We start from the raw sequence: 113,680 nt of genomic DNA, 5'->3' as shown, positions 1-113,680 counted from the left end.
CGTATTTTTCTCCATCCTGCTTGTTGTGCCATGTTCATTCTGACTGCACAGTGTCTCATAGACGGTCTAATAGCCACATACAGTGTATTCTTTCAAGCCTTATACTTGATGTCTATGATGATATTTACTGTACAGTGAGTGCTACAGCAGACAACATAAGCAAAGGTCTTTTTTAAAAATCCACTAGTCTCAGTTTGTATCTAGTTTTAGACACTTTTGTTTGTGCTGGTTTGGTAGATTCATGTACTGTGCTGGGCTGGACCTGAAGCATGCACACTCCTCCAGGAATAGGACCCATTTGAAGGAAAAATCCACCCTAAAATGCTTTTCTGACACTGCATCAGTCATCACACAGTATAGTTAGGAGCCCATTCTCTGCTATAGCTTTATTTTTGAACTTTATTTTACACTCTGAGAACCCAATATGCCTGCTTTTTATTTATCCACTATTTCCACCTGCTTTCACAAACCTCTATTTAATACTTTATAATTTTAGCATGTTCGCACTGAAGAACCATGGTTTGTATATTTGGAAAAATAGGAAGTTCAGATGATTTTCTCGACATATACAGAGACTGAAAACACTTATGCTTTGTTGCTGTGAGAATAAAAGAGCTTGTGATGATGAAGGGAGTTTTTAAATGTCTTAAAATAATATTTCATTTTTACACAGTAGTAAACAAAATAGGGTATTTTAATGATACTTTTATCAATTACAGAACAAAGTAGCTACCAGAAACTTCTAATATTGTGGAAACATTTTGAAAGCTGCCTTTTTATGATCAGTGATATTTTTACTTGTCAGCAAACAGTAGGTGCTGTCTGCATTTGGTCTAAATATAGATGGAGTTTCCAAAATCTGAGAAAACTACTCACTGATGAGTATTTTTTTTAGCTTTCGCAGATATGGATGTTGACTAGATGAGGGGAGTATAATAGTTCCACCAGTGTGCATTTGCTAGCTCCCAAATCTAGAACTGGTGCCGTAGCCAGAAATATGGCACTAGTCACCGCAAAATTACTTGTCCCAAAGTTGGAACCAGTGACATCAGTGACTATCAGCGATTGGAAAACTCAGCCCACAGATTAGCCGTAATTTTCTTTCCACATAATAAGCTCAACTTTTTATTTCTTCCAAAATTTGGGCTGGAAAAAATCCCCTCAAAACTTTTAAGTGATTCACAATTTCAACAATGCGATGAACTGGTGGATGAAAGCTATAGAATTATGCTGCTTCTAGCACTTGAGTTTGTTTTTCAGTGACTTATGCAGTGTATTGCTACATTAAGCCAAATTGTGTTTCAGATAATAGCTTTTATTTCAAATGTATGTTTTTTGTTTTTTTTTTTATATTTATTAACTTTCATCACCAATGGGGGGTATTTTTCAATTGGGTATGTGAAAATATTTGATATTTCCTGAGAAGGCTTTGCTTTTTGCAGGCTACTTATATAATGGCTCAGTCACACAAGAGACAGCAACCTCCCCGTGACTACAAAAAATCAGTAGTTGCCTGGTAATTGCTTCGAAGTTTTTTTGATTGCAGTAGTGGGGACCACCTTTGGTCGCAAGATGATGGCACAGATTGCCAAACAATCATGGTCACCTGTCGTGAGACAATTGCAGTGTGAACCGGACTGACTTTAATCACTCTCAGACAGACTGGCAAAGGTTTGCACATAATTGCCACCTAATTCAGAAACGCAGACAGATTGCCAGCATGTTCCAATCAATCTGAGTCAGTCTGCGCTGATGAGAGCGACTTGTCTGTGACACGTCTCTTTGAAATAGGGGACACAACTCAACTGGTTGCCAGCTAGCTGCTTTCTGGTTATATTCCCATGTAAAGCAAGGTTGCTGAGCACCTACAGTATGTCATTTTGCAGTTAAATCATTGTCCTGCAGCAACTATGTCACTAATTGTGGAGCACTTTGTGAATTTCTGTTCTAAATCTATGAAGTCTGGCTGGACTCTGAATGTAAGGAGTTAATGTGAATTTCTATAGAGGGTAGATGGCAATAGATTTGCAACAGACAGCAACAGATTTGCAGTTTTCACAGATTTATCAGTTAATCACCGTTTGCTTTATCTCCATCCTGATGCACCAAAGTCGCTTTGAAGACATCAACTGACTGCAAGTGGTTCCAGACCTGGTCCCCGTCTTCAAAGCAACCGTTTCAAAGGCAACAAGTTCGCAAGTTCTTTGCACACAGTTGCAATAATTTTGGTCACGCTGCTGTCTCCAACCACTGTTTTCCCTAGTGTGACTGTAGCATAAATAAGAGATTTGATGGCTTGTCTTGTTAAATAAAGGTCACATTGACTCACTGCTCCATCTTGTGGTACAAAGTGGTATTGCTAAAAAGTATGGCACAGCCTTCTTTCAAATTTAGTTTATATTGTTTTAACACAAGACAGATTTTTTTTTTGTACATGAAGTATTAGCAGTTGTTTCTTCACATTCTCTCAAAAGCTTTATTAATTTCAGAAGATTTTAAACTATTTTTAAAATGTGGGAATCTACAAAAAGTACCTTTAACTACATGATCAGCAATGTCTACAGCAATGTCCTTCATTGCAATTCTCTAAGCCATAATATAATTAAGAGAAGACATGTTTAATAGATATAACCCAAATCTTATGATAGATTTGGATTTGCACAAACGTGGGTTTAAATAAAAGCACATTTCAATTCAGCTTTTAGGTCATTGCTACTTCTGGACCTGTTGTTTTCCTTTGGTTTTCAGTGCCTTATATGGCCACTATCATCTACACTACCAGAGATACAGTGAATGAAAACTGGAAAAATGCTTTTCTTCACCCTGAAAGATCCTGAAAAAACAAAACAACAAAACAAATAGATCTTTTTAGCACAGATTAACTGTCTGAACATCACAGATTTATGGGACTTTACAGAATGTACGTTTCTAAGGGTGGATTTTTCCTCAGAGACCATTTGGCTCTCTGTATCCTGCATGTCGCATAGAGAATATGAGGCGATATTTGCATAGGAACTGAAATATGACTACTAAAAATATATTAGTTTGTTATTTGTAGGCTATGCTGTTGCCAAAAGACTTAATACTCAGAGTCAATACACAAAACTATGAAAGCAATCGTAAATACATATAAACACACACACACGCACACACACTACTAAGCACATACAGTCTGAATGCTCTTTCTCTGCTGCTGCCCGTGGTTGGTTGTAGTAGCATGTCTTTGTTATAGATGAAAACAGTATTCTTTTCCTGTTTTTTGTGTTTGAAATCTTTACATACAGTAGATCTCGATTTATAGAGTGCAAACTAAGTGTCTTGGAAGATAGTCTCTAATTCTAATTCAGTTTTATTTTATTTATTTTTTCTTTTTGGACAGACTGTCGTTGAGTAAAGATTGTTTAATGTTTGATCTATAAATTATGGTTAATTAAAAAAAAATTAACAGTATTTATTTATGTAATCATTCTATATGCGCTCTTGGAAGATGAGGATGGATCAATAAAATGTTGGTCATTTCGATGAAGGTGTTTTTTTTTTTCTTCTTCTTGTGGTCTGTTCTATGAAAGTGAGTCCGTATTGACATCATGTTTTCAAAATACTGCTTTACAAGTAAACGTTTTGCTTTTATAATCCAATTTAAGTAAAAGTATAGAAGTATTATCAACAAAAGTACTTTCTGCAATAAATGTCCCCTGTGACAAATATCATTTAATATACATATTACACTGTGCAAAAATTAATTAATTAATTCAGTTATTAAATAAGGGAACAACTGATCATCAGATTAGCACAGAGTCAGTTAAACTTCAGGGATATCAGTCGGTCTGGGAAATATAAACCATTGTGAATCCATTTCACCTGTTTTGGTGTCAAGTCAAAGTGACAAAAGAGAGGCAGCAACAAGACATCCCCCAAAATGGGGATGGTTTTTTCCTACCCATAAGTATCCTGAAATCCTCAGACCCATTATCTGGCAGTCTGGTCAGAAACATGCACACGAATAGCCTGCTGGAGATCACTTTGTGGGGCTTTTGCAGTGGTCCTCCTGTTCCTCCTCACACAAAGGAGCCGATATCAGTCCTGCTGCTGAGCTGATGCCCTTCTACAGCCCCGTCTAGCTGTCTTCCTACCACTGTCCATCTCCTAGTATCTACTCTGCACTTTTGAGACTGTTGATGGAGACAAAGTAAACCTTTTTATTATGGCAAGTATGGATGTGCCATCCTGGCCAAGCTGGACTACCTGTGCAAGCTGAATGGGCTGCAGGTAAAAAGCAAAACTAGAGGAAAATCAGTGAGGAGGACTTAAGGAGAGAGCAGTGTTCTGTGGTCACCACCTGAATAACCATTCCCTTTTTGGGATTGCTTTGTTGTTGCCTTTCTGTTACTTTCATTTGCACCAAAATTTTGACCCTGAAGATTAACTGATTTTGTGGTATCCTGTGATAACTGAGTGTTCCCTTGATTTCTTCGAGCGGCGTATTTGATCAGGATGAGTCGGAGTTTGTTTTATTTCAATGTAAATCACTGGTCCTCATCCAAATAAATGTGAACTTATTTGTTCTTTAGAACTGTTTTATATTATGATTGTCTATTTTATATTTTAGGAAAAATCATAAAAAATTCATCCATCCATTTTATTAGTTGCTCATCTGAACCAAGTTTCCAGATACAAAAAATCTTTCTATAAAGTAACTGGCAGCTACTGCGTTCAAATAAATGCAACAAACCCAGTGTAAAAAAAAAAAAAAAAAAAAAAACCATTTCCTTCTGGCATTATGTGAAAATAGAAATACTTCAGTAAAGTACTTGAGTAAATCAACTGTTTCTTTCCATCACTTAGAAATTTAAATCTGTCTCCTCCCAGGTGGCCTATCTTCAGACCCATCTCTGCTTCATCTTGGACCAAGAACTGTCGTGAAACCAGATTTATGTTTCACTTGAACACTTTACACGAGCTTGAGGCAGATTATCTTTAGCTCAGTGTTACCTGCAGTGGAAATGAGGCTGAAACTGCTTACACAGCCCAGCTATGTAGATGTAATGCACCATAGGCAGCATTACCTTGATTCTTCTATGCAGCAAACTGCAAAGCCTGTGATGCTAGACCTGTGAAAACTTTATTCTTTTAGATAAGTTCATGTATTATTCATAATAAAAATTTAAATAATTATCTAGCTAATTATCTAAACCAAACAGTTGAAAAAAGTGGACAATGACTAATAATTTAATTAGACAAATGAGTCCCCGCTGTCACCCGAGCCACTGTGAAAACTTCTTTTCTGATGTAATATTGTCATAATCATAAATTTGAGTATGGCAGCTTGAAATTAACATTTGTTGCAAAGATAATTAATCAAATGGGGTTAAAGTAAACACAACAAATCTAATCATATATAAAATATCTTCTCAAACTGCATTATCATTACATCATGATTAATGATTATAAATTGGAATGCTGATTTTTTTTTTCATATCTGCATTAAAATGACATTAAATTTGAATAATGTTTTGACAGAAATATGTAGTTTTTGAATTCATTTTTTGATGCACTACACTGGGTGGAGAATGAATTGAGTGAATGTTTCAGACAGTCATTTCACTGAGATGATTTTCTAAATAAGTAATATTTATGCAGACAGCACAGTATGCATTCAGACTTAAATGGAAGCAGATACAAGCATAAAAGTTCCAGCAGGTCACCAAGCTATTATCCACAAATGCATATGATTTCTCTCTAATGCTTTTCTACTCTGCAGCTTCATCCTTCTTTGCCCATTTGGCTGTCAGTGCAGATGAAGTGGAACAAGAAAACAAAAAAGAAACACACACACAGTGTCCTTGTTTTGCTCCTTTCTATATCTATCAAATAGAAAACTTCAATTATTCATAAGTAAGCAGCAATGTTGCACACTTTACAACTTCTATCTGCAAATTTTGTAAGATATTCGCCTCAGTTTTGTTGTTGTTGTTGTTGTTGTTGTTTCAGCGATGATGCCCTCACCTTCATCACCTTATCGTCTGTTTGTTCAATAATATTCCATCCTGCAGCTTGGCTCAGCCCCATCCTGAAAACTCAGCTGTATAGTATTAGTATTACCTTCTTCCCACTAAATTTGTTTACCTCCTCTGCTTGTTCTCAAAAATCCCCTTTATCACACACCTTAGCTCTTGTTTTTCTTAGCACATGGTTACATTAGTGCGGCAGCTTTTGAAACAGTTGGCGATCCTTGCACTTTTACACGCGACAGCTTTCACTGAACTAAAATGAATCTGAATTAATCTGGTGTCGACTCAAAAGAGCTGCAGCAAAAATGCTACAGTGATCAGCCTGTAAAGTTTGTTCTTGAGGTGTTTAGTTAAGCGTGCTGGTCTACACTTCATACTGAGTTACAATATTTCTATAAGTCTATAGAGCCAGAAGATGGTTAGCTTAGCAGATGACCATAGACAGCATAAAACATGTAGCCTTGAGCCATATTGGCTCATTGGTTAACACCTACTCAATCACAAGCTGTCAGCCAATGGACATACCCTGGATAATCTTCTGACTCTTAGACTCTTAGACTCTTAGAAGGACCAAAATTTACAAAATGGACCCAGTGATTTATTCAATAAGTGACTGAGGTCATAAAGTCATCAGGGAAATGTTTACAGAGATCAGGGTCAAAGCCTGGCTTCCCATAGACCACAGGAGCTGCCACCTAGTGGCCATCCAAAACAATGCGTGTCTAAGGCATTTTGTTGGCTTCACTTTTCAGACCATGAAACTATGTGTTTTATAAAGTCTGTAAAATGAGTTGATAACTTTTATTATCAAAAGATCCGTTTTTGAGCAATTTTTCACCAAAAACTCTGGAGCTACAAAACACACAGTACCAGTCAAAAGTTTGGACACACTCACCCAGGGCAAGTTCAACATAGCCAGGCTTTCTTAGCTGGCTATGTTTAATCTTTCCCCTAAAATCCCAAAAATGAGATATTGGGTATCACAATACTGATTATGAACTTTCTTTGTTAACTCTGGCGTTATGCTTCAGGCTTTGTGGACACTTGCGTCATTTGACTCTTCTTCTTTTGCACAAATTGGAGCAGCTACTCCAATATACTAAATAAATAAAAATATAACAGTAAAATGTAACGAGAAAGAGAGTAGGCCTAATGCTGCAGAAAATGTTAATTATGTTGATCTGATCACCACAAGCGCACTGAGCACTAATGTATTTATATCACTGCTCAGTGCGCTCTCGGTACTGCTGTTTGTTTCTAAGTTGACAGCCACACATTAGAGCTCTGAAACTTTAAACTGCACACACTTAAACATTAGAGGCTACTCAGTGTGTTCAGCTCTGACCGTGTCCCTTGGGGTCCTTGGTCATAAATAGCTTACACATGTAACTGATCAGTTTTACATAAAACAAACAGACTGCATAAAGCTATTACTAATAGACACACTTTGGTTAATCTGAATAAAAGTCTAAATATCTGAATAACACATTTTTATTGTAGGGTTATGTTAAAGTTTCTGTTAAACTAGTGCAAGCTGAGTTTCACTGGTGCTAGCTTCATATTTAATACACACACACAATGTTATTGGTCTTCTCCGATATATTTCTGCAAAATCTACAAGTGTTGAACTAAATAGTAATAAACAATAATTTAGCATAAAGGCTGGAACAGGGAAAGCATCTAGCATTGTTATGAGCCAGAAAAAAAAATCTGCATTAGCTTCCTATTTGATCATTTCTTTGTTAATCCATACAAACATGAAATGCAGAAACAACAAAGTGGGGATTTATGAGAGGTTTTACACTTACTGGCCACCTATCCAACTGCTTGTTGATGCAAATATCTATTTAGCCAATCATAGCATCAGCAATCAGCAATCAATGCATTTAGGCATGTTGGCCTAATCAAGGCAGCCTGCTGAGGTTGAAACCAAGAATCAGAATGGGAAAGAAAGGTGATTTCAGACACTTTCAATTTTGCATGGTTGCTGGTTCCAGGTGTGCTTTTCTGAGAATTTCCAAAATTGCTGATCCTCTGGGATTTTCACACACAGCCATCTTTCGGGTTTATAGAGAATAGACCAAAAAAAGAAAAGAAAATATCCAGTGAGCAGCAGTTTGTTTGTTGATGGCAGAGATCAGAAGAGAATATCCAGACTGCTTTGAGCTGATAGGAAAGCAACAGTAACTCAAATAACAGGTCGTTACAACCAAGGTATGCAGAAGAGCATACTTTGGCAGAAGAGCATACCTCTGGCACATTGAACCTTGAAGTAGATGGGTTACAGCAGCAGAAGACCACACTGGGTGCCTCTCTTGTCAGCTAAGAACAGGAAACTGAGGCTACAGTTCACATAGGCTCGTCAAAATTGGACAACAGAAGACAGGAAAAATTGCCTCCACAGTCAACAGATCTCAGTTCAGCAGAGCGCTTTTGGATGTGGTAGAATGGGAGATCACATCATGGATGTGCAGCTGACAAATCTCCAGCAACTGTCTGATGCTGTCATATCAATATGGACCAAAATCTCTGAGGAATGCTTCCAGCACCTTGTTGAATCTAAGCCAGGAAGAATTAAGGCAACTCTGAAGGTAAAAAGGTGTCCAACCCAGTACTAGCAAGGGGTGTCTAATGAAGTGTCCGGTGAGTGTATACCTGCCTGTCTATATTCAGAAATATTGAATAATTCTTACAAAAAAGTAGTTTTAAAAGTAGTCTTAAAGACTGAAATCAGAACAAAGTCTTTGTCCACCTGTAACACATTTAGGGTTTCTGTTTTAGATATGAGCATGTGGTTGGGATTTCCATTTGACTCTAGACAACCCAAATGTTTATCTAGAGGCAGAAGAAAGTTAACTTAGCCTAACATAAAGATTGGAAACAGGAAAACACTGCTAACTGAAAATGAAATACATAAAACCTTAGGCTATATCCCATTTTATTAATCTAAGAAAATGTGTAACAGACAAATATGAGAGCGGTATGAGTGGTATCTTTTAATTTACCATAATATGTGTAGACAACACGCCAAAAGCTGCCTCTTAGCAGCAGAAAACTAATTGTTTGACATATTTCCCAAGATGTACAGCACATCTGTTTTGCTCCAGTGAGACAGGACTGGAAACAGCTTGAAATACTCTAAAAAAATAATAATAAATACTGAGGAAACTGTTGAGGCCTGTGTGGTAGTAAACGCTTCATCTCTGACAACCTACTTTCCAGCACAGGCCCCAAAGCCCTCAACTATGAGCAATAGTCTTGTTTCTGTGTTTTATTACCTGAAACTTAGATGCTGAGCAGTCTTTAAAGAGATGGGGATCAAATGTACTACATTATGGTTGATTTTAAAGTTTCTGCTCAGCATTTTGAGACCATGTTACACCTACTCAAAGTGAAATTCTCACTTAAGGAACCAGCTCTCAGCAGTTGTAAAATATTTTTCTCACATTCTGTGCTCTTTAGTCTGGCAGAGGGAGCAGCGTACACTCAATCCCAGTGAGAGGTCTGGGAAGCTGGCAGATCTCTCTCCAGCGATCTTTCTTTGTATCGTACTCCAGCACACTCTTCACAACCACCTCCTGTCCATCACTCCACCTTCTCCCTCCGAATACCAGCAGATTCCCCGATGATGTAGATACTGTCCCGTAGTTGAAGGAGCCAGTGAGAAGTGGCTTGAGTCGCATCCAGTGGTCCGACTGCGGATCGTACCGTTCGATATCACAGAACGGTTCATACATCCCCAGCAGGGCGTAGATGTAACCGTGGGCAGTTGCCAAGCGGTGACTGAATCTGGCGATGGACATGGGTGCCCTCTTTTCCCAGACTCTGCCTTTGAGATCCCAGAAGAAGACCTCTCTGCTGCTCTCCCTGCCTTCATCTAGAGTGTAACTATAGTTACCTGGAACGCCACCTGACACATAGATTCCATTGTCAAGCACGGCAGAGGCATGGCCATAAAGTGTTCGAGGCATTGGTGCCCCTTTCCTCCATGCTCCTGTGACCATGTCGTAAAACTCCACAGAAGCTACAGAGGTGTGTGTGTTGGTGTCTGGTCGTGTGTGTCGTCCACCCACAGCATAAATAACATCCTCCACCACGCAGCAGGTGAACTGCGCCCGCTTCTCCAGCATGGACTCCACCTGCTCCCAGCAGCTAAAGCGAGGATCGTACCGCCACACCTGATTGGATGTTGCCACAGTAACAGACTTCTTCCCATCCTCATCTCCCTCTTTCACTTCATCTCCTCCGATCACAAAGAGGAAACCTCCAACTGAGCAAACACAGGGCTTTCTCAGTCGGAGCGTGAGACCACAACTCAAAGATGAAAACCGTCTGCTTCTAGGATCAAACGCCAGCACCTGCTGTTCTGGCCAATCAGCGCTGGACCCGCCACCCACGAGGAGCACGCGATTGGGCGACGCTCTAAGCGTCGTCTGCCGGCTCTGTCTGATGGGCTGAGCTGAACCGAGCCTGTGGTACTCCAGTGCTCGTGTCAGCTGACTCCTGATTAAAGGTGTGGCCATGGCTATGTGGGTGTGGCTGATATTTGTGAGGTCAGATGGTGCTACCAATCCAAAGCGCAGATGACTCAGCAGAAGATTTGATTTCAGGAGGGGGAGTGGCCCGTTCTCATCAAGCCAATCCAGGGCCAGCTTTATGAGCTCCTCCTCCTTGATGCCAGGCATCTCATCAGCATCTAGAACCGCCATCAGTGATTCGATGTTCAACCCCAGAAGATCGTCCCTGCTTTCTTTTATCAAGCTCCCCATCTCCATGGCAATGGTTTGATTGGCAGCCTCAAGTGCATTTGAGAGGGCGTGGCGCTCAGCCAGGTTAGCATAGTCACAGCAGTTCTCTGCAGTTAAACCATCAGTCATGTAACGCTCGCATATCGCCACAGCCGTCTGCACCTGCAGATACCTGGCCGTTTCCAGGACAACAGGAAGGGTGGAGGGTGAGATGCTGAGCCAACCTGAATACAGGAAGTCCAGAAGGGCATCCAAGCCTTCAGGTGTTAATGCTGGGAGGCTAATGGTGCCTGCTAATCTCTCTGCAGTAGTCTCTCCAAAAAGAGCCCAAAAATAGTCACTGGAGCTGGCTAGAAGGGCGCGATGACAGGGAAAAGATATGCTGCCGGCCTCTAAGACAACATCGCACATCTTCCTCTGAGAGCGCAGGCGCTGGAAGCCAGAGAGAAGTCCAGTTCTGTGGGAGGAACTGTAGAGGACAGAGTAACTATCCATCCAAAAGACAGCAGACAATAGAGAGGGAATGAAGGAAGGAAGGTGAGGAAACTTTTGGAAAGAAGGCAAAGAAAGTTAAAGTAAAAGATTTGTCAGGAAGGAGCAAGGAAGCAGCGGTGAAGAAACTTCAAAAGCAGAAAGCACAGGAAAAGCTGACGAGTGAAGTCAAAAAAGATGTTGCTGACAAGCTGCACAAAATATGTAAAAAGAATCAGATATTAGTGGGAGCGCAAGAAGCAGCAAGTGAGAGGCACAGGAAAGAGTGTGTCTCCTTAGCCGAGCACTCTCCATCTGTGGTTTTGCCCTTCTCTGCCTGCAGCAGAGAGCATGTGACACCATGATACGGAGGTTAATAACTGCCCCCTGCAAACACAGACAATGCTGCAACCCGCCCCCTTTCAGTCACTTAAACATGAACCGTCCCAAAGCCCTCCTGTCTCTTGCCCTGATACCCCGGCTCTGTTGGTTTTGTGTTTGTCTGCTGCCCTTTCTGCCGTTTCCAAGAGGGAGTATCACCCAAGTACACACATCCATCACACACACCAACCAACCAACAAGAAGGAGATGCATGGATAACCATCCTAAGCACACACACAGAGAGACCAAGAGGGAGCCTGGCAGGGTTTTAGTGTCTATCCCGGCAGATGAACTCATTGGTAAATACAGCTGCTGCAGTCTGCGACCAAGATTCCAGGGCACGGCACCAATCTGCACCCTCATGGCGACAGGAATAGAAACACAGACACAACTCGGCGGATGCGGCGCGAGGTAGATGTCAAACCCGAGGAAGTTTTGCCAGGCTGTCAAATATTTGACAAGTGTCAAAAGTACTTCATGGCTTTTGGTATTAGAGTTATCCGTGCCCTTTTGGGAGGCATTTAACCTTATTATGACCTACAGCCTGTCAATATCACACAGACGGATGTCATGCTATTATTTTTATGCAGGGATAGGAGGGGATTGTGGGCGTAAAGGAGGGAGAGATAATGAAGTATCAGGCTTCAAGTTATCCAACGTGTTTACTGTCATTTGATTAATGCTGAGCTACTGTGTGGTGCTGCTGTCTGCCTGATACACAAACAAGCGCGCATCAGTATGCAAACACCACGTTATTGCACACTTTACAAGCTCTTGCAGGGTACAATTTGCTCTGAGTTATGATCGCCATCTCTGAATAGATGCTGGCTCACGCTCAGAGACGAGTGTGTATTTGTGCGCGTGGGTGTGTTTGTTTTATGGAAGGGTTACACCAGTTCAAAATTCAGCACACGGGCTACTCACAAAGAGAAAAAAAACAAGAGTCATGCTTGTTTTGTTTTGGATTTTTTTTTTTTTTTTGAAGCTGCAAAGTGTTTTTAATCTTTCCCACACAATGTCAGATCCTCCCGTATGGTGGTTAAAACTACACCACTGTTTCTCTCTAAGCTGAATATTCCACTGTGACCTGATGGAGGCTAAACTTAGTTACAGCTGCTGTGTGTGTGCATGTGTGTGTATTTATCGGTGTGCAAGAGGGCATGGATATGTGCTGTAATGCAACGGTATGTGTCTCACTCAAACAATAGGATTTGAAGGTTTAGGTCATGATTAAAGTGAGTCTGTGCATTGTGATGCTGTTGACTTCTACCTAAAAAAACCCCAAAATTCCCATTATATATGCACATAATTCAAGAATAATTGCAGCTGGAGATGCCAGGGCTCTTTTTTTTTTTTTTCTCTTCAGGCGCTGCAAGTAATGTGAAAACGACTCTACAGGCTACATTTTCCATCATAGTAAACAGGAAGTTTTAAATTGGTTTCGTCAGAGTTTCAGGTTGAGCGGACTATTTCTTTTTAAAATCAGTGTCACACTCTGTTTACTGCCAATCTCCTGACACCCACATGAAAAGACCAGAAGTCTCAGGCAGGAAATAATCCATTTTTAATATGGCACCCTGAAAACTACTGTCATGTCCTGTCGCCTTAGTTAGGCGGTCTTTGTTAGCGGATATACACAATCTGTCAACTCCACCAGGAAGATGATAGTTTCTTTTGAAGGACAAGGACACAAGAATAATGTCATGTGCTAAGCTGACACACTCACAGAGACGAGGCCAACAAGCTGTTTCTAAGCCACAAGATTCCAGTTAGGATAACAAAGGTCGTCAGGATCACCAGGTCATTAGGGTTCAGCCAGGAAAGTCTATAAAAAATTTTATTTTTACAGTACTCTTCAAAAGTCTTGAAAAACAGAGTTCTGATGAGCTTGTTTGGTACGACCACCTTTATTCTTCAACACAGCCTGAAATCTCTCAGGCAGCTTTCTTTCAGTAGTCTTCAGGAATAGTTCTCCATGTACAGGTTTCTTCTGAAGGACATTCAAAGCTCTTCTTTGGATATTGGCTGCTTTTTCTTCTGTTCTCTGTCAGGATGATCCCCCTCTGCTTCAGTAATGTTGACGTCCGGGCTCAGGGAAGGCCAATCCATGACTGAGAGTGTTCCATTGTGTGTTTTTTTTTCTATCCAGGTATGCTTTTACTGCTTTGGCAGTGTGTTAGGATCGTTGTCATGATGAAAAATGAAGCTGTTGCCAATCAAAAGCTTTCAAGATTGAACTGCATAGTGCATCAAAATCTGACTCTACTTTCCTGCATTCATAATGCCGCTAATTTTGAGAAGCTTTCCAACACCACTGGCTGAAAAACACAAATATCAGCCTCAAGCTGGCACTAGGAGAAACGTTAGGTCTCCAAAGTCAGGATTCATCCTCTGAGAGTAAGGCCATGAATGTCTAAATATATCCTGCTTCTCCATTCAGTAGTTATGTGTCAGTCAGAATGTTGGCCCAACAGAGAAACTGATATTGCATTACCTAATGCCACCCCACTAGTGTGGCTAATTTCAAAATGATTAAGTAAATATAGAAAAGCATATGATAACCTTACTACAGGAATCTGTGTGTTTGTTTGTTTCTTTGTCCACAAACCTCGACAATCATGAGTTGAGCAAACCAAACTTTTCACGGCAGTAACATTTCATTTATAAAAAAGATGAATTATGCATGATTTATTGACTGGACTGGATTTTTTAGAACCGTTTTGATTTATTGCAGTTTTTTTTTTTTCCAAGACATTTTAGGAAACCTCACAATAAACAACAAACACATTATAATTCCAATCGCCCCCAAAAAGCAGTACAGCTGATATATCAAATATTTATTAGAAAGTATCAATATACAGTACTGAACAGCTGAAATGTCTCTGAATTGGTCACCACAGAGTTTAATTGGATTCCTTGAATTTACATTGTCAACAAAGTATCCTTTTCAAACATCTACTTAAACACAAACCAAGAAAAAAGCAGACTATACTAAACAGTATATCATTGTTGTAACACAAATCCCTCCCTTCTAAGTGTCCAGGTAAATGCATTTTATCAGCAGAAGTAAGTCTATCCAGAATATCTGAAATTTTTGTATAAATCATCATTCAAGTGGGAAGATAAATAAATATTTGCGTTAAACTACTGACTGTAGGAGCGTTTATAAAAACCGAGGCATTAGTGTCTCCAAACATGTTAGGATTGGGAGTTGTATTTTGCCAGTCTTCAGCAGCAGTGGGCAAGTCTGTGTCTATGAAGATTATCTGCTTTCCTCTCCGCCTGGCTGGAGAATCCTGGGGAAAAAAAACAAAAAAAAAAACAGGCAGATAAAGGGATGGTGAGGGATTTTTTATTTTTAATTTTTTGGCTGCTATCAGCCGTCTCAGAGCTGCAGACCCCCTGACAGACCGTCTGTGACGTTCTAGACGACGAGGAGAAGGCCAGGTCGGTGCACTCACACCGGGAAGAAATGTAACATCTGTCACCTGCTTTCCCTCTGTACTTATCTCTCTCTTGACCTTTATGCTTTCTGCTTCTCTCTGTGGCTCGATCTCTTTCGCTGTTTGCCACATTCCCTGGTTATTTCCAACTCATGCAGTCGAGTTTGAGTCAGGCTTCGAGTAAAAACAACAGTGGATTAGTGGTTAAAAAGAGGCTCATAATTTAAGGCAAAAGTCTAGTATTGGTAGCTGGAATATAGAAACAATCTCATGCTCAATTAACTGCACTGACCCTTTAAAAAGCCTGCAGCTGACTTTTAAAACTAAAAAAAAATCATATTCTTGAATTAATAAACAAGAAATCGATTGATGTTTTACTTTTATTTCTTGTCTTACAGCTAATGTTTGTTTCTCAGCTCAGACCCTAGATTTGGCCAAAAGTATGTGGACAGACATACTTTTTTGTGCTTCTTGTCTGGGGTTCATTTTCATCACTTGAGGCCCATTCGCTCCTGTAAAGGAAAATCATAATGCTGCTCTATGCAATGAGCATTTCGATCATGTGTTTTGGGAACTTTCTGACCTGTTTCAGCATGGCAGTTCCCACCATGCATAAAGCCAGATCCATAGATAAATGTGTTTGCCAGTTTTGTGTGGAACTTCATGTCCACAGCCCCATCCAAAGCTTTTTGCACAGAGCAAATCCCTGCAGGCAGCTTCCAAAATCTGGTGGAAAACCTTTCGCCAAAGAACGGAGGCAGTTTTAGCGGCAGATTAATATTCACAGCGATGGGATAAAATGGTAAACAAACACAGATGGGTGTGATTTTCAGGTGAGCACTGGGAGAGGAAAGTGCTGTAGGTGCTGGATCAAAAGAGTCTGCATAGTGGGATTTTTATAATTTCAGTCAGTGCAATCGACATCTGGCAATTTTTCTCATACAAGATACAATTCTAAATTAGAGTCAACACAGTGGTAATCTGATACAGGTGATCACATCAGAAAACAGATAAATATGTGTAGGAAAATGATATATTAAACATAAAAGTTTGTAAAAATAAATGAATCACTAAATAAATGGAAAACTGTTTACTACTACACTGCTGTTGCTGTTGTTTGGAGTAATTCTCCATGTTAAAACTTCACCCAGCTTTTGCATTTTTGTCTTTCCATCTCTTTTCTCCCTCATTTAGAACTCCTACACAGCACACCCACGTGGCTCGGGCAGAGCAGGGCAGCCGCAGTGCTTGGATATTGTGGTTTCTGCGTCCCGCTGAGAAAGTTGCAGCACAGACTGCCACTCAGCGCTCACACTCATTTTCCAAAACACACACACACACTCATAAAGTATAAATATAGCATCTGACTCAACCCGCCCAGCCCACACGCAGAGGTATCAACACACACGCCGCTTGACCCAAACAAATGCTGAGCGGCCCACACTGCCTCCATGTGGCGAGCTGCGACTACTGCAAGTAAATATTGTGGATTCTCACCAGCACCATCCAGGATCCATGCCTCACACATTTACAGAGATATAATGAGATTGCAAAAATGTTCATTTCCTCTCTTTCCAGGTCTTGCATAGAGACATTTTTCAATTAATATCAATAGTGTGGGCATATTGTGGTAAGAGAACAACAAAGCAGCACTAAATATTTAATAAAAGCCAATATATCACACACTGTAATTTAGTTGCAAGCACACAGTGTGACAGTTTAACTGTGCATACTGTATTGTTGCAGTTGTCTTTCACAGTTATTCATTTTTATACTCTTCAGCAGTTTGGACGTGTCACCAACTCGGTAAATAACCCTTCTAACATAGTGGCTCTTAACATTTTTTAAACTTCCTAAGAATATTAAACATATGTTAAATCATTGAAACGCACCTAACATAGACCTGTTGTGCTTTATCTCAAGGTGCTCAAGGTGTAATTATGTTACTGGAATACTTGTTTTTGTTAATAATCAGACTGGATGGCTTGTAAACTGCTGTTTCATAGAAGACAGTGCATTTACAGTTTAGCTAAGCTACTCTTCTAAGCAGTTTTTATGTGTGTGAAAGTGATCGTGAGCACTTGGCAACAGCAAAATAACATTATACTTTCAACTGTGTGGTCAGTGTTTCCTGACCGCAGACGTTTTCCACTCCAGTCAGCATTTCAGAAAATTCCTCTCACCTTTTAAAAGGGACATATGTAGACACGGTTTTATCAAGCTCGTGATTAAAAGAATAAATACACTATTATGTCCCACAATTAGCAGGTAATGAGCATAATATTTAGCAAATGGAAACGTTTCACTGTCGCCTTTATTTCTGTGGATGTTTGCGTTATTCACTCTCATCTTCTCGTCAGTTTCTCAGAAGCCGCCGTTTCAAGAATACTTAATTATGTTTTCTAGGAGGTTTACAGTTTGTTTTATGACTCTGAAAGCACCAACTTCTGTTTGCAGAAGCAAGGCTGAAGGGCAGCCAAGTGCTGACTTCAAAGAAGGGTGGCCTTAAAGGAAGAGTAGCTTGATTCAGACAGTGGACGAACCAAGGGGCTGTACCAAGCCCCTGATAATTTTGATCTCTGGATCGTGCAAAGCTAATCTGGTAGATAGAGTCCAAGACCATTTCCAATGAATAGTCTATTTGAGGAGTTTCAGTCATGATTTAGAGTTCATCATAGCACCGAAAAACCACTCTTGAAGTTTACGGATTCTCGTCTTATGGCCTTAGACAGTGGACTCATCTCTGTGCTTGTCTTTTTAGACCTCAGTGCAGCATTCTATATCACTGACCACAATATTTTACTGCAGAGATTAGAACACACTGTGGATACCAATGTGTTCATGTAAATGGCGAGACTTCTTCACATTAGAATTAGTCATGGAATTTCACAGGGTTTTGAGCTGGGACCAATGCTTTTTACATGCGTGCTTCCCTTAATATTAGTAGTATTATTAGAAAATACTGCATGGCAATAAAAATGTATGCAGTGTTTTCTAATAATATCTATGAATCGAGACGATACAAATCAACTAATAAAACTGCAGGCATATCTTAAAGACATAAAGGTTTGGATGTCCTGCAATTTTATTTTCCTCCTTTATTCTCCTAAATTCAGACAGAGGTTATTGTACTTGGCCCCTCTTAGAAACATGGTGTCTAACCAGATACTTATTCTTGATGGCATTACGTTGGCCTCCAGTAACACTGTGAGGAATCTTGGAGTCATTTTCGGCCAGAATATGTCCTTCAATGTGTATATTAAAGGAATTGGACTGCTTTCTTTCATCTGTGAAATATCACTAAAACATCCTGTCTCAGAGTGATGCTGAAAAAGTAGTTCATGGCTGGACTATTGTAATTCTTTATTATCAGTTTGTTCTAAAAGTTTCCTGAAAAATCCTCCAGCTGATCCAAAATGCTGCAGCTAGAGTACTGACAGGGACTACAAAGAGAGAGCATATTTCTCCCATATTGGCTTCTCTTCATTGGCTCCCTTTTAAATCTAAAATTGAATTTCAAATCCTCCTCCTCACATACAAGGTCTTGAATAATCAGGCCCCATCTTATCTTAAAGACCTCATAGTCCTGTATCACCCCAATAGAGCACTTCGCTCTCAGACTGCTGGCTTACTTGTGGTTCTAAAAGTAGAATGGGAGGCAGAGCCTTCACCTATCAGGCCTGTTTCCTGAGGAACCAGCTCCCAGTTTTGGGAGACAGACACCCTCTCTACTTCTAAGATTAGACTCAAAACCTTCCCTTTGATAAAGCTGATAGTTAGGGCTGGATCAGGTGACCCTGAATCATCGCTTAGTTATGCTGCTGTAGGCTCAGGCTGCTGTGTGACACACTAAACACTTCTTCTCTCACCACTTTTCACTCCCCACATCTTTAAATACCACTGCAGCACGTCATTACATTTTTGTCTTCTCTCTCCCTCAGTCTGTGTTTCGTCCTGTCTCCCCGTGCTCTCTTCTTCTTGTTTCTTTCCCCTCACCCACAACCGGTAGCGCAGCTGACTGCCCCTCACTGAGCCTGGTTCTGTTAGTTTCTTTCTGTTAAAATGGCGTTTTCCCTTCCCACCATCACAAAGCGCTTGCTCATAGGGAGTCATTTGATTATTGGGGTTCTCTCCAGAATACTGCATGTGTACAGTGCATTGAGCCAACTGTTGTTGTGATTTGGACAGAAATTGTAGACGTGTCAATTGGTAACACTGGAGGACTTTAACCGTACTATTCTTCAGTAATGTCAAACACAGCCCAACTTTACACGTATGCTTGTGTTTGTAGAGTTAGAAAATTATTTACTTTTTGCTTGCAGTCGAGGTAGATTTGCATCCTTCACAAAGTACTCGCAGTAAAGTCATCTTTGTCCTTCCTTTCTTTAATTTGGTTGCAATTTGCATCTTTTTTTTTTGTAATCTTTAGACCCAACCTATCTAAGCTGTGGAACACACAAAAGAGCTACATTTAATATTAAATATTAAAATAAGTCCTTGTTACAGGGTACTGATGGAAACTTTAGTGCTGCCAGTAAAGGGTTCTGATAAGTATGGATATTACCAGCTAGAATAGAAATTATACAAATAGGTTTTCTTTTGGATTTAAGCTCCTTATCACTCACTTCACAATGACACTTCAGTGCATCTTTTAAAAAAATGATTTTTCTGTCAAACTTGACTGAACACAATAGATTTTCACCTGAATCATTTCTGATAGGACTTGTAACAGCAGTGTAATACTCACCTACTCAGTAACTAGAGCTACACTAGTATACTGTCATGGTTTTTCAATATAGTTTTATGTTTTTTCTTCCTGGTTTTGGTATTTGTCCTTTTGATGATGGCATTAGTATTAAAAACTAGACTTAAGATGACTTTAGAGTCTGATTTGCATATCCTATATAACATTAAAAAAAAAAAAGATTTCCTTATCTTGGTGTATGAACAATGCTTTATTTCACTTGCTCTTGTTTCTTGCAAAAAAGATGGGGACTACAATCAAACCTACATGTTACTCCTTGGTGACCCATCGTAATTCACTCTTGACGTTTTGCAGCTCTGACAGGTTAACGGCAGGCCCGGGTAGCTTCACTGCACCTGGCATTTTCTTCTCCTCTGGTGACTGGGCTGCAGTGCTTTCTGGTGAATGAGCCTGAGCAAAAAAAAAAAGAAAGATCAGGAGTAGTTAAAATTGTGAATGAGGTAATGGCAGTATAACTTTCATTTATACTGGGGGCATTTTTGCCATATATGTCAAAAGATTTGTATATTGATCTATTGAGGTAAAGAGATAAAGTAAGAAGCTCAGGCTTCAGACTCTAAATACTCAGTTTCCAGCCTTTTTTTTTTACTATTATGGTGAGCTGACATCATCATGTCTCTTTATACATCTCTCTGATACAGACACAGAATATACAGGCAGTGCAGCTCACAAGCACTGGATGCTACCCCTTGGCAAGCTTCCACAAATTGTCCAATCAGAAGAAAGTGGGCTTTTAGCTGGGCGGAGCTTAAAGGGACAGCAGTCAAACCCCAGTCAGAAAGAGGGTGAAGGAGCCGCATAGAGGGCCGGTATAAGATAGATAAGGTTTTTTTTGTTTTTTTTTAACTCCGAATCATGCAAATCATGTACAGTGGACTCTGAGAATAAAAATATGAAACCATAAACTAACTTGCTAAGTCTTTTTTAATTTCAATTAAAAGTATTTCTCAGGAAACTGCTTCTTTAAACAGTGAATCTCAAATCATTTTGTAGTTTTTTCTTTCAAATTTCTAGCTTTAATCTTGGAAATCTTAGAAAAGGACCACCATGCCCTGCACTGTATTATACTGTGTTGTGATATAAAGTGAACACAAAACAGAATCTGCTCAAAATATCTAAACAAAGCTGAAAATGTCCCTAAATGTTTCTTTTATTGTTGATTAAACACAGGAATAAATAGGTAGCATGAATCAAAACCTAATTATACATAAAAACTTACATTAGAAGCACAAAACCTGAATAAAGCCAAACTAGTAAATGTTTTCTTTTACTTTATACTTTGCATGTCTATGTTAACATAAATTTGCAAGTTGTAAATGCATGCAGATCCTGGAGGTGGTCATGTGTATATTGATTTTTTACAAGTTAAATGTGACCACAGCATGAAGAAGAAAAGATAAAGACATCAGCCCCACAAGCTGACAAGTCATCCAGCTCTTATCTGTGTCTGTCTCTGTTTGCCTGTTGAGCTTAAGCTGTGGGCAGAGTGGTGATGAGGAAAATGCAGACTTGTGGACTGTCTCACCTCTTCTGCTTCTACTGTCTCCTCTCTCCTCTTGACAGGATGTCCCGCCCCTGGACGCAGAGCTCCCATCGGGATGTTCAGATTAGCCTGAAGGACAGTGAGAACAGCCAATGAGACTTTTCATGTGTATGTGTGTGTGTGTGTGTGTGCGTGCTCCTGCTGTTTTGATTACGGCCACTGCCTCCTGATTATTAGTCCCTAAAAGAGACTTGTGTTTTTATGAAAATTAGGAGGCACATGCTTACACACACACACACACACACACACACACACACACACACGCGCGCGTGCGCGATCCTCCTGCTAACTCGATGTTCTACTGCTGCCTGCCCCTACGTTGCGCACTTGGATTTGACCTGTTTTGTACTGTACTGTAATGTATTGTATATAAGCTCATATTGTACAGGTGTACAGAGTGTGGTGTGGGAATGTGGTGTGTGTCACCGATGTCAGTAGATATTGTTCTATGAAAGAGTTATATTTCACAGACGTTAAGGTTTTGAGATTGGTGAGGAAAGTTCTGGAAGGTAACCGCCTCACATGCAGCATGTTTGCTGAGGTTTGTCTCTCTGTAATGTTGCTTTGGCTGGAATTGTTTGCTGTCTTTATGCTTAGTGTGCCATCAGCAATCATGTCCTTACACTCCTCTGGCCCAACCAAAGATTAAAGGAATATTTCACCCCAGAAGCCATTGCACTTCAAAATCCAAGAAAACAAAAGCCGACGTGCTGTAATTCCATCTCAGCCTCCCCTGTGCAGGGAAAAAAATGGTTGTTGCAGCTCAGGCTTTTTCTCAGCAGCTGTTAGAAGATCATAAAGTTTGAGAGCAAACCTGAAGCTTTGTCTGATTTATTTAGAGAAGAAAATGCCCAGTTGATCCTAATTAAACATCTCAGTTTCAGTTTTATCCATGTTTGCATAAACCTATCACTACCCTAAAAAATGTAATAATTAGTTTATTCATCAGTTAATTGATTGAAAGAAGAGTAATTGGTAATAATAATGCTAAATGTCCACTAGTATCAGCTTTTCCCCCTGACTTTCTCTGATAGCAAACTTAGCAGCGTTGGCCAAAGCAGAACCAAACATGCACATCTGAATAACCTGATTTTCCCTCTGATTTTTAAAGAAAACAAAATTATTAATAAAGTAATTTTTCATAATACTCCTAGTAATTTGATAAAAGAAGGTACTCTGAGGGTACCCACAGAATATGGGGACTATATTTTTCAGGTATTTAGCGCCTTTGGTCAGCTGGAAATTCACCATTGAGCTTTTCCAACTAATGGATTGTGGGTTTAGATAATCATATATTAAATATTTATCTGATTGCAATGTTATGTATCCAAAGAACAGCTTTAAAAACCTGATTCAGGCTGTGACCAACCACAGGTTACTTAAATCTTATTGGTGTTCTCATGTCTGCAGTAGAAAACATTTCTTCAGTACAGCATAGAAACAAATAAAAGACATAAAATAACATTTTTGGATGGCTGATTAAGATGTTTATGTTTTAATGGCATATAATATTTATAAAATATTACATGCCTGCACCATTTACAAGTACAATCCCACTGGCAGGCTAAAGGTAAACAGGCTTCTTATTGTAATTGCTTGGATTACAGGATGTGCTTAACATTAGTTTCAAACTACACCAAATGATGCAAACCAAACAGTTCAACTATGCATATGGACATAATCCACTAAACTTTACAAAATATTTTGAGCACATGCTACAGTACACTGTACACTTATTCAAAGCATCCACTAGTTTACTAAAGTTCCCTATAAAAATCTATTCAGCGCTACCTGGACATGTGTGATCCATAAAGTCATTGCTACGTGTTAATGAAGTTTAGATGCGAGACATATTGTACTCCTCATTCAAGTCATTCTAAAAGTCTTAGCAATAAAAACAGAAGAAAACTTGATGCTCACTCTGGTGAACTCCACATTTCCACTCCACAACTGTTACATAAAGAACAGCATATATGATTTGTAGTCGCCTAAACCTTCTCCAAACAGCTTATGTAACACACTTCAAGACTTTTTAAAATCTAAACAACTGCACTAAAGCTCCAAATATCTACTTATCTGTCATATTTCACCTTCTTTCTGTACATATATACAGTATGTGAAGAATAAATGTGAGAAAAGTAAATATTGGTCCGATACTCTGCCACACAAGCTGTTTAAACCTGTCTGTCTGGTGGTGCTACCCTATAAAGGCACCACTAGCTGTGAATCTGGGAAGAAGCTGAGATTGAACTACAGCATACCTCTGCATTTTGATTGATTCTGTTAATGTTTTTTGAAGGTGAACTAATCCTTTAAGCTCGCCTGCTGACTAGCCTTGCTTAAACTTTATGTGAACATGAAGGGAAAGTCTAGATAAGAAGAGAGTACCTCAGTATCCGAGGGGTAAATGGAAGAAAGAGAAAGGCTCAAAGACTAATCCTGTTGAGCAAAGAACATATATATATAAAAAAAGCTCAAATAACCAGATTTGTTTTCATTCTTGTTACTACCACATTCTAGTAGCCATTATGTCTGCATTACCCGGGGATATATTAATTCTCCAACATTAAATTAAATCACCATGCTGATGTTTATGAAGGTTTAACACTTTACCTACAGGTCCGACTTAATTTACTTGATTCTCAACTGTTTTCAAAAGCATAACAGCTGAATTGCTTCAGACAGTCTCTGGTTTCCATTTATTGCAGACGTGTTTCTTTTTTGTTCTTGCATTCTTGGCCATACTGTCGCTGCTGTTTGAAGCAGCTGTAAACACAGTTTGTTAGGAGAACCTGCTTTTGCTGGTGTTCAGCTGAGTCATTACTTTATTCCCATAATATTTTCACTCTTGCAGTGTACAGGAGATTATTCTTTTTCAAACAAATGCAGTATCACAGGTATAGGTAGCATGCCATAGATATCATAGATAGGCAGCCAAATCTATGATTGATCTTTGCTAAATTAAGTCAATCAAATGGACCTATCCACCTGTGTGTGTGCTGTTGGTACCTTTACAGCATTTTTAGTGGCATTTTCTAGCAGATAATCTGCTCCACCCCGTGTGGTACAGCAAATCTGTTTGGCGAGTTAAATTTTTGTATTTGTAGTATCTGTTAGCCTGTTACTTAAAAGTAATTAGCAGATAAGTGTGTTTGTGTGTTGCACCCGCACAGCTAATGAGTGAAGCTTGCTAACAGTCTGCTTGCCTTTTGAGGTGTTTTTTAATACAGATATCTGACTAATATTAAGGTTTTCTGTGTGGTTAATTGTACTGATGGTCCATCCAAGGAGTCCATGTTTCAGTTTTTGTTGTTTTTGTATGTTACTTATACGCACCCATACAGTTTCTAGCTTGAGGCTAGCTAATGACTCTATATTCAGTGTGGTCACTAAAAGAACCGAGCCAAAACCAGCCAATTTTAGCTGTCTTTATTCACCAAAACCCAGATTACCTTTCATTTTCAGCCTTGTAATCTTATATGCAAACTGATTGTCACTCTATTGATTTTACACAACCATCAGTGTCTTTGCACAACTATCCATGCCTTGGTTATCCCCAGAACCTTTGCTAGGTCAGTTTGTAAATGAGACCTGGCTCTCAAACATTTTACCAGGTAACATAAAGGTTAAAAAAAACAAAAAAAAACTTGACATGGTGTTTCCAATAGGCTCCAAACTTGAAAATTTTAAACTTGTCTTGGACATAAAGAGTTTTTTTTAGTTTTTTTTAAACTAAAAAATACAGCAAAACGTCACCTCAACTTGGGGCAGCAACTCATTTTCAGACTATAATCAATAAATGGAAAGCAACAACTGTCTGGAAAATATCTAATAATGTCAGCCAGAGTATGCTTTCGAAAATGTTTGAAGCTAAAACAAGTAGTCCAGTTGTTATTGATGAGCAAAAATGTGCAAAGCTACTGACATTGAAGTTAAAAGAAGGTTTTTATGATCTGAATATTTATAATGTGAAGTTGCTCTGTTTGTTTGTGATAAACCAATGACGGACTCTTTGTTGGAGACAGAACTGTGAACCTCACGTTTGTACCACTAATTACAAAACTCTGTCCTGATGCCTATCCCATGGTTAGACATGAAAATGAGCACAACGAGAAGTGAGACGATGGAGGAAACACAGAAAGCCATCAACACAAACAGACAGCTCTGCATTTGTTCGCCTCGCTAAAACTCTGCACTAATAAAGCCTTGATACTGTATATGCACAGTCTGAACTCTGCATTTGCCTTCATGAATAAATACTTTAATGTGGACACTTGAATTTGTCTTTTTTTATCAGAAGCAGGAAGAGTTACCGTGAGTTTCAGTCTTCCTGCATTCTGTCTGCACTTCACTAAAGTTAATTTCCTGCAGCAGGTAACATACAACCTTCTGTAGCCACATCCACCTTACTATCCGCGCACACACACACACACACACACACACACAAAATAAACTTTTACCTGAAGGGCCTTAACGTTCGTCGAAGGTTTGGACATAATCCCCCGGTGAGTCCGCTGACCTGCAGGAAGCATAGATCACAGACATTCAGGTGTGTGAGATCTTTATTCTGTGTATTTGTGAGCGGTGTGTGCATGTTGGGGGCACTGGGACTCAGTTCTTGTGGTTTTCAAGGCCCGGGATATCATTTCAGTTGCTTAGCGACTCACACAGGGTCAAGCAGGTAGAGGAACTGCTCTCTGAATCATTCATGAGAGGGAGACAGAGAGACTGCCAACATAAAAGTACCTCAATTTCACCTTTGTGAGGACCTTTGGATTGATGCACAGGTATATGGTAATGCAGGATAAGCAGAAAAATGACTTCTAATTTTTGACGTTGTGTGTATCATTTGAAAATGGGCAACAAATACACTGGACTAAAGAGACTGTCTTTGTCCAGGAAACAACTCCATCACTAGATGATGACAGGGACCCATAAACGAAGTGTAACTAGTTTTGGGAGGATTTTAGGTTTAGACCCACTGATAAAAGTTGTGCCTGGTTCAGTTCCAGCCAGAGACATAAATGCCTTTTGGGGTTACATCAGGAAGGGCATCCGGCATAAAGCTCTGCCAAATCAAAACATCTCTTGAGACAAGGGAGCAGCCAAAAGTAGCGAGCTAGTCCCATTGATAAAAGTTTGCCATCCAACAGCTTGTGCACTTCTTATCTCTAGAAACTTGTGGCTAAAAGAGGACAAGTCCTCAAACTGCCAGTCTGTTATGATCGTGATTCAGCCTACTGTGTCGATATCTACCACAACAGCAGCAAGAATCTGTGAAAGAAGGAGTGGCATGCCATCACGGCCAGCAAGGCAGGCACTGCTTGTCCAGTGAAATCTAAATAGACATCAATTAAAATGTAGCAAAGTAACAGTGCTACAAAGTTAACTCTTGTGTGTAATATTCTGCACCATAAGCTTCTCTCATTGCCTGTTTGCATCATCCTTTAAATTACTATCATCTTGTGGTTGAGTAGCTACTTCTAGGCTGGACTATTGTAATTCATTATCGGGTTGACCTAGAAACTCTGTGAAAAGCTTTCAGTTGATTCAAATACTGCAGAGAGTACTGACAGGGACGAAAAAGAGAGAGCAGATTTCTTCCATATTGGCTTCTCTTCATTGGGTCCCTGTTAAATCCAGAATCTAATTTAAAATTCTTCTCCTCACGTCTTGAATAATCAGGCCCCATCTTATCTTAAAGACCTCATAGTACCACATCAACCAATAGAGCACTTTACCCTCAGACTGCAGGCTTACTAGTTCTAAAAGTAGAATAGAAGGCAGAGCCTTCAGCTTACAGGCCCCTCTTTTTTGGAGCCAGTTTGGATTCGGGTCTTTACCTTACAATATAAAATGCCTCAAGATGACTGTTGTTGTGATTTGGCTTCATATAAATTTCCAATTCTAGTGAAATCTGTAGGTCAGCTTGATTTCATGGGTATGTCTGTATCCTATTGACAGTAGCTTAAGCCTGAGGTCATTGTCTCTGCTTGCCTTCATGTAAATTACACTACATGCCACTGGAGAGAAGGTATACCTATATCCTAATTCCCATCCATAAAAGCACCCCGCCCAGCTGTCATTCGGCCAATAAGTGCACATAAAAGTCAGGATCCTTTCCCCGATCCGAAGTCACAAGGAAGCGACTCTCTCGTCCACTGGTGAAAACTCCAATGTACAGGCAGCAAGCCGAGGGGATACAAGGAAACCCACCCCAGCCCGCTGCCTCTCACTGAGGCCAATTCCAGACTGGAAAAGAGTCCAGCCTCTCTTCAGGAGACTGGTTCCAGAGTCCAGGCCATACGTAGAGATGATGAGGTCTGGGTTTCTCTGCTTAGGCTGCTGCTCCCCAGGCTAAGCGGAAGAAAATGGATGGATGGATGGATGGACAGGTCTGCTGTCTCATGATTATCCATCCATTTATTCTGACACAGCCTACACAAAACTGTCAGCAGCATAGACTGTTGTACCAAATAGAACTTTGATGGCATTATTATTTACAAACCAGTATTAGTGGAGCCAACTAGTGTAGCAAAGTGTAATCATTTAGTTAGCTAATACCTCATGTACTCATAGGTAGACTGACACCTATTACAAAAAACAGAGATGCCACCCCAACCCTGTTTAGATGGGGTGAAACTGGACACTCTGGTAATCTAGGAAGTGAAAATTTCTAGTGTAAGTTTAGTGTTAAGTAAGGGAGCATTTTAACCCAGATGATGCTAAATATGGTTGAGGTTAGGAGTAAACGAAACCAAAACTTCTCAACTCAGCCAAACAGCAACTGTAAATAAAACTCTCCTTGTTAAAAGTCAGAAATCCGTCTTTTCCTCCTCCTCCCAACAATCTCCCAATGGTGACGTTTGCTCTTGAAGTAGAAACACTCATGTGTGTCTTTTCGGGAACACATAAGTGGGTTGTTTCAAATCCAACAAAATAAAAGTGTCTCTGAGCAGTTTGCAGTTATTTTCTATTCCATCCCTCCTTTGAACTATTCCACAAAGGTGGTTCCCTGTCATTAAGTTTTTATGGCTTATTTATCTTATCTGCTGTTAGTGCAGAGGACCAGAGGACCATACCTCCATCAGTCTCCACAATATTGTTTGTGCAACAATATAAAGTAAAAAGCTTTTCTGTCCTTGGGAGCAAAAGCCAGCACCCTCCTGAAATACAGAACACACACATTTCCAATACGTGACGATATTAATGTTGGCCGTGGGTAGCAGCCGCCTCCGTGGTGCCACATTGCAGAGTCTGAAAAGCCCTTTCACTTTGCACACTCATGTCTGCCATGCAAAGAGGCACAGGTGAATATATTTTTTATGCTTTCAGTTTTTCAGACCAGATGCAACAAGTGGGTGTGTCAGTTTATTTCAAGGAACATGTGAGTAAGTCTGTATGCATGCATGTTACTAGAACATACCGGTTCTGCAAGGTGAATACAAGAAACGAGTTGTGGTTTCATGGATTTTAGACTTTAACTGGGAACCTAAATCCAACTAGTGTTTGTTAAGATAAGCAAATTACATCCTAGCTACTTTTGATGCTGGGATACCGACATGAAAATTGTATCATTTTTCCCGTTCAAATCCCAAAAAACAAAGCATTAGTGGATGTTTCCCAAAATGATAACCAGATAAGGAAGAAACTGTTTGGTTTTACTATTTCAGTGGACTTGGTGACTTGCTGACTATTGATTTGTAAAGAATAAATGCAGTAATTGCACATCAAATACTGAATAACTGAACTCAATAAAGAACTCATATTCTGAGACCTCCTCAAAAACTTACATAATGATCCTTTAAAAAGCCACAGAAAGCTGAATGACTGTGACAGTAACGCACTGAATCTGCATGCCAGTAAAAACACAGCACATAGACATAACATTATGTAAAGTAGGCTGAACTCACCAGACGATGAAACAACTCTTTCCCCTAATGTTTGCTTTTTTACACCCACTGCTCTGTTTGTTGACTCCTCATGCACTACTTGTCCGTCTCCTCCATCTCTTTCTCTACCTTTCACTTCTCTCCTTCTCTCTGCCCTCTCTCTCTCTCTCTCTCTCTCTCACTCTCTCTCTCTCTGCCTTGTAAGTGGTAGAAGGATTCCTCTCATATCTGGGATTTGTTCTCACTATAAATAGACGAGTGATACACAGAAGGGACCTGCTTTCTATCTAGGCGCGCATGGACACACACAGCGACGGACCAAAACATAGTCAAACAGCAGCTCTGAGCGTTGGAAACAGCTTCATTTGCATTGGTTTAAAGGGTTTTTTTTTTTTTCAGCCACATTTACGAGAATATTTGGCAGTGAAAAAAGTCGTTCAACTCCAAAAGCATAGTGCTCTAAACATCTTTTTAATGTATTAATCCATAGCTGTCAAAGTTTCCAGTTAGTGAAATAATATCCAAACTTTAAACATGGACAGCTGAAATGCAGCACTGCTGCATGATATTCAGTTAGGTTTTTAATAAAATATATATAATATATAAATAAAGTAAAACATTTTAGTCTTTGTAATGTATCATTCTTTAAAAAAAAAAAGTTTGATCTTGCACCTGAATCTGTTTAACTGCAGGGTTAAACTCCAATGAACCGATCAAATATTTTCAGCTTCTGTAATGACAGCTTTTATGATATTAAGTTATATAAGTTTATTCAACAACATTTATAATGACTTGATCTCTGATTTCAGCTTGTTTTTTTTTGTTGTTGTTGTTTTTTAAGGTTTTAAACTTGTAATTATATCAAAACGATGCAGTTAGTTGAATAATTTCACTGCAGGACAAATTCATAAAAAAACAATGAAACATTTAAGCATGAAACACGAAACTGTTAGCCTATGAGATATTCATAAACAATAACGACAAGTAAGGCCACTGATTTTAGCATCTTTATGTGTTTTCTTAATCTACGCTCGCAGCAAAGAGTGAAATAATTTCACTGAGGGCCCAAACATCATTCAGAAAAAGAAACTTTTAGGCACAAAACTCCAAACTGTTTATATGACATTCAGAGATGACATGTATGGTCATTTTTAGCTCTTCATCAAACCCTGACACTTGAGTGCTGAAAACACTCTTCCTAATCTTAGTGACTAAAATGGGACTGGCCTATTTTCTGCTCTGACACACACACAAACAGGCACGCAGAGAGAAGCAATCACGCCAGCACATCTGAATTCATACACTGATGCACGACCAGAAGCCCAGAGGAGGACTGATCCCACAGAGTTAAAGGTGTGCGTGTGGGTATGAATGAGTGTGCGCTTTCTTACCTCCTGGTGTGCGTGGCTGCTCTGCCTCGGCTGCGCTCTCTCTGAGGTCCTCTTTGGCTACCTGACCTGTTTCCGCTTGTCCCGATTGGCTCGCAGAGACAAGAAACTCCTCCCAGAGTGGAACCCGACCCAGCATCACAGAAGTAAAATGAGTTTCAGGCTCTCTCTCTCTCTCTATGTGTGTGTGTGTGTGTGTGTGTGTGTGTGTGCGTGCGTGCTTTTATATCTCTGAAGTCATTATGATGGATTCCACCTACCTATCTCAGGATGTCTTCTTCAGATGAGGCTGTTCGCATTAATTGCAGCAAACCACAGTGATCTGCAGTCTCACCTGTAACACTGATCTGCTGTGTGCCCAAATAGTAAAATGAAGAGGCTCAAACTGTAGGCTTGTTATATATTTCAAACTATGCAAATATAACCCACACACAGGTCTCACCTGTTTGCAAGGACAGCCCTGGCCTATTACAGATAAACACTTCACCACTGAATGTGTTTAGTGTGCCGCGGCAAAGATCGGGTCCTGACAGCCTAGAGGAGCAAAAAGCAAAGTCATAACATTTCTCGTCATGATCTGATTAATTGCAAATTGGCTGTATAAAGTACAAAGATCAAACATGACTGAATCTCGTGCTTCAGTAGAAGTTCAAATTTAAACAAAACTTTTTTTTTTTTCTGGGGATATGAAACTCTGTCTTTGACAAGTTGTTTTTACTATAGATCAAGTCGTTAATTATTTTACCAAATGTATATACAGTTGATTTTATTTCCCAGAAAACAGTAGATCCCAAATAATGGAACGTCTCTATGGCCTCTGCTCCCTGTTTTAACATGACACACGTGAAGTGGAGCAGGTGATGTGATAAAAGAAGCCTAGCTGACATTGCTGTAAATGCAATAAAAACTTCTCAGTTTTTTTTTTTTTTAAACATGCCGACCACTGCCCCGAAGTTGGGGGTGCCGCCTGCAGCATATCACAGATATTAATGCATTGCATAGAGGTAATGGTTGTATCTGGGTGTTGTTTTGGGCACTCTGGTTGTAAATGTAGCATGATGGGAGGGAGAAGGTGTGGCCGATGTGCTCATTTGTTTGGTTCTGCGATGCCGCTGCTGTGGTTTTGAATGTGTTTATTCTGTATTCACCTTTGAAACGAAGAAAACCCGCGGAAAGGTGTAATTAATCAATAATGGAAACTCCAAGCAGCAATTTTTCCTCTGAGAAAAAAAAAAACAAAAACCTTCAGATATGTTTGAACAATTAAAAAAAAAAAATGTGAAAAAAGTTCAGTTATCTGGTCAGAAATCTAGAAAAATCTGCACTTGCAATAAAATAAACTTTATTTATTTATTTTTTAAGTTTAACTGTTGTTTAAAAGATGTCTACACGTGCGATGCAGGTTTCAAGGTTTCGCAATCCAAGGCGGCTTAAAGACGATCAGGTGCATCTTACCTGTGTGCGTATATTTGCATATTCTTCAGGAATATGTATTTGCATATTAGTGAGGATACGTGCAGGATGCAAGCGACCAGCCTAGAAATACTAATGTGGAATTTATTTCACAGAAAACTATTTTAAAAAAGGCAACTTCACAAACAATATAGTCAAGTAACTAATAATTTCAGCTCTCATATTCAGCTATGGGTGTCTGTGGCTAAAATAAATATACCATGTTGAGTATAGTGGATATCACTTGGGCCCAACCACAAACTGCTGGCCCCTGAGAGGATTAATGAGGCCGTGGCTAAGTTAGATACTGTTTCTTTAAGAGCAAAACCTCATAAAATAGGAGGCGCTCTGAAACCGGGGTTGGATTAACCTCCTTGAGGGGTTTGATTGTACCCAAATAGGCCGTATTAAGCTGCAGCCGCGTGTCCTCATGTAGCTTTAATAAAACATTTATACTGACAGGCTGAAGGCTGTGTACATACTGGTGTGAAGTGCAGCAACGTGCTGGCTTTTATCCACAAGTAGTTTTATGTTCCCTTGGTCACATTTATGGCTTAATGAGTCAGACTGGGAGCTCATTTTCTTGTTGCGCCAATCCACATTTATTGGTTTCATTTTAGCCCCCCCCCCTCCCGACCTTTTGAGAGGACGAAATCTAATACCCCAAAACAAACTCATTTTTTGGGCTCGCAGCTGAGCCAGTTCATTATGCAGCACTCTGTTTTTAGGGTTACAGCTATTTTCAGGTGCATGTCAAGCTGTCTGTGAATTAGGCAGAAAGACAAACTGCAAAAGCAAAATGACCAGAAGAAAGTAATTTATTTAACTCACAGCAGGAAAAAAAAAAAAAAACATGACAGTGAAATGCATTATTTGTCTTTTAAAACACCTTTGGGCACACAAAACTTAAACACACACACACACACACATCCTCAAAGTTTGACACACTGTTTATTTGTGTGTTTTTGTATGGAAAACCAAATAAATGTTAAGTTAAAGTTAAAAAAATTTGATTTTAAACTATATTAGAAGCATGAAGAGAATATGATAAAGCAGACAAATATTAAAGCAGACAAATATTAAGTACTGCTTTAAAAATATTAATAGCCACAGTTTTTGGAGGCAGAATATTGCGCTGGATTTGAATGTATAGTAAGATCAAATTGGGACAAATCACTCTGAATTGGGGATATGGCTTTTTTGTTGACCTCAAAACATTTTTGTGTCATTTATTTAATTTATCTTTATCTGTAAGTATTACATTTTTATTTTTAATTTACGTTTATTACTTAAATTTATTTTTAAATTTATCCAAATGCTTTATATTTTTGTCATAAATATAATATTTGTGTTTTTATTTTTTTAAATATCTTTTAAAAGGTACTCGAAATGAAAAGTGAGGTTCTTGAACGCTTGGTGGCGCAATAAGTACAGGAACAAAATGCAGTGCAGAAGAAGAAGAGGAAGCCGGAGGTTTGTCGTGCAACGCTGACGCTACTTTCAGTTCGTAGCATCCCTGAAAACAAACCTTTCTCTCGCTTAATATTTCGCGGAAAATGCCGGTATTTTATCGCAGCGTTGAACGCTAATGACCGCGGCCAGCGGCGTGATAAACGGCGGGCAGAGGGCGTGATGCAGGCGGCGTAGTGTGGAGTGCTGTAACGGCTGCACCATGATCCCCGTGTCCCTGTTGGTGTTTGTGATGACAGGCTGGTGTTCCGTCTATCTGGTGGATACGTTGCTCAGGGTGAATATTTGCCTCTGTGTTTTTGTTTTGTTCCTGTCAGCTGACATACGTACATGGATTTCACATTAAGAGCGGTCTCATCTGTGAGCAGTCGTGTAAACAGGCCGCAGCAGCCGCAGTTAGTTACTGAACCACTGGAAATCCCTCTAAACAGCCATTTATTCACGATGCCTTTCCAGGAGTTTAATGTTTAAAGTGAGCAAAAAATGTGTCTATAAAGGCTGTCAGAATAAACTGTTAGTGAGCAGCTGCAGTAGAAACACGGAAATGTAATACAGTAATACAATCCTGGCTTTATAATTCAGGATTTCCATGCATCCTGGAAAACCTTGAAACTTGCAGAGCAGCTTTCCAACCCTTAAAAAGCCCCGGAACGCTGCTTGAATTACAAAACAAACGAACAAGTAAATAAGGATTATCTCTAGGCTACATTTAAACATAGACAGCCAGTTTCCCAGTCATGGATTAAGCATGGTCCTAGACTAAAAGGAAAAAGTCAATGAAGACCACAATAGGAAAAAGTATCTAGTCCAGGATTAGACATAATCACTCTACGGGAAACTGGGCCAGAGAGCCCAAAGGTGCAGCGCAAAATGATGATAAAATGTAAGGGGGAAAAAAAACAAGGAGAAAAGTGTCAATCACAATAAAACAAAACAAGAAATATATAGACGTGGCAGTATTTTGAAGGATGAGTGAGCCAAAAGGGAAATTAATTTTCTGTAATCCATACAGGTTCAAATGTACGCATACACCCCCACTAATATTTGGTTAAATGTCCCCTTGTTGCACCTTGACCATACATTTTTTGGTAGTCAAATATACGCGTACATGTATGTAAACACCAGACAACTGTCTGGTCCAGCAGGTGCAGGAGTGCCAGTGAATAAGGTCTGTAATATAAAACAGGTCCTGGATATTAAGAGGGGCTGTTCAATTAAAATTCATTCAAATTTCACTTATAATTTTGTTTTGGCAGAGAAAACATTTCTGGTGCTTCATTATGTGTTGCAGTATTTCTTTTTTCCCAGCACCACCTCTTCCTTTACCTTTTCCCCCCAGATGTAGTTTACATGTATTGACTAAACTAAATTTTGAGCAGTGTGCAGATGAGTTAATGAAGACTAAAGCACTTTATCATTACATGCATACCTTTTAAGATCTTAACACTTTGCAACTTTTATAAATTTAGAGATAAATAGTGTAAAAAATCTGGCTATTTTCATATGCAGAACATTTTTTTTTTTTTTTTTAATTTTAGCTATTTGAAGCCTGTGCATTGTAAATGTGTGGACACTGAAAAAGTAAATCCCATTTTATTGTATAACTCAGTTTTGACATATTTTCTATCTGTGGACACACTCGTGCGCTGACTTTGTCTCCGCCCTGCAGTCGTCTGTGACACACCGGATCAGCTACGAGTCGTGGCTCGCCAGTCGAGGCCTAATGCTGTCTCCGTTTCATGTGAGATGGCAAACCACCATGTTCAACCGACTGTTTGCGTACTGCGCCCGCATCAACCCCCGGGCCCTCTACATGTGGTATGGACATCTCTGTAATAACTTATAATCAACTGTCCCTGTAGTCTTTAGTGTAGTGGAATTCATATCTAAAGGGTTACAAATGTATCCAATGATTTGATTCAAATGCTAGTGGAAAAATGGGACATCTGGACTTCCTGTGCATTTCAAATAAAACAAGTCCCCCCCCCTTTCTTCTGAATAAACAGAAGAACCTCCTCCTCTTTTACATTTTCACTTTTTCACTATCACTTGAATGCAGCTTACATTTGTGAATCTGCGCATCAGGCGATCTGAGCACGCGTATTTAATGAACTGTAAGTGAGCAAAAGGATTTCACAAATATTTTTAGATCTTTCCAAACTCAGGTAAGTGAAAATGATCAAATTTGTAACCTGAACTTTAAAATGTGGGTAAATTGTCTTTATTTAGTCCGATTTTGATATATGCATTTGTAAAATAGTTTTATTACACGTGTTCAGATTTCTTTGGTGTCGATCGGCGCACATTTGTGAGTACTCAGTTTACACACAAATCATTGTACACATTTGTAAATCTTATCATAAACATTTGTGAACCGTCAGTGAGGACTGAGATCGCCCGGCTCAACGTCTGCCCCGTGTTCAATTCTTTTGAGACTAATTTCACTCCATAAACCTTCTTCACCCACACGTTCACATTCCTGCTTCCTGCCGCTTCAGTTACAGTAAAATTAAGTGCAAAAGGGTTTGCCTAAAAGCTTTCCTCACCCTCCCGTTTCCATTATAACTGCATTTGGCTACTTAGTAGCATTTCTGGAAATGTCATTTCTGCACTGAAGACATTCAGAGAAGCTGTTTACTCGCTTTTGCTTGTCTTAAATTTGGTTCCTCTGTGGAAGAAAAGGAAACTCCAGAAGATTACATGTTAATTGTCAGCTTGACAGTCTGACAATCTGGAAGAATTTAGTAAATAATAATTTAATAATGAAGACAAATTTCCTTCTGCAGTTCTCTCCTTTCCTTCTAACCCCCCCAAATGAATTAGATATGCAGCCTATGTGCTCAAAGTAAGTCGATTTTTGGCTTTACCAATTAAGTAAGTAAGTAACATTTATGTAAAGCTCCTTTTGATTGATCTGGGCTGACGTGCCACCTTTGATCAGTAGGCCTCAGAGAGCTCCATACGAATGTAAAAGCTGACTAATATAGAGAAGTGAAGAGCTCTGAAAGTGATCACCAGAATTTTGATTTGAATCCTAAATTTTATGGGAAGCCAGTGTGATGGGCCAGGACAGTTTAGAGGACCGGATGAGAAGTCATTCTGGACTGTTTGTAGGCGATCCAGGGATGATTTGGTCTGGATTGTAGGATTTAAACGCTACTCTCCAAGATGAAGGTCCTTTGCTTAACTCCACCTGTGACTGGCCAAAGTGTCCCATCTGTTCCCTTGCAGACCACTTAAAATTATTTCCGGTACTGACTATTTCTAGTAGTCTTTATATGAAATGACTGTGTGGCATTTCTGAGAGTTCCTCATTTACAGGTGTTTTTTTTTTCTCAGCACTAATAACTTTAACAAGCTTTAATTTAGTTTTATCACATCCATTACGGCTCATAAAGTACAGTAAAATTGCACTTGTTGAAATAATTCCCATCCCATTTGTGTTTCCCAGGTTCAGCAGTGGTCTGGTGTTTGGTATCGCTGCCATGCTGGGCTCAGTGGTGCTGCTCATAAGGACGCTGCAGCAGACAGTCACTCAAATGACCACAGACAACCCACGGATCGGAGGTCAGCAGGCCCTGCAGGTGGTGGTAGGTGGATCTAATGAGATTTTATGAACGAGGTACATCAGCTGAATGAAAACTTCAGATACTCAGCAGATTTAAATCTGTGAGGGTTTGTGTCTCTTTTCTGTGTGTAACCGGAGAAAAATGCCCTTCAAAGTTCATTATAAGTGTGTGAAATTCAGATGGTTCCTACCGTGAAAAAAGAGAGGAGCGCTTTTTCCTGTTCACTTTTTATTCATTATGGTGTCAAATAGCTGTGCTTTAATGTGAGCACTATCCCCAGTGGAGCTCTGTAGGTGATTCATGGGACGCTATTAGCAGGCCATTTATATCCAAGAATTCATCCTGGAGCAGCAAAAAAAAAAAATCTCAATACAGCCAGCAGGAGAATAAAATGCAGTCCACACAGAAAACCACGTTTCAGCAAAACACAAAGCAATTAATATGAAGGAGGAAGCAAAACATTTGAATGTGGTGATACAAATGAGCGGTTTTATTTGCCAAATGTGCAGGTCAAGATATTACACTGTGGTTCAATTGGATCTCCTTTTTTTAGGATCAAACTACCCATAAATACTGATTATCATTATTTTTTTTTTAAACTCTGGGAATGCCTGTTTTATGTTCCTGTTGTGCTTCTACAGTATCTCAGTCAAAGCTTCTTTTTTTTTTTGTGTGTGTGTGTGTGTGTGTGTCTCCGGTGTGCCTTTAGGTCCCCGGTATCAATCTGCCCACCAGCCACCTGGCCTACTTTTTCATCGCCCTGCTGCTCAGTGGAGTTATACATGAGCTCGGCCACGCTGTGGCAGCACTGAGGTAATAACCACACCTTAATACAGTGTGTCAACATAACATCCACATTTTTGGCCTATATTTGAATCCTGAAAGGTGAAGCTATGCAAATCAAAGTATGAAAAGTAAGTTTACAAGTCTATTACAAAGAAGACATTGTAAATGTATGTTTGGCTGTTAATTTTATTTCAAAATTTTTAGAAATCTGTCCTGAGAACATCAAATATGTGGAGCGTCAGCCATCTGCCATGATAGAGAGACCACAAATAACACTACAGGGCACAAACCAGAGAAAGTAGACTAAATTTAATGACCTGTAATAGTAGCACAAAAGGAAGGGGGAGTGCCCACAGCAGCCCAAAGCCTCTTAACAGCATAACTAAAGGATGGTTCAGGGTCACATGATCCAGCCTTAAGCATAAAGCGCTATAAAAAAGGAAAGTCTGAGGTCCGATTTTAAAAGTAGAAAGGATGTCTGTCTCCTGAACCCAAACTGGGAGCTGGTTCCACAGGAGCAGAGCCTGATGGATAATCTCACATGGATAAAGTTATAGATGGGACAATCTGCCTGCAGACATGAGTCGAATCCAGTCCCGTCACTTTTTATTCTGTTTTAAGTAAAACGTGTTTCTGCTACTTTTGTTATTTAAATGTGAGCTCAAAACACACCAGCTTGATGATAAAAGTGGAGTGGCTTAATCTTTTATTTTCTCCATATTTATATAGACGATCGGATAAGGTACATTAACAGTGCAGTGAAAATTACATCTGCTTTTTGTGTTGATTTCATGCTTTGATCTCAAAGTCAAAAACACGTAGTTGCTGAGGATTTCCTTTACTTGGGGATTGTGTCACACGCTCAAAATCACTTCAATGCATTCCTGATTTTTATTGAATGGTGCATTTGTTCAGATTACAATTAATGATGAGACAGATTATGTAAATAAGCTAATGAATTAGTGTGCACCACACATGGTCACGATGAGGTGACCCTTCTGAAGTGCTGCCATCATGTTATTTTGCACAAAGCCGCCAATTTAAGACAAGTGCTTTTTAACTGAAGAGCTCTCACTGACTTCTTTCATCTGGATGGAGGAAAGCAGTCTTAGAGACTGTGATTAACCTTGATGGAGCAGGGTTGTGATTATTTTAATATGGGATGCAACTTGTGTCCAGATAAACACGAAGGCATCAGGGGGCCTGGCTTCCAGCACAGGGGTGTGCATTTATGACAGGTAATATTGCAAATAACTTAACATTTTAAAAATATTATTTGCATCCATAAACTATCAAATATGGCTTTTATTTTAGTAGTTTGGCCATTAGTATCTTTATTCAGACAAACAGTAGTTTAGGGGAGCCACGCTAAAGGTCCACATCTGGACCTGAACTTACCCCAGCTGTCACTGTTGTTTGCCTCAGGGCACACCAGTGTACCTTGGCTCTGCACACTGTGCTTTAGGGTCCATTTTAATTCAAATAACCACATAATCTGCCAAATCTATGTCCATAAAGTCATTAGGAAAGTGTTTATTGAGGTCATATATCCAGTGAGCACCAGGATAGATTTCCCGTAGTCTCCCATGCAATCTGACTTCTTACTGGAACCATTTGTCGCCCCCTGCTGGCCGTGAGGTAGTATTAATGTAGTTCCACATTGACTTAACCTTCAGACCCTTGCTATGTGTTTACTGAGTTCATTAGCAACACACAGCCCAGTTTGATTTCACATGGGCTGTGGTAATCACCCTTTTATTGAGGGAAACCATTCCATGGGATTTCACGTATATGCCCCTGAATCCCCTAATCACAAGCCTTCAAAAAGAAATGACACGGTCTTATTGTGTGACTAGCATCAGAAAGTGGCCCACTCCATCCTTTCAGCCCTTGGCAGTGTGTATTAAGTTCGCCATTTGTTAGATTTACATTTGCTCATATCTTTCATTCACTGTGCTCAAACCTGAAACCGCCCAGCTTTTCAATCGTGGGAGCATCAGGTGCTTTTGTTTTGGAACGGGAGATAACGTCAGAGGATCGGCATAAACTTGTTAACTTAGCGAGAGAGTTCACCCTCTCAGGTAAATTCAAGGACCAAAAATTGGCTGACTTTAAGTCTTCAGTCTCCTGCTCTGAGACCTTTTGTAGCCTGAAACAAAGACCGAGCATTTGACTCTGGGGGAAAATTAAAGAAGAGAGACACCGACTGTTATGCTGTGAGCGCTTTGTTGAATGGCACTGACTTGTGTGTTGCTTGCTATGAGACTATGAGGCTGGCTGGCACGCTGACAATTGCCAGCAAGCATTACAGGGCGGGACCAGTAAAACCACTGCATAATGCCCTGTATATGTAAAGAAATACAGGCACTCATGTATTGAATCATCTAACACATGACTGACAGTCTGAGGTGGCTTAAAAATAAACAGATAAAATAAGTACAGATTAAACAGTCTGCCTTGTATTTTCCACTTTCTGGCAGTCTGCAAAGCAATGTTTCTACCATAGCTGAGAGAACGTGTCAGCATGGCTCCTTGTCTTGTAGGTCATGATTAGAATCCAAAAAAATGATGCCCTCCTTCATCTTCCTTCTTTTCTGGCACACAGGCCATATGTTTGACACTTTCATGAAGTCTGTTTCCCTTTGAAATCTGTTGTTAGTGTTTTTCTTTTCTGTCCCCCGTGCAGGGAGCAAGTGCGAGTGAACGGATTTGGGATGTTTGTGTTCGTAGTGTATCCTGGTGCATTTGTGGACCTCTTCACCACACACCTCACCCTCATATCACCTACTCAGCAGCTCCGCATCTTCTGTGCCGGTAAGACTTTTTTATCCTGAGATGTGCTGTTGGCTCCTTACGGCAGCCTGATTGTTTTGCCAGCTATTAATCACAATTATTACAAGCACGTTGTTTTGCCAGCAAAGGTCACTCTGAGGAGTTTATTACTGAGCAGCAGACAGCTGCATCTCATCAAATCATTTCACTCTGCAATTAAGAAAATTAGAGCTTAATGAATTGATTGGTAAGCTGGCAGTCATTCACGCATGAATGTGACTGATGTCTGCCATCATCAGAGGGAGCTGCTTAAAGCCTGAGTGTTTTCTGTGTGGGGTCTGGTTTAGAAGAAAAGTGCAGTTTCATTAGAAAGCAGTCAGTTTGGAAAATTCCTATACTGTGAGAATTTATAGCACAGGCAAAGTCTGAGTTTTTGGCATGCAGAAGGAAGATGATGTCACCTGTGTTCACATTTAATCTATTAATGTGCACTTGTTAAGGCCTCAGTCATACAGGTCTAGAAATTGATTGCTAAAGCCACAGCGACGCACGCCTAGAGACCAGTCAGTGGTAACCATTAGTTTGGTTGGTGAGTGGTTGCTGCTGTTGCTAGGTGAAGTAGGTCACAAACAGGCATACAATCGGTAGCAGATTACCGTGTTTGCCTGTAGTTTGTGTGGAAGATGGAGATTTGTCTGCAAACACTTTGCCAACTACTTGCTAAATAATCGCAAAAATGTTAGTGTTTGCAGGCAATTTGGCATCTTCTCTACAAACAGCAAGCAATCTGTGAGCAACTGCATACCTGTGACAAATTTCACCTAACAGCAGCAAGCAACCTCCAGGAACCAATCGTCCACTCGGTCGGTGTCTAAGTCTGGGTTACTGAGGCCTAAGGTGTCACACTCCCACCACCATAATGCAACCTGTGGCCCCAAGACAAAAAGCAGAACAGCCACAGGCAGTACAAAAGATGAATGATGTCACTCACTGGTTAGTGAAGTCCCGTTACGAAGCCTGTTCAGTGCTCGATGGGATGAGTGAGTTCTGAATGTGAACCTGCACACTCACTGAGTGGACCCTGAATAATCCTCCTTTCCTTACAATTACCAAAAATTGCAAATTGAGCTTCATGTTTTATTGAATGTGAACTAAAACTTGGAGTGTGTTTGGGATCATTGTTATGCTGAAAATCATGTTCAATTTATTTTTGTGGTGTTTTGAGGTTTATTTATTTGTTATGGAATGGAGCGGTGCTGGTTCAAACTGTCACTTTGAGTTTTGTCCACGCTGATGCCTGCTGAGCCGAGTCTTGTGCCAACTTGCCAATGTAGCATGCTAATGCTAATTTATGCTAATATGATGGTTTTTATGTCAGTTTTCATTGGTTTACTGTTGTGGTGAACATTATAACATAGAGTGCTGTGCAAAAATGCCCCCCCCCAGCCCCCCCACCATTTCTTTATGTTTTGCTGGGAAAGCGGAAAATAAGCGCAGTGATTTATTGAAATGTGCATACATGGAAATGCAGTATATAAAGCAAAAACAGAGTTTGTGCAGTTCTAACAAGCTTTAAAGTCAATATTTGTTTTGACCATCTTTATTCTCAGCACAGCATGAACCTCTCTTAGGCAGCTTTCTTGTTATTTCTTTAAGCAGTCTACAGAAACAGTTGTCCAGGCTTCATGAAGGACATTCAAAGCAGACACTCACTCTTGGACCTCTGTCCTGACCTCCTCTGAACATACTGATGGCGATTTGGGTTCATGTCACCGTAACACCTGTTGCCTCTGATTTTCAGTCTACTTCTTGTGTAATCTTTTCATTTGTTGCTTTGTGACTGCCAGCCTTCCACTGAGACCATTTCTAATGAACAGTACATGTGTCAACCTTTTCGTGCTTGAATGATTCATAGTTCAGTGTTAAGTGGCTTATGAAGAAAAAACCAAAAACTGGTCAGGTACAAGGACTGGACTGAAAATGAGCCAAAGAAAAAAAATAGAAAGATCTTCAGGAATCCTGGAGAACTTATTGCTCAAGACCTCTTTAAAATTTACAAGAAATTCTGGCTCCTTGAAAGCAAGGTGACTCAAGACTTTTGCACAGTACTGTACATGTGTAAAAGATTTGTCCATACAAAGTTATGGCAAGTGATTATTAAAAGTTAGGACCTTTTGTATAGCACATTTAAATGCTTAGGTTTGTAAAATGATGATATCAGTGGATAATAGTTGATTCTATAGTTTATTCTATAGTTGGTCGAGTTGGAAGCAGTTATTCTATGTTCTGTCAGGCCCTTTAATATGAAAATCCCAACCTCTTTATCCTAATGAAAGCATTTCTGAATATAATGAAGGAAAATGAGAGGAGGAGGCTGCATTGGGAATATTATTCCCTTAGAAAATAATTAGAACAGAAATTTAAAAAGGTTGTGATATTCTTCCTGATTTGTCATATTTCTTTACTTTTATGACTCAAAGACTAAAATTACTTGAAAAGTTTTTGCAGTCGTTTGTTGTAGATGGAGGACGTGGAGTAAAAGTGCAAAAGTAGCACGAAACAGGGGCACTCAGGTAAAATATGAACTCTAAAAAAAGAGGCATTCTTTAATCCACAACAAGCAAAAGATATGAATAATTTTTCCAGCCTTGGAAATGCCAAGGTGGTTTGGTCGAGGGTGGGCGCCAGGCAGATGATGACTGGATTTCTCTTTGCTGTTTGTGGCCTTTAGGGGGCAGTGACGAGCTGCTGTAAAGCCATCTATATCTTTACCTATCAAGTGAAAAAATTCCTCCAGGCTTTGCTGAGAAGAAAATAACTTGGTGGGGACTCCAGATGCAAAACTGAGACGTTCAGTCAGATCACGTGAAATACCATAGAGAGATGCTGCTCCCACCGGGAGGGTGGTGACGTAATAGCGTGCTGTGTTTATTTTTTTGCTCTTCCCGTCCACAGTGGAGATTACCCTGCGTGCAAGTGGGGTTGTCAGACATAACATGTTTGTTATTTATTCCTGCAGAGATAGGTGATGCAACTTTAATAGTTTGTTTACTGCATATATCAATATTTGAAATACATTGCGTGCACCCTTTTTTTTTTGTTTTAAATTCTAATGTACTTTATTTAAGATGTCATGCCCAGCATTGTGTATATTTTTCCAACTGTACATTAAAAAGCATTTCTTCTCCCACGATTTTTCTCAAAATACCACGTTACCCTCTGCTTTTAAGCTTCCCCTAACCAGAGAGTAAGTCCGTGTCTTTGTTGTTGTCACCATGTTTGAGTGATACTGTTGAGTGCTTTGACCTCATGAGGCCATGAGAGGTTTCCTCCCGTGGTTTTTGGGAGACTGGCTTAGTCCTCTTGCATAATTAAGATGGTATAGACGGCTATTTTTAGTGAGCAGTGGTTACTGTTGTGCCACGACATCCTACAGCCAGAATATGTGGAGAACATGCAGGTGGTCATTACAGCAGCAGCAAGACTTTACCATACAATCCTAGTGTCATGGCAGATGTTTTCGTAGCTTTTCAGGAATAAACGACTTTTTTTGTCCAGAAAATGATGTGCAGACTAGATAAGCAGGAAATTAGTATGACTTTTTATATTTAGAGTTCTTCCTTTCATATGTAGGTCGCAGAGAAAACTTCATTAGCCAGTCTTTTTAGTGCAAAGTCATTTTGTAAGAAAATAAAATGGCTTTAAGTTTGTAATATTCTCTGTGTTTCTTATAAAGGTGGTCTGTTATCCTCATTTCCAACTGTGTATTTTTATTCTTGTGTTCTGTTAGTGGTATTTCAAGATTAGTAGATCAGAAATAATCCTTATCGTTCCCTATCAGTTCATCAGCTGTCTGAAACAAGCTGTGAAGCTTGCTCCCCAATTTTTGTGTAATTTGCTGGCTATTACAAACAGAAGGTTTGGTGGGATTTCTGTGCACTCAGCAACAGCTATGATGACCACATTAGGCATATCCCCTCTCAGTGACATCATTGAGAGTCAAAAGTATGAAGGGAAAAAAAAAAAAGTCTGAATTTAAGTATGTGGAGGGCATGGCTCAGAGATTACTTCTATATATGCTGACCTAAATATTTGAACCCTTGATCAAGCAAATTCAAGCAATTTTCAGACTTTTTTAAAAACGTGAACCTGGATAAGAATTTAATTAAGATAAAACAGTAATTGATTATAAAAAAAATACAATCGCTCATTGCTCTGTAAAAGGGCAAGTTCACAATTTTTCAAGGCAGTTTAGCACATAAACACAGCAAGAAAATTTAACATTGGGAGATTTCCACTTGATTTGATTTATGAGGATTGATTACAGCAGCAGCTGGCTGGAAAATGTGTGAACCTGACTTTTAACTGGGGGTGGCACTATCCAGCTTTTTCCTGTTGCAATTCGATACCGACAATTTGGCTTTTGGGATCTGCTGATCCCGAATACCAATCCAATGCAAGTGTCAAATTTATAATCCATATCCCTCACTGTGAGGAAGAGACTGGGAATCATTCTTTGATGTGTAAGAAAACATCAGGCTCGACTTAAACAGCCAGTCTCTGACAAGACAAGAGTGAAGGTAAATGAGTTATCGGATCTTTCCAGTCATGTCAGCTCACTTTGACCACAGTTTGCAGTCAAGTAAAAATAAATAAATAAATAAAAACTTTTGCAAACAGACAAACTGAAGCTGTTGGTGTAGCAGCACAAAATACCCCCAAACTGTCAACATCCTGCTGTTAGCTTCTTTGGTGCAAATGAAGCTAAAAATGTGAACAATAAAAGTATATTTTGTGTCTTCTCTTTCCAGGCGTGTGGCACAACTTTGTTCTGTGTGTGGCAGCATTAGCCTTCCTCTTCCTGCTGCCTGTCCTTCTGTTTCCCATGTACTCCACCGGAGCCGGGGCGCTGGTCACAGAGGTTGTGCAGGTCAGCGCCTCAGCTTGGATTAACTTTCATGTATCAGATAAAGGAGTCGGTCAACATGATGGCAAATACAGTTTACTGAAAGTTACATGTCATAGCTATACACTAATTAATCTTGGCTTACCTTAGCTCAGGGGTCTTCAACTCCAGGCCTCGTGGCCCAGTGTCCTGCAGGTTTTAGATGTGTCTCTGCTTCAACACACCTGAGTCAAATATAGAAGTCATTAGCAGGACTCTGGAGAACTTGGCTGCATACTGAGGAGGTAATTCAGCCATTTGATTCGGGTGTGTTGGATCAGGGACGCATCTAAAACCTGCAGGACACCAGCTCTCGAGGCCTGGAGTTGAAGACCCCTGGCGTAGCTGAAAGGATAGACTTAGAGGGAATAACTGACCTACCTCTGTCCAAAATTATGTACCGGGATGAAGCCTGTAAGTCACAAACCCACTGACCAAGACCAATTATTTAGTTTATTTAATAGAAAAAAAGATGGATTAATTCTAAGTTTATTGCCATAAACTTAGAATTAATCTATTAAAAATGCATACGAATGTGCCCCAGTTTGTGAAAGCTGCCATGTTGCCCCGCAGTCTTGAATACAGTGGCCAAGATGTGGCTATAGCCCAGCCACAAACGTATTATGCCAAAGGCAGTGGAGAAGAGAACTTGCATGCATTTGTGTCCAGTGGGGACAAATTTTAATTCATGTCTGCGCCTTCAGATTCAAGATATGAAGGATCTTATTTATGCTTTATCATCCGAGAAAGAGTCCCGTTCTCCTCACCTCAAGTCTCATCTTGTGAACTTTAACACTTTAACGCACACAAACATGCATAAACATGCTTATTTATTACAATATTGTCGCAATTACTTATTGTCATGTGACCCTCCCATCTGCAGACAGCTTATAATGAGCCAGCTTGTTATAAGCCAACTTTATGCCAGCTAAAGTTAGGCTTGAGTGTCCTAAAAATCACACTTTCCCATTGATATACAGTTTGATTACATCACATCACATGAGTTTATTCCTGAAGTTTTCCAGTGTAACAATGTTAAAAAGAAAGTTTTGCAAACTCCGGCTAACTGAGGCTAACGGCAGCAAAAACAGCAGCACTTACGGACAGAAAAAGTTCAGGATGCCCTCAACAGCTCACCTCAGAAGTGAGGTTCACTGAGTCATCGACTCGTATTGGACTCCCCAAAGGATACTAAATGATAATAGCTAGCACCGCAATAGTATGTTCACTACGTGCTACATTACCACCAGATTCCCTTCCTCAGGCTGTGTGACTAATGAGCTCGTCCTCCACACGTTATGCACAATAAATATATTTTTTTATTTTTATGACTTAATTATTTATTAATTCATTAATATATTTATGCTGCAGCAGTGCAGTCACAGTTGGTGACTGTTGCTCAAGAGATTGTTGTATTTGTCAGTCCGTGTCCCCTCCCAGAGTTCCCCAGCTATTGCAAGCTTGCAGGATTGACGCCATCGAATTTCACTTCTGTGACCTTTTGCCCATTTGAAACAAGATTTATGTCTGCATGTGTCTTTGGTCCAGGGCTCTGCAGCTGACGGTCCCAGGGGTCTGTCAGTCAGGGACATTGTGACGGGGTTGGAGGACTGTCCCGTCAGGGGAGTGGAGGACTGGACCAACTGCCTGTCTCACCTCTCTCACACACCACAGACAGGATACTGTGTCCCCGTCGCTAGCCTGCAGCCCAGCTGGGCTCATGGACGAGGTGGGTGAGGAGTTTGTGCAGTGAGGCCACTTGACTGCTCTATCAAGACATAAGCAAGCTCTATTAATTCTTAGTTTTGTATGTATGCCTCCAATAAAGAGCCAGCTGTGTACCTCTACCTGGAGACTTAACTGTATTGAGTCATAATCGCTTCATAAATTAAGGCCTTTCAAAAAGCAGCTATTTAATTGCTTTATTAATCACTTGCTTTAAACATTAATTGCCTTTGTTTTGTCACCACTCCATTGTTCCACTTAAAGATTAAACGAGGTCAGACCCATAGAGCAGCAACAGGAACTGTGATTGGCCAACTGTCTACTCATGTGGGAGGTAATGGTGTAACATCTGCCCAATCCCAGCTCCTGCTGCTTCTCTGTGGTCTCGAATTTACTCAAGTGGCACATTTGATTTAAGAGCAGATGCCCTTAATGTTAAATTTGTGTTAAAGTCCCATCCTTTTATTGACAAAACAGATTAGTGATCAGTCATTTATGTTGTCCTTTGTCTTATATGAATACAATTTCAAAGTCTTTTGGGTTTTGTTAGATGTTGTAGAAAACAAGCTAAAACAGGTTATTGCTGAGGATTTTGATTATGATACTCTACTCTTTTTACTGTGATATTTTTGCCCTAGTAATTATTGTCAAATTAGATATGCAGAGTCTGTTTTTTGTTTTTTTTTTTTTCTCCCTGAAGCACACCAGATTAATGTGGATTTTACTATGCAGAGTAAAGCTAGTGACCTTTTAAGGAGTCTGCAGGATGTTTTCAGTCATCTAATAAAGGGTGTGATACTCTGTTATTTTATCTAATCATCCATTTCGAGCCGACTGAACTGAACATCAATTTTTAAGTGTGTTTTCAGAGTTGTGGTACATTTTCTGTCTGCTTCTCCCCTCAATTTGTCTTTTTTTTTTTTTTTTTTTTTTTTTTAATTTGTAGCTTTCAAGCGTCTGGATGGAACAATGGACTGCTGCAGCAACAACAGCCTGACAGACCTCTGCTTCTCTTACATTAAGCCCCAGGGCAGGAGCAGCAGAGAGAGAGAGGTGACACACACTCACAGATAGGGGGGGGGGGTATGGGTGGTTTGTCATATGAGCAGGTCTCCAAAACTTTTTCAGTCGGGGATATTTATATTACTTCCTTTGTTCACTTCCTTTTATTTCCATGTGTGAGTTTCCATGAGTTTTCCGCTGCAGTGCTGTGCAAAGGTTTGACACTGTCGAAGTAAAGTTAGGACTGTTATCAGCATTTACTGTGAGCACACTTTGTCCAGTTCTTCTTGTCACCATAATATTTTCATGAGTAGCCATGGTTTTTATGCTGCCTCTGTTACTCTTTGTTCTTCTTGCAGCTAAAGATAATTGTGTGTGTACGTTACATGCTGAAGTAGCCCAAAGCTGGTTTTGTGACCACTGTCCAGACAGTGAGATTGAAATTCATGTTTTTCTAAAGTCCTTCTTGTCTGCTTGACTGTCACTTTCCTTGAGTGTCGTCACCTCACCCACCCACAGCTCTTTGTGCACTGATGTGCCAGCAAATGCCACTCACAGCGCAGTAGTTAAGGCTTATTCTTGTCTTGTGTGCTTACCTCTACAGTAAATTATCCTGTACACCAACAGAGCTATGTCAGGACTTGTTTCTGACGCACACTGGGCCTTTGGAGGGTGATTGCACATTTAGGTGTAATCGCTCTTGAAGCAATGAGTTGGGGTGCTTTATTTCACACAAATACGGGGCATTTTTGACCATTTGATAAGCAAAAAGATCTGTTTTGCTGGAGTAAATGAAACACCAAACACTTGGGCTGTGACTAAAACCTCTTTAGGGGGAGGGCCCAGAAAAACACTCTATGCAGGGAAAACCCCTTTATGCCATCTCGGTTTATGGAGTAACTATTAAGTAAATGAAGGTTTTGTTGGTATTCTTGTGGCTGTGAGGCATTTCCCAACCCCCGTCTGAAGCAAAAAAACATGAACATTATGCCCATATTTTGATATATTTATCTCATAAATTCTGTTTATTTTGAAGCTTCCCACAATGTCAGCTCGTTTTCAGTATGGTTTTATTGTTGCATCATCTCGTCTGCCACTTGCAGCGCTGCCTAAAGAGTAAGATGTTGCTTGCTTTAAAGCGACTTTCCGCGTTAAAAATTTTTGCAGTGTTTCAATAAATACACCTTCAAGGCCTACAGTGTGAACTTAGCCCCTGAGTCTGGCTGTCTGCTTGCAATGAAGAAATTGAGTATTTATGTTTTGGCATCTTTTTTATGATAATTTAAGGTGATTAAAGCTTTGATTTAGGAAGAGATCATTCCCTGACTCTGAATGAACTGTTTTGGGGTAACAGTGCACATAAGCATGATTGGTCCACATAGAGTCTGTGCTACGTTACTTTTTGGAAGTCTGTGGATTTTCCTGTAATTTTTGGCCATTTGTTAGAAATTAAACCCCAGTTTAAAAAAAAAAATTGTAATTGACATCCAGATTCAACAGACCAGGAAATGTTTTTCCAGCCTTCTGTTGTCCATTTTTGGCAAATTCTAGCCTCAATATCTCGACTGACAGGAATGACACCTGGTGTGTTCTTCTGCTGCTGTAGCCCATCTGCTTCCAGGTATGCTCTTCTGCATGCCTTGGTTTTTTTGAGGTACTATTGCCTTCCTGTCAGTTCGAAGCAATCTGGCCATTCTCCTCCGATCTCTCGCATCAAAAAAGCATTTTCACCCCAGGAACTTTCCAGGGAACTATTCTCTCTAAACCCCAGAGATAGCTGTATGGGAATATCCCAGAAGGTCAACTATTTCTGAAATACTCAGACTAACCCATCTGATGCCAATAACCATGCCACATTCAGTCACTTAAATCACCTTTCATTAAAAAGATAACATAAATCAAAAAGGGACAAATGAGCGTGAGAGGAGGAAACAGAAGGTGGCTAACATCAGGAAAAGCTGCATGTATTAACCTAAAACCTGGCTTTCACTTCCCGTGTTTCTTGTGTAATCTTCTTGTGGCTGTAGTACGCCTGTATGCCGGTGCGTAAGATGGTGACGGGAACGCGAGTGTGTCACAGCGACGACGACTGCGCTGCACATTCCAGCGTTGCCAGCGTTTGCGTCACGCCCTCTCTGGAGAACCAGACTCGCTTCATTCGTGTCACACATCCTCCCAACACACACATGCTGTTTGTGGGATATCCTCCACACCTGCAGTATGCAGGTACGTACACTGTTATCTCGCTTCTCTGTTTTGTGGGACATTTCGTTAATTTACATGAAAGTTTGTGATTGTAGGATATAATTAGCTGAAGCAAATGCATGTTTTATAAGTTTTCAGTTTAAAACTTGTAATAAGCAACTCCTTAACTGTAATAATCATGTAATTAGTATTTACAGTGTTCTGTAGACAGAGCACAGGGGTAAAACAGGAAGAGACTGGATGCTCATATTTAAGTTTCATAAAATGTTGAGTGGATCAGACCTCTGTATCTTGTGTTGTCTTTTTCCCACAGTGAGTCTGACTAACTTCGTCCCCCGCTTTGGATTCCTCCACCTGGATCTTCCCGTCTTCCTGGAGACCTTCTGCAAGTATCCTTTCAGGTTTAAGGGATTCCAGTCGCAGTCAAATCATGGATGTATGAAGAGTGAACACATTCTGTCACCTAAAATGATTACAAACAGTGCAACTTTTTAACAGAAAGAGAGTTAAAACAACTCCTAAGCTGAGAGTATGTTGGCTAATAATGAACATCACTTTCCTCTTTTAGAAGGGTTATATAGCATAAAAGTTATGTCTTACTTGATTCTAAATGTATTTTTTTTTTTCTTGAATAAAAGACCCTTTAACATCTAATCAGCACAGTCAAGAGGCCAGATGCACTTCAGGTTTGCCTGAATGCAGCCCTTAATTGCATTGCTGTGCACATTTCTGATTGCAGCTTGATCCTTTTTTTTTTTTTTTAAACATTTTTGTGTCGTTTTCTTTGTCTCTACTTAACAAAGTAGTTATCTTATGGCACTGCTGATTGGTACTCAGATTGATTGAGAATGATTTTTATTTGGGCTGCAAAGAACATGGCCTCATTAAGGTCACCAAGTTTGTTTCAATATGATGATAAAGGCTAAAACTGCATTTCATTAATATGAATTTACCTTTTCATTTGTAACTGGTAGAATGAGCTATTTCTTAAAACACAGCGCTGGTTAAAAGAACAGAATATGTTTTAGGATCGGCCTTTCTTGTGTTCGACAAGAGTGCGCCGTGCCTGTTGGCAGGTCAACCTCGTGTTTGAGGGTTCAAAGACCAGACTTCACAAACCCCTGATAACATCACATTGGCTACTCTCTAAATAAGAACTAATTGATAGTAAATTATTCTAGATAACGTTGTTCCTAGTGATCGCCAATGTTACTTTACACTTTGGCTGCATTAAATTGCAGCTGTTAAGAAGAGGTAACGTTAAAAACAAATATGTAATTAATCTATAATTAATGGTTTAATTTAAATCAACTCGGTTTTATTCATATAGCAGCATATTGCAAGGTACTAGGCAGGAAGAATTCCCTTTTGACAGGAGGAGACCTCTGGCAAAACCAGGCTCAAGAAGGGGCAGTTGTCTACTTCGACCGGTTGGGAGGTTAGGGGAAAGAGAAGGAAGAAAGAAGGAAAATTGAGAAACAGCAAACAGGAAACCACTAATGACATACATATAGGGAGTGTTATGCAGAGAGTGCAGGGGAAGTGCTCAGTACATCATGGCACTTCCCCCAACAGCCTGAATCTATAGCAGCTCAAGGCATGGTTCAGGGCTCCCTGATTCAAGCATTTACCAAAAAGGAAAATTTGAAGCCTAATTTTAATGTCTACTGAACCCAAACTGGGAGCTGGTTTCACAAGAGAGAAGCTGGAGAGCTGAAGGCTCTGCCTTCCATTCTACTTTTAGAAACTCTAGGAACCACCAGTAAGCTTGCACTCTGAAAGTAAAGTGCTCTATTATGATAATGTAGAACTGTGAGGTCTTTAAGATATGATGAAGGAAAATGTCAAGTTGTTATTTTTTTCAGAAATTTAATCAAATTTCTATTTTTGAACTAGTTGTATAGAATGGACTGCTACTGTTTGCTAGCTATAACCTAGCATTTATCTCTGGCCCACAGAAATAAACATCTGTGCTTGTATTGCTCGCTGCTTAAATATTTGCTGATTATTGTGGTTGTTTTCCTGAGCTGTCCTTCCTCTCAGATATGTGGTGTCCCTCTCTGGTGCGTTAGCAGTGGTCAACTCTGTGCCGTGTTTTGCTCTTGATGGTCAGTGGATGCTGAACGCCCTATTGGAGGCCACGTTGGTCAATGTGGTAACAGACCGTCAGAAGCGTGAGTTGATTGGTTTCTTCCTGCTCCTGGCAGGCAGTGCCCTGCTGGCGGCCAATGTGGCGCTAGGCCTGTGGATGGTCACGGCGCGGTAGCCGCAGCGGTTAGCTGACCCCCGGTGGAATGAGAGATGTTGTCTCAGGATGTGTTTGAGACGTGTGGACCATTAAACTGTGAACATACAGGGAACAGACTGCATTGTCCAGCAGCACTGCCCACCTTGTTGAGACGATTGAGTATAACATCACTCTGCCTTTAATGCCCTAACTGGACCGCCAGGGAAAACAACTTTAATCCACCTTGTGGCTGCCATGAATACAAAAGCACACAAACAAATTTAAAAATGCACTTGCTGTAAAGCACTGTCCTATATGACTGTTTACAAAGACTGAACTGATTTTGTGTTTTCCATGAGTTTGATTCCAAAAATATCATATTTTCCTGAGGTCTTGACTGAACCAATCTTTGGACAAAAAGTTTTTAAAGAGCCTTTATTATTTTCTGGTGAATGCATGGTGATATAATAATCTTGAATTCCTTATCACTGTTGAAAAACCTCACTACCTAACATTCATGTTTAATCAAACATGAATTATTTAATTAAATCAAAGGACTCCTTTTCATTTGAGCATATTTAAATGGCATTTGTCCTTTAAATTTATCACTTTTTTGGGCATTGAGGTTGGGAAATTATTATTTGAGCTCTGTAACACCTTTTCTGTATGTACAAGTTTCATTTTCATTATGTTAATTTCAGTGTCTGCCCTATGGTTTTAAAAGTCAATTTGTTGAAATTGTGAAATAAAGACCTAATTTTTTTTCTTCTTTCTTTACATTTTTTTGTCTGTTGTTGTATCTGAGAACACTGTGTCCTTGTTAAAAATATTTTCCTATTATACTAGTTTATACTTCTACTTCATATGCCTTACTTTTATTTATCAATTTGCCATGCAGTGACATGATGCTAAAAGTAATTGATATTTTAACACAAAAACACAATCATTTTGTGTAATATGTAAAGCATTTAACATTAGCTACAATTGATTATGTAAATGGGGAGCATTCTTCATGCATTAAGGTTAATTATGGAGTTCCACAGGGTTCTGTGCTAGGACCAATTTTATTTACATTATACATGCTTCCCTTAGGCAGCATTATCAGAAAGCATTGCATACATTTTCATTGTTATGCAGATAATACTCAGCTTTATCTATGCATGAAGCCAGATGACACATCAATTAAACTACAGGAATGTCTTAAAGACATAAAGGCCTGAATGACCTCTAATTTCCTGCTTCTAAATTCAGATAAAACTAAGGTTATTGTACTCAGCCCCTTATAAACATGGCATTACTTTGGCCTCCAGTAACACTGTGAGGAATCTTGGAGTTATTTTTGACCAGGATGTGTACTTCAGCGCGCATATTGTTCTGCTTTCTCGCATTTGCACAATATATCTAAAATCAGAGACTTCCTGTCTCAGAGTGATGCTGAAAAAGTAGTTCATACATTTATTACTTCTAGGCTCGACTATTGTGATTCATTTTTATCAGGTTGTCCTAAAACCTTCCTGAAAAGCCTTCACTTGATCCAAAATGCAGCGAGAGTACTGACGGACTAGAAAGAGAGAGCATATTTCCCCCATATTGGCTTCTTTTCATTGGCTCCCTGTTAAATCCAGAATAGAATTTAAAATCCTTATTCTCACATACAAAGTCACAGGAAGGGAACAATAACTCAAATAATCACTCATTTGAACCAAAGCACGCAGAAGAGCATCTCTGAAAAGCTCAAATTATCTCAGACTGGTTTCTTGAACATGACAATGAGTTCAATGGCCTCCACAGTCACCAGATCTCAATCCAGTAGACCACATTTGAGATATGGTGGAATTGGAGATTGGCGTCATGAATGTCCATCTGAAAAATCTGCAGCAACTGTGCAATGTGATCATGTCTTTATGGACCAAAATCTCAGGAATGTTTCCAGCAGCATGTTGATTCTGTGTGACAAAGAATTAAGGCAGTTCTGAAGACAAAAAGGACCGAATCTGGTACTAGTAAGGTGAAACCTGAACAAAAAATAATAATAATTTACATATTGTGAAATGATGAGAAACAGTTTAAGATTTGAGCTTAAAACACATGGATAATAAACCTTGATACTTTTACCAATAATGCATGTGTTTTCTTAAGATTTTAATACAGGGCATTCATTCATGTGCAATGAAATATTTTACATAGTGATATTTTTTCTTCTACTTCAGTAGTTTCATTCAGCCAACATGAATACCTCATCAGCAGTGGTAGATAAAGTGCTCAGATGTTTTACCCTAGTAAAAACAGCCATACCACTGTGTAGGAGTCCTCTGCTACAAGTAAAAGTCATGGTTGCTGTGGTTTGTCAGGGTTGCTAAAGGTCATGTGCGCATTGCCTGAACTTTCTCTCGGGAGACTACAGAGCAGAGCACCTTTGAAACTTTATACCCGACATATTCCCAGCACATTGTCTCCCATTGTCTTTCTCAGACACTGTAACAAATGCACACAGGCTACATTTTTAGCAGCAGCTCCAAACCACAGTGTTTTCACAGAGCCGTGCAGTGATTATGTTTCCTGAGTGTGTGAGCGAGAGGACTGACACATTGTAATTTGGAAGGGTGTTTCCCACAGACATGTAAATAATGATTGGCTTTGAGCTTAGCCACAGAGGTGTTTAGTAAGATTATCAGACACCTCTGTCAGCAGGTTCAACAGTGGCCACTTTAGAGACTTTTATCATTAAATAATCATTGCAGTGTGTGTGTGTGCGGGATGTGTACCATGTTGCATGCATGAGTCTGAGGACTTGGAGTCTTTTGCATGTGTACACTCGTCTTCTGATAAGGCATGTTAAAAGCTTATTTTCTTTTGCTAATCTATGCAAACAGATTGCTTATGTGTCCGTGCGTGTGTGTGTCTGTTGCTTATCTTGCACTAATGACAGCCTGCAGGGATGTTTGGGTAAACAGACATGGGAGGATGATGAACAGTAGTGAGGGAGAGGGCAGAAAAGTGGCATGTTCTGGCTGTCTGGTTTATAGTGAGAAATTGCCCCTAATTTAATTTTGCAACCTCCTCCATTTTACCTTTACTAAAAGGCTGCTCTCTTATTTTAGTGTTATTATTCTTACATTTGCTTGATAGCACTAAATACAAATGTGGCTGCAACTAATGGGGATGTAATGGGTCATTTAGTATTTGGCCATAATCCAAATTATTGTACAAGCTGAAAATTTGAACCCATAATGGGACAGGATGACATTAATGGCTCACTAGTGTTTATTACAACTCATTCTCTATGTCTTCATGACAATCTGTGATAACATTTTTTTTTTTTCCAGCAGAAGCACTAAGTGGTAGGTTCTAGAAGAACCTACCATTTAGCACAAGAGAGTCGTCAAAGCCAGATATTATCCTGCAGGGATCATGAATGTCTACTAAAATGTATGAACTTATCCACCAGGTGTTTAATTTAAGTTTTTCCAATAAAAATACAAATGAAAACTCAACAATGAAACAAGAGGAAAAGCTGAGAAAATTATCAGTCTCAAACTGAATTCTCTGGGGACTCTGAATGACCAGATTTGATGCAAATCCATATAGTTGTTCAGATCTCTCAGTAAACATACACAAAACTACTGGTGCTGTTAGAAGAAAATCGAGGGGGCCCAGAGGATTACATCTTGAGACACAAGTTTATTAATTCTCTGGGGAACACATATGCCTGTACTAAATTTAATGATGATTCATTCTGTAGTTATACAACTACAATAACAACAGCAACACACAAATGACAATTTCATGGTGACACTAGAAGATAAAATGAGGGGACTAAAAAATGTAGATGAAATGTAGACTAAATCTGAACCAAATTCCTTGACAATCCATACATTAGATGATGATTTTTTTTTTTTTAGTAAAGACCCTAAATGGCAAATTTGTTGTACATTTTAAAGAAAAGCAGGAGAGCCATTAAGTCTCAGAAGTGTCGAAAAGGTTGAAAAGACTTTGAGAAACATGAAAGTCTTCGCAAAATTTCTTAACAATTTATTCTGTAATTGTTCAAAAAAGAAATAAATCAATAGATGACATCTTTCTGCAGATGGTAGAAAATAATGTGATGTGATACTCAGTCTGTAGTCCTCCGGGAACCATTAATGTCTGGACCAAATTTCACATCAGTCTTTGAAATAGCTGTTCAGATTTTTGAAAGTTAGTGTAATGATTGCAGGGGGACCATGAATATCTGAGGCAATTCCACAACAATCTGTACTAAATTTCTTGGCAATTCATCCTGTAATTGCTCAGAAAAAAAAAAAAATCCACAAATCACGTTGAAACTAGAAGAAAAAGTTGGGTATAATCAGCGTCTGTAGACTAAGTCCTCTGGGAACCATTAATGTCTGGACCAAATTTCAAATCAGTCCATCCAATAGGCGTTCAGATTTTTCAACAAAAACACAAACAGCTGCTTTTTAGCAGCTAGTGTAGAGCTTGTGGGCAACGCAAATGTCTGCGCCAAATTGCACACCACTCCTTAAAGTTGCTGATAATATTAAAACACACACACACACACAAATGATAACATATGGATGATAATAGAAGAAGAGTAAGGGCGTAATCAGTTGATAGACTTAGTCATGTGTGGACCACGAAGATGGTGGTAAAAATATTGCTATGACTAGTGATTCTCCACATGCAGTTTTTATGTGAAACTAAATTTAGATAATTCTTCAAATTAGTTACAAATTACAGCTCGGAGGCATTTCAAGATGTCTGCTGTGCAGAGAGACTTGTATCTAGAAGTCTTTCATGGGAATTCGTGCAGCCATTTAAGGGACTGCAGTTACAACTACTTGTTTTGGCGCATTTGAGTTGGCTTAATTTTTCAGCTTTGGAGGGTGTTTTTTTTTTTTTTGGATTTGGATGTCAGGCATGGAGTTTACTTACACAAATCAACTCCACTGCAGCTGTGACCTTGTCTTTGACAGCTAAACATGACAGCTTTTAGAGTAATTTGTCACAACTGAGTAAAGGTCTCTTTTTAATGTCCATATTTTAAGTTCTAATCTCTGCCGTGTGGTATGACTACACTGCTTGGCCCTCTCTGTGAGTGGAACTTATATTTAGGTTTTTCTGGAACTGAATCCGGGTTCAGGCTTCATTTCTGTTGGCTTGAACCAACTGTTTGTAAGAGGAGATAGAGACATCAGTAACTTAACACAGGCTGCACCCCACTAACTAGTTGCCCTATAAATAGACACCCAGCAACATGCATTTGTTTTGTATGTGATCAGTGTAGAGTGAAAAGTAGAAACTGTGAATGGCGTTAAATGTTATAAATGTTTAATGATAGTTTCATAATTACACAACAAATCTCAAATTAGGAAACATTATGTCAAAAACCTTTGACCCAGCAAGTTGTTGGAGATTTGCAGACTACATCACATTCATGTTACAGTGTATTTTGAAATGCTGACCTCTTAAAGTTTTAGCCTTTAATGTGTGTTTAAACATGTACAGGATGTAGCCTTTTGTGGACAGGTATTGGGAAAACCAGCTGTTCTTGGAAGCAGAAACATGTCACCTTGCTTCTTGCTAATTTAGCAGAAAACTGTTTAGCTTGAAGACAGATTCTTACTGCTAAGCAGGATTTGTGGTTTTGTGGTCAAGTGGAAAAAAAATGCTGATTGATGAGGAACACAGGATGTGTGCTTGCCATTAGTGCTTGTGGCTATGATAATATGGAGTGTAAATTGAGATGAAAGAAACAGAATGGGACTGGATACTTGAAGTATATCTTTTGGACATTGTTTTTTTTTTTTTATATTATTGCTTTTGTGTAATTGTGATATTTCTTCTGCACCAGGGAGTCCTTCACTTCACCTTCACTGAAGATCTCCCACCAGTGACCATGCAGTATTTGAGACAAGATGTTTGAATGCTATAGTGCTACCAACTAAGCTTGGGTGGTTAGCAAGCTGTGGATTCAGCCAGATGTTTCTTCCTGTTAAAATGGAGGTTTTCCTTCCCACTGTTGCCAAAAGCCTTTTTATAGGTGCTCATCTGGTTGTTGAGGTTTCTTTCTGGTGTTACAATATAGCGCCATGAGGTGGAAGTTATGCTAGTTTCCTGTTTTCAGATTGCTCTTGATTAGATGTAAATGTTTCCTGACAATTAGATCACACACTGCTAAATTATTTATGTAACTTGAGACTGCTGTAGGGAAGGGCTTCACATTCAAACTTAATGGATTTTTGTTTTTCTTTATAATAGCTGAAGCAACAGAAGGGGCTCTTTATTGCCAATCTGCAAAGCAAAAAAAAAAAAAGAAAGAAAAATTAGAGACTAAAAGCGGAGTAGAAACAGTCAAAACATTATGAGTAGGGTCCCAGCTGAGAATCGAGACAATGAGATATAAACAGGACACAAGTGATTGTTAGTCACAGTGGTGAACAATAGCATCGTGGTCTGTGTTTGATGAATGGGTGTTTTTAGCAGCACAGGAAGTCACAACTATATAAGGGCTTTGTGGCCAACACCCCAAACCCTAATGAGCACGTGCAGAAAGAGTTCTTACCACAGTGATGGGGGAGAAGTTTAAGGCCAATCAGGAGCTGTGTTGTCACTGTCAGCTGCACCTCTGAGCCTTCAAAGAGAGTAAAAAAAAGTAGACAAAAACACTGATGTGTTTTTACAACAGCAACGTCATCTCCATCGGATTAATCTACTGTAATCAGCATCCGGTGAGTCTAATTTTGTTCTGGTTCGCTGACTGTCTGATCTGATAAATGTTTAGCGCAGGGCACCCTGCTGTTCTGTACATGAGATTAGGCACACATTTCAAATTGTGTGCTGACGCCATGAAGAAGAAGTGCAGCTGCTAATGCTTCGCAGGCGTACGCACAGATAAGGTCCTGGTTTTAGCCAATGATTTTTAATACATGACCTCTGTTCATCTCACTGGGAAGATTAGTTTATAGATTCCTGGAGGGAGGGCAGGAAGGAGGGAGGGTGTGAGGCAGGGAGGAGTGCTGGAGGAGAGGAGGAGGGATGGAGGGAGGAACAGTCTGAAGAGCCAGAGTGAAGTTGGAGCAGTTGCAGATAGACAGATAGCAGCAGAGAGAGCAAGACAGATTGGGGAAGTGACCCATGTTTGGGCTGTTAAATTGAGGGAGAGGCTCATGAAAAGGAAAATAAAAATTCTCTGAAATTTTACAGGCATGTTAGTATAACTTTTTGGGATTTCATTTTGCCCATATATTGGACTTTTGGGCATATTTTTCTACAATTTTTATTCTGTATTTAGATGCTTAATGCCTACTTCCCCTCTTAAGATTTTTAAACTGTAGGAGTGAGTGTGCTTTTATCTCTGTGTGTGTCTGTGTGCGTGTGTGTGTGTGTGTGTGATATAGTAAACCATGGAGCTGGAACATTTAGGCGGTGGTGGGGTTAAAACTGAGAGGGGCAGCAGTCGTCTCTACAAGATAGCTCTGGCCATGTGTGTGTGTCTCTGTGCTGCTCTGCTTCTTGCTCTCATACTGGGTAAGTCCACACCAAATACACACACACACACATATATTTATATATGTACACATATTCCTTATCCTACATTATAATTTGTTAGGAATCCAATGTATGGTACAGTATCCACGCTGTCCTCAGATTATAGCACATGCAGACTGTAAATAACAAGCATGCTGGTGGGAGCAAAGGTCTTTGTGGAGGCCTCGCGGGTAACTTGTGTCAGACTATTTTAGGTTCATGTAAGGTTTCATACACGCCCACTTGCACGTTTGTACTTTCCATAACGCACAGTGGGACTCAATCTGGACACTTAAAAAAAAAAAATCTGGGCACTAGCAGAATAGGAAAGAATGCACTTTTTACAGCTCTTGCTGCAGAATGTAATATTTTTAGCAGGAACATGTGTAACAGAATGTGAGTTATTTATTTACGCTAATGCTTTACAAGACTGTTGGTACTCATGGTGAGAGAAACCAATAATTTACATACCTTAGATTAACTAAAGTAAGAGCTGTCACACATATATTCACATAACACTGCAATAAAGAAAAGAAAAGAGTAAGATGAGCTTAAAGAAGTATATTTAACACGTTCCACTCACAATGGAATATATAAAATATAATTAAAAAAACAATAAAGCTTGGGTAAACACAGGTTGGGCTGGTTTCCCATGAATTTTCATGGATTAAGCTGGAGAGCTTTGAATTTTACTTTTAGTCTGGGTCTAAGTTTAATCCGTTGGGGACTGGATGTAAGATTGCTGTGTGCAGTTCTTTGCTGTTGGAGTTTTCCTCCTGACTAATTATCTGTTCTCTGATTTTTTTTTTTGTTTGTTTTGTTTTAAATTTCTTCTGAAACAATGCAGTCAGTTTCCTAATTGTGGTGGCGTTACTTGCTGGCACTTCATTCTCAACAGAAAGATTAGTCTTGCCTCATAAATAAAGTTTTTACTTTAGCTTTTTAAGATGGATTCAAAAACTATTACCATAATGCTTAAAATGGTTAGATTTTTCATTTGCTTAAATATTAAGTTAGGAAACAGTTCGAGGAAACAGCAAGTTTACTCTGATATTTAGCTTAGCATAAATACTAGAAGTAGGGTGTATTATTGGGCAGCTGTGGCTCAGGATGCAGAGCGGATTGTCTACTAATTAGTCAGTAGTTTGATCCCTGGCTTCTCGAAGTATCCTTGGGCAGGATGCTGAACCCCCAAGTTACCCTCAATCGATCAGAGTTAGTGTGTGAATATTAGTTTAAAAGCGCTCAGGCACAGGAAAACAGAGGCATGTATGAATATGTGCGCTTTGAGTGCCCACACAGAGTAGAGAAGTGCTGTGCAAGTGCCAGTCCATTTACCAAATAGCAAGTTTGCTGTTGTCTGAAGGGAACAAATCTGTCTATCTGCTGCTTGAAAGTTGTGGTATTTACAGGAATTTACAGGAATTGTGGGAGATAGTGTGTTGATAAAATCTGCAAAATGTAGCATGGCCATTGGCTGGCTTCAGAGATGTCAGTGAGCAGACTAGCTGGCTAGCTGTTTCCCCTTGTTTCCAGTCTTTAGCATCAGTCATGCGAAGCGTTCCCTTTAAGAGTTTGAGTAGAATATCTCAGTTTGAGCGGTGCGTGGTTGTGAGGATGGTTATAGCAGGGAGGGGTGCAGGAGTGCGTATTGTTTGTTTTTTTAGTTATTGAGGGAAGGCAGAATTCTTGTGGTTTCATTGAAGTGTAATTACATTACAAGCCTACACACCCACTCTAATAGAACCACCCCCACCCCACCCCCCAAACCCATCCATGCGAATGACCAGAGACAGGAATGCTGAGTGGCTGCTTTGATTTTTTTTTTTTCCACACTTTTTAATGAGTTTGGAGAGTGTGACTCTTATGTGTGTGCTTGCGTATATGCATGTTTGTGTCAGTGGCTTTTTAGGTATCTCAGTAATGAACATGAGTTTGGTTTTAGCAGTGACACTGGAGCCTCAGACATCTGTTTATGTGCTTAAACCCCTGTGCATGGGCTTCTGGGTAAGAGAGCAGCTTGTTGAGTTTGTTCCGGGCCGAGTGGGTCATGCAGGGTTGAAGCTGTTCTGAAAGTGGCCACAACTCTCACTAGCAGCTCCAACTCGCCAACAAGACCGATGGACCTCAGAGGTCAGACATAGCGGCGCAGCGCCGTAACGCTCCACTCATCCGTTCACAATGGGGATTTGGTTTCTAAATCTGTCCATGGAGCCACATCACATAACAGTGGTTTCTGCCAAGAGGTTAGAAAGGCAGGCTTTTGCTCACCTTCTAGGAAGAGAAGTGAATGGGTAAACCTCTAGTTTCAATACGAGTAGCTTAAACAATGCCTGGCGTATTCTGTGTGTTTGTGTTGCTCTGATTGCTCTTTGCACAAGTGAGCAAGTAGTGCCACACTGATTGTGACTTTCAGGAGTGTGGGCAGGGCTAACTGTTTACTCTGAGCGCTCTCCAGCTGTATCAGCTTCACTTGTTTATCTGTGTTTGACCCTTTTTTGGTAAATAGTGGATACTAGAAATGTCCTCTACTGCACCCTTCTCTGATAGCCACTATCATTTTTGGGTAATTATTGCATAATCATTGGTGGAGGAAGTATTCAGACTTAAATATATGTAATAATGCTTCAGTATAATAGTGCAATGTTCCAAATTGAAGTCCTGTAGTCAAAATATAACATCCCCCGTAAAGAGTGCTAGACTATATGTTTACAGCAGTAGGTTTCAGTTAAGAATATAGTAATTTAGTTACTGATGAGTTAATTTTCCAGGTTCTTTTTTTTAATGAAATATGTCACTACAACAAAGCACATGAAAAGCAAAGTTACTCTATCTCAAAATTGTACTCAAGCACTACACTGAAATTTTCTAATAATTCAGCCTTGCATAGAGTATTGTTTGTGAGATGAGGCAGTATTTTAAAGAGACATTTATGCAACCAATATGTTCTGCAAAACAACATCTGTCTGAATCACAGTTGCCGTTAGAACTGCTGGGACTGGTTTTGTTCAAGGTGCAGCCTTGTGAAAGCCTTGATTTCCACCAGTCTGTTGCAGAACAAAACTTCAGTACTCAAACTTCATCCGCAACTCTTTTCCTCTTCCTCAGTATCTCAAAAATCAAGTCAGGAGGAGTTCTGTCTGACCCCAGAATGCATTGAAGCAGGTGAGAGGAGGTGGTAAATGATCCATCTTGTATTTTTGGTGGTTTATGAATGAAATATCTTAGTTGTGACCGTGTGCTTGACTGACATTAATGAAGCTGTTTTCTTGCTTCTGCAGCGGGGTCTATTCTAAGTAAAATGGATAAATCTGTAAGCCCCTGCGAGGACTTTTATGCTTTCGCTTGCGGCGGTTGGCTGAAGGAGAACCCCATTCCTGAAGATTCGTCCTCTTACGGCATCTACCCCTGGCTAAGACAGCATGTTGACATCCAGCTTAAAGGTTTGAGAATACATTTCTCATTAATACCCGTGCTAATTAGTGTTTTGGTTTTTTTACAATATTTCAAACGTTTGGAGTAATGAAGTATGGATATAAATGTATGTCATATAATTCCTTTGAGTCAAATTTCTTGGACAGAATGCTCTAAATAGTTGTTTTTCAATTATTTTATTCTACATTTGGGACAGTGTTACAATTTCTTTACATGGTCATCTGCTTCATGCAGAGCACACACTTGAAGCAAGTCCTGCTCCTCGGCAGGCTTGTGGAAGTTAGCTAGTCAACATAAAGTGGGCTTTTAGGGAGAGGTGGTGTGAGAGACAGGACCAAAAATGACTTATTTCAGGCAGAGGATCCAGCATAAGATAAACAAGAAATTGAATTATGCAATGCTACTCAAGAGGATATACAGAATAAAAAATTAATAAAGATGCACAAAATAGGCTCCCTTTCATTTAAAAGTGATTTATAAATAAGAACCAATAGCAATGACCTGCCCTTTTCCTTAATAAGAATTTCATTAGATGTCATAAGCAAGGTTACGTGTTTTCATTCACTGGATTCTCAGAGGTTGCAGCTTTAAGAGTACTTCACTGAAATAGCATGGTGCCCCAATAATGTTGCCAAGCTCATTTCAGATTTACAAAAGGAATTTAAGCATTCTAAATCAATACCGGAAACATATCATTTTATTCCATAGATTCTTCTTCTTTCCAATCCTTCATGAAACATTAACCATAACGCATCCCGACTGTATGGCAAAGTGTGTTAGCCTAGTGGTTTTTAATGAGCAGTTAGCCTCAAGCAGAGATAATCACTGGGCTCGTCTCTCTGAGTGATGACACAGACTGTTTTTCGCCATCAGAGTTACTTCAAGTTCCTTCTGACTCTGCCGAACTGGAGGCCATGACCAAGGCTAAGATCCTCTACCGCTCCTGTATGAATGAAAGTAAGTCGTAACACACAGGTTTGCGCTGTGGATTTGTAGGGACTGTGTTCGTATGCCCTCAAAATTCAAACCTTTACATTACGACTAAATCCTGTTCATTTAAAATGTCCTCACAAATATACTGTAAGTTAAGCCTCTACACAAAGACACAGTAAGTGTGAAAAATTAGGTGGGATGAGCTTTTATTGATCCACATGACAGATCTGGGCCAAACCAATAAGATACACGAGTGCAGCACAAAAAAAAAAAAAATGGCTACATAGTAAAAAAAAAAAGAAAAATCAATAAAGTTATATATAATATTTCTTGTGTGTCTGTGTACAAAGCTTTATTGGAGGAGCTGGATGCCAAACCGATGCTGAAAACACTTAAACAACCTGAGTTTCGATGGCCTGTTGTGGGGGACGGGCGCGGTGGGGAATATCAGTGGTCACAGAGTGATTGGAGCCTCCTGAAGACGCTGGCAGAGATGAGGAACCAGCACAGTAAGAGCGTCCTGATTCGCCTGTACGTCTCCCCTGATGACAAAAACTCCTCTCAGTACATCATCAAGGTCAGACATCTACAAAGGTTTAAAAGTGAACATTTTGCTTCATTGTCGGTTATATAACTCCTCTGTAAAGCACACATTCATAATGTTCCACTTGCACTGTTGGATTCAGAAACTTTGAGAAATAGAAGTTCACTCCATACATGTTGTGTAATTAATCACAAATTTGTTAAAAATTTGCTGGACTTTTGTGCTCCCCATAGACTGTATCTAAAAGATGGACACAACTTCTGGATCTAAAGAAATAGAGCCAATGAAGAACCGCCTTAAATCTATATTGTTTCTAATGGCCTGCAAGTCCAGCTGAATCTTTGGAGAAATGACAACATGGCTCCTTTTCTCTGTGAAGTTGGAAACACTTTCCTGATGAGTTAATGATCTAAGATGCTAGCCTTAAGTCTTATTGAATACACCATGGTGTTTAGTTTGTAAATTATAGTCCCATTTAGACTTTGGAAAGTGTCTACTGCCTGCCAATTTGTCAGTCAGATCCACCCTGCAAAGGTGGCAACCGCCAAAATGCTCATTTCAAGGCTTTAAAAATGAGACTTCTGTAAACCAGTGAGTGAGGTCACTGTGGCTAAAGCCATCTTTTATATACAGTCTGTGTTTGGCTCTAGTTTTGCAGGAGGAGTCTCCTCCAAGAGTTTAAGTTCTGTTGTGGATTTTCTTCATTTTTGTACCAATCAAATAACGTGTCCACCATTAGTCCACATGATTAACTTCATTGTGATTGTCTACCCATCTTAGCACCACTTGAATGTAATGTAGCTGATCTAAAACCTTTTTATGTTTTGATATCAACTATCAACTTTAATAGGATATATCCCTGACCTGTGGTTCAAACCACTAGTAAAGACGGAGGCAGAGACAGGCACAGCTCCTTGTTCTGTCAGTTTTTGTTGCTTCAGCAAAAGTTTCAAGACAGCAGTTTAAAAAGCAGCAAAGACTAACTGGTGCTCTCTGTCTTTATGCAGCTCGATCAGGCGTCCTTGTCTCTGCCTTCCAGGGAAGACTACATCACCAACACCTCCTCTGCTCAGGCGGTGAGCTTCTTTCATGCATCTTACTTTTTAACCAAAATTCCCCTTCCTGCATGAGTGGTAGCAAAAAAAAAAAAGACTTTTCTTCAGAGCAAGAGCTTCCTTTCAGGCTCGATATGTCCCCCCTGGCATTTTCCTATTAAAAAAAAGGGGGCTTTCTTCCTCACCACAGTCACAGGGTGCTCGTTCAAAGCGGATTGTAGAGGCACCTTGAGAAGCTATGTTGTTGTGAATTATATAAATAAATTTGATTGAATCACAGATAACAAACAAGGCTTTTTGTAATCTGTATATATGTGAATGCCTGTTTATAACTTTAATTCACAAACATTTGACTTTGTGTAGTTCATTATGTTTGTGCAAAAATCAAAATAGTCGAAATGTAAAGAGAACCATACAGTTAATGTAAAACTACATTTTTAAGTTAAATGTCCCCATTCTGTTTTTGAATAAAGACTCTCTTGCATCAGTTGTTTGTTTCTGTTTTGTATTGATACAGTTACTAATATATATAAACCACTGATAAATACTGTTTGCAGCTATACATATTAGTAGGATTTTAATTGACCTTGGGTTTCTTTACATTTAGTTTGCAAAAGTCATCCACAGATCTAAAAGTAAATAAATCATGATTCCTAGTTAGTTAAGTCTGGTGTTATTAATGTTAATAAGCAGCTTGTGAATTATTTAATTAAAGTGCAAAGCTTCTTTTTAGCCCCAAAGTTATTATTAATGGCTTATCTGATCCCTAAAGCATTAGTAAGTACACACTGATGACTCCATTATTTACAACTTATTAATTCTTTGTAAACATTTTCTGAGAGCAGTACAGATTGGATCCACTTGCACAGTCTCTGTATGTCCCCAGAAATCTATTTGGGCACAAGTGTTTGAACATAAATGTCTCTTTAAATCATGAATATTTTTCTGCTGCTGCGTGTCTCTCCCTAAAAAAAGGTAATAATAAAAAAAATACATTTTAGCCTATGTGAGTGCAGATGCAGGCGCTTGATTGATGTCTGATGATGCCTGATAGCTCAGAGCGATGAAAGAATAAAGTCTCTCTGTCTGTCTCTCCAGTATCGCGCTGCTCTGCTCAGTTTGATGGTGGACGTGGCCGTCATGCTGGGCGCCCCAGAGAAAGCAGCACTGACCCAGATGGAGAAGGCTCTCGCCTTTGAGACCAAAGTGGCTCATGTAAGGACGTCATGCCAGATAAATATAATCCCGCTTAATGTATGAAAATTATTAAATGGGTCTCTGTAGCTCAAAAGCTAATTAAAACTCTGCATTATTCACTGTGAAATATGGCGCTGATTCATCAGCTTCACCAACAGTATAACAGGAAATTATTTTATGGAAAAATTTAGGATCAGTCTTGCTGATGACATCGTTCACTGTGTCCGCAGATCCTGATTCCCTATGAAAACCGCACCAGCGAGAACATGTACAACAAATATTCGCTGTCTCGCCTGCAGCGCTCAATACCTCAGGTACTTTAAATACATGCAGATGAACCACCAGAAAGAAATCAACCTTACCCTTACTTACATTTATTTGAAACTGCATTGTACATGATTTCTTGTGCTATGTTTCTTGGGAATACTTCCTTCCAGGCATGGTTCACTTGGATGCTTTTTTTATGGACCCAGAGCTGAACTACAAAAAGAAAGATATTTGTTTTACATGTTGTTCAAAATCCTCTGTGCTGTTTCTCCCTCTCACTCTGTGTGTAGTTTGAGTGGCTGAATTTCGTTAAAGCTGTAGTGGAGTCTAAAGGCGACCCGGCTCTGTCCATCACGTCCTCTGAGCTCGTCATCGTCAGAGTTCCGCAGTACTTCAAGGAACTTATGAAGCTCATTGAGGCCACAGACCCCCGGTACAGCCTTGCTTTCCATCCTGGAGCCTTGTTGATATAATGTATTCCAGAGCCACTTACTCTGTGCATCACATAAAATATTAATAATAGTTTAAAGACACTCTTGGTACACATTCTACAATAAATACAACTGTTGGTCCCAAGGCAATCTAAACAGTGTACAAAACTGCCTAGATTAGTTTATCGAAACAGGTGTTGGCAACACAGACACAAAATCTGGAAGCAAAGGCAATAAACTCAACCTGGTCCTCACGCAGATATAAAGTACATACACACACAGTGATGGGCACACACTGGGGCTTGAGGGCACCTGTCGCTCATTATAAGTATTTTATAGTGTATAATGAGATTACATGTAGGCATTTAATTAATGTCCCCATGTCTCTCCCTCTCTCCAGGACAGTAGCTAACTACGTCCAGTGGAGGACAGTCTTCTCCCGGATCACCACTCTGAGCCGTCGTTTCCTCTACAGATACCTCGACTACGCTCGGGTTGGTACACAAACCATGTTTTAGAATATCTATTTCAAAATCAGATTTAGCTGCATGTCCTGAAAGTGTTTGGTTGGACAATTGATATTTTCATTTTGCATATCTGGCATGTGGTTTGCTATTACTGCATCCTGTATTTGTGGTTTACTTGATAAACCATAAAGTAAAGTTGAGGTAAAACTGAGGTCTGCAGGTATTCATTTATACACATATGAATGTCGCACCACAGCATTTCAATCAGGTTGAAGTCTGGACCTTGACTGGACCATTGCAGCACCTCGATTCTTTTCTTTTTCAGCCGTTCTGTTGTAGATTTGCTGCTGTGCTTGGGATCATTGTCCTGCTTTATGACCAGTTTCAGCCAAGATTTAGCTATTAGACAGATGGCCTCACATTTAACTCCAGAATACTTTGGTATGCAGAGGAGTTTGTGGTTGATTCAATGACTGCAAAGGTGCCCTAGTCCTGCAGCTGCAAAAAAAAAAAAGCCCAAATCATCACCCATCCAACACCGTGCTGATAGGAGGCGTGAGATGTTTGCATTGTGTTTGGTTTTCTCCAAACATGGAGCTGTGCTTTGTGGCCAAGCAGCCACTTTGGTCTCATCTGTCCACAGGTCATTGTTACAGAGGTTTTGTGTGTGAGCTGTTATTTTTTGTTTAGTCATTTTCTAATTTTACTGTCATGAACTTTAACATTTAACATGCTAACTGAGGCCGGTAGAGTCTGAGACGAAGCTTTTGAGTTTTTTTGTAGTTTCTCTGAGCGTTGCATGGTCTGACTTTGGGGTGAGTTTGGCAGTGTCCACTACTAGGAAGTTTGGACTAGAACGTTTTCCACTTGTGAACAATCTTTCTTACTGTAACCTTTCCCAGACTAATTGGCTTCTTTGAGACCATTTCTGACGTACATCCTCCTTGGCATTTTGTTCACACACCTAAATATTCAGACCTGCAAACTGCCAACACCTTTGCTTTTACTGAGGTGCTCACACTTGTTGACGAGCAAATGCATTTCATCATTGGCACCGAGCGGCTCCTAATTCCGTGGAAGCAGTAATGTTGTACTTACTTTTTCACACTCTTTTTCTGAATTTTGCTTTAGTCTGTGTTACATAAATCCTGACAGTGTAATACGCCATGTGTTGTTATTCATCTGAGGTTGTGTTTACCTAACTTAAAGAGCTGCTAAGGACCAAATGATACATTTGTATATTTTATAAATGGGTAAATCTAAAGTCTTTCAAAATATCTGCACTTGAAGATTTCTCAGCTTTTCTCAACCTCTCTTTTTAGGTGACAGTAATTAGAGAATTGGGAAAGTTATGTGATTTTTGGTTGCTTCTGTATGATTTTCTAATTTTAGCACCATGTAATTTCAAGTCATGATTTCAAATGCTTAAATGAAATCGGTCCCCATCTAAAGTGACTCAGTGTGGGGTCCCAAACACCCAGGCTGAGAAAGTTGTTAATGGAAGTTGTAGTTTTTTGGAGGGAGAGATGTCAGCTTTCATTTCTGTCTCTTTCAACCCCACTAGGTAACCACAGGAACCACCTCTCTGACCCCGCGCTGGGATAAGTGTGTTAACTACGTCGAGAACTCACTTGTTTACGCCACTGGCCGCCTTTTTGTCAACACGCACTTCCAGGAGGACAAGAAACACATGGTGCGTGTGTTCCCGACATGACCTTATGTCCTTAATCCTGGCTTAGCTATTTGAGTTTTCTGTAGGTGTGTGACAAATGAGTGTTGAGCTATGTGATCTGCATCACTGTAGATGTGTGTGTTTATATGTTTCAGGGTTCATGTTGTCTGAAAATCCAAACATTTAAACCTCTGTGTCACGCTTGAATTTGTTTCTCAGATGGAGGAGCTGATTGAGGGCATCCGCTGGGCGTTCATTGACATGCTGGAGAAGGAGAATGATTGGATGGATGACTTAACCAAGAAGAGAGCTGTGGAGAAGGCATGGACAGTTTGCTGCTACACATCAGCTGCTGCCTCATCTTCATGCTCTATCTGTGCCACACCTCAACATAGCTGTTCCTTCTTTTCTAACCTGAGCTGCAAATCGGTGGTGTGAATTTTAAATGGTTTCGTTCAAAATTGGCCAAAAAAAGAAGACCCGTTGGACACGTCTAACAATTAAAACAAAGTCCAGCAGCTGGAAACAGCTGCGTTGCTGGAACAGAAACTGTTAGGATTTACAAGCACCAGTAAAGAGCATTTATACTCTAAACAAAAGCAGCATTCACTGTTACTTTCATTTCTTGGTGGAAGCCCATGTAATCAGAACGCTGCTGGTCTTTCGTGTTAGCAGCAGCTGTTGACATGAACCAAAAATGGGAACTATTCACTTTCAAAGTTGCGCCTTTTGAAACATTTTGGTTGCAGAGGCACAACTTTTACTTTGAAGGTGAACATTCTGCGCTCAAGTTTCATTACCGCTCAGCGAGCAGTTGGTGAACAACACTTTAGTTCATCCCGTTAGTGCTTCCCTTTTAAAAGCCACCTCCCCTTTGAGAAAACTTTCTTTTAATTGGCTACGCCTACCAAACACAAGGTTTGAAAGGCAAGTGGGTGGGGCTGATGGGACCACCTATCCACTCTTGTTGACATCATGCAGAGGCAAGAATGAAAAAAACAGTTAAAAACAGAGTGTTTGGAGCAGTCTGAAGCCTGAGCTGAAAACACTTGCAATAATTCTGCTCCATTTTTAATTGTCATTTGTGTGCTCACTTGAGCTGCAATGATTTCTAGACTGAAAATTTATTATCATAGGTTTTCATGAAGTCAGACTCAAATGTATTCAGGTTCTTTTTTCTGACACTAATATTTTTCAGCTTCGCTCACTGTCAAAATATTTTTTGCCTTTCACCTTTAACCAAATCACCAACTCACCAATTCACCAACTTTGCTAAAGCTACAATACTGAAGCCAATTAAACAAATTAGGTCTGCTTTATGTCAAGCATATAGCCCTTCATAATTAAAAAGGATCTTACTGTAGGGACCCAGAATTGTTTCTGGGACAGGACTTTAGCCTATGACTCTCACAACCCTCTCTGTAATATCATTTGAACTTACTCATTTAAATTTATACTTGCATTCACTGTCAGTTAAGTTTCAATAAGAGTCTGGCACACCTTTTTATGTTTAATTGAAATTTTATTTAAACTCTCTAATCTCTCTCTAAAGGCCCATGCAGTCCTGCCCAAGGTTGGCTACCCAGAATTTATTTTGAATGACACCTACCTCAATGAAGATTTGAAGCAGGTTTGTTAAAAAAAAACAAACAAAAAAAAAACTGTAATTAGGACAGCACCAGCACAATGCTGTTCATTTTATTCTTGCAGTGCATTTTTCTTTTTATTCTGAAGAGAACGGTTGTCATCGTTTTGAAATAATATGTCATGTGTTTGCATTTGTGTCTGCTTTAGCTAGAGTTCAATGAAAAAGATTACTACGGCAACGTGATGCAGACGCTGAAGTTCATCGCAAAATCCGATCTCGCCTGGCTACGAAAGAGTGTCCCACGCACAGAGTGAGTGGCAAGTGTTAATGTTTGTGTTTTACCCACAGTCTGTATATAAAAGGTGGATGTAGCCACTGTGACTTCACCCATTTGTTAGGGAAGTGTGTGCTGGCATTACATCTACCCTGAAGTATATGTCACATTATCTCCTTTTTGACTCTTATGGGCCCAGTTATTTATAAAATAGGCATCGTGTTGTGTTAAATAAAGCTTGAAATTTCCGATTGACACAACAACATGAATTGCCCCCTGTTGGCCATTAGAAAGAATGCAGGCATTTTCTTTCTGGATCAGATTTGGAAGCTACAGCCATCTTTCATATCGATGCTGTGGCTTAATCCCTCAATGTGTGTTTGTGTTTCAGGTGGTTTACAAACCCAACAACTGTGAACGCCTTCTACAGTTCGTCCACAAATCAAATAAGTATGATACATATTCATTACACACACACATACACACACACACACACATATATATATATATATATTAACAAACAAAAACCTAAAAAAAATCTATAAAAGCTTGACTTTGTGCAGTAATAGACCTTGTCTGGCCAGAACCAACGATACACAAAATAGGAAACTGGTTTGTTCTTCTTGTTTAGGATTTCCTGCTGGAGAGCTTCAAAAACCCTTCTTCTGGGGAAGAGAGTATCCAAGGTGAGTCATGCTCTTCTAGCAGATCCCATAATAGCTACTTCTAGCCTCACTCAAGAGCAGACTTTTTTTTTTTTAACAAAAACCTGCTATTAGAGAACCATAACCTAGGCAGCAACACTGTTCTCAACAGATCCATAAACTATATATATTAGACCTATCAAACAGCTTGATTTTAGTATGTAAAGCAATTTCCCACAGCAACACAGCACAGGCACATTTGACCATGCATTTTTTTTTTTTTTTATGATATCTGAGACTGGGTGGCACACTAACAGCCTGCCCAGCCAGGATGGTGCTCACTCACTTTAGCTTCCAAAGCTTCTTTTTTTTTATTGTGTTTCTTTCTTCACACAGTTTGTGTATTATTGGATCCAGTGGTGTGCAGTGATTTTTATTAAAAGGCAAGCATAGACAATGACAAACAAAAAGAAAAAGAAATCTTCCTCCACTCTTTAGCAAGACACACTGGACCAGTTTAAGACATATCTTTTCATGATTTTATGATGATTTTCATGCATATTGTGGGACTCTGCATGGATATCGTCACCTTTTCGCACTCCTTGCTGGCTGAAGAATTGTAATTACCCATTAGCCAATAACGATGTGTGCTGGAGGAACTTTTTTAGAACTTTTCCTTTCATAAAAGTAGCAATGCCAAACTGTACAAAAATCTGTATTATTATTATTATCATTATTGTAAAACTTTACAATTGGCAAATTATGCATAAAACATCAAAAGCATCAAAAGTAAAACTAATTGTTCTGCAGAGAAATGTTCCCCATCAGTGTTGATGAATCAATATTACTGATGCAGATATTTACAATTGAGTCCATCCATCCATCCATTCATCCATTCATCCATCCATCCATCCATCCATCCATCCATCCATCCATCCATCCATCCATCCATCCATCCATCCATCCATCCATCCATCCAATATTTTATATTGTTTAATTTCCAATCATGTTTGTAATGGTTGTGAGGACTGCGCATCTTTAAAATGAAACACCACTTAATGAGCTCAGAAACACATCTTTTAAAAGTATATTGAAATATATTAATAACCAAATAATCACAGCTGAATTAAAAGTCTTAAGCACTGTGTGGCAAGGTTAACTGTCAATATCTACAGGGAGATTAAAAATATTAATGAAAAATTAAGATAGTGTATTAAAAAAATACTTGACTAAAGTTAATAGACTCAGTCAAACCATTATGCATATTATTAATCATGCTAATCTGAAAGTGCTGGTAGAACTGTTCAGAACAGTGAAACCAGAGCCAGCAGCAGCTGGTGTAGCATTGCTAGTCTGCATCAGTCTCCTGTCAAAGATCAGAGGTTTATGCATAAACAACTAGAACAAAGCTGTTAGCCTCTCAACTTCACAAACTCAAGCCTTTGTTAATGGGACATGAACATGCCCATGTAATTGAGATATGCTACAGATTGCAACAGAATTGTAATTAACCAGAGTCAGGCCTGCTTCCAAAGACAGTAGCAAAGTGCAGCAACAATATGGCAGTAATTTAAGGGATGGATACAATCAAACCGTAATCTTTATGACAATGTTTGAGATATCTATGTTTAGATTTCATTGGGCAAGTACTCCTAGCCTTGCTTGCCCTAATAGAGGACCACTAATAGGATCTAATCCTGTCTTGAAGTTCTACAAGACTTTCATTCACACCACACTTGTTTTAAATGCTGCCCTGACTGAAGCTAATCTCTGACCCATCATTCCTTTGGTTTACAGATCTTTAAGTTACGGTGCCATTGGGGTGATAGTTGGACATGAGCTGACACACGGCTTTGACAATAACGGTAAATAATGTTTGCTAATAATGACTTCAAAACCTAGCATTTGTGACAAAGTACGCAACTGTTAACACATTCAATTACATGGTGTGAACAGGTCGCAAGTATGACAAAAATGGCAATCTTGAACAATGGTGGAGCAACTCGTCTATAGAGGCCTTCACTGACAAGACCCAGTGTATGATTGAACAGTATAATGGCTACCACTGGGAGGAGGCAGGCCTAAATGTAAGAAAACACATTCTGAATTGGCAAAAATGGTAGGTGTAGAATGAATTAACACTAGAAAACAAAGCTTGTATTGTATGCAATAAAGTCAAGAAGTAGCTGAAGACTGTTGTCCAGGTACATTATTGGCTTTGTCACTCTTTTATTAATGTTTTGCTCTGCAGGTGCGCGGGAAGAGGACTCTGGCAGAAAACATAGCAGACAATGGAGGAATAAGAGAAGCGTTCAGGGTACGAGCTGTGATTTAAGAAACAGTGTCCCACAGGAGCTGTCTAATTAGGAAATTTTGACCTATTGTTCAAAAAATAAATTTCTACATTTCATAATTCAGAATTAGTTTCATCCCTGAATAAGAACTGTGAACAAAAATTACCAGATGTAAATGTAAAGAAATCCAGGTGAGAGAGTGTGTCTTTTTCTGGCCATGTGTAGGCGTACAGGCGGTGGGTGGATAAGAGCAGAGGTGGTGCGGAGGAGCCTCTGCTGCCTGGAGTTGGACTGAACAACAACCAACTGTTCTTTTTGAGCTACGCACATGTAAGGACATGCATACTATTTTTCGCCATGCTGTCAATGCAATGATTGTATTTTTTCTGAAGACAATGGGACTTTAGCTGATTTGGAGCTTAGCAAAGTGAAGTAATTGTTACATTTCTGAATTAAAAAAATATTGAGGTATAGAGGTTTTGGTTGAGGTAAGATTTTCTTATGGGAGATAGTTTGGGTGCTATAAGAAAACATCTGAATATAAATTAGCCTTTGTCTTTTATGTGCCGTTTGCTCAGAAGTTTACATTCACTTATCATAGGAATGAACAGGTCTTGGTCTTGTGAAGTTAAAAGACACTGTAGAACCTTCAGAACCACTTATTAAAAGATTTAAGCAAGTTTATGCAGATTTAAAAGATTTGAGTGCACCCACTTTTTTTTTTTGTATGTAAACTTCTGACCTCAACTGTAGCTTCTGGGTCTGTAGAGAGTCCAATATGGAGTTGTGTTAAACCTGTAATCTTTTTAATGGACAGCAGGGGGCAACTCTCCCAGTTGCAAAAATAAGTCAGATTGCATAGGAGTCTAGGAGAAAATGGCTGGATTTATTATGTCATTAAAGACTTTCCTGATGAGCTTATAGAATAGAATAGAATGCCTTTATTGTCATAATACAGGATGTACAATGAGATTGGAGGTCTCAGTTGCTAATTTCAAGTCTTATTTAATACAAAATGATGCTTTTGATTTTTGTTTATCTTTGATTTTATTTTTTATTTTTTTATTTTTAATTTTAGTCTCATTGCTCATTGCGTCCAGTGGATGGGTCTCCACTGACCAACTGGTGATATCACAGTGGATACATCCATCTTTTATATACAGTCAGTGATTTGAAGCTAGCATATTTCTCAAGAACAGCTGTTTCCACTCCATGAACAGTGCTGTGTTTGCACTCTAAATTCTCTGCACAAAACTGCTGGTAGCCTTCCATTAAAGAAAGAAAAAACACATAATGGTCACTGAAATAACTTGAAACTGACAAAATCATAAAAATAAAATTTGCTTTTGAAGTGAGGTTTAATTGAATTGTTTTAAAAAAACAAACTAATGAAACTGGCCTGGACAAAAATGATAGTACTCCTAGAAAAGATTGAAAATAAGTGACCACAGGGACATGTTAAATTAAGGTGACCTGTAATTAGCACCACAGGTGTCTTCTAACTTGTAATCAGTCTGCATATTTAAAGAGTGAAACGTCATCACTGTGCTGTGTACCACACTGATCATGGAGTGTCTAAGGAGATGAGAAAGACAATTATTGACAAGCATGTTAAAGGTAAAGGTAGAGACCATCTTCAAGCAGCTTGATGTTCCTGTGACTACAGCTGCACACATTATTCAGAACTTTCAGGTTCATAAAATTGTCACCGACCTTCCTGAATGTGGCTGCAAGAGGAAAATTCATGACAAATTAAAGAGATGGACAATACGAATGTTAACCAAAGAGTCCAGCAAAGAGATTAGAGGTGAAGGAAAATGGAGGAGGTTATGTTCTGAGTCTGCTTTGCTGCATCGGCACAGGGTGTCTTGAACCTGTGCAGGCTACAATGAAATGTTGAGACTGTTGAGGCATTCTGGATGGAAATGGGCTGTGCAGTGTCAGAAAGCTTTGTCTCAGTTGTAGGTCATGGGTCCTCCAACAGGATAATGACCCAAAACACAGCTAAAACCACCCAGCAACATTGGACTAACCCAAAGTGGCGTTTTATGCAAATTCTATATAAAATTTTATACACATTTGAAGAGTCAGTTCCCATCATTCCTAAAAGTGTCAGTAGGCGGCAATGTTGCTTCTCTCATGCTGCCATTTACTGAAACAAATGTAAACTACATTTCAAGATGTTTCTAATGTTATCAAAACCTGTTAGAAATATTTTAAACCCATCGCAGGACTTTCATGCTGTGTTCTATATCTTGGACACAGTTCTTGTTGAGCTGTTGCACAGTTTTTAATTCTAAACAGGATATCATCATGTTTTATTGTTTCCATGTGTGGAGCATGTCTGGATTCCAGGGTTGAATGATTCATGTGTCAAATTATTGAATTTATAGAAGCATGGATGTGTGCTGTCTGTTGACACTATGAATTGGCCTCAACTTGAAAGGCAGGCAGAACTGTTTGCTTTGGGATAGCTTTGTAAAATTGTATATAATAGCACATGTTAAGTCAGGACATTATGAATACACACGCTCATTGCAGTAAAGCAGTTCCCAAATGTGTTTGTACTATGCAGGTAAGATGTAACACCTACAGACCAGAAGCAGCCAGGGAGCAGATCCAGAGTGGAGCTCACAGTCCACCAAAATACAGGTCAGCACACACATACCCCCCCCAACACACACACACACACACACACACACACACACACACACACACACACACACACACGCACACACACACACACACACACACACACGCACATGTATAGCATCCTTCCAACCTGACTTTTGTCATCACTGTTCTCCTGCAGGGTTATTGGAGCAATGAGTAACTACGAGGAATTTCGGAAAGCATTTAGTTGTGCCGAGTCATCAATTATGAATCGAGGAGAACAATCCTGCCGGGTGTGGTAACCTTTGACCTCAGCTTGATACTCCTGAAAAGGCTGATAATGCTGGATTTAACCAACATAGTTTACATGATAAGGGAGCAACACAAAAATGAAGCAGAGCTGATCTAACTGAAATACCCTAACATACAGACTTCGGTAAGTGTGGATCATTAAACTGAAGCCATTTTCAACTGGCTAACAAGAAAAAGTTCTTTTTTTTTTTTTTTTACTGCATATGTCACATAAATTATTTCTATAAAGGACCATAGTTACAGGGTTATAGAAAAAAGACGTTTTTGAGACACTTGTACAACAACACAGTTACCCTATATTGCCAAAAGTATTCAGTCACCCATCCAAATCCTTGAATTCAGGTGTTCCAATCACTTCCATGGCCACAGGTGTGTAAAACCAAGCACCTAGGCATGCAGACTGCTTCTACAAACATTAGTGAAAGAATGGGTCAGGTACTCAGTGAATTCCAGCATGGTACTGTGATAGGATGCCATCTGTGCAAAAAGTCCAGTTGTCAAATTTCCTTGCTACTAAATATTCCACAGTCAACTGTTAGTGGCATTATAACGAAGTGGAAGTGACTCAGCCATGAAGTGGTAGGCCATGTAAAATCACAGAGCAGGTCAGCAGATGCTGAGGTGCATAGTGCACAGAGGTCACCAACTTTCTGCAGAGTCAATTGCTATAGACATCCAAACGGTGGTGGGTTGCACAACTATAGCAGTGACTCTTAATGCTTCAGCAATTTGATGCTCCCAACTTTGTGGGAACAGTTTGGGGATGGCCCCTTCCTGTTCCAACATGACTGTGCATAAGTGCACAGAGCAAGGTCCATAAAGACATGGATCAAGTTTGATGTAGGAAAAACTTGACTGGCCTGCAAATCTTGAGTTCTGACCTTAACCCAATAGAACACTTTTGGGACGAATAGGAGCAAGACTGTGAGCCAGGCCTTCTCATTCAACATCTGTGTCTGACCTCACAAATGTGCTTCAGGAAGAATTGTCAGAAATTCTCATAAACACTCCTAAACCTTGTGGAAAGACTTCCTAGAAGAGTTGAAGCTATTATAGCTGCAAAAGGTCATCATCATCATATTAAACCCTGTGGATTAAGAATGTGATGTTCATATGCATGTGCCAGCAGATGAGCAAATACTTTTGGCAATATAGTTTATATGTAGTGTACCTGTAGCTAGATAAATGTACTGCATTTCTCATGAGAATAAAGAATTTATATATTATTGTCAATGTACAATGAAATGAACATTTCTACTGGTTAGAAAAAATATATTCCAGATGTTTTGGTGACTGTAGGATGCAGCTATATCAGCTCAGACTCTGCATTTATTTGTTAGCAGCCCTGTTTATGAACACTGTACACCAAAGATTAGCTATGTAAGTAAAGCAAAGCTACTTCAATATTTTGAGATATTGTGAAAATCAGTATTAAAAAGCAAAGTGATCTTAATATAACATTGATCTACCTAGATCAGGTACTTTGTGTATGAGTTTGTACGTGTGTGTGGGCCCAAGATCTCCTTTGATAGTCTTGGTTTCTGTTTTGCTTTATTTCAATCTTGTATCACACATTTATATTCACTGCGCTGCAGTTCAGCCCGAGGCAAATGAACTCACAGAATTACAAGCACTCAAACTGCAGCGTGCACTCTCATTTGTCTTTGTGTCTCCATCAGTGGACTGCACCGCTGAGGTGTGTTCACACACACACGTGTGATGTTTCTCTGGAATGACAGGAACACTGTATGATGCATATTTAAAAATTTAGCCAAAAAATGGGAAAGCAGGATCTGCTGTAATGTTGGGTTGTTATTAGTAATCATTAGTTGATATGGTATCAGCCCACTGGCCTAGTTCTGTCAGCAGAATTTTATTTTATTTTTTTTTGGATAAAGGAATCTGTATTCAGTGAAATAGTGCTCATTATTCTGAAATTACACCCACCAATTAAAATAATAAAAACACCATTATATGTGTTATATATGAATATTATCCAGGTTTCATTATTCTGCATGTAACAGCTAATGTTTGATTCTGTTAGACCTCACTCAAACAGGCCTCTCTGTGACCCCCTGATAACCACCGGTTGGTACAGAAAAATGATTATTTGCCAACTGGTTGACAAGTGGTTGCTGGAAGTTGCTGGTTGTCACAGCACTGTGAAAAAATAAAAGGGGGGTGGGGAGTGTTTGTAATTTCTGCCAGTACATTATCCTTTTTTTTATGAAACTTCCATAAATAGTAAATGGAGAAATGTGATTAAAAAATCAGTTAAAAAAATATTGTACAGAAAATTCCCCAATTTTAAAACAGTACACTGTACTGTATTTTTAAGGCTTTTTTTTTTACAGTGAGGTGAAATTGGCTGCAAAGAGAGTGCTGCACCAAAAACAGGAGGTTGCGGGTTGGGGCACCAACCAAGATAACCAGGTTGCTTGATTTCAGATAATATAAAACAGAGTCAAATTGTGAATGATATAATTTTGAGATACAAACTAAGCAGATGTTATTTATCAAAATGAACTGGCGAGCCCTATTCGAGTAGGTTTGCTGGGTTTATTGTCAGGATCTTAATAGTACAATATCCACTGTGGAAATCATTAGAATGAGACCACTGTATGTCATTACATGTCGTCTTCTTATTATTATGTCGTGTTTTTCTTTAAATGTTTTTTGTAAGTTAATGTGTGCATTTTTTCACACGTTTTTGCATTGTCCTTTTAATGGTAAATTTGTATGCCATGATATATGGTTCTTTGATTCTGTTCTTTTTTTTTTTTAGGTTCTAATAAAACCCTTAAGACATCACACTGTACCTCCACTTTTGTGGTGATTGATAAGAAGGGTCAAAAAAATGTGTCTGTGAAAGAGAGAGAGTGCAGAGCAATGTGGCGAGCAGTGGATAGAGGGTGCTGATGGATGGTGAACAAAAGACATAAAAAGATTGAAAGCATGCCCATTTATTGATTTTCTTCTGGACTTGCTATTACACACACTTAGACCACATCACATCCCATTCATTTATGTCAGTAGTTCCCATGGCAACTTATTCTGTGTTACAGGAGGCGTTGCGCGTGTGTTTGTAAGTGTGGTTTTCAGTTAGTCTTGTGGTATCCAGCAGGGGGTACCATTAATGACTTGTATCTGTGGCAACACCAGCGGCAGTCTCATCAATTCACACCAATTAGAAAAACAGACCAGTTCCCCAGTCTGTTATGTGTGCTGGGGGGTGTTTAGTTGACTAAGAGACAAAAGGAGGAAGTGAGATGCTTTTACTAAAAGTGTTAAAAAACATAGAGTGATGCATCAAGCACCTGGCAGGCATTTTTGTCTTCTCTTATTATTAATGGCAGTTTCAAGTGTGGATGTGCTACACAAGAATCACACAAAACAACTGAAGTTTTTTTTTTACTTTTTTATTTCTCTCATTGTTGCTCATCTCCTCATTTACTGTTTGAGTTTATTTTTTAAATAAGACATCATAGCTTTTAAAATAGTAAAACTCACCAACAAATTGCATTAATACAAAGTAAATGGAAGTTAAGTAAGTGGAAATTAAAAAAAAATCAGAATAAATATATGCTCACCGCCCGCTTTATTAATTACAGTTTGTTAGTACTGAGTTAGACCCCCTTTGCCTTCAAAAGTGCCTTAATTCTTCATGGCACAGATTCAACAAGGTGTTAGAAACATTTTTCAGAGATTTTGGTCCATTTTCTCATCATAGCATCGCACAGTTACTGCGGATTTGTTGGCTGCACATCCATGATGGGAATCTTCTTATCCACCACATCCCAAAAGCCCTCTATTGGATTGAGATCTGCTGACTGTGGATGCAGTATAGTGAACTCATTATCATGTTCAAGAAACCAGTTTGAGGCGATTTGAGTTTTTGTGACACGACGCATTATCCTGCTGCCAACAGCCATCAGAAGATCGGTACACTGTGGTCACAAAGGGATGGACATGGTCAGCAACAATATTCAGGTAAGCCCTGGCATTTAAATGATGCTCAGTTGGTACTAAGGAGCTAAAAGTCTGCCAAGAAAATATCTCAAACACCATTACACCAGCACCACCACCAGCCTGAACTGTTAATACAAGTCAGGTTGGATCCATGCTTTTATGTCATTTACACCAAATTCTGACCCTACCATCTGAATGTCACAGCAGAAACTGAGACTCAGAGCAGGAAATGTTTTTCCAATTTCGATTGTCCCATTTTGGTGAGCCTATTTGAACTGTAGCATCAGTTTCTCATTCTTATCTGATAGGAGTGGCACCCAGTGTGGTCTTCTGCTGCTGTAGCCCAACTGCTTCAAGACTCAATGCGTTGTGCATTCAGAGATGCTCTTCTGCATACCTTGGTTATAAAAAGTGGTTATTTGAGTTTCTGCTGCCTTCCAATCAGCTCCAAGGAGTCATGTTAGCTGGTTGTCTTGACCATGTCTAAATGCCTAAATGCATTGAACTGCTGCCATGTGATTGGTTGATTATAGTTGCTTTAATGAGCAGTTGAACAGCAGCAGGTTAACCCTTTAACAGCAGGCCGAAGCACCTGCTACCTGCGCTTACTTGCTGTGAACAGCTGGTTAACACTAGCTAAGTAAATCATGCTAAAATAATGCTTAAAATATTTATAAATTTCTGCTATCCAATATTGTGTTGTGTAACTGAGATAGCCTAGGTTAGTAGCTGTCACATAGCTTATGGAGTTTTTATTGAACCAACATTTTTTTTTAACAATTATATACTTTAACTATGGATAACAAGATTAAACTTACAAGGACTTGTTTAGTATATTTTGATCAATAAAATATATTTGAAAACGAATGTTATGTCATTTTATATATAAAGTACGAAAAGTGTGTCAGTATTTTAGAGTTTGTGTTTTAGACACTCAATTCTTTTTTAAGTATACATACAGATTTGAAAAGATCTGAGCTCAGTTGGTCATTTTTATCCAGTATGTAAGACCACACAGTCACCCCTGCTTGTCTGTGTTGGTCGAGCACTTAATAATGAGCCTATACCTGACTTGGTGCCATTACATCACTGTCTTGTGATATATCTACTTTAGTGGCCAGTGTAAAAATGTCATCTAGGGTGATTAAACCGCTGATTTGTCACCTGGAGCCTATCCTTGTTAAACACTATCACATTAAACTGCGCACTTGAGTAAATCAAGTCAAAGACTGACCCCAAAAACCACTGAAAAAAAGGGGGCTGGAGGCAATCTAATGCGTGTGAAAATATCTCATTTATGAGATGTTTTATTTGTATTATCTTTGCTTCTGAAGGTTTCACAGAGTAAAAAAAAAAAATGCAGCCTATTTCTACTTATTTTTCATATGCCATAGATTTTTATGAGAGTTCTATCCTGACCTTTATGAAATGCTGAATTATAGATTGCATAAGTTACACATAAGCTGCGATATGTTGGTCCAAGTTGTACCTTGCCTTTTATCTTATGACAGCTGGAATAGGGTCCAGCCCAGCCACAACCCTGAATTGGATAAGAGGAAGACAATGGATGGATAGATGGATGAATAAGTTTCTGTGCATTTTTCACTACAGAAACTGCATTTATTATCTCCACGACAAAGCACAGCTGTGTTTTGTTTGATGTCATTATTAGCTTCCTTTTGTCAAACATTTGGCCTCATAAAAGTCTACATTCTGAAAGCCTGGTTTTGTTAATTAGATACTTGAAGTGTCCAGAAGGACCTCAGAGGGGGTATTTTGTTGACTCATCCTGCACTCAATCTCCAGAAATAACAAAGTACAAAATAGCTGCCAGTCCTTCCAATCTAGATAGTTTTGCAGAGGTTGGCTTCATCATAAAGCTATGACTTTGTTACCGTGTTGGCCACTGCGATCGGTTTATAATATGCGCACAGTGTGGTTACATTGTTTCTCTTAATTTATCCAATAAGAGTTATTCAGTTCTGTTTATTTTAAGTTTCACAGCTAAAGTTGATCCATTTTGCCCATCCTTATCTTTACACTACATCAGCCCTCCAGATTTGCCAAACCAAGCAGCAAAAAGCTTTTTGAGTGGATGTCAGTTTAGAACAACGTCGGCTTTTCTGATGCCCAGGCTCAAACGTGGTCTGATGAGTGGCAAATAAACACCTTGTCTTTGGTGTTTACTACATCTTCCTGAGTGGAGCTGATAGCAAAGGTTTAATATCACAAAAATTACAGTTTTTCCTGCTGAGGTAGAGCGTGTCCAGCAGAGGGCAGGGGAACCCTGAGGCCCTTTTGTTGATTTGATGTACAGATTAAACTCAGCTTTCTGATAGGTGAAAATAGCTCTTCTAAGATATCACACTCTGACCTTTGAGCCTAGTGGGTTATCCTTAGGCACTGCTGAAGTGCCACTGGGTGTCTCCCAGTACTTCTTATAAAATGTATGATCACATCCCTCAGTCTGTTTTCTGCCCTTTTCTCCTGAAATCATCAGGAGAAGCAGAGTGAGCATGCGAGAGGCCTTTTATCTGCATCCGTCTGCATCTATCTTCCCTGTTTCTGGCTGGTAACTGTAATCAAATCTTTGAGTCTCTAAGAGGCCATGAAAACGACTCTACTGTATTTCTCCTCCCATGCTCCTCCTTTTGACCTCCCTCTTCCATCACTCCCACTTACAGCATCCTGCCTGGCCTCATGAGCTAATGCCCAAATGACATTTAGAAATTATGGATGCTGCTGACCATCGAGAAGATGCTCCAACTGGATAGACAGAAATAGCAGAGATGATAAAGATGGATAGGAAGACGGAGATGGAAATGGTTGAAATGAAGCCATTTAAATGAGTACAGAGAGGGCTGTCTTTGATAAGAAGGAGGCGACGTTAAAAGTAAAATTTTAAGTGTCACATTCTTATGGAAACACAGATGAGGCACAGATATAACGTTATTTAAAATGTAATAAAAAAGAGTCGACTTTTGTTCTGCATCAAAAGGTTTCATTTCAAAGAAGTTATATATTTTTCCTGGGGTCACGACAGACTGTAGTTACAAGACTGATGCAGCCATCTTGACATCACCCACTGGTAAGTGAAGTCCTGTTGTGAAGACTCAAGCTGAGTGTTTTCACAGGCACCATCTTGTTGTTTTGAAACTGGATGTGACTAGCGAGGGATGAATCTGAGTGGGGCAAAAAAAAGAAATCAACTGCACAATCATATCTCAATCTCAGTCACAAAATTGGCCTGACCGAAAACATACCCTACTTTATTCTGCTTCTTTGGTGCTAATGAGAACAATAATTTACACGTGTTCATTGTGTTATTCTGAAAATGACTTTGGCTTCACTTTTCCTGACCCTGAAGCTACATCCATCTGTTATAAACAGCCTGTAGCTGGAGGCACTATGTTTTTGGATTGTCTGTCTGTCCATCTCATTCACATTCTCACAGTATCTCTTCAAGTTTGGCACAGGATCAGAAGGGAGATTTGTTTTAGATTCATAGTGAATTGGTTCCCACTTATTAAATTCCTCCAAAGGGATCGCTACACGGACATAAACTACAACTTTTCTGGCTGGTGGTGCCAATGAAACCACAAGGCAGAAATTGTAGTGTGAAGATGTTTCACCAAAACAGCTTGCAGTAATGTAAAAAAGAAAGTTTTCACTGCAGTCCAAGTACACCTGCTTCCATAGGAAGCACAGGAACTAAGAGACATTATGCCCTGGCCTAATGGAAACCAGAACACAACACAAATATGGCTCCCCTGCTCCCAAATAAGGATCAGCGCTGCAGCGAGGTCTGCAGTCACAAACAGACCAGTTTATTTATCCTTAGTGGTAGAAAATGTCGGGGTGTGCACACCCAAAAACAACAAAACAAACATTCTAGAAATGAAAAAACTAGCTTGCCTACCACCATGAAAATCCAAAAGAAAATCCAAGCTGTTTACCTGCCTTCCTAGCCTAAAAAGGAGAAAAAGGCATTAAAAGAAAAAGGCTTCCCACCCCTACAACTACCAGGTCTATGCTTTTAGAGAAAGATATTTACAATACGTGCAAAAATAACTAATCTAGCTCTTCTAGATACAGAACACTTGATTATCACATATACACACCACCGCCAAGTTGGAAGCAGGAAGTAGGCATGGGGGTCAACCTGTCTTGACAGGTCCCAGTTTCTATTCAGCACCCTTCAGTCTCCAACCTGTGGTCATTTGCCACCTGGAGCTTACATAATCAAAACACAGAAGAAAGAATGAACAGCACCACCTCCAGGTATGGAGGAGCAAACACAATGCACAAAATTAGGGAACGTTTCCTTCCCACTATCACCATGTGCTTGCTCACAGAGGGTCATTTTGATTGTTAGGTTATCTCTGTAATTATTGTAAGGTCTTTACCTTACCTTATGATGAAGATGTTGAATCACAATGTTGAAATCTTACAGCAATAATGACCAGTGCATAAGACCCTAGGAACACTAGGAGGTTGTGGTCAATGTGAACAGCAACTGGGGTGGAGCTGGAACCAACATACATCTCAAAATGTTGCAGTGCCAAAATTAACGCTGTTTCCTTCTTCATTGTGCTGTAATTTCCACTGGCCAGTTCAAAGCATTCTCAATGTGCTCCAATGAAGCAAAGTATGAATCCACCTCAGACTCTCTAAATTGTGGCACCAACTTGATGTGCTTGCCCACATTGAAGCTGTCATGGGGAGACTGGGGGGCTAGGCAGTGTGACAAGTGATTGGGCATTGCAACTGTAAAGCTTTCACCCTGAGATGCATAAACTGCACCTCCAACTCCTGATTTCTCAACTCAACTTCTTTAATTCAGAGCCTCAGCTGGAGTTCCTCAGCCAACGGCCCCATCATTGGGACTGGGCGGATCAGTGGGAGCAGTAGTTACAGGAGGAACAGTGGGAGCAGTCTCAGCAGCTGGTATAGGAGGCAGGGGCTCCACATCAACTTTACCTGCTGAACTGAAGCACCATTGTAAAGAAGAGTGACTGAAAATTCCTCCACAATGTTGCCAGAGACTGATAAAGTCATACAGAAAATGATTACTTCACCTGTTAAAGGTGCCTGTTGAATTATGGGGTGAAAAACTTAGTTTTTCACAGTGCACAGAATCCTGTGAGAATCTTCTTCACATGACTTTAATTGCAGATATTCATTTTTTTTAAGCACTTTAACTGCATTTATTTTTTCAGACCATCTCCAACCTATCATGTCTCTTCTTGGTAAAATTCCTCTAATCAGACAGGTTTCAGCATTTGAACTCACTGAGCACCTGTTGGAAAGAGTTGTCAAGATTATGCACTAATTATCATTTTGCATGATCAGTCATTTGTTTTTGGAAGTGGGTAGATCTGCTGCATCCCGTCCTGGCAAGCATATCTTCCCACCATAACTGGAGATAGATAAGTAAATAAATAATACAGAAGGATGGGAAATAGAAACGAAAAGACAGTCTCTTTATTAATGGATGGCCTCCACCAAAACAGATGGACTGGGGGATGGGAGGGGTGGAAGAAGAGGAGGATGGGAGGGTTTGGATAAGTATGAACTCAGGGAGGCGCCTTATTCATGAATATCTGCTCTGTGTCCACATAGCTTTACTCAGTAATGGAGAAAGACACCATGCAGATGGGCAAACATGGGGGGAAATGAAATGTGCAGCTCAAATATGGACACACACACTAAATAACAGCCTGCAAATGTAAAATCCTTGGAGGTGCTCTCCTCTTGTCAGTCTCTGCAATATTTCCATCATCTGTCCATCTTGTGTGTGTTTTAAAGTGTATGTGTTGGCTTGCAGTTTTTAACCCCTGGAGAATTTTCCCTCCTTCAACTTTGTAGGTGCAGAAAATAGCCCGACAACAAAATGGGCCTATACTTTCAAAAGACTCCATTCATTCTCTCCACCTTCCTCTTTCTATCCTTCACACACACACTATTCTGATTTCTATAAATCTTTTAGTGACACTAATTACTACTTTTGTTATCAGAAACTGCCCCGAGCCCCTTATATCTCTACAGTCCTTCATTTTCTATTCTGCTCTTCCGTCCTCCCCGGGGAGACGCTTATTCATTCCTTCACTGCTCGTCTCTCGCTGGACTGGTAATGGGGATTAAAGGCTAATTGAGGCTTAATTGAATAATGGATTAGAACATGAACAGTTGTTTTTTTCTTGTATTTTTCAGCTTTTATTGAACTTTTTCTAAGAAGCCATGATTATCCATGTTGTTTTTCTCAGCAGGCTGATTAACCTGCAGTCACATGTGCATGTTCACACCTGTGTTAAACTGGGAATCTTGAAATCCTGGTTTGGTAGCATGTGTATGCTAACCTTGTCTTTAGGCACTTTGTTACTAGCAGCCTGTCGCAAAAACACACCATTTGTTCCAATTTCTTTAGTTGAATCTGTGAATAATGGCAAAAATAACACATGCTGACAGTATAAAATAGTATTTTTGCACCAACAAGGTGATTCCTAAAGAGCTATTAGCTACAAACTTCACATAGCTTGGCATGGTATATATATATATATGGTTTAGTACTGTATTTCAGCCAGTGGTGTTGGAGATCTTGTCAAAATTAATGGCATTATGAATGCAGAAAAGTATGGTCAGATTTTGATCCATGGCAGTGATTCCAAATATATTTCCAATACAGTAAAAACATAGCTAGATAAACACACAATGGAATGCCATCAGTCATGGATTGGCTTTCCCTGAGGCCATTCCATGGGGGTGCCGCACAGAGACACAGACCTCTTGGATGGTTGATACTGCACAGCAAGCAATACTATTGTCAGATAATTTCATTAAAAAAAGGCACAAGAGTGGCCTCCTTGAGTGATTCGAATTAACAGAGGTGATAACAAAGTGCTAGCAGATAGATAATGGCTTCAATTCCCTTTGTTGGTGCACCTGTCTATCAAAGCAGCCACGCCCCAATCTTTGCACCAGGCTGTAAACATGCTTTTTAATGCAGTTTAGCATTTAAACATGGGAGTGTGTTTCTATGAGAACCTCAGTTTAGCTCAGCATTAGCTTCATTTTTCAGCACTCGAGGTTGCCACTTGGTGCTAACAGCAAACAAGAATTAATGTTATAGGACATAGAATTCTGTGGGGAGAGAGGGGGGGGGGGGGGGCTATTGTATTTGTGATAAAGAAGTCAGGCAATAACTGAAATCCTTTTTTTTCCCATTATTTTATGAGCAACAGTGATCTGGTTTTATGCTGCACTCAATATGAATCTGAGCAGCAGTAAAAGGAATTGGTTATCTTGTTGAGAAGTTGGAGATGTGCAGCCTGTCGCCTCCAGCCTCTCATCTTACAGTTAACTGTGGCTGCTCCTTATTGGTCCATTAGCTACTCTCTGTAAATTCAAACAGATCCACTGTCCAAAAATGGTGAAAATAAAAATGATCCTAGACAATTATCCTTCTTTGTAGAGCCTTTTTCATGAATGACAGAGGCAAGCTTTAAACTTGCTGACAAACACGCTGCAACTGACTACTTTAAAAAATAAATGGACGGGTTCTTACACAGCGCTTTTCTACTCTACATGAGCGCTCAAAGCACTTTACATGGCATGTCTCATTCACCCATTCATACAAGCACTTTTTACATCAGTGCTTTCTGCCTAACATTCACACACACACACAATTACACTCCAATGAACACATCAGGAGCAACTCTGTGTTCAGTATCTTGCCCAAGGATACTTTGGCACGCATACTGGAAGATCCAGGGCTCAAACCACCAACCTCCCAGTTAGCGGATGACCTGTTCAACTGTAAATCCTAAGCCACAATCATCCCAAAGTCAAATTGCACTTTGCCCGTTAAATGTTTTTAATGCGATGTGGTGAAGGGGTTTTCTTCATGATAAAAATAACAATCTGCATCACTTCATGCACCTTAGAGGTCTTCTCTGGTCTTCCAGGTCTTTTGATGTTGCTGATCTTGTTCATGCATTTCTTCTTTTCAAGAATGCAACTTTTAATTTGGCCACTCAAAAAGTTTACAAGGTCTTCTCTGCCTAAGTATGGCCTCCTTCATTTTCATCAACACTTCATGAACCATGATCATTGTAGTGGTGCAAAAAAAGTAAAATTTCAAAAACTGTCTAAATCCTTGGACCTGACAATACTGTCAGACTTGGGCCAATGGCTCATTCAGTAATACTGGCTTATATTTATTATTTACTCTGAGGCCACGACGCTCAGTCGCAAAAGCATGGTTTGCCCATGTTTTTCTTTGTTGAGAAGTTGGAGAGATAGCGAAGCAGCAAATTGACAGACTGGCACCACATCTGCATGCAGGTGGATGCTGTACCAATCTGTCATGGTGAAGAGAGCTGAATGTGAAGGTGTAGCTGTTGATTTACAGGTCAATCTATCTTCCTACCCTCACCCATGACCATGAGCTAAGGATAGTGATTGAAGTAGCAGGATCAAACATCTATCTAGGGCACCTCCTGGATACCTCCAGGTGAGGTGCTCTGGGTACCTTTGACACAAGGAGACCCTGGGAAAGACCAGAGACATGCTGAAGAGATTATACCTCAGCTGCAAGACAAAAAGCTAGAGGAGGTCCTCATGAAGTCTGGGTATGTCCACTTAGACTGCTGCCCCTACAACTCGGACACAGATAAGTGATAGAATGTTGATAATGGGATGGCTGGCTTACATTTACTAGATGAAAATGTTTAAGATTTTCCTTTTAAGCAGTTGTGGGTTTTGTGGCTTCTTGTAAGCAGTTATGAGCATATAACAATGAGATGGTGCATCCTTGAACTGAGGACTGATGTAGCTTTTGAAAAGATGAGCTTTTCCATTCATTTGTCAGGTCTCATGATGCCGATGAGTTGCTCACATTACCAGCATATTGCTGTTTACTTTGTGACGAAGTGGGTCTTTATGTCCCAACAGGAAAAACTTCTGACATCCAGACGTTCCATCTTGGGTGGTAAAAAAATCTCAAATCCAGCATACCAGATAATTGAACCACCTCTGACATCCTGAGAGAAAACAAGAAAAGACATTTAGAGCTATTGATGCGTCACAGGTTAATTGCGTCATTTTTTATTAAATAAACCAATTGGCTAACACTAATCCATAACAGAGAGGCACGTGTGCAGTGGCTGGCACATAACCATAATTATCTGTCACAGCTGCAACAGATGGCAAAAATAGATTTCTATAGTGCTCAAATAATGCCGCAAATTCTAATCTATATAAACTGATATCTACATATAAATATGCAGAACAACATTTTTGGCTCCGAAATCTTTCTGCTTTCACTTTGCAGTCCATCCCATTTTGGAAGTGTTACGGACCAGTCACATTTGAACAGGCTTTGGTTGCATGCAGTTCACGTGGAGAGCAAAAGACATTTGTTATGGCCCCACAATGACCAGCATCTTGAAACGGATATCCTCGCTACACTGGAATCCCTGAAAAATTGGCAGCTATCTCAAGAGGACTAAGCCAGCAGAGTACAGTGAGGGTTCCCAGAGTGGGAAATTTTAATCTCACTTGAATGTTTTTGATTCATCTGGAAATATGTGGGTGAAATGTGAAATGATCAAGCTGGGTTATGTTTTGTAAAAATGCAATAAGACAAAATAACAGTTCAAGGGTTAACCTTTGCTTTTTTGCACATGTACAAAACCCTTTGCTGCAAATGCCCTTTCTTTCTTTAGTTTAAAGTAGTGCACTATTTCTTTTCATTTAATCCAAACATGGTGAGTAAAGAGCTTTTTTTTTTTTCTGAATCTGTCTTAAATCCAAACAGCCTTGATGTAAGATATCTGGGGAGAGGAGGGAGCCATTAGTGGTCCCATGAAGACAGAGCAAAGCCTGCTTGGCTATTTGATTTCAGGGTTTTAAATACAGACACACAGGCAGACAAGAAGAGAGTGATCTCTGTTTGTCTGCACTCATTATTTCCTCCTCTGCTCCCTGCTCTCTCTTTTTCCCTCACTCTTCTGGCTTTAATGCCACTGTATCAGACACCTCCACCACGCCATAAGCAGATTGGGAGTCAGCAGGTGTGTGACAGAAAGTGTGTTGTGTGCACTATACCGTGTATCTGTGTGTGTGTGTGTTTGGGGGATGGGTGGCATCGCTATTGCCATAGGAACGAGAGCTTGTAAAAAAAAAAAAAAAAAAAAAAAAAACACAAAGTAATTGTCCGGTTTCCATGGGAACGGACTACACAACAGCAAGCCTAAGAGATACTTTGTGCATCTGCGACATGGGGCATGTATGCGAAAAAAAAAAAAAAAGTTTTATTTCAGCAGGAAAATACAAATATGTTGTCATAGTTGCACGTTTCTATCTTTAAAACGGTTCAAGGCTGGAAATATTCTAACACAGAGGGGGAAAACATCAGTGCCACAACATTAGAATGCACCGAGCAACTTTATGTCTTCTTTTTTTCTGATTGAGGCATCACAGAATAAGTGTCAGTAGAAACACTTGTAACATGTTGAATTCCTAGAAATCCTTCTCCACGGACATCATCGCTTCTCTGCATCGCAGCGGCGCGGAACGGCGAGAGGCGGGGCCGAAAAAGGGGGCTCGGAGCGGGTCGTGAGGGCGGTACAAAAGAAGGGGGAAAGCAAAAAAGAGGGAGAGACGCGGAGAGACGGTCGCCGGTTTGAAAGCCGGTAATTAGTGGCAGATGAATAGGAGCTCCGCTAAACCACCGGGGCAATGGGGGGAAGAGAGGGTGGATGTCAGCCTTCTGCCGCAGAGAAAACCCAAATTAGGCTGATTTGACAAAACAGCTCTATCGGCATCCCCACTGCATGCACAACGCGTTACTTATTCTATCCTGCGACTCCCACCTACCCACCCATCTCGACCACCCATCAGGCTGTGTGATGCAGGGTGGAGCTGGACGCACGGACAGCCGGCAGGATAAAATCCCGGTCTAAGTGCGTCTTAGATGATCTCCGTCATCACCGGGTCGGTATCCCCGCTCTCATCTTTAGGTATGTACAGCCTGGCTTTAATATAGTGCAACTACAGTGTGTCTTCAGCGCACGCTGCGAGCAGAACTACTAGACAGTTTTGGGGAGACGCTTAACAAGTCTAATTATGAGATCACTTGGGCTCTGCGATTTTTCTCTTGCGCACAGAGCCCTGCAGTTTGCAGGAGGCACTGAGCGCAGTGGGGTACTGCCTATTAAATGTAAAGCAGAGCTAGCAATATAATTTCAAAACGCAAAGCAGAGAAATGCTGGCTTATTTAGCAGCCTTCTGTCCTTTGCGTTGTTCCAGCGGATGAAAGAACCCCGGCAAAGGGGCGCCCCTGTGACCGGAGGAGGGTTGGATTCTCCCCGGCTGGTGACCTCCTGCTCCTGGGGACAAATCCTCCCACCACCCGGCATCACCTCCTTTACCCCGGACAGAGAGCGACGGAGCCCACTGATGCGTCCGGCAGCCCCTGAGGCTCGGCAGTGCTCCGGGGCTTTCCGGTCGGTGGGAGAGGCTCGAGCCGCGGCCGCGCGCTAGGATGCTGCGCCAGGTGTTGCACGCGGGCCTGAGGACCTCGTTCCACGCGCTGGGTCGGTTCGTAGCGAGCCACCCGGTCTTCTTCGCCTCGGCCCCCGTGCTCCTGTCCATCTTGCTGGGTGCCAGCTTCAGCCGGTACCGCGTGGAGGAGAACGTGGAGAGTCTGCTTGCGCCCAAACACAGCCTGGCCAAGATAGAAGGCAACCTCGTGGACAGCTTATTCCCCGTGAACCGCTCCAAGCACGCGCTCTACTCTGACTTACAGACGCCGGGCCGCTATGGGCGCGTGATCATCACCACCCGAAAGGGGAGCGTACTGGATCCGGTTCACCTGGACGCCATACTAAAGGTATACACATGCCACAAACTCTCAACTATTTTTTTAGTCATTGTGAATTTTAGCTGACAGTCTATAAATAAAATATTAAATAAAATGAATGTAAAGTACTTGAAGGCATCTATAAAGAAATGAAAACACAAATAAGGCTAAACTAAACAAATTAATATGCAGAAGAGCGACTCTGCTGAAGGAATAGGCTTCAACTAATAGGTGCCAAGATTGGCATGGACAGAATCTGAGCTGTGAGCTGACCTCCAACCTTTGAAAAGTAATTTTAGAGTTCAGGCGCACATATACGCACACACAAGGATTTAAGAACTCTGTGAGTCTCCTGTGGCAAAATGCCAAGCAAAAACACAACACTTGAAAAGTACAATATTTGACAATTTAGCTCCCGTGCCCTTTAAATCACAGTGTATACATCAGAAAATGAGGTGGCGGTGCATCAGCAGGATGCAGCTTTAAAAACAAACTCTCATTCAGAAACACAAAGAAGTGAAGGTCAGTATCTGCAGGCTGCCTGCCTTCTCACTCTCCGTGACTGATATTCATTAGACAGAGTCTCATTTCAAACAACCCTGACAGCCTTTTAAGGTTACTAAGCAGGGCATCTTAATCACACGTTAACTGGAGCTTAGAGGTCTCCATGTTGGTACACCTAAATGGTGTTATGAGTATCAGCCTGACACCCCTGGAGCAATTAGCAAAAATGATTTCATGAAGTTATTAGGCTGCAATCAGAGCTTGCTGACTCATATGCTGGAGAAACCGAGCTCTGCTGAGGAGACTGAACCTGTGAAGGCTCCATACATGCATGTTTTTCTGTGTATGTGTTTATCAGAGATTGTTATTGTGACCCACTTTACATGCATTCAGCGATGGTCCGCAGAGGACTGCCACAGTTAGAGAGCTCAGGGCTGTGCATCTTTTGCTGCCAACAAGCAGCGAGAGAGAAACAGGTTGGTGCATAAAAGAGAGTGCTGTAAAAAGGGTAAAATCACTGTTACATAATCTGACTGTGTTACATATCAGCCGTGAGGTTCAAGGCAGTGTAATGTTCCTTTTTCCGTGTCTTCGCTTGCTCTTAGCCTGCCCTCAGTATCTGAGTTCTTACATTTTCCCGAAAGCTTTTTCACATCCCTTTGGGTCTAAACTTGTTGCATGTAGTAAACTGGAGTATGCGTCGGTGGAGAGAGTGAGAGCGAGAGTGAGAGAAAGAACTAGACAGGAGCTCCACTTGCAGTAAGAGTAAGATTTCTGAGTCACACCCATTGACTGCATCTACTGAAGTATTTAATCTGTGGTTGGTAAATAAACTGATTCACCTCAGCTCTCTCTTTTCTGAGGCGATTGTCATCTTTTATAGTAAAATGTTTGGTGTTCAAACAACCTGGCCTTTACTATTATGTGATAGTACATCTAGTTTCAAAAGAAAAAGACAAAAAGAACACCACCACAGATGCAAAATTGGCACCAGTTTCTTTTCTGACAAGCGTGATCCAACACCCTGGTCAAGTAACATCTTCACAACTGTGAAACTGAAAACGGAGTCCATTCACCTTCAACGTAAAAGGTGTGCCTTACTGGCACCAGCTTTACCGGCACAGCTTTTACCTCGAAGGGGAACAGCCTCCATTTACAGTTTGTGTTGCACTCTTCATAGTTTCACACCCACTTAGTGAGTAGTTGGCAGGTTTTTGCAGACAATTTGGTGTCTTCCATGCAAACTGCAGGTGACTCTAGCAGTCTGCTAGCAACCAAAGCAATCACAAAGAGGTTTTTGGTGCAGCACCATATACCTGTTTGTGACCAATTTCACCTAATGACAGCAAGCAACCTGCCGCAACTACTCACCAACTGGTCAGGGAATACAGGCTGCTGACTGGTCACTAAACCTGTGTAACTGGGGCTTTAGCAGTGGATTTCACAGGTTTGCTAGCAACCTCCAACAACCTCTTGCAATCGGTTGGGGAAACTAATTTTTTCATAGCGATGGGTGGTTGTGTGACTGGGGCCTTAAGATTACAGGAGGGCTGGAGCCTATCCCAACTGTCACACACAAGAGGCAGGGTACACCCTGAACAGGTCTGCAGTCCATCACAGGGCAGAGACACAGTCTCACACTTTCACATGTAGCAGCATCACAGGTGCTTTGTCAGAGTTTCTAACTAGTTTGTAAAATATGTTGCTGGAAAGTTGATAAACAGTGAGCCCCATGAAATATATTCTCTCGTGTCGATGTTGGATTTTTTATTTTTTCTAATTCAGTAAATTATATTCCCAGCCATCCCCCAAAATCCAATACTAGTCTGTAAACCTTTGTAAAACAATACTATTTTTGTTTTGCCAAGGTTTTTCTTTAACTCTCAACACCAGGGATTTCTGAGCTGGACAGATTACAAATCTGAAACAAATCAAAATTTGCAATGTAATATTTACATTTTAAAACAGGGTCACTTCAGTTTCTTCAGTACAGAGAACAAGATAAGACTTTTTTTATCCTGGAGAGAAACTTGCTTGGATACATAATGCATAAATGTGCCTCATACACCTACTAAACAGTAGTTGCCTCATAAATTACTGAGGATGGTTACTAAAAATAATTTTTGAATAATCAAAATAAAACAGTCACATCTGTGTTGAGCACAGAGTACAGCAGGTCTACACTTGAGAAAGACAAAATGAATGTAGATGAAATTAACTGAACATAAGCAAGTTTACATTTACTTACAGTGTTCAAATATTGCAGACTGAGCATCTAAAGTTAGTGTGCCTACCTTGAGGCCCTTAGAGCAGGATTTTTTAAGTCCCTACCGTGAAGCTGTCAACAATAATGATGACAGAGTGGAGGAATCTGGCAGTAAAAGTTTATTTTACATTTGGACAGTTTGGTGCAGAACAATAACTTTCAAACCAAAACCATCTTCAGGAGACATTCCTGCAGAAACACACTCCCTGTCTTAAGCCAATGCAGCACTCTGAGGTAGGACACAGCTTTGCTCGTGTTCACCATGGCAGAAACTGGCATCAGGCCTGTTGCTTAGTAACCAGCACTGTGGATGCTGGCGCTGCTGTCCTCTTGCCATAGAAACGGAGGAGGACTCTGAGACAACTATTGTTTCTCAGTTGAGTAACACATACACACACATGCACTCCCCCAAATTTCTCTCTCTCATAGTCACACAAACAGCAAGAACACAAAGTAGGTGAATGAGTTGCTCACACTCAGTTTTTGTGCTGCATAGGGAAACTTTTCACTCTCGCCTCTTTTTGTCTGCCTGTAGCTCCATAGGCGGATCTACCAGATGCAGGTGACGGTTCCAGCAACAGGCTTCAACAGCTTCAACTACTCCTTCTCCTACCTTTGCCTCCCTGATGACAAGAATGTCTGCATCATTGATGACATCATCCGCGCCATGGAAGAGATCCAGTCAGCTCGCAGCTCCAATCGCTCCATCCCAGTCCTGAGGTACCCCATCACACAGCTGGCAGATGGGCGGCAGGCGTACATTGGCCATCAGCTGGGTGGCGTGCAGGGCTGGGGTGCTGCAGGGGCGATGCGAGCTCAGGGGACAGGGGTCAGGGGAGAAGGCGTCCGTTCTGCCAGGGCGCTGCAGCTCACCTACTACCTCCAAGCCCGAGGCGGCCTGATGGACCGGGTGGCCAGCCAGTGGGAAAAGGCCTTCTGTGCTGAGCTGCGGCACTTTGCAGAGTTGCACCCAAAGCTGGGGCTCTACCCTTCTACTTCATCTTCTCTGAGGACAGACTTCCAGTTCTCCTCGGTGCTGGCACGCCGCCCCCTGTTGGCCAGTTTGGGAGTATGTGGGGTGCTTGTCATCCTTTGCTGCTCCATGAGGGACTGTGTAAGATCCAAACCCTGGCTGGGACTGCTAGCTCTGCTGTCTATCACACTGTCAGGCCTCACTGCTGCTGGGATTCTCAACCTGACTGGGGCCACCTACAACTCCACATACCTGGGCATCCCTTTTGTCATGCTTGGTAGGTTTAACGCTGATATATTTGCTCTTGAAATAACAAATACACACAGTATATTTTACCTTTTGGGTGTTTATGAAATAATGTTCCAGTTTATCTGACACTAACCTTTATGTATAGGATGTTTTCAAAAACTAATTGATGCTGATGCATGGCAGGTGGGAGCCACACTGAACATTGGCATTGCTTTTCCATCGCAGTCTGCTTTTTCAGTACCTGTTGTAATAGATTTTTCAGATGTCTGCCTCAGGTTGAATGTCATTTCCGAGTAAACACGTCAACTGACTGACAAGTGGTGGGGCATGAACTCGACTTACTGATGGAGAGAATGACGGTGACAACAACATGCTTTTTTGGCTGATGGCAAAAACCAAAACTAAAGGTTAAAAAAAAAGTTTGAAGCTGCTGAAGCAGGGTCTTGAATGAGTTCTGGCTGGAACAGAAAGGTATTTTACATGTGAAGTCCTCCTTCACCATATATGTAAGCGCTGAGTGCCTTTCAGAGAGATTAATGATGTTTTTTTTTTTTTTTTTTTTTTTGATGCAATGGTCAAGGTCTGGTTAGGTAAAGCCTCAAATACAAGTTGTTAAACATGATTGAAACCCTGACGTTAACTCCTTCGTCAAAAGTGATTAGAAGTTGCTTACACATACAGTAGAGGTCTAGTCAGACCATCTCTTACAAAGTTTGAAATATGGATCAAATTATTATCTAATGGCCAGTAGGGGGCGCCTCTTCTGGTTGCCCGAAGAAGTCCAGTTGTATAGAAGTCTACAGGAAATTGACCTTGATGTATGACCACAGCAAACATTATTCTGATAAGTTTATAGTTTCAATTCAAAGTTTCAAGTCTTATTTATTACAACAAGGTGTTTATTTTGTAAATTATGGTACTAATTAGTGTGGAGAAGGATGATAAAGCATAGTTTGCATTAGGATGGACACAAGTGCGCACTGTCCTCTGTTTTTCAATCACATCTACCTTGGCTTTCAAAACAGTTTCTGCAACAACATTGTTTATTGATGTAATGTAATAAGGTGGTTATTTCCACTATAATTTAAGTAAAAATGTCAAATATTCTGAGCTTTTAAATCACATGACACAAACACACTGTATTTAATAACCCTCTCTAATAGTCCAAAGAGCTCAAGGTTGATTAAGGACAGCCCCAACAGATAATGGGTGCTGGGTTCAGTGAAAATACTGATTTACCAGTAGTATGAAACTCAGGTATTAATATATTGGTTTATATTATTCAAATAAATACAGTCTGCATGCATACAGTATGTAAAGAGTTATATTAAAAAAGGGAAGTGATGCGGTCATCAGTTATAAACTAGTTAAATTTACCCCAGGAATCTTTATTGACTGACTGACATTTGGCAGCAGTAACATTTAAGAATAATCAGTTTGGGTTTAGCTATGAACAGCTACGAATATTAACAGATAATTTGTTTAAAATGAACTGGGCACTTTTAAATGGAAAGATTAAAGACATATTAGCATACAGTGGCTTTGGTGATGAGTTTTCCATATGTATTCATAGTGGTGTGGTAATTAGGTTTTCTGTCAAACATTATCTGTACAGTAGCATTTATAGATCTGTATTTCCTAAAGAGAAAACACAAATCAATCAGCAGCTTAACAAACCTCTGCTACTGATCAGTGACTGTTTGAGCAGCTTAATTTGATTGCCTCTGCATTCCTAGTTATGCAGCACCTTGCATGTGGAAAGGGACAATAAAGTTGTATCAGTGTTTGCGCATTCATTTGGGTTGCATTCGGTACTAAATTAATTAACTAAATTAGTTTATTTGTTTGGACAGAGATAAGAAATCGAGAAGGAACAAAGAGAAAGTGTGTGTGTGTGTGTGTGTGGTGGTGGTGGTGGTGGTGGGGGTGCTGTCAGGCTTAGAACAACTGCAGAGTGAACAGAAAGTACAGAGGAGCAGACGGAGAGGATGAAATATGAAATATCACTCCAAATGCAGGCTGAGATAAGGATTCTCTTAGCAGAAAATGAAGTTAAAGTGTAGTTAGAAGGAAGACGGGCAGGCAGGGAGAAGGATCTTCTCAGAATGCAAGTGGGCAGACAGAAAAAGGTGGGAGGACAGCGTGAGCTGAGAGAAAGCTTTGTTACAAAGAGAGATTGGATTAGGAGTAGGGAGCAATGCAGTATTTTTTTAACATCTTAAAAATGACAGAGTTTTGCATCCTTCTCTTCTAAAATCAGTCACAAGGGCTGTTTCACATTGTGCATCGCACATTGATGAGATAATGACCCTGTGCCATTAACTCACCAGGTGTGTGATTGTGAAGCAAGGAGGGTAAATTGTTAACGGTATAGGATAATTCTGGTCTGCTTAAGCCTGCCATTACTGTCACTGTTGTGACTCTGTGGGTGTTGCTAACTTTGCACTTTCCACCTCCATTGTGGAGCTTCAGGGAGTTACGCCAAACAGGAACGGCACAGTGAGCAGTACATCAGTGTCACAAGTGCGAGCTTCCTGCAGCTTTCTGTTTTTTTTTTAACAGAAACACAGAAAGTAAGCACAGAAATGCAAACTACTTACTTTCCAGGTGACCTATCACATTAATCTGCACTCACCAGTTTGTTTTCTTTGCATGAAATTGACTTTTTGGAAAGCCAATAGCTAAATGATCATGAACTACCACGCATATTATTAAAAGAACAGTTGCAAGTCATTTCTAATTTCTAGTGATGATAATAATCTGCAATTATCCGTCCGTCCATCTATCCATCCATCCATCCATCAATCAATCTTCTTCCACTTTTCCAACTCAGGGTCCCAGAGGAGGTGGAGCCTATCCTAGCTGCCATGGAGCGAGAGGTTGGGTACACCCTGGACAGCTTGCCAGTCTGTCGCAGGGCTAACACAGAGAGACAGACACTTGTACTTCTCTCATGAGATAATTGAATGCGTTCCTCTCTTTTTTTATATATATATAAAATTTATAAATGATTTATAAATGGTTTCATCACACAGTTATTTCAGCTGAATGGCTCAGAGTGCATGTAGTCATGTGAAAAAGAAAGGGCTCTATGCTGTACTGTGAAAAACTCAAGTAGACTCTCACTGCTTCCATAGGAATTAAGAGGATAAGTAGCAGGCAGGTGCTGCTGATCAAATACACTTGATTAACTGATCATTGACAAGTGTGAGCACCTCCATAAAAGCAGAGGTTTTGGTAGTTTGGTGGTCTGGAGCATTTAGGTGTGTGTTAGCACAATGCCATATCAGACCGTGCAATATTGAGAGCAGTAGAGAAATTTCAAAAAATCCAAGAGCTACATGCAAGACTCTAAAGGCCTCAGTTAGAATGTTAAATGTCAAATGGACTAGTTCTTATATAGCGCTTTTCTACTCAGTATGAGCACTCAAAGCGCTTATACAACCTGTTTTGCATTCACCCATGCACTCCCATTCATACAAGCACTTCCATTTTTACAAAGCTAAGTGCTTTTTAATTAACTAACATTCACACGCATACATACTCCGACAGAACGGTCGGAGAGCAACTTGGGGTTAAGTATCTTGCCCAAGGATACATTGGCATGTAGCCTGGAGTAGCCAGGATTCGAACCGCTGACCTTCCGATCAGCAGGTCACCTACTGATCGGAAGGTCACCTACTGACCTTCCGATCAGTAGGTGACCTGCTCTACCTACTGAGCTACAGCCACCCCACTTTTTTTTTTTTTTTTTTTTTTTTTTTTTTTTTTAAACTTGGTTTTATTTGCTGAGTATGTCATAGTGTACATGTTAAACATTCAATTTCGATGCATATTATTAGTTTCATCCTTCTGATATGAAAAAAAGTAAAAACTGAAAATGAGCAAAAGTTATAATGCAGATGAATAAAACACAAACAGTGGTGAAAGCCTCAGTGATACCGTCATTGATTTCTAACAGCAGGTAAACACAGGTGTTACCTGAGGACCTGCATCAGTTTACCTGATGTGTCACACTGAGGTCACTGAGCTCAGTGTGACACATCAGGACGCTGAATCAGTGAAATCAACTTTTTTTGCCTTTTCATTTTCTTATTGCAGTGCGCTGCAGATACTTCTGTGCATTACTACACAAGTATGAAAGGTCTGAAGTATTTTAGATGCACACAAGTTGTTTAAAATACATTTACAGAAACTGCAGGTTTTTACATACATTGATACGCTGTGAACACGTCACCACAAACAGAGTTTAAACCGGAGCAGAAACCTCAGGAGGTTCAACCCAGGTTCTACTTTTTGTTGGCAGTCTCCGTCCTGATGACGCAGTCGTTCACCTCCTCTGTTTTGGCCAGTGTTATTGCTTTATTGTCACTTGCAGTGAGTTGTATGTGTTTGGGAAGGCCTCCTCCCACCAGGGGGCGCACTCTGCAGAACACTCTGATATTACCCTTCAGCTCCTGGATGGTGTTGTGGAGGCGTCTGTGCTCCATCTCTCCAGCGTAAAGTTCATCCTTCTGCTGGGCCACAGTGTCTTTAAGAGACCGGACCTCCTCCTCGGTGTCCCGGAGGTTTGCCTGCAGACGGGCCAGAGTCGACTCCTGCACAGACAGCGTCATCTTTAGAGTCTGCAGCTCCGTCTCTTGGCTGTCTCGGAGAGTCTCCATCACTTTAGATTTTCCCTCCAAGTTGGAGAGCTCCTTCTGAAGAAAGTTCTTATCACTCAGGACTTTCTCCAGCTCCTCCTGGACGCCTGCAAGCACCTGCAGCTGCTTCTCATACTCTCTGATCTTGGTCCTCTGCTTCTGAAGCTCCGTCTCCACTTCCACCATTTTTGTCTGGCTCTGGCTCATCAAGTCTTTCAGAACCTCGTTTTCCTGATTTAAGGATTTCACTTTTGTCTGGTAGTTTCGGATCTTATCCTCCATGTCGCTGACCTTGCCCTTCAGGTCCCAAGGGTTACGTTTGGGAGCCCCGGTCCCACCTGTTTTTGTGCCCATCGAAACAACAGACTGCTTAATGACACCTGTAGACGGAGCCGCAGCTACAGTAGCTCCTGCAGCTCTGAGCGGCTTTGAGTGAGGTGCTCGGGGTGCTGCGACAGGACGCTTGGTGCCGATGACCGTGACTGCTGGTTTAAACAGATCTGCATCCTTATGGATTCTCTTCTGTGCAGGTGCCGAGTCAAATGTTAATGACAGTACAGTTACAAAAAGACTGAACAAGTACCTTTCCAAGCAAGCCATAATCTTCTCTCTACAAAGTGGCAGCATGAATAGATCAGAAAGAATAGACAGGCTTGCATCTGACCAAACAACAAAACGTCTGGAACAATGCCCTTTGAATATACAAGACGGAAGTGGAGATAATTAGCATTCACACCGCCACATTTGGGGAAACCCAAACAGCATATCAGCACAAACAGTGGCGGTTTCTGATATGGGCGACATGGGCAGCCGCCCAGGGCGGCATTTCATCTAGGGCGGCATGACGCCCCCCCTTCCCCCAATGCATTGCGATCGCCGCAGCAGCGCCTACCGCACTACTCCACTTGTGGGGTAATGGGCGCCCTCTGCCTGCTGTGTATTGCATGTAGCTTTCTGCAATGGTCAGACAGGTTGTAACAGAAGGAAAGGGGCAGGCGGGGGATTCTCTGTCTCGCTGTCACTGCTTCACTCGATCGTCACACACACACAGCGCTGCCCCGCCCCCTTCTCCTCTCAGCCTGGGGTGCGAGTCAAGTGAAGCAGTGATGCCGTGAGAGTGAGACAGTCAGCCGGGTTCATTCATTCATGCCTGTACAGTTGTGGCCTGGTTACAGCCAACAGTAACTGTTGAATTATAAATAAAGGCAACTCACCCAAAGCTCTGTATATTTACCTCCGCCAAGGAGGTTATGTTTTCGGTTGCGTTGTTTGTCTGTTTGTCTGTCTGTTTGTCAGCAGAATTACTCCAAAAGTTATGAACGGATGTCACTGAAATTTTGTGGAGCGGTTGGAAATGACAAGAGGAAGAAGTGATTAAATTTTGGTGGCGATCCAAATCACGATCTGGATCCAGGAATTTTTTTAAGGATTCTTCAGTATTGTGGGATACAGGCAGAGCCTTCCCCTTTAAGAGACACCACCCACTTTTCTCTGCCCCGTGTGTGTGTATGCGGGCTAGCGTGGGAGACGAGCGCGAGGGAAAAAGTGTGTTCGGTGGCGGTGGAAAAAGGAATAAAAGTTCTGTTGCTAAAATCCTTCGACTTGCTGCATTTCTCCGCCTTGCTAAAGGTGACCCACATGGATGAGCAAGTTAGTTACCAGCCACGAGCCAAGCGAAGTAGAGACCAGAGGTCTCCCTACTACGGTTAGGAGCCGCGATCTGGTCGAGGTAACACACTATTGCGGGATAGGGGGTTATTGTTGTCTGGGAAAGATGAAAGATTATTTCAAAGTATTTAGATACACGTATTACAGCGTCAGTGACCCTATGGCCTTAGCGGAGGTTTGCGCTCTCTGAATGCTTCTAGTTAAATATATATCACACCTGGTGCTATTAACATGAGTTTCAATGGAGGTTTTGTTGTGTTGGGCTGGCAACTGTCAGTCAGATCTGACAACCCTGTGGATGGGTGGTGGTTATAACCTATTCAGCTTCAGTGCAAATTACGGCAGATGGAAAGGAAAAGGTCAAAGCCATCAGGTGTGCAGTTTAGGAAAAAGAGAAAAGAACAACAGGAGAAATAAGCAAAGATGAAGGTAAGCAGAAGCTGTGTAATATTTCAGTTTCTTCCATGTTTTTTCAAATAAAATTTAAAAGAAATTCTGAGTGTGCCTGTGATGGTGGGGAGACCTTCAGTTAAAAGCTGTCTGTCAGACCATGGCAGAAAGCTACATGCACCACACAGCAGGTGCTCATTACCCCCCAAGTGGAGTAGTGCGGTAGACGCTGCTGCGCGATTGCTATGGGGGGTTGGGGTGGGGGTGGGAGGGCGCCGGCAGGGATGCTCGCCCAAGGCGCCAAACAGGCTAGGACCGCCACTGAGCACAAATCATATATCCAAGCACAGTGGTGGAAGGGTGATGGTTTGGGCTACAGGACCTGGGCACCTTGCAGTCATTGACATGACCATGAATTCCTCTGTAAACCAAAGTATTCTAGAGTCAAATGTGAGGCCATCTGTCCAACAGCAAAAGTTTGGCCCAAACTTGGTTATGCACCAACTTAATGAGCCCAAGCAAAACAACTGAAAAAGAAAATCAACTTCTTGAAATGGCCCAGTCAAAGTCCAGAACTCAACCCAACTGAAATGCTTTGGCAGGACCTTAAGAGAGCGGCCAGAGAGAATGCCAGCAAACCTTAATGAACTATAGCAATGTTGTAAAGAGTTGGCCAAAGTTTTTCCACAATGATGTGAGAGAACAAAAAAACAATTACTTCAAGTTACCACTGGTAAAAGTGGTTCTACAAGCTAATGAATCATGGGGTATACTTAGTGTTTCATAGGAAAACATTCTTTTTCTTGTGACTGTGTGCAGCACATGCATCAGAGTAGCATCACAAATGAGCAGATGCAATCTGCGTCTTCAGTGTAAGTTGCTACGTAGTTAATAAACAATAACTCCCTCATTTTTTTAACATACTCTGCATATGCATGGAGTATATGAATTTATTTAAATATTGAACAGTTAATAAATTCCTGAATTTCGTACTTCCTACAAACTGGTATCAGCATCAGTTCCAAAATTGCTGTTTTCTGTACAGTGTATGGGCTCCTCTTAAACCCCCTTATTATTATCTTTTTTTTTTTTAAATTTTACTGGAAAAACACATCCCCAAATTCAGTCAGCCCATCTATAATCATTAGCAGCACTACTTGATGTGATTAAATCAAATTTATGGACCATTTTAGTTATATTTTTAAGAAAAAGCCATATATGCAGCATCTCTCATGACATAATTTTATATGTTTTTTTTCATTGAAGTTATTAAAAACATAGGCTGCACAATCATTCCAGCCTGGAAGAAGAACCTTTCAAAGAACTCATTAAAAGCTCAAAATTACCATAACATTCATGCCCATGATGTGTGTATGTAAGCTTCTAACCACAACTGTATATACAGTGTATCCTCCTATGATCATTAGCAGCACTACTTCACTTGTTAAGATCACTTCTTAAAGGTAAAAGGAATTCAAGCACAGTTATGACAGAAACAAGTTTGTATTCTTCAGCGTGACATTGAAGTCTGTGCTCGTGTGCCTGTTTGTTCCGTTTTTTTCCTTAATTAACAAACTGACAGAGTTTTCAGTGTCTGAAAAACTATTTTGTGACACAATCGTTATATCAAGGGCAGACATGATTTCAGCAAAAGGAAACATCCTTCTATGGTTCTCTAAGTGCCTCTATGTGTGCGCGTGTGTGTGCTTGTCTGTCTGTCTCATGCTGGTAAATATCCTTGTGCAAGTCCTGTCCCTAGCCTCTCTTTTTTTTGCTCTCATCTTCTCTCTGCAACATTAACCTCTGCACCTCTTTTCTCCATCATCCTCTGTGTAATTCCCTCACACACATCGCAGATCTGCAGACTCTCTGTACTCCACACCTACGCCTCAAGTGTTGGTACAATGCGCCTCTGCTAAGGTGTTAAGTGTTTCGCCATGCTGAGGTCACTGGGGAGGGGGGTGATGGTGGTAGTGGTGGGGTGTACATGTGTTACTGGTGACTCATGGATGCTATGGCAACTACAGAAGGAAAAAAAAAAAACTTAAAAACCATCTGCTGCACTTAATCAATGTGTATGTGCAGCACACGAGACTGGACAAACACAAATTCATGCAAACGGGCAATAATTTGCATTAGTGGATTAACAATGATTCAGTTCTTTCCCTTTTCCTGATAATCATACTGTTGTTTTAACACTATTGCTCTACGTATAGGAACAAGGCTTTATTTCTGGTCTGCCTATATTACAGCATAGTGCAAACTGGATATAAGGTGTATTTGCTGTTGGAGCAGCAGTGGTGCTTCTGGTATTTTTCACTTTGGAGTTAAAGTCACAAGAAAACTGCATTTTCACGGTGTCTTATATCTGTCATTTCATGTCTCTCCACTTCAGACGGAATTGTGGTCTGACCTTATACAGAGAGGGATAGTTCAAAAGTACTTATTGCACTTCCTAGTGCAACATCGTTGATTTGTTGAAATGAATAAACTGAAGCAATAAGGTTGAAAGATCCCTGGTTTTAGACTAGGAGGGAGGGTTGTGTCAGGAAGGGCTTTTGCTGTAAAAATCTGCTAAATCAAAGATGTGGTGGTGACCCCCTGTGACTAAGGGAGGAGTCAAAAGAAACTTCAATTTCAAGCTTAGTTACAAAAAAATCATTTTATGTGGCTCAGGACGTAGAGCAGGTCATCTACTAATCGGAAGGTTGGTGGCTCAATCCCTTGCTGCTCCAGTCTACGTGCCAAAGTATCCTTGGACAGGATACTGAACCCTGAGCTGCTCCTGATGCATTCATCGGAGTGTGAACATGTGTGTGTGAATGTTAGATACCTCTTAGATGTAGAAAAAAGTGCTTGCATGAATGTGTGGGTGAATGGGTAAATGAAAACAGTTTGTTTACCATTTATTATTGATGTATTTATTGATTTTGAATTAAAAACAAAGAAGACTGCAGGCTTATTTGTGGTTGTGAGAGTTTTCAAAAGTAGAATGGGAGGTAGAGTCATCAGCTATCAGGCCCCTCTACTATGGAACCAGCTCCCCGTTTGAATTCGGGAGATGGACATCCTCTCTACTTGTAAGATTAGCCTTAAAACTTTACTTTTTTTTTCCTCATGCCCAATATAAAGCGGGAGGATATTGCCGTCATACCATCTGTCTGTCCATCCGTCTGAGCGTCTGTCCATGAAGTTTTACCTTTCCGGTCTATAGACTCTAGACTTTATAGTAGCGTCAGTTCTCGGCTGCAGCCTTATTGATTAGCCTGTGATGCCAGCTTGGCTGAGCATTGTCTATCATGTTGGTCAGGGATGACTCATGGCCATAAGTAATACAGACTATGACTCATCATTGAGCAATATTAAAGCCATATCTACTGCTCAGGAATATTGCTCATATGTAAACAACATGGTTCCATTATGTTTATAGTGATGTTATACCTAATGCATTGTTATTAGTGGATTACGTAGTATGGGTTCATTATGTAGTCATATTCTTGTACACACATGAGTATATGATGTGAATAACTCATAAGTATGCATTATATCTGAGACTCTGGTGGCCTCAGAGTCTCATCTCTGCTTTTTGCAGATGATGCGGTTCTGTTGGCTTCATCAGGGGGGGGCCTCCAGCTCGCAGTGGAACGGTTCGCAGCCGAGTGTGAAGCGGCTGGCATGAGAATCAGCACCTCTAAGTCTGAGGCCATGGTCCTCAGCCGGAAAAGGGTGGAGTGCCATCTCCGGCTCAGGAACGAGTTCTTGCCTCAAGTGGAGGAGTTTAAGTATCTCGGGGTCTTGTTCACGAGTGATGGGCGAAGGGAACGGGAGATCGACAGGCGGATTGGGGCTGCTTCTGCAGTGATGCGGACGCTGCACCGGTCCGTCGTGGTGAAGAGGGAGCTTAGCGTAAAAGCGAAGCTCTCGATTTACCGGTCGATCTACGTTCCTACCCTCACCTATGGTCACGAGCTTTGGGTAGTGACCGAAAGAATAAGATCGCGAATACAAGCGGCAGAAATGAGTTTCCTTCGAAGGGTGGCTGGCCTCTCCCTTAGAGATAAGGTAAGGAGTGCGGCCATCCGGGAGGGGCTCAGAGTAGAGCCGCTGCTCCTCCACATCGAAAGGAGCCAGTTGAGGTGGCTCGGGCATCTGATTAGGATGCCTCCTGGCCGCCTCCTGGGTGAGGTGTTCCGGGCATGTCCCACCGGGAAGAGGCCCCGTGGTAGACCCAGGACACGCTGGAGAGATTATGTATCTCGGCTGGCCTGGGAACGCCTTGGGGTCCCTCCGGATGAGCTGGAGGAGGTGGCTGGGGAGAGGGAAGCTTGGGCTTCTCTGCTTAGGCTTCTGCCCCCGCGACCCGGCCCCGGATAAGCGGAAGAAAATGGATGGATGGATATGCATTATATCTGGCTTATTGTTATAGATTATATAAATAGAAAGACATTATGTAACCTATTATGTAACCTCCAAGTTCTGACTGGCTTTTTAGGAAAAAACTCTTTCACATGCCACACAACTTGAAGCTAATTTGTTTGCTATTGAAATTGATAGATGCATGGATGGAAATTTTTTTTGTGTTTATTCTGGGATGTGGTTACCAAAAAGTATTTCTAGAAATGTTAAAGATAATCACAGAATATCAGCCTCTGACAGTATGCCTAAAATTGATTTGATTTAATGAGTATTGTTAATATTGAAAACATATTTTTGCTGGAATATGTATTATATCTTTACTAAAAGTATTTGGATAAACATGTTGTGTTGGCAGAACCAACCAGATGGCTGCCTCTCCCTGAGATTGGTTCTGCCAGAGGTTTCTTCCTGGTAAAAGGGAGTTTTTCCTTCCCAAGTGCTTTCTCATAGCAGTACGGTCTTTACCATGGTGCTATATGAATAAAATTGAATTGAATTGAACTGAACTGAATCGAATCAATGGAGAATCAAACTCAACAAGCAAATGATCAAAATTTCAAAGAGATACTTAATTAGGCTTGATTAAAGATTTTCCAGTTTGGAAATGGGCCACATAAAGCAGAAATAAAAAAGTTCTCCTTGAGTTAATTTTTCTGGTTAAATAGGTGTAATAGCATTGCAATACCTTTTTAAATTCTTTGGTCTAATGCTGAATAGATTCTCATTTCTCTTCTGTTTCTCGTCAGGTCATGGGCTCTTCGGCTCCTTCGAGATGCTATCATCGTGGAGACGAACCCGTGAGGACCAGCACGTGAAAGAGCGCGTTGCGAGCGTCTTCGAGGATGTCATGCTACGTTTCTCTGGCTCGACCATGATCCACCTGATGACCTTGGGTCTGGCCGCTTCCCCACTCACCAACATGGAAGCCGTTCGGCTCTTCTGCCGGACCGCCGCCCTGGCTGTCACCATCAGCTATGTTTACATTTTGTCCTTCTACAGTTCTTGTCTGGTGTTTACAGGCTACCTGGAGACCGGGTACAGACACGGCTGCTTCTGCCGGCGAGTCCCCAAACCGGACCGGCTGGATTCTAAACCGGCTTGGTACAGATGTTTAATGTACACTCGTTACCAGGACGAGACCCAAGTGACAAATCCGCCACACGGGATTGGTCACACTCACACGCCAAACCCTGACCTTACTCACACGCACCCAAATTCGCATACCGTGAATAACCCTGGCATGCGTGGGCACAGCCATGTTGCTAACTCCACACACCCACACCCTCACACACATTCCACAGCAAGCACTGACCCTCATCCTCAGGACTCCCACCTTTTGTTGGGCTGTGTGCGTCGCTGCTACGGAGACTGGATCACTAACACTTATGTCAAACCCTTTGTGGTTCTACTGTACCTGGTATACATCTCCTTTGGATTGATGGGATTCCTACAGGTGAGACACACACCTGGTGGTTTCTCTTTTACAGAATTCTGAAATCTTTGTTGGTGACATGTAATAAAAATGTCTCTGTCGTCAACAGGTGACCCAGGGTTCTGACCCCAGTGCGCTGGTTGCAATGGATACAGCAACAGTATTGTACACCCGAGCCCAGCAGCGTTACTTCAGCTCATACTCTCCTGTGATTGGATTCTACATTTATGAAAGTGCTCCTTACTGGAATGGCTCAGTGCAGCGGGACCTGCTGGAATATGCCAAAGGTTTCCAGAGAATCAGCTGGCTGGAGGCTTACCTGAACTACTTGTCTGACCGCAATCAGTCCACCAGCCTGCCACGAGAAAATTTCACCCATACGCTGCGCCACTCCTTTCTCCGTGAGCCACAATTTGCCCACTTTGCAGATGACATTATATTTGCAGAGCGTGGCCAGGGTGAGGAACCTGATGTGGCAGCTTCTCGGATCTTTCTGGTTGCCAAAACAACGGAGAACAAACGCGAGGAGATGTCAGTGCTGCTGGATACGCTGCGACGCCTGTCACTGACTTCACGTGTCCGCTTCTTAATCTTTAATCCCTCTTTTGTCTACCTGGACCGCTATGCTGCGGCAGTCAGCTCCCCACTTAGACACTCACTGCTGGCGGTGCTTTTCCTGTTGGGTCTGTCCTCTCTGGCTGTTGTGGAGCCACTGGTTTCTGTGTGGCTGGGCCTCACCCTGCTTTCTGTCCAGTTTGGCGTGCTGGGCTTCATGACCCTATGGGGTGTGGAGCTGGACTGTATGTCTGTGCTGTGTCTGATCTCAGCTTTGGGGCACTCGGCAGACTGCAGTGGCCCACTCCTTTGTGGCTTTGCTGCAGGTCGGGGTGAAAGCAGGACTCGCTGGGTGAGAGTGGCGCTGGAGAGACACGGGGTTCCCTCTCTACAGACGCTCATCTGCTACAGTGCTGCCCTGGTACCTGTAGGCTCCATACGCTCCAACCTCACACGCACACTATTTCGCTGCCTCACCCTAACGGCCGGGTGTTCGGCCCTGCACACACTGGCCTTCCTGCCCACCCTCCTCACCTTCCTGCCCCCCTCCAAGAGCCGGGGCCATGGGCCTGGAGGTGAGGGCCAGAGACAGGAGGTGGAGTGTGTTGAAATGAACGACAGCACCAGAGTGGTCGACCAAATCACCACCGTCTGAGCATGGGACGATTTACTATAGTCCGAGCAGCCGCTGAGCGTGCTGCTGTCAGGAGTGCTGTTACTCTTGAAGAGAGGAATTAAAAGAGGAATAGAAAAGAGTAGAAGAAGAAAAGAGAGATGAATGAGGAGACAAAGAGAGAGGAAAACAGGTTCCAGTGCACACATTACCTGCTTGTTGCTAGTGCTGTGTGGCATGTGAATGAGGTTTTTCCTAAAAAGCAAATCAGAACTTGAAGGTAAGCTGGTTGTGAGGTAATCACAGAGGAAGTGCCACACTTTTCACCAAAACTTGCTTTAGATTCACTTTGTTTGGCTACTGCTATCTGTTCACCATATAAAGCTGCACAAATACAGCTCCAGTGACATGAGGCAATCATCTGTATGACTCGAGTATTTCTACTTCAATGCTGGGAAAATAAAGACAAAATAAGATCTTAACATTGTGATTTGTAATATGTATCCTCTTGTGGAAATATTAGACAGTAAAAAGTGCCCATGTTTAGGTTTATTCAAATAATTAATTTTTTTCTTGAGTCTATAATTTAAAGGGGACCTATTTTGATCATTTCCAGCTCAAAATTTTATTAGACTCGCATGATTCACTGTTCAAAATAAACTTATCTTATACTGTGCTTTAGAGCAGTCCCTCTATCTGAAACCAGCCATTTTAGCTCTGTTCCCTTTAAGCCAACTTTCTTCTGACTGGCTGCCCCTCTCAAATAAAGTACCAGTCAAAAGTGTGTCCAGACTTTTGACTGGTACTGTAGAAGAGTTGAACCTCAGGTGGGTGGGGCTGCTGTGCTTAGAGAGCTGTGTGCCTGAGATGACCACATATGGGATATCCAGTGTCACTGACATCACACTGTCTGAGTGTTTAGAGCAGCTGAAGCCTGAGCATGTGACACACCCACTCACTTGTACGCTGACAACATTATTTGAAGCCTCTGCCACTGGAACAGAATATGCTGTCATTTGAAAAACTAAGTACACCCGTGATTCGGTAGCTTGTAGAACTGTCTTTAACAGCAATAACTTGAACTAATTGTTTTCTGTATCAGTCTGTCATATTGCTGTGGAGGAATTTTGGGCTGCTCTTCTATATATAAAGAAAAGGAAAAAGCCTAATAGAGCCACTGTAAATGGTATGAGTAAAATATTTTTACATTTTAACTTAACAAAAAGAATTTTAATAAGGCTTTGAAACAGGTGAAAAACGAACAGATAAAGGTCATAATACTGACGCCATTTTTAATTTTTTTTTTTTTTTTTATAAAGCTGTCTTTAAGTGAAAGCTCAGGGTGTAAAAGTGTAAAACTTGAAAGGTCAAATCCAAAACCATTCGTTTCCCTCTCTATTTAGTACAGTTATGCAATTTAGCCACAGGCAGTGACATTAAGTAGTCATTAAGAAGTATACATTACGACAAAATGTCAGAAAGCATTAGTCAGCCAGCTACCAAATATTCACAGACAAAATCCTCAACCCTCCTGTAATCTTGATGTATTCTACAGTCTTTGACTTGCTATTTAAAGCGCCTTGAGGCAGCTGTTGTTGTGAATTGGGTCTGTACAAATGAAATAAAATTGAATTGAATAAATCCTTGAAATAAGGACATTTGCTCCAAACTTTAAAATTTTGGTACAGCCACAGATAAATTTTACTCACTGCATATGCACAATCACTCAGGGATGAAGTATTCACTCTGCAATAATGGTTTGATTGCCAGTTCATTCATCAGAAAAAATCCGCACCCAAAACCTAGTGCTCATCTGCTGTTTTGGGTGTGTTTGAGTCAAAGTATTATTCTCTTTTAACTTTCTGTAAGCCTCCCGCCTGAAAGGAAACCGGCCTTTTCTGTTTCACTGCTGAATTCAGCTTTGCAGCTGAACTTCTGTGTGTAGGAGTGCCTGCTATTGTTAAAGCATGATCCTCTCTGATAATTGTCTGAATGAAAGTATTGTTAAGGCTCTGTGCAGGTGCCACAGCCATCAGCAAGACAAGGAAACCCAGCTTTCCACCCATGAGCGCTGCCAATTGGCCTTCG

General features: G+C 40.5%; 5 protein-coding genes across 7 annotated transcripts; 3 read left to right on the top strand and 2 right to left on the bottom strand.

The window, feature by feature from the left end:
• Positions 1–9,469: 9,469 nt before the first annotated feature.
• Positions 9,470–11,257, bottom strand: klhl34 (kelch-like family member 34). The gene has a single exon (XM_030755949.1). The coding sequence runs from the start codon at positions 11,252–11,254 to the stop codon at positions 9,470–9,472; it is 1,785 nt and encodes a 594-aa protein (XP_030611809.1). The 5' UTR covers positions 11,255–11,257.
• A 3,162-nt stretch (positions 11,258–14,419) lies between these two features.
• smpx (small muscle protein X-linked) lies at positions 14,420–30,692 on the bottom strand. Of its 2 annotated transcripts, none has more exons than XM_030756996.1 (5): positions 30,646–30,692; positions 25,823–25,881; positions 21,345–21,431; positions 20,066–20,209; positions 14,420–14,907 (listed from the first exon to the last, which is right to left on the bottom strand). In XM_030756996.1, the coding sequence occupies exons 2-4, from the start codon at positions 25,856–25,858 to the stop codon at positions 20,069–20,071; spliced, it is 264 nt and encodes an 87-aa protein (XP_030612856.1). In that variant the 5' UTR covers positions 25,859–25,881; positions 30,646–30,692; the 3' UTR covers positions 14,420–14,907; positions 20,066–20,068. The 2 variants fall into 2 exon arrangements, with proteins under 2 accessions (XP_030612856.1, XP_030612855.1); XM_030756995.1 differs by lacking the exon at positions 30,646–30,692 and adding an exon at positions 29,276–29,427.
• A 2,810-nt stretch (positions 30,693–33,502) lies between these two features.
• mbtps2 (membrane-bound transcription factor peptidase, site 2) lies at positions 33,503–53,521 on the top strand. 2 transcript variants are annotated; one of them, XM_030756005.1, is made up of 11 exons: positions 33,503–33,567; positions 35,234–35,382; positions 37,016–37,154; positions 37,843–37,946; positions 40,606–40,733; positions 45,503–45,621; positions 47,185–47,365; positions 48,308–48,414; positions 50,391–50,589; positions 50,882–50,957; positions 52,612–53,520. In XM_030756005.1, exons 2-11 carry the CDS (start codon positions 35,288–35,290, stop codon positions 52,832–52,834), a joined length of 1,371 nt encoding a protein of 456 aa, XP_030611865.1. In that variant the 5' UTR covers positions 33,503–33,567; positions 35,234–35,287; the 3' UTR covers positions 52,835–53,520. The 2 variants fall into 2 exon arrangements, with proteins under 2 accessions (XP_030611865.1, XP_030611864.1); XM_030756004.1 differs by lacking the exon at positions 33,503–33,567 and adding an exon at positions 33,767–33,841 and having other exon boundaries at positions 52,612–53,521.
• A 6,377-nt stretch (positions 53,522–59,898) lies between these two features.
• On the top strand, positions 59,899–80,862 carry phex (phosphate regulating endopeptidase homolog, X-linked). Its single transcript, XM_030755945.1, has 22 exons — positions 59,899–60,325; positions 63,434–63,490; positions 63,607–63,768; positions 64,634–64,717; positions 65,044–65,270; positions 66,245–66,313; positions 67,391–67,507; positions 67,720–67,803; positions 68,047–68,189; positions 68,588–68,681; positions 70,219–70,347; positions 70,546–70,647; positions 71,879–71,956; positions 72,121–72,224; positions 72,580–72,638; positions 72,820–72,874; positions 74,630–74,697; positions 74,789–74,919; positions 75,084–75,149; positions 75,352–75,456; positions 77,702–77,778; positions 77,939–80,862. Exons 1-22 carry the CDS (start codon positions 60,202–60,204, stop codon positions 78,039–78,041), a joined length of 2,238 nt encoding a protein of 745 aa, XP_030611805.1. The 5' UTR covers positions 59,899–60,201; the 3' UTR covers positions 78,042–80,862.
• Positions 80,863–92,952: 12,090 nt separating this feature from the next.
• Positions 92,953–111,900, top strand: ptchd1 (patched domain containing 1). Its single transcript, XM_030756906.1, has 5 exons — positions 92,953–93,041; positions 93,331–93,913; positions 97,189–97,903; positions 109,739–110,445; positions 110,534–111,900. Exons 2-5 carry the CDS (start codon positions 93,566–93,568, stop codon positions 111,632–111,634), a joined length of 2,871 nt encoding a protein of 956 aa, XP_030612766.1. The 5' UTR covers positions 92,953–93,041; positions 93,331–93,565; the 3' UTR covers positions 111,635–111,900.
• The last annotated feature ends 1,780 nt before the right edge of the window (positions 111,901–113,680 follow it).

Source organism: Archocentrus centrarchus, chromosome 20 (genome assembly GCF_007364275.1).
Source record: "Archocentrus centrarchus isolate MPI-CPG fArcCen1 chromosome 20, fArcCen1, whole genome shotgun sequence".
Lineage (NCBI taxonomy): Eukaryota > Metazoa > Chordata > Actinopteri > Cichliformes > Cichlidae > Archocentrus > Archocentrus centrarchus.
Note: the sequence above shows the minus strand (reverse complement) of the source record. Positions and strands in the feature narration are given on the sequence as shown.

Bases quoted from the DNA above. Each gene is read 5' to 3' on its own strand.
- smpx (XM_030756996.1), bottom strand. From the start codon at position 25,858: ATGTCCAAACCTTCGACGAACGTTAAGGCCCTTCAG. The intron at 21,432-25,822 runs GTAAAAGTTTAT...ACTGTCCTTCAG, and splicing joins CGAACGTTAAGGCCCTTCAG to GCTAATCTGAACATCCCGAT. The intron at 20,210-21,344 runs GTGAGACAGTCC...TTTTTTGCTCAG, and splicing joins AGACAGTAGAAGCAGAAGAG to GCTCATTCACCAGAAAGCAC.
- ptchd1 (XM_030756906.1), top strand. From the start codon at position 93,566: ATGCTGCGCCAGGTGTTGCACGCGGGCCTGAGGACCTCGTTCCACGCG. The intron at 93,914-97,188 runs GTATACACATGC...GTCTGCCTGTAG, and splicing joins ACCTGGACGCCATACTAAAG to CTCCATAGGCGGATCTACCA. The intron at 97,904-109,738 runs GTAGGTTTAACG...GTTTCTCGTCAG, and splicing joins CATCCCTTTTGTCATGCTTG to GTCATGGGCTCTTCGGCTCC.
- mbtps2 (XM_030756004.1), top strand. From the start codon at position 33,767: ATGATCCCCGTGTCCCTGTTGGTGTTTGTGATGACAGGCTGGTGTTCC. The intron at 35,383-37,015 runs GTATGGACATCT...TGTGTTTCCCAG, and splicing joins CCCCGGGCCCTCTACATGTG to GTTCAGCAGTGGTCTGGTGT. The intron at 37,155-37,842 runs GTAGGTGGATCT...GTGTGCCTTTAG, and splicing joins AGCAGGCCCTGCAGGTGGTG to GTCCCCGGTATCAATCTGCC.
- klhl34 (XM_030755949.1), bottom strand. From the start codon at position 11,254: ATGGATAGTTACTCTGTCCTCTACAGTTCCTCCCACAGAACTGGACTT.
- phex (XM_030755945.1), top strand. From the start codon at position 60,202: ATGGAGCTGGAACATTTAGGCGGTGGTGGGGTTAAAACTGAGAGGGGC. The intron at 67,804-68,046 runs GTACTTTAAATA...CTCTGTGTGTAG, and splicing joins TGCAGCGCTCAATACCTCAG to TTTGAGTGGCTGAATTTCGT. The intron at 72,225-72,579 runs GTGAGTGGCAAG...TTTGTGTTTCAG, and splicing joins AAGAGTGTCCCACGCACAGA to GTGGTTTACAAACCCAACAA.